The following is a 144179-nucleotide window of genomic DNA, read 5'->3' on the forward strand; positions in this document are numbered from 1 at the left end:
CAAGTTAATTAAAAGGGCAAGTTCAGTTATAGGATGCACTGCGGATGCCCTGGAGGTAGCAGTGTAGGCGAGAGTTTAAAACTAGAATTACCAAAGTTTACAAAAAACTCATAATCCTGGCCCACCTTAAATTCCTTCACACCTCTCCATCAGCGTCTTTTGTTTTGTAAATATGTCGATCAGCACAAGCAGCCTGCTCTCCCATCCCCTGCCTTGATGGAGCTCAACTCTCAAACGTTGTCAAGCAAATCTGTCATTTTCCACATGTTCTGCATGGGTGTCTTTCTTGTCAAAACACAAATGCTGTATGGTGGTCTGATAGTGGTCATGGACATTGCATCTTTGATTGCTGGCACAAAGAATAATTCTGAGCAGGCATCAGCCACAGCACCAACTGCGGTCATCTCTGCTCTTGTGAAAAGAATGGAGATAAACGGCATCAACTCAGAGAGGAAGGGGCAAGTTTGTTGTACTACATGAACATCAAATGGATGTTTTTATTATATTATAGTACTAATAATAGCAGCAGCTTGATACTCAGAGTATTCAAACTCAAGCTCCTCATTAACATCTGGCCAGTACAAACAAGATTTGATGCGCTATAGGGTCTTCTCCAAGCCAAGGTGTGCCCCTAGTAGTTGGACATGGGCCATTTCACATACTTTATGTCTGCTGGTAAGGCTAAGGAATGAGAAGCTAACACAGATCCTTACCTTGTTGCTCCACCATTCAGTATAACAGGTCTTGTACAATCTCAAAATGACCTCCCATAGGCGCAGGCTGTGTGGTTGGCAAACCCTTAACTGAGGATACGGCATTTCTTCTGAACTTCAACAAACTGTTGTTCCATTGCTCCTATCTAATGGAAGTGGGGAGAGGGTGAAACTAAAGCCACAACAGCAAGAGTGAGTTTGGTATAGCCTCTGGCTGTGTTGGTTGGGGATTGGGCATAGACGATTTGTTAGGGTCAGGGCTAGGTCTCCTCTCCTGGGGTCTGCTTGGTGCTGCAGAAAAAATAGAATATATTCTTAGTGACAGCGCCCTCTCCTTCCTTGGAGTGGTATTAACAGGATTACTGGAGTCCCCAGGGTAATAACTTTTCTCACATGCATTACCCTATTTTTGTTTTTTTTTTCTACAGCACTTCAAAGATGTTACAGCTTCATTCAACAATGTTGCAATCATAAAAAACAAGCTATCATAGCAGTGTTTCTTTCCGGTTGCATCTTATCAGCCTACAGGGTATTAGAATATAGAATAATAATATGTAAGTATATATTTTGATTTTTGCCTCTTCTTTGTTAACTTTTTTATTAAAAAATCTATTTGGTCCTAACTTAATATGTATTTGCTTTACAAATATGTCATCAGAATTATGAAAGTTTCATAGATAAACACAAATATCATAACCAGGACTTTATATTCATATTGTAAGAAAGGCAATATATTGCGCCCGACCCGGCACAAACTTGACACGGGAGGCACTTATAAAATAAAAAGACTTTTATTTTTCTTTAGCTGGGGGTCATGTCTTCCCCGTGAACCCCCCAGCCACAACACAGTCCCAAGCACTAAACACTAAAGTCAAAACACTCCTCTCTCTTTCACCACTTCTCCTCCACGAGGGGGCGAGGTATGTGTGGCAAGAGCGGTTCCTGGGTGATGCGTGATGCGGACGGCCCTCACTAAAGTGCATAGGTGAGGAGTCCTGTGCATCCGTAATTGGTGCTGGGAGCTGCTATTTGTCACATCTGATCCACGTCCCTGTAATAAATAGAAGAGCAAGGCGGCTAGCAGGGGGGGAAAAGGAAGAAAGAGAGAAGACAAGAGAAACGGAGGTTGCAGGAGAAGAAGGCAGGAAGCAGGGAGAGGATAGCTGGTGCGAGAGAGCGAGCAAGTGAGCGAGCACAGGCTCACAGGCAACTGGACAGTGAGCCCTAGCAGGGTGATTGGCAGACACCTAGGGCAGTCGATTGTGGTCACTCCCGCTGAGCATTTTGTGAGGAGCGGGAGTGACTGGAAGAAGGATGGCTCGTTGCAGAAGACAGCGGGAGTCTGGAGGCTTGGGAGGTGGATTCCCCAGCGTGAGCGTCCTGGTCACTGGGGAATCCAAGTCTCGGTCTGGAGAGAGCTGAACCGAAGTCAGGGATCAGGAAACCTCCAGATCAGAAGGTAGAGTGAAGGTCAGCTGCAGGTAGGGTGGCTCCCCTGGTGCATAGCCTGGATGGGAGAAGCAGGGGAGTCACCAGTAGAAAGGCACTGGGCTGATTTTAAAAGGACAGCTTCCAGCCATTGTTTTAACCTTGTTGTTATTTTTAAAAGATTTTTGTCTATTGGATTTTAACCTCCATGGATTCACCTCTTTTTTGATGGATTATTTATTTAAAGATTTGTGAAGCACTGCACTATTTATTTGGACACTGGTTTGTTTGTTGATTTTTAAATAAAAGCCCTTTGCACTTTTTGCACCATCCCCTTGCTCCATTTGTTGTGCCTCACTGCCTAGCTCATCTATGACATTACCGACGGTGTCGGGTTCACAACTCCCAGAAGGAAGATGGGAGCATGGATTGGAGCCCGTATCATCACAGGCTCACACTGCGTTCTGTCAGGAGTCCTCGTCTTATTTTCCCGGGTGCTTCTCCTGCTCTGGGGTGCACTGACGGTCTGGGTCCCCTTATGGGAAGAAGGGAGACCCCTTAATGTCTGCACCCCTTTGGACGCCCGCGAGACTGACTCCAGCAGTTGCAGCAAGACTGATTGGCAGCCGATGTCTATCAGCTGCCTCCCTGTCAAGCTCTTCTGTCGTGCTGTCACTCATCGCGGCTGCGTCTCTTGTAGGAGACGGGGCTGCCTGGCAAGCAGAACTGATCTCTGCCGCCACTGCGCTCCACCCTCCCCTTTCATATACGGCACAGGCTTCACTTATCTGTACCGCCCCATTCTGCAGGCTGGAGGAACTCGCACAGCGTCGTTTCAGCCTCCAATGGTACACCAAGCTTCTTCTCCAGTCCCTCCCGGGCTTCCTGCAGAGCCTGGAACACCTGCAAGAGGGACTGCAGGGATAGGAGACCACCCTCCACTTCCTGTGTAGCCCAAAGCAGGTTAGTTTCCTTGGATTCACCTCGTCCTCACTCGCCGACCATGGGCCATGAGGGCCCAGCACTTCAGTCACCGGCCCCCTCGGGTACTCACCAGGTATAGATTCGCCGTCTCCGTCTCTGTTCTTTTGTCGACGGGGTGCCAACACACATTCTCCACCCCCTTACCTGCATCTGGGAGATGGTGTCGCTCCTCCACCAACCCCTCCTCACCAGGGAAAGCCAGGGAGATTAGCCTGGCGCTCGTCCTCTGCTCGATGACCTGCAGAGAAAACAGGGACCGGACCTACCTCGCTCGCCCCACCGTCACGCTGTGAATTGGCGCCCCCAGGCCACCGACGCAGACCTGGGACACCAGCCCCTACGTGGATCTCGTCTTCCGGACAACCTCTTGTCTGTGTGGCCTCTCTTCGGGGCATACTGACCATGGCTTCTTTTCTGACAGTGGGCGGGCGGGTTAGGTGACATGTGTAAGTTACTTAACTTGGTTGTAGTTTTCATGTGGTGTTGGTGTATCGTCTGCCCTGTGTAGTAAAACACATTTTGAGGCAAGATTTTTCCTTTGGCATACTATGCAAACTATAAATCATTTTTTAGTTTCTGACATCAGTATCTGATTACTTACCAGTTAAGTATGTAGCGGGGCCACATAGTGTTTAAATGTCAGTTCTGAGTGCGTCTCGTTTCATTGTCCCGTTTACTGTTTATGTGCATCAGTTAATGCCGTCCCCGAAAAACGGGGACGGATGATGGAAGGAGACCACAACCGCCAACCTGGAAAACACCTGTTTACAATCATTCAATCACAGCCGTCACAGGACTATATAAGCCAGCAGGAGGAGAAGGAAGGGAGGGAGGAGAGAAGGAGATTTTGTTTCAACATTACGACCACGAGCAACCTGTACCTGTTTTCCATATTGCGCTTATCCATCCAGTTTGTTTTCCATCTGCCGGATTTATTTCAAGGACCTCACCACGAGATACCCCAGGGTAGGACTTAATCATCCACCACATACACGAGGATTCACGGTGAGGCTGTTCCATTTTTTTCCGGGGAGAATCAAACAACTCTATCACTAATTCAGTCATCCGCTTTCAGGACATTTTTCTTTTTTACCGGACTCACGTACTCATTCATTTTCAGTTTGTCTTTCATTGTCGTTATTCGTGTTGTGTGTTTATTTCTTACAGGGACAAGGGAGGGTTTTTGTTGTGTGTATATATATATATATTTGGTGGTGTCTTATTATTGCTGGGGTGGAGGGATATATTTATGTTTCTATTTTTCTATGTCATTTTACTTAATACATATAACCCGTTTTACTTCCCGTTTTTGTGTGCTTATATTTTTCACCGTCGATTGTGGGGAAAAGTTCAAATGGTAAGAAGTACGGCTTGATAGTAGATTATTTCTCAGTAAATTATCCAGGCCACTGGTCTTGGAGGTGTAGCTGCCGGCTGGGTAAAAGGGGTCGGCTGTTACAAGTATATCAAAGTCCTTAGAAACTCTGTTTTTCAACTTTTAATGCTTCAAAAATTTAAAAAAAAAATTCAACCCAGCCACAGGGGATGCACAAACCAGTGTGTTTCTTTGTGTCGTTCCCAAGCCCGGAAAAATGGGGAGGGTTACGTCAGGAAGGGCATCTGGTGTAAAATTTTGCCAACTCAATATGCTGACAACAATACAAATTTCCATACCGGATCGGTCAAGCCCCGGGTTAACAACGACCGCCACCAGTACTGTTAGCCAACAGGGTGCTAGTGGAAATTGGGCTTCTGTTGGCCGAGGAAGAAGAAGAAGGAGAGGAAGAGAGGGGAGACGTGTCCGGAGACAGGAGGAGAGTAGGAAAGTAAAGAGAGTGGAACTGAGGGTAGGAACTTTGAATGTTGGCAGTATAACTGGTAAGGGGAGAGAGTTAGCAGATATGATGGAGAGAAGGAAGGTTCATATATTGTGCTTGCAAGAGACTAAATGGAAGGGGAGTAAGGTCAGGTGGATTGGACGTGGATTCAAATTGTTCTATCATGATGTGGATGGGAGGAGAAATGGGGTAGGAGTTATTCTGAAGGAACAGTATGTCAAGAGTGTTTTGGAGGTGAAAAGAGTGTCAGGCAGAGTAATGATTATGAAGTTGGAAATTGGAGGTGTGATGATGAATGTTGTTAGTGCATATGCACCACAAGTTGGGTGTGCAATGGAGGAGAAAGAAGATTTTTGGAGTGAGTTGGATGAAATAATGAACAGTGTACCCAAGGGACAGAAACTGGTGATTGGAGGAAATTTCAATGGACTTGTTGGTGAAGGGAACAGAGGAGACGAGGAGGTGATGGGTAGGTATGGTGTCAAGGAGAGGAATGAAGAAGGTCAGATGATAGTGGATTTTGCCAAAAGGATGGACATGGCTGTGGTGAATACGTATTTTAAGAAGAGGGAGGAACATAGGGTTACATACAAGAGTGGAGGAAGATGCACACACATAGATTTCATCCTATTCAGAAGAGTCAAACTGAAGGAAATTGAAGACTGTAAAGTGGTGGCAGGGGAAAGTGTAGTTAAGCAGCATAGGATGGTGGTCTGTAGGGTGACGTTGGAGATCAAGAAGAGGAAGAGAGTGAGGGCAGAGCCAACGATCGAATGGTGGAAGTTGAAAAAATAAGACTGCAAGGTTGACTTTAGGGAGAAGGTGAGACAGGCACTGGGTGGTAGTGACGAGTTACCAGACAGTTGGGAAACTATAGCAGATGTGATAAGGGTGACAGCAAGAAGGGTGCTTGGCGTGACATCTGGACAGAGGAAGGAGGAAAAGAAAACCTGATGGTGGAATGAGGAAATACAGGAGAGTTTACAGAGGAAGAAGATGGCAAAGAAGAAGTGGGATAGTCAGAGAGTTGCAGAAAGTAGACAAGAGTACAAGGAGATAAGGCGCAAGATGAAGAGAGAGGTGGTGAAGGCTAAAGAAAAGGATTATGATGAGTTGTATGAGAGGTTGGATACAAAGGAAAGAGAAAAGGACCAGTACCGATTGGCTAGACAGAGGGACCGAGCAGGGAAAGATGTGCAGCAGGTTAGGGTGATAAAGGATAAAGACGGAAACGTACTCAGAAGCAAGGAGAGTGCGTTAAACAGATGGAAAGAGTACTTTGAGGGGCTGATGAATTAAGAGAATTAGAGAGAGAAGGAATTGGATGATGTGGAGATACTGAATCAGGAAGTGCAACAGATTAGCAAGCAGGAAGTAAGGACAGCTATGAAGAGGATGAAAAATGGAAAGGCCATTAGTCCAGATGACATACCTGTGGAAGCATGGAGGTGTTTAGGAGAGATGGCTGTGGGGTTTTTAACCGGATTGTTTAATGGAATCTTGGAAAGTGACAGGATGTCTGAGGAGTGGAGAAAGAGTGTACTGGTGCCGATATTTAAGAAAAAGGGGGATTTGCAGGACTGTAATAACTACAGGGGATAAAATTGATGAGCCACAGCATGAAGTTATGGGAAAAAGTAGTGGAAGCTAGGTTAAGAAATGAGGTGATGATTAGTGAGCAGCAGTATGGTTTCATGCCAAGAAAGAGCACCACAGATGTGATGTTTGCTCTGAGGGTGTTGATGGAGAAATATAGAGAAGGCCAGAAGGAGTTGCATTGTGTCTTTGTGGACCTGGAGAATGCATATGACAGGGTGCCTCGAGAAGAGCTGTGGTATTGCATGAAGAAGTCGGGAGTGGCAGAGAAGTACATAAGAGTTGTGGAGGATATGTACGAGGGAAGTGTGACAGTAGTGAGGTCTGCAGTAAGAGTGACAGATGCATTCAATGTGGAGGTGGGATTACATCAGGAATTGGCTCTGAGCCCTTTCTTATTTGCAATGGTGATGGACAGGTTGACAGATTAGACAGGAGTCCCCATGGACTATGATGTTTGCTGATGACATTGTGATCTGTAGCGATAGTAGGGAGCAGGTTGAGGAGACCCTGGAGAAGTGGAGATATGCTCTAGAGAGGAGAGGAAGGAAGGTTAGTAGGAACAAGACTGAATACCTGTGTGTAAATGAGAGGGAGGTCAGTGGAATGGTGAGGATGCAAGGAGTAGAACTGGCAAAGGTGGATGAGTTTAAATAGTTGGGATCAACAGTACAGAGTAATGGGGATTTTGGAAGAGAGAGTGAAAAAGAGAGGCAGGGTGCAGTGGTTGGAGAAGAGTGTCAGGAGTAATTTGTGACAGACGGGTATCAGCAAGAGTAAAGGGAAGGTCTACAGGGCAGTAGTGAGACCAGCTATGTTATATGGTTGGAGATAGTGGAAATGACCAGAAAGCAGGAAACAGAACTGGAGGTAGCAGATTTAAAGATGTTAAGATTTGCACTGGGTGTGACAAGGATGGATAGGATTAGAAATGAGTACATTAGAGGGTCGGCTCAGGTTGGATGGTTGGGACACAAAGTCAGAAAGGCAAGATTGCATTGGTTTGGACATGTGCAGAGGAGAGATGTTGGGTATATTGGGAGAAGGATGCTAGGGATAGAGCTGCCAGGGAAGAGGAAAAGAGGAAAGCCTAAGAGATGGTTTATGGATATGGTGAGAGAGGACATGCAGGTGATGGGTGTAACAGAACAAGATGCAGAGGACAGAAAGATATGGAAGAAGATGATCCACTGTGACAACCCCTAACGGGAGCAGCCGAGAGAAGAAAAAAAAATTAATATTTTGACACTATTTTTTAGAAAAAATACATATTGTGAACAGGGGGGCTGAACGCACCCCTAGAAGACTCGGACACTCCTCCAAAACCCCCTCTTAAACGCTGATACAATGGGAATAAATACTCTTTGCTCCCTTACTTGCTGGACTGGTGCTGCTACTCTGTTGTGTGATATGCATCTCACATACTTAAAAGCCTGAACAGCACCTGTCCTTCTGTCGGATTGCTTTGTCTTTCTCTCCTCCTCCAGATATCTTTTGCTCCTGTTGGGGGTCCCGCTCCTGACACGCAACCCTATGAAGATGTTTTTGCACTCTTTTAATTGAGAGACGGAATTCTCACCTTTGTCTTCACCAGGTGCTCATTTTGACTTTTGAAAGAATATGTTCGTTTGAAGTGTTTGAATAAAGTTCCTGTCTCTACAATCTCCTGCGTTTCTGTGCAAATTTGTGACTCAAACGTGACAATATACACACAAACACACATACTATACATAATTCAGAAGCAACAAATGAACAATATGTAACTATTTATGTATAATTATTTACTTATCCAAACCTTTACTTTCAAAATTATTTGTCATGCTGGTTCTTAAAACCATTTCTTTTGAAATATGCTAATGAAAAGAGTTCCAGGATAATGTAATACCACTTTTCAACACAGCTAAATTAATATTTTGGGATTATTTTTCTATTAGTGATTTACCAAATATTGCCTACACCTTTTGACAGTATTATTCAGTACCCGTATGCTGTGTTTCTAGAAGCATTTAAAGATATTCCACTCAAGTAAGTCTTTCTTAACAGATTTTTTGTGAGAAAATACATTTTACTTCTGGCCTTTGAAAACATGCATGGACATTTGCCCTTATGGAGCATTTATTGCTGCCTAATGTGCACGGAGTAACATAATAGCACTATGCTAGGGGAAACAAATGCTAAAAAATAGGCATGGAGTAGAGTGTACCTAACTATACGGGTCTGATCTGATACTATCTTATGAAATCTTTAAAACATGGATATGCAAATTTTCATCTGGGTGTGTAAAGGTGTATGATGTTAAGTCTGATGATGACAGGAGATAAACAGAGTAGAAAACTCACCAACAGATTATTAGTAACATGAGTTTAGAATGGAAAAGCAACATAATATGAAAAAAGGGATAAAGGTAGTGGACATTTTACGTTGTAAATAAAGAGGACATGAGAATAAGCTAATACGACTGGAGTGGATCTATCAAGCTGTTGTGTGTTTTAGTGGTTTAATCAACTGACTATCAACCACAAGGTTACCCATTCAAGCTTTGCTGCCAAATGCTGTACAAGTTAATAATCCTTCCTGAGCTCCATTTGTAAAAGACAAAAACAACGATATTGCATGCTAATCATTTAAGTTCCCTTAAACAAGAATTTCTGCTAAGTAAATAATAATACTTAATTTATATGTATGCCATTTCTGATTTACAGCAAATACGAATGAAGTACAATGGTTGAATAAAAATGGAAAATCATATTATATTGAAACAAACAAACAAACACACATGGGATTATGCTGATACTTTTTGCAAGAAACAAAGTTCAGACCTCACTGTGATTACAAAAACTGAGGAACTGGTAGGACTATTGTCTATTGCATTTTTAATAATGAAGATACTTTGTTCTGTACAACTGGTCATTGTGTACCATTAGTTGAATATATAAGCTATTTATCCTTTAATCGTATATTTTATTTTGCAACTATCCATGTCATTTACCAATGGCAAATGTTCACAAAGTGTTACAAGCCCATTTTTTGGTTAAGTGTTACATTAAAAAAGAAACAATGTGCAGCAATAAGTAGTCTTGATCAATTTGTAACAAACATGTCAGGACTCTGTAGATGCTCTGTATTTGAAAATGATGGGCCAAGGATTCTCCTGATTATTTTAAGAAAACAGCCCAATTTAAGTAAGTCCTATTTTGAATGTATTACAGTACATGTTTATTATTTGTTGCTTATGGACAAATCAACTTTGCTTTAACCCTGTATTTGCTGAGTTTCCTGTTACAGTCTACTTTTAGCATACTGCTGCAGTATCATTTAGAGGTCAGCAAACTACAGCCTATGGTCATTTCACAAATGCTTTTGCTAACTTGTTCTTGTAGATTACAATGCTGGTTAAAAGATGATCTGAGCAGGCAGAACACACAAGAAAGATAAATAGTATTTGTACCAATCATAATGTCATGCATATTATTTTCTAAAATCTCTTATGAAAATATCCACTTTCCTTTCTTGACTTCTATTTTACATGGCAAAGTGTTTGAAGTATCACAATTATGAAATGAAATTTCAGGATTCAATGATATTTTGCTTAAGAATGGTAAGCAACACATTTTATAAGTCATTTTAAAACAGCATTATGTTTTGCACCCTTGAGATGTAAAGCAATGTAATGCAGTTATATCAGTTTTGATTATCCACACAAATAGATTAGTCATCCATTTTTTTCAATTTTCTAAACCACTTATAGGAATCACAGTGACAGGAAGGCAGTGCCTATCCCAGCAGCTTTAGGTGTAATGTAGGAGTTAACTTTGGACAAGGTGCCATATTTAGAAAGTATGTATCAAGTTGTAATTCTAATTATTTTATCTTTAAAGAACTTCCTATTGAATAACAATGTGGGTTATACTTGGGTTGGACTGAATAAAGTGAATGAAAAATGGAATTGGATCGATTGGACAGCATTTCACAGCAACATGTAAGACATTCAGTTATTTTCCTTTTGATGTTACACACATATATGTAACTGTAGCTTTGAATATATATGGAAAATTTGATGCAGAGACAACCCATAGAGTTCAGTGTGGATGAAACAATTGGAAGAATGTATCAGGAGTATTGTGGGATTGAAGAATTAAGGCGAATGTTAAAGGTAAGATTTTTAAGACAGTGGTCAGACTAACAATGATGTATGAAGCTAAGACATGAGCAGTAAAGGAAGCACAGGAGAAGAAGCTAGATGTGGCAGAAATGAGAATGTTAAGATGGATGATTGAAGTTACAAAAAAGAACAGAATAAGAAAAGGGGCAATCAGAGGTACAACAAAAGTGTGACAGATATCTAACATAGTTCAGGAAAGTAGCTTGAAGTGGTATGGACATGTTATGAGGAGAGACAATGAATATGTCTGCAAAAGAGTGATGGGAATGGAAGTATAAGGGAAGAGAAAGTGATGGAGGCCAAAGGGGAGGTAGATGAATAAAGTAAAAAGATTTGGAGGAAATGGGCTTGACTGGCAAAAAGGTGTAGGACCAAGCTTAATGGAGAAGGTTGATCGACATAGAAGTAGGAAAAGATGAAAAGAAAGAAGAAGAAGAAAGATTTTAAAATAAGTAAATAGAATATAATATTTTTCTTAAAGAACTTAAATAAATAAAATAAGCATATGTTGTGATGGATGGCTGGAATTCTTACCCGACCAGGATGCCCTTGGGATGAAAGGACAAAGGGAGACAGCTTACACAAATAATTTGTCTCCCCCCAGGACGCTAGATGGCAGTGGTCCCAGGCTTGGATCCCAACATGGGTGCCCACAAGGCATGGGTACAGTAGTAAAGGGGGACATCCTTGTTGGGTCCCGTGAGGGCTGCCAGGGGGAGCTGTGGGAATTGGGTCCCAACTCCTTAAGGCTTCAACCTCACTTAGAAGTGTTTTGGCTCTGCAGCGACATATAACCGGAAGTAGTCCCAGGGATTAGATAAAAGGAGGTGCCTGCGTCACATCAATGAGCCAGAGTCAGGACGAAGGTGGACAGCACTTGTGAGGAGGAGTGGAGGAGGCAGTGAAAGAGAAAGATAAAGAGTTGCTGTATTGTGCTATGCTTGTTGCATATACAGTTAGGTCCATAAATATTTGGACAGACAACTTTTTTCTAATTTTGGTTCTGTACATTACCACAATGAATTTTAAATGAAACAACTCAGATGCAGTTGAAGTGCAGACTTTCAGCTTTAATTCAGTGGGGTGAACAAAACGATTGCATAAAAATGTGAGACAACTAAAGCATTTTTTTAACACAATCCCTACATTTCAGGGGCTGAAAAATAATTGGACAATTGACTCAAAGGCTATTTCATGGGCAGGTGTGGGCAAATCCATCGTTATGTCATTATCAATTAAGCAGATAAAAGGCCTGGAGTTGATCTGAGGTGTGGTGCTTGCATGTGTAAGATTTTGCTGTGAACAGACAACATGCTGTCAAAGGAGCTCTCCATGCAGGTGAAAGAAGCCATCCTTAAGTGGCGAAAACAGAAAAAACCCATCCGAGAAATTGCTACAATATTATGAGTGGCAAAATCTATAGTTTGGTACATCCTGAGAAAGAAAGCAAGCACTGGTGAACTCAGCAACGCAAAAAGACCTGGAAGTCCATGAAAGACAACAGTGGTGGATGATCGCAGAATCATTTCCATGGTGAAGAGAAACCCCTTCACAACGGCCAACCAAGTGAACAACACTCTCCAGGGGGTAGGCGTATCAATATCCAAGTCTACCATAAAGAGAAGACTGCATGAAAGTAAATACAGAGGGTGCACTGCAAGGTGCAAGCCACTCATAAGCCTCAAGAATAGAAAGGCTAGATTGGACTTTGCTAAAGAACATCTAAAAAAGCCAGCACAGTTCTGGAAAAGCATTCTTTGGACAGATGAAACCAAGATCAACCTCTACCAGAATGATGGCAAGAAAAAAGTATGGAGAAGGCGTGGAACAGCTCATTATCCAAAGCATACACATCATCTGTAAAACACGGTGGAGGCAGTGTGATGGCTTGGGCGTGCATGGCTGCCAGTGGCACTGGGACACTAGTGTTTATTGATGATGTGACACAGGACAGAAGCAGCTGAATGAATTCTGAGGTGTTCAGAGACATACTGTCTGCTCAAATCCAGCTCAATGCAGTGAAATTGATTGGGCGGCGTTTCATGATACAGATGGACAATGACCAAAAACATACAGCCAAAGCAACCCAGGAGTTTATTAAAGCAAAGACGTGGAAAATTCTTGAATGGCCAAGTCAGTCACCTGATCTTAACCCAATTGAGCATGCATTTCATTTGTTGAAGACTAAACTTCAGACAGAAAGGCCCACAAACAAACAGCAACTGAAAGCCTCTGCAGTAAAGGCCTGGCAGAGCATTAAAAAGGAGGAAACCCAGCATCTGGTGATGTCCATGAGTTCAATACTTCAGGCTGTCATTGCCAGCAAAGGGTTTTCAACCAAGTATTAGAAATGAACATTTTATTTCCAGTTATTTAATTTGTCCAATTACTTTTGAGTCCCTGAAATGAAGGGATTGTGTTAAAAAATGCTTTAGTTGCCTCACATTTTTATGCAATCGTTTTGTTCACCCCACTGAATTAAAGCTGAAAGTCTGCACTTCAACTGCATGTGAGTTGTTTCATTTAAAATTCATTGTGGTAATGTACAGAACCAAAATTAGAAAAAAGTTGTCTCTGTCCAAATATTTATGGACCTAACTGTACATGTGGGTGTAGCAAGAAATGCTTGTTGGAGAAGAGCTTCCCACAATTAAAACTCTTTGGGCTTTTATACTTGTGTCCGTGCCTGCTTATGTTGAGTGTTTGTGGAGCTGGACTGCTTCCTGATGTCCACAATGTAAATTATAGATAGCATGCAGAATTATATACAAATGTATTTGCAACTGTTATTATTTATACACTGTTATGTTACAGTATTTTTTCTTATGATTGAATGTTCAACAAACTGATGAGTAAAATACCGATGAGATCGCCAATGGTCCTGTACGTTTTTCAGAAGGGAGATATGAGAAAAGCAGTTGTGCTGGATGGCTGAGATTTTCAATTATACTGTTTGCCTTTCAAAGGTAGAAAGTGTTGAAAACAAGACAACTCAGTTCATTGGTGTTCATTGGTTCATTGGTATTGCAAACATATTAATAATATGCAAATAGGCAATAGTCTTTGCTTTTTCAAATATACAAGACTATGCTGTGATGAAAAATGCACTGTAATCAATTTATTTCAGATTTATTGTCACATGTATACCCCAATGAATTCAGCAACATGCACCACACCTCACTGACAGGCACCCTGAATCTCGGTCCATTGGTTATTTAAAATGTAAATTCACAAACTATAATAGGTAATGATAGGAAAACAGCTGTCCTAGACACTTTTTGACATTTTTGAGAAAAACAGACACTAAAATTTGCTGCATGTGAGATTTTGTGCAATTATAAAACTCACTAAAAATAGTTTTTTGGGCAAGTTTTAAGTTTTCTGGGGGTAAATAAACAAGGAAAATTGCTCCTTAAGGGTTTAGCAACATTGACTTCCCTCTTTGGTTCCATTAGCTAGTATCCGGTGTATTTTGAACTGCAACACAGCTAAACACAAAACATGATGAGACAAAAACACATACTGTTGGGTGTAATTCAGCAAGTCAATAAATCCAATCTCCAAAGTGATTGAGATGAAGTGCTGCTATTACTGTAGTTCTTATTTAAATTTTTTTTGCTCTATGATAAAGACAGTTTCCTATCAGCCCCTGCACAGTTGTTCTGCCTCATGGGAACAGCAGTCCTTACAAAGAAAGCACACTTTCAGATAGATACCGGTTTATCTGGGTGCAGTATCTCCTGCAGTTTTGCACAAGAGTTATATCACACCTGCAATTGCTGAGCGCTTTGACTAATGAGCAAAGCGCTACATAGATGCAAAGAATTATTATTATTATGGTATCAAAAACTCTTATGCCAAAACAGTTTACTTCTCAGCTGTGTTTTCTCTGTAACAGAGGGCCTACGGTGCTTGGTTGAGTGGCTGCCTCTTAGAGGCCTAGCCCATATGCAACTTAATAACACTCATGGAGACAACTTTGTATTCTTTTAATTTCCAGGCACTCAAGAATGGACGAAAAAGTTTATCATGTTTGCTACATGTTTTTAAATTACTCCAACAATTGTTCTTTTAAGTTCAAGAAGAAAGTGTGTTTAAAAGAATTTGGTAACATTTTAGCTTAGGTATTGCAAAAATGCATTTATTACTATTTTGCTCTTATGTAATAAGACCTTTACAAAGGGTTCTTTTGGTTTTAATAGCACTTACAAAGCATCAACAAAAAGTGATTAGTCATCTGTGCAATGTGGCCTACTAAATTAACTTCACTTTAGAACAGTCTTAAGTGAGACTTATTTCTCTTGATATTGTATAGTTGAATATATGGCCTGTGAGTCCTTCATATTCATAAATACTCTTACCACCACATCAAATACCACATTTACAAAGTGTTACCGAGGAGTGCAAATGCATACTGCTTATACATGTGTGTTACATATATTACATGTATACTTTTTATTACTTATTTATTTATATATTTACATATTTTTGAATTGCACTTTTGGTAAGAATTTCATTGGACTACAGTTTATCCATTCATCCATTATCCAACCTACAATATCCTAACGACAGGGTCACAGGGGTCTGATGGAGCCAATCCCAGCCAACACAGGACGAAAGGCAGGAAACAAACCCCGGGCAGGGCGCCAGCCCACCACAGAGTGCATACACACACATACACACACCCACCCACACACCAAGCACACACTAGGGACAATTTAGAATCGCCAATGCACCTAACCTGCATGTCTTTGGACTGTGGGAGGAAACCGGAGTACCCGGAGAAAACCCACACAGACACGGGGAGAACATGCAAACTCACTACAGTTTATACTCAAAACAATAAACTTGGCATAACATGAAGTTGTATTCTAATAATTAATGTGCTAAGTTGCATTGTCCAAATATTGTACAATATTTTTGAACACCAATCTTTTTCAATTTGTGTAAATTCTTTTTTTCACTTTTACTTACAGATTTAAAGAAGGCATTCAGAAAATGGAGTCTGGGTTTAACTGTGCTAGTCTAATGAAAGGTGGTTTGTTGTTTGCAGCACCTTTCAAAACTCATAATCACTGGGTATGTGAAAAGATAACAATGAAGAAGTGACATATTATCTGGATGTGTTAGAAATGTATACTTTTTCTCTCTCATTTTTAATTAATACCATTTCTTTACTTTATTTTAAATATTTTGGCTATAAGAGATGTTAAACAAAACATTGCTGTCATATGAATAAATATTAAAAAATTGAAACAAACATCCATCCATCCCGCTATATCCTAAATACAGGGTTATGGGGGTGTGCTGGAGCCAATCCCAGGGCGCAAGGCAGGAAACAAACTCTGGGCAGGGCGCCAGCCCACACACACCAAGCACAATTTAAAATCGCCAATGCACCTAACCTGCATGTCTTTGGACTGTGGGAGGAAACCGGAGCACCCAGAGGAAACCCACGCAGACACAGGGAGAACATGCAAGCTCCATGCAGGGAGGACCCGGGAATCGAACCCGGGTCTCCTAACTGTGAGGCAGCAGCACTACCCACTGCTACCGTTGAAATGGCCACCACCAGTCCATTGGAAATACAAGTCTTTTGGTCATCTTTTTGCCTGGGCAGGATTATTAAGAAAAAAGAGGCATACTACTGATACCATGGGGCATGGTCAGATGGTCTGTATATGCTGTCATGAGGGCCATCTGGTCTCAGCAGTTATTTATTCCCTTTATAAATGCAGCAATAGAATAATGGGCAGATTGCCGACACCTCTGATCCTTTTGTATTTATCTGACTTTACGGGTTATATCTTAACTTTTAAGACAATTCTTTAACCAAAGTCTCAAGTCTTTCAGAGCACATATTGTTACTTTGTCATTCTGTTCATCTGTTTTAGGCAGTTTTTTTTTTCTATTTTTTTCAGTATTGTTTTTTTTTTTACTTTATCATTATGCTGGTACTTACAGCTTCATGGATGTGTCTCCTGTTCCTGAGATTGCTGCTGACTATGTGGAGTTTGCGCATTATAATTTGTAAGTGAGCATGCAATGTAAGGGACTGGAACCACATGATGGACTTTTTTCTGCCTTATGTGTGCTGGTACTGGGATAAGCTTCATCTCCATGGATAATTAAATGAATGGACAATGGAAAATCAAATGCTATATACAGTACTTTATAGTGAAATAAAGGGGATTCTAGAAAAACTACTTCACTGTCTAGTCCACTTTTAAAACCTCTTGTTTCATGGCAGTATAACTTTTTCCTTAGGTTGGAGCCAGTTAGTGAACTACATTACCAAGAATTCCACATCATTGGCAATTTGGGAAAGCACTGCTACCTGTCCTGGGTCAAAAGTGTCAGTCTAGACTGCAGGGGTGTCGAACTCCGGGCCTGGAGGGCCGCAGTGGCTGCAGGTTTTCATTCTAACCCTTTTCCTAATCAGTGAGCAATTTTCACTGCTAATTAACTTCTTTTCCCTTCATTTCAATAGCCCTGTTTTTAAGGATTCAGTCCTCTGAATTGATTTGTTTCTTCATTAAATGGCAGCCAAACAGAAATGAGACGTGAAACGAGCCAACAGATGACCAGCTAAACTGGGATTTCAAACTCCAACCAATTTCACTCCAACCAGTCTCTTAATGAGAAGCTGATTCTTGCTGTTAATTAGGCCCGTTATTTAATTCAATGGCTTGTTGCTGCTCTCATTCTGCCACAGCAGACATTTCCAAATCTGTTGGTTTTTCTGTTTTTTCTGTCAAATGGTGGCTTGTTTGATGTCTCATTATTGTTTGGCTACTAATTAAGGAAAAAGAAACAATTAAGGGGCCTGAGTCAAGTTAATTAAAACTGAAGCAAAAGAAGTTAATTAGCAGTAAAAATGGCTCACTAATGAAGAAGATGGTTAGAATGAAAACCTGCAGCCACTGCGGCCCTCGAGGACCGGAGTTCGACCCTGTGGTCTAGAGGGTTGTCCAAATGCAGACCCTGAAAATACAGCAAAATGTTTTGTTTGTTTTTTTGTTCATAAAATGCATACTACAGAAAAGAACTACCTTCTGTGTTCAGCCAGTCCACAAGTCCTGTGCTTGCTCCATAGCTGACAACTACAACAGGGCTTCTGTTTTGTTTTTTGTGTTTTTTTTTTATTTGGTCTTATGTACCCAGGCACCAAAGTTTATTCATTGTGCAATGATATCAGCTGCACCTGTGTATTCAAAAAGTCCTCCAGGTTGATATATACAGTATCTGATCCATATTAATAATATTAATTACTACTGTAATTAATTATTTAAACATTCACAAGCTGAAACAAATCAGAACTGTCACTTTTACTTTTGGGATCTCTGTATTTCAATATGCTCTGTCCCTAACACAATTATTTTTTACATTCACCCAATATTGTATGTCTTATGGGGTTGTAGTCACTCAAATCTCAAAGGGCTCTTTTCCATGTGTGTCTTCAGTTCTTGTCTTTTTCACTTTACTCTGTTCTCTAGACAAATTTATAAAAAAGGAAAATGACAAAGCAGTTTCTTGGTTGTCGGTCTGGCCCCAACACCCAAAATTTCCTTCCAGTCACTAATTGGAAAGGCTTGGCTTGCCACAATGTTAAAGTAACTACCTGATTTCTCACATGCATTTTCAATTTCAATTTTTCTCTATTATCCTCTCTTATTTATTTTCACTTCTTTCCCCTGTTTGTAACAGTTCTGTACAAGGCAAAACAGGGATGAAACATATGGTTACCACTACTGCATTGGGAAGTTCTCCCTTCAGTTCCAGGTCCAGTAGTTTACTTTACCTGTACTTACATCTATTGTCCAGTCTAGAACAAAGGTCCAGGAGTCAGTCAGGTCTCTGGATATCAGATCATTACAAAAAGTGAAACTGTGTGTGCTGTCTGGAGCTACATGACAGTGTTCACAGTTGAGATAAGTGTCCTGGATAGATTTGATATAGCTTTACATAAAATATGTGTGCCCAATGTACAATTAGGTGGATTATTGTATGCTTTGTTGTGATTAGGATTAACTAGAGTACATAGAGTACACATCTAATTTCCATGGCTAGTGAGGGTTTACTTACTTCTGCCCAATGTCTAGGTTGATGGCTGGTCATTTTAAATTCCAAATAAATAAGTAAATTGAAATTCCAAATAATTCTAAATAAATAAACCTAAAACTGAGTCTAGCTAAGTACTTTAGCTCCTAGCAGATACGGTATAAACAGCAGTATAAATTTATCTTTGCAAACCCTCTGATACCTTGTATAGTGTTTTTAGTAGAATGTTATTTTTTCTAGCTTCCACAAATATTAGCACTAACAGTGTTAATTTAGTGGAAAATTATTTATGGAATTCCATTAGATATCTGGCTAGGCTTACGACTTTCCCACTCTGCTGTGAGTTTATAGCATCTTGAAGTTCAGAGACTGTGAGGGTTTTTCTAACCCCTTTGTGCAGATTGTGTTTACATGTATCATTTTAATTTTATCAAAAAATCATTGAATTTCATCTTATTTACACTGTGATATATGTAGAAACTCACAGAATACCTTAAAGATAGTAGTCATTAGAATATGCATCCTAATGGCCGTACCGTACTACGAAAGCTCTGAACCGCACAGTGAAAAAAAATTCTGGGATAACTCTTATCTCGTACGTACGAGATAGGCTACATTCCCGTACGCACGAGATGTTTTCGCGTACGTACGGGATACTTTCACGTACGTACGAGAAGTTTTCGCGTACGTACGAGATGTTTTCACGTACGTACGAGATGTTTTCACGTACGTACGAGATAATGTTAGATAAAAATATTACAAAAGTGTGCTTCGGGGCTACCTAATTACGCCTTTATCAAGGCTTTGGCGCTTCAGTTTGACGTCACTTCCAGCTCTTGTAGCGCGGTGATATAAAAAAACAGACGGCTGGGCTTTTATTTATTAAAGGAGTGTGGGATGGTAGGAGATGGGTCAGGTACTTCCCAGAACGTCAGTGCTCCGTACGAGTGAGCAGACAAATATCTGTAAACAAAGCACGTACCCAAATCCTAACCCCACCCCCAAGCCTAATCTTAACCATAGAGTAACGGGGTATGCGATGGACATTTCGTGACTGACATTCTGGGCAGTACCTGACATATGTCACAGGTATTGCAAGCTGCAGTTAAACCCATCTCCTACCATCCCACACTCCTTTAAGAAATAAAAGCCAAGCCGTCTGCTTTTTTATATCACCGCGCTACAAGAGCTGGAAGTTACGTCAAACTGAAGTGCCAAAGCCTTGGTAAAGGCGTAATTAGGTAGCCCCGAAGCACACTTAATGTAATATTTTAATGTAACTTTATCTCGTACGTACGTGAAAACATGTCGTACGTATGTGAAAGTATTTCGTACGTACGTGAAAACATGTCGTATGTACGTGAAAACATCTCGTACGTACATGAAAGTATCTTGTACGAAAGTGAAAGTATCTAGTACGTACAAGATATTTTCACGTACGTACGAGATAAGGGTTGTCCCAAATTTTTTTTTACTGTGCGGTTCAGAGCTTCCGTACTCTTCAGTTTTTCCCTAAATATTTATTAAACAACAACAGAATACATCTCACTTTCTTATAAAGTCTGTGAGAGAAAGACTCATGATAATATTTAAGGCCATATGTTGCATTTTTCAAGCATCCTGCAACAATATTTCAAAGACGATCATGTTTGCAGTCACCCTGTATGTTTACTGGCATCAAAGGACTTCATCATTTATTCTGATGAGAGCTGAATTATGTTACCTCAAGTTTAACTGTCCAGACATTTAGCCATTAACATAATATGGGTCTTATCACGTCAGGTTACTCTAAGATGTTTAATAGCTAAAGATCTATAGATGGTATTAGCATAAAACCTAAGATTGCAACATTGTAGTGCTTTGTTAATCTTCATCAAAAATACACTCATCGCACCAAAGCCAAAAGCTAATCCATAAATGGATGAAATGTAATCTAATTAGCAATAGAATGATCAAATTCATATCTTCCAGAACATATATATCAATCTTTCCAGTGAGTCATATGCAGTGACATGTGGTGAGGTTCATGGCTGGTGAGGCACTGACTCCTTCAGAGTCAGATTTGCAAATATATGAACCCAAAAGAGTAGTTTATTCACTATTCAATTGGCAGATTTTACATTAACTATTGGTTATTTTTCATATCTCATCAGCATTCTTTACACACACACATAGGTAAGGTAGCATATTTGGATAAGAAAGAACGTTACATTTATAGCGGCGAGAGAGAGTGCATTCACTCTGAACCCTCCATGCATATTAAATTTGCTGTTGCAATTCCACAATTCATACTCATTCAATATAAATGAAAGTACAGAGTGGTGTACAAAAACAATCAGATTTCAATTTTGACCTTGATTGAAATATTTAGTTGTTTTTAAGATCTTTTTTATTTTAATTCTGATGCATTAATCAGTTTTAATACAGAATATTAGAAGTAACATAATACAGTACATTCCCTTAAAATGAATCCTTTTGAAACCAAGCATGTTGCTATTAGAAGATTGAATGCATTCACTGAAATAGGTTTGCCTGAACTCCATAAAATAAAATCTCAAGTTAAACCATCCACTTGTGTCATTGACCCAGTCCCAACAGGATTTTATAAAAAGTTTCAGATGTGATTATTGATGGCGTACTTGACATAGTTAACTTGTCATTAAATATGTAGGTCTTCCCAGGCAGTCTAAAGACTGCAGTAGTTAAACCTTTGCTCAGGAACAATAATCTTGACTCCTCTGTACTTGACAAATTTAAACCTATTTCTAACCTGGCTTTTTAAGTAAAATTCTAGAAAAATAGTTTTTAAAGCAATTAAATGACTATTTAAGTAAACATTCTGTTCTTGATAAGCTTCAAACAAGTTTTAGAACAGATTATAGTGCATAAACTGCACTAGTTAAAGTAGTAAATCATTTGCTGGTTAGTGCTGACAGAGTCCACATATCTGTTCTTCTTCTACTAGTCCTAAATGCCACATTTGACACAATAGACCACAGTATTCGTATAAATCATCTTAGCCAATGTGTAGGCCTTTCTGGTATTGTCTGAAATTGTTTTCAGTCTAATTTAACAGGTAGAAAATTCTTTGTTAGTTTTGGTGATTGTATTTCAGGGACTCGTGACCCTGTGTTCGGATTCAGCGGGTTGGACAATGGATGGATGGATATTTCAGGGATCCATGATATTGTATATGGTGTACCACAAGGATCTAGTCTGGGCCCACTGTTATTTTTAATCTACACGCTCCTATTAAACCAGATTATCTCATAACACAAGGTGAACTACAACAGCTATATAGATGACAAGCAGCTTTATCTATAGCACCTGATGACCCTGATGCTCTGGACTCTCTGATCTGATGTCTCCCTTGTATTTATGTGAATTTCCCCTTGGGACTAATAAAGTATCTATCTATCTATCTATCTATCTATCTATCTATCTATCTATCTATCTATCTATCTATCTATCTATCTATCTATCTATCTATCTATCTATCTATCTATCTATCTATCTATCTATTTTGGAATTGATGAGTAGTCATTTTCTTAAGCTAAATAAGAAAAAAAAACTGAAATCTTAGTCATTAATAAAAATGGAAATAGTGAGGATATTAGAAATAAACTTGACCCCTTAGCATTAAAAGTCAAGGTGGAAGTTAAGAATTTAGGTATAATCTTGGACTCTGACCTAAACTTTAAATCACACATTAACCATATTATTAGGACTACAACGAAAAAACTTGTAAATCCGACCCACCTTAAATCCCTTCTCACCTGTCTGCCAGCGTCTTTTGTCTTCTAAATGTGTCGATAAGCCCAAGCAGCAAGCAGCCTGCTATACCATCCCCCCACAGCCTCAGAACAGGCAAGAAGTTCTCCCAGTTCCTGCTTTGACGGATTATCTGGGAGTGAGCTACCCAGAATTGTAAGGGGAAATAATTTGATGTGTGTTTTGTGTCTACAACAATCTATGTAAACACATTGTTAAAACAGAAATGTTTTTCATGTTTTTGTAATAAATGACAAAATGTAGACATGAACTGTACAATGTGTGAAGGCTGATGGCAAAATATCAAATAAACACTTTCACAAAAGGTACAAGTACAATATGACAGCTTCAGTGGTGCAGCGGTAAGATCCACTGCCTTGTAATCTGGAGGTCTTGAGTTCAAAACCAGCTCCCCTCCAAATTTACTGTTTTGTGTAGTGAGCTGCCCTTATTGTTAATATTACACAATAAAAACATATATTTGTCTGTAACAGCCGGTGTAAATTTATAGTGTTTGTAAAAGTTAGCATTTTTTTTTCACTTTTATTCTCTCAGTCACAATCACGATACAGCAACCGCCCCAGATCTGACTCGGTTAATTTTATCTGAAACTCGGAATAACTAGATGTGAGTGGTGTTTTGAGACAATGGAACTGGAAATTCTCTGATCTGGAGGGATAAAAGCTGAGACACAAACGCTAGTGAATCTGCCTTCTTCGTATCTCACTGTCACTTGAATTTTTTTATTCAGCTGAGTGTTCCTGCTCACGCTGAATTAGTATGCACCTTATGGTCTATGATGTCAAAGCTGCACTGACAAAAAAACAAAGACAGTTCCCACACACCCAAGGACTGTCCTTTCTACGTTTACAACATGTGTTATCTGTTGCAATGTACACACTTCTCTCTGTGCTGTGTTACTATTACACTGAAGGGGCTGGGGAAGCGGCGGTCTTGGAAGAGAAGCTTGTTGATGTTGCATCCTCTTTTGCTTTATCCATTACCTTATCTAGTAAGAAGCGACGACGAAGCTCCTCTGCAAGGTGAGCCATGAACACTCCTCTTTTCTCAGTGGCCCCTGTGCATGCCTTGTACAGTACATGTGCATTGATCGCTGCCAGGTCAAGCTTGTTATAGCACAAGCAACTGGCCACCTGCATGATTCTGCTTGCACTGAATAAGCTCATGCCTTCTGGTACATGATGTCAAGGCAGCACCGGGTAAAAAAGAAAGACAAATACAGGTATATGTGACATTTTGAAAATATCTTTGTATGACCTGAATAGTACCAATCAGAAAACATCATTGCACTGTTAAGCAGCAAAGGTGGCTTTTAATGGCAGGTTTCAGAAGAACTTGCTGATTAAAAGGTGCTGGGAAGACACACTTTTGTATAATATTTCGCCTTTCCTAAGTATTATTTTAGTGCTATTGGGTAATGATAATGCTGATGTATATATTTTGAATTTGTACTGTCTGTTTTGATTGATGCTTTTTGGTACAGAGAGTAAGGTGTGATTTAGAATTCCAAGCTACTTGTAATTGATACATACAGTTTGGAAAATACTTAACTACTGATGAATCATTGTGTCCTTGAAAAAAAAAACAAATACATCAAATTACCTTGCTTTCAATTTTAAAATAGTTTCTGGGCTTTTAGTAGTTTGGCATATAATCAGTCTGATTATAATTTTGTGATTCGACAAGTATCCAGATCATGGGTATTATCACTTAAGAGGTTTTATTTTCTCACCACTATTCTAAACTTAATTCCCTTTTATTTCCATTATATCCCTTGCATGGCAGTAAAGAACCAATGTGGCGGGAGGCCGGGTCCAATGCCTGGCCGAGACACCCCTTCTATATATGTTCTGGGGGAGCAACCTTGGGCTTCTCAGTACCTCCCCCAGGACGCTTTGTGGCAGCCTTCCTGGCTGATGATGGTGCCTCAGTTTCCCGCAGGGCTCCATGGGAGATAGAGTTCTCCACAGCCCGGTTGGGATCTGGGGTGGCTGCCAGGGGGTGCTGCCTGGGTCCCTGAGCCGGCGTGGACGACTCTGTTGCCCCGCCCAGAAGTGCAATCAGAAACAGGTGATCAAGCACCTGGAGCACTTTCGGGTGGGCTATAAAAGGGGCTAGCATCCACCACTCAGGAGCCAGAGTCGGGAGGTGGAGGACAAAGATAGACGGGAGGAGTGGTGGTTCCAGAAGGAAGTGTTTTGTGTGCTTATTTGGACTGTGTTGTACCTGTGGGGTTCACGGGGAAGACGGGCCCCACAGGTGAAGAAAAATAAAGTCTTTGTGTGTTTTTACACGTGACTCAGTGTGAGTCTGTGCCGGGTCGGGCGCAATATAGCACCTTATATCACACTGGCATAGTTGACAGCATTCCGGTCCGTCTTTTTGGGCCGGGGCCTGCAAATTTTTGTGTGGTGACCCAGCACAGCAGCGCGTAGTAGCGCGAGGCACGTGCCCAACACAACAGCGCAGAGAGCACACACCCGACACAGCCATGGGTGAGCATGCGCAGCCCTTCGCGGAGAGCTTGCACCTGGCAGGAGGACCACCAAGAGACTCCGAAGGACACTGAGTTGATGGGGAAGAGACGGTCCAGGTGGACTCAGAGGCCAGCCGCTAGATGCCGCCACACTGGCCAACACCACGGGATGCAACGGGAGGTAGGTGACGGGCCCAGGGAATGTTATTCTGTTGTCTCGTCTACCTGCCACATAGACACCGAGGGGCGGGATACCAGTTGGTGGCTGGACGAAGTGTGTCCATGGTGTGACGGGGGAAGTAAGCTCCGGAGAGAGCGGTAGCAGGTAAGGGGGTGGAGGGTGTGTGTCAATTCCCTGCCCATAAAAGAGCACAGGTGGGGATGACAAACCTTCACCCCAAGCTCTATGAATACCCAAAGGGGCCTGCAGGGAACCCACAGGGCCTCAATGGCTCTCGGTTCGTGGGAGAGGATGTGGTGAGTCCCAGTCCGCCGCCAGCCGAAAACTCAAACTTTTCTTGGCCTGCACGGGAGGTGGAGGCCGTCCTCCTACCCTTGCAGTCCCTGGCTAAGGTTTTTCATGTCCTGCAGGAGATGAAGGAGGGACTGGAAAAGAAGCTCGGCACACCGTTAGGAGCCGTCACAGATTGGCTAAAGCGACGTGGCGCGAGTTCCTCTAGCCTGCAGAACGCAGTGGTACAGGTGAGTGAGGCCTGTGCCGTAGATGAAAGGGGAGGGCGGAGCGCAGCGGCAGCGGTCATGATCAGTACTGTTTGCCAGGCCACCCCGCCTCCTACACGAGATGCTGCCAAGATGACTGACATCGTGGCAGGGGAGCGGGAAAGGAGGCAGCTGGTGGATGTCGGCTGCCGAACAACCTTGCCCTGATTGCCGGCACCGGTCTTGCAGCCGTCTAAAGGGGTGCAGACGGCGAGGGGTCCCTCTTTTTCCCATAAGAGGACCCAAACCATCAGTGCACCCCAGAGAAAGAGGAGGACCCGGAAGAAGAAAAAGGGGGAACTCCTGACTAAGCGGAGCGTAAGCCCGTCTGCTTGAGGGCGCTGGAGGGTGCCATGAGCCCTCAGCTCAGCAGGCAAAGGGGCAGGGGTTTCCTGCTTGCTTCTGCTCCAACAAGGGTCGAGCTGGAGGGGGTCGGCCTTGCTACAACTGCAGCCGCTGTGGCTACGTCTGGAAGTGTTGTCCAGAGAGGACGTCCGAGTGGCAGGGACGTCGGGGCAGCACCCCCAGACCCTTTGCTTATATTTCCACAGGGCGGAGCCATGGATCCAAAGACATCAACTCCCTATCCTGGAGAGGACAGGCCCTTGTGGGACATGCTGCTGAGCCCCACGGGGCTCATCTGAGAGAGTGGCAATGTGGCAGGCAGCCAGGTCCCATGCCCTGCAGGAATGCCCCTTCTACATATATTCCAGGGGAGCAACCATGGGCTTCTCAGTACCTCCCCCGGGATGCTTGGTGGCAGCCTTCCTGGCTGATGATGGTGCCTCAGTTTCCTGCAGGGCTCCATGGGAGATGGAGTTCTCCACAGCCCTGTTGGGATCTGGGGTGGCTGCCAGAGGGTGCTGCATGGGTCCCTGAGCCGGCATGGACGACTCTGCAGCCCCACGTGGAAGTGCAATCAGAAAAAGGTGATCAAGCACCTGGAGCACTTCCGCGTGGGCTATAAAAGGGGCCAGCAACCACCACTCAGGAGCCAGAGTCGGGAGGTGGAGGATGAAGCTAGACAGGAGGAGTGGTGGTTCCAGAAGGAAGTGTTTTGTGTGCTTATTTGGACTGTGTTGTACCTGTGGGGTTCACAGGGAAGACGTGCCCCACAGGTGAAGAAAAATAAAGTCTTTGTGTGTTTTTACACGTGCCTCAATGTGAGTATCTGCCTGGTCGGGTGCAATATAGCACCTTATATCACACCAGGTAACATGACACAGCTCCTTGTCTGACAGCCAAGTGCTTCTGCTAACACAATTTCAGCTGCAGCTTCTGCCATTGTATTACATGTGTAACAAAAGCCACCAAAATTGTTAACTCTGTTAAATTATAGCATTAGAAACAAAGTGTCAGTCCACCAGAAATTTTTGAAAATCAAGCCTCTCACAAAGAAATGATATCTTGAGGAGGTGCTCATTCGAATTTCTGATGGCCCCTTTTTGTTGCATTCACAAAGATGTCTCATCTTGCCAGGCTTTTTGTTTCAGAATGCAGCAGATCCTGCGGTAAATAATTTTGAGAATGACACCATTGAATACTGCTGTCCTTGGCTGCTTGAAGGAGCAACTTACTGCTATGAAGTGCTGCACCCATTTTCTAAAAACTTCAGAAGTTTTCCCAGTTTTGTCCATCTCTCTTTCCCATCCTTGTCAAAACCCATATTAGTGATTGGTGTGTAAATATATATTTGGTTTGTTAACCAAAATATCTGCCTTTCCAAATTTGAATGTAATAAAAGTGCTATAACTTTAAAGAGTTAACCTATTAAAAACATGTTAAATACAGAACAGCTAATTTTCAAGTAATATATGCTGTCATATAATTTTCATATGTTGGAGACACTGCAGTATTTAAAACATCCTGTATTACATGACCTAAATGGTATGTTCTTTAGCTACTTCACATGGTAGATGATATGTGTGAAAACAATACCAAAAATAAGTATACTGAGATATTTTCTTTCTCAACAGAAATGGCTACCTCAGTTACGGTGCTATTTAAAGTTGACAGATATTTGTAAAAGAGTAACAGCAGAATAGTCTGTTTTGGCTTGTAAATGTGTTACCACAACTGAGCTTATGGTTTGCTGTCTTCAGGCTTATTTTAAGGCTGAAGGGACTTAAATTACCTAAGTATAATACTGTAAGTGTAATGTTTACAAAATATTTAATTAGCTTTTTAATGAAGGCCCAAGAATTGATTACCGATGACTGACTGTCCTTACATTTACCATGGTATATTATACTGTTCTTATTTGATCATATACAATATCATTAATATGACAGGTGATATACTAAGTCTTCAATATATAAGATATGTATTAAGACTAGGGTAATCTAAATGTTAGAATCAAGATGAAAATAAAAACTTGTAGTCACTTAGACAATTATTACTATTGATTTATTACTATTGCATATTTTACAAAGAGCATTACTTTGGATGACTTATAATATCTAAAAAACAATGTTTACATTGTAACTGCATGAAAAAACTTAAAAGTTCCACAAAGCCCAGTACAAATAGGAATCTAAGCTAATTTGAGCAGGCCTAACCAGTACTGAACTGTATCCACACCGCGATCCCCCCAACTAGAATGACAGGTAGTAATGGAATAAAAATAAAAATGCAGAATCTATTAAATTAAATAAAGGTTACAAAACCATGTATACATACAGTAAATATATGCATATTAGGGCTGTTAAACAGTAAAATATTTCATTGTGATTAATTGCAACATTTCCCTCAATTAATCATATGTTTAACCAATGTGGTTCAGCATTGTCCAATCCTGTGAATGCCACTGTACAACTTTGCTGCTCAAACTGTGAAGGATTGTGTCTTTCATATAAACCCTTGAAAAGTGACACAATTTTGCCATGTGAAGGTAATGTGTTAGAATTCACTGAATGATGTCTTTCAGTCCTGTATCTTCAACTAAACTATGAGTATAAAGATCTGCAGTCTGTTGCAATCCATTTTGCAATTAATCGCGGTCGTTGATATATGTTTTTATTTTTTCTTTCTTTTTTTTTTATTTATCGTGCATGGACAGGACACAACACAGAAAGTGCATAATGTGGAGTATTGATTGGCTGTCTGAATTAAGTATTGGTGTGCAGGTTGTCTTGACTCTGAGAAAGAATATTTAGAATTAAGGTGCTTCAGCCTTTCCAAATAATAAAAGTATGGTGCTAATAGAACTATAAGAAGCGTGACACTTATGCATTAAATAAGGATGTGTTAAGTTAACCGAACAAATGTAATCTAATATAGATATTAAGCTATAAGAATGTATTTCTTGTGCTATTAATGTAATGTACTGAACTAACTTTTATGTAAGTTATGATATTATATAAGCTATTGTAGCAGTAGGGGGCGCTAGAGCTCCCTTGAACCCTCAGATACCACTCCAAACACCAGGTAAAACTCCAATTATTATTTATTTTATAATAATAATGTGCACAAAGCACCCTCCACTCCACACTACACATACAATGCTCAATAATCAATCAATTCACCAATCCTCCTCTCCCAGACGCGTTGCCACCCTTCCACCCAGCTCAGCTCATCTGTCTGGGATTTCCCACAGTCCTTTATAGTCCTCGACCTGGAAGTGCTTCTGAGCCCTCAGTCCATATGATTATCCAGCACTTCCGGGTCAGGTAAAAACTTCTCTTTTTCTTCAGCCCGGAAGTATATCATTTCTTCTGTTCCCGTGAGTTGGGTTGTGAGTTGGGCTATACGGAAAATATAAATCCCTGGGCTGCCCTGCAGCGACTCCTGGCGGCCCTGACGTTATCCAGCAGGGCTGTGTATTAAAACTCCATAGTCCATGATGCCCTGCTGGAATTCGGGGCATCTCCACGTTGCAAGGAAGGCTCCATCTAGCGGCCTGGGGGTATTAGCCGGGATGAATGGCCGGCCATATCCCACACTATGTGCATACAAAAAGAATAAGGAAGTGAGTATTGTCTAAATCTGTTGTAGTTGCACACACTCTGTGACAGTTAGGATTGCTGCAACTGGTCTTGTGTATGTGCGGTGCTGATAAGGGTGTATTGCTTAAGATTGTGAGTGTGCTGACAATTTTTTTTCTCTGTAAGAAACACTGTGCGCTACTGCATGTTCCAATCCAGGATGTGACCACAAGCTATAGCAATCTATGTATGACCTCAAAATGAACTGCCATATTTCCTCTTTTTGTTTAATAAGCAAGCTGGTTATAAAAAGAGAGAAACTCCCTGCTGACAAGAGGCTGGCTGTCTGTAGCAAACTGAGCTGACAGGTGCTGCAGCCTTTCTGCTCACAAAGAATAAAGAAATTGCTTTTTACTTACATTGGTGTCCATCTCTTGTTGTTCCTGACTTTCAGTGACCACAACTCTATCAAAAACATATTTTATAAAAATAAACAATGCAGTGTGATCAGTGTAGATCATGTTTATTACATTGAGTACACAATACAGTTAAACTCATATACATGCTTCACCAACACACACCACACATGGCATGAATCTTGCTCCATAGTGTTTTTAAAATAATGTAGAATGTAAAAGGTGAAAAGTAAGCAATGTTTAGGAAAATACTCATGATATCATATCTATTGTGAAACCTCTCTCTGTATGTGTTTCAGTATGTCTGTCAGCACTGTCTATTAAAAATATGGCATAAGAAAATATGTTTGAGTATACATGTTTTGCCGACACTAGCGCATGATTTGAATCATGTCAGTTGCATACTAAAATCAGATGATTTCTGGGTTTATTGAGAGCTCTGCTTATATATCGGACACTTATCAAACTTTTGTGCAGAGCATGATTTGTTATAAGCCACTGTAGAATATAACTATTAAGGAAACAAAACAGCAGGGATGAAAGTAGGATATTATGCATCTGGAAATGTGAATTAGGGGTGCATTTGTGGAAAATGTTAAAACTCCACCAACAATAGAGTTAAGCAAATGGGAAACATATCCTTACCTGAAGAAAATAGTGCCAAGAAACTGTGTTAAAATATAATACATCCAGTTAACTTTTGTTGTCACGTCATGCTTCAGGAACTGGGAAGGGAAGTTTTCTTAAATCAAAATATTTGCTACTTTACAGTGGATACATATAGTAGGTTTTAAGGCTTTTGTTTTTATGGCTGGACCCAGGTCCCTTCAACTTCATTTTAAAATGCAAAACAGTTTTATTCATGTATATAAAAGCTTAACTTTAGAACACAGTTTTATGTGGCAAATAATATACACCATGATTGTGAAGAAATAACATCCAGTTCAAAAATACCAAACTTATCCTTAAACGTAAATGGAACCTAACAATTGTTCATTCCCACATGCCAGGAATAATTGACGGGGCAGATATTAACTCTTCAGCTGGCCAGATGACCTTATTCCACAACCTTTGCCTTGTCAAGGTGAAGTGGCTTCTTGTATCCTCTACAGAATCTGCTTACCAACTCTTCACCTGTACTGGAACAAAAAGAAAGGCTTGAACAATATTGGACATTAAGGTCAGCATCCGTCCATGTAGTTTTGTAGACAAGTACCCCTTTTACTAGCATGCATCTTGCTCTAATACCCTTGCCAAGTCTCACCCCACTAATGACCACATCGTTAGTAGACTTTCAAATGACCTCAGTACACCCTCAAGGCAATCAGTCAGATGAAGACTGCAAGCCCTTTAAATTCAATGGATGATCTCTTCCTTCAACATGTCTGGCTGTCATTTTAAACATCAGTGCAATCATATGCAAAATCCCTTCTGAACTGATTAATTTTTTGCACCATGAAATGGAATATTTCTTCTAATTCTGCATCATAACTTTCAGGAAGAAAAGCCTCAAGTAGTACTTTCCTAAAAAAGCTTCAGGCTGTAATACTTCACTTGCAGGCTTCCCACCAGCTCTTCATAGACTTCTCCAGGGAGATGTCAGTCATAACCAGGGAGTTCTTCATTGCCTAATGGAGTGACAGCTGTAAATGCTTCCCATTTATGCACATAGTTGAGAATATCTTCATTGGTTTAATTTGCCTCCATCAAAAAGATTGATGTAAGCTCCCCAAACCCCTCCAGAGGGTTGGAATGCTCTGTTGACAGCATCATACTCTGGAAACTCCTCCTTATTTTCTTCCAGAGCTCTTCTTGCCAACGACAGTACCATGATTTGGAAACACTGCACTATCTCACATCCAAGGTGAACCAACTGAGCATCCACATATGCCTTAACTTCATCTTTATTAGTTAAAATGGATGCTCCTCTTCCTATGAGAAATTGCTCTCCATCAGCATTGTAACTTGTTTTCCTAAAGCTTCAAACTTTTCAGTAAGCTTGTGGCAATCCTGTTTTTGCCTATGAGGCTCTTTAGGGTACGGTGACTGCAAAAAGGTCACATGGTGGTTCACTCAGACTGAAACCACCTTGCTGTGACTGTACCAAAACATTATTGAATATGGTCAGGTAAAAATGGAAAAAGCAATGTGGAATACTGTATTATTTATAGCTTGAAATATACCTAAGGCCTCAGATAGGACACCACTATGTAAAAACTCACTCAAAAAACTAGAAAGAGATGTCACAATGTGCAGTCCCAATAAGAATCTGACCTAATATGTTCATATTTAGCTAATACCAAACTGTAAACCCTGAGGTTGTGGGTTCAAATCATGCTACTGACACCTTGTGACCTTGAGCAAGTCACTTGACCTGCCTGTGCTCCAATTGGAAAACCAAAAGAAATGTAAGAAATTGAATCATAAATGTTGTAAGTCACCTTGGATAAAGGCGTCAGCCAAATAAGTAAATGTAAATTTATCTACCCCACCAATACTCTCAACAAGAAAGACAACTAATAAAAGAATTAAAGTAAAAATAGTGAACATAAAACAAGATTACTAAACAACTAAAAGTACAGCTTAAAAAAAAACCCACTTGTTTCGTTTTCACTTTGTTCCCTCATTTACCATGATGGTCATTATATTCTCTAATTTTAAGTCTGATGTTGTTTTATTACTCTCTCTTCTCTTTCAGATTTTATTTTTGTCAACTGTATCACGTACAGAAACTAACAAGTTACTGACCTCCTCAGAGGTGTGAGAGTCAGACACTTCAAAGTGCAGCTCTGCTCTCATTCTGTCATTTTCTTCTCCCAAACTCCTCCCTTAGTTGAAACAAAATATTTTATAGCAGGAAGTCACCTCATTACAGCTTTCCAGATTCTTTTCAGAACTTTGGTAAGTATACATTTGTCATGTTAGTGAAAAAGTAATTTTCTAATTTTACATCTATTTTATTTAATTAAAATACAGAAAGCTGGAAGAGGATTTTTAATCCATTTTATTTATCTTGCTATCCTGGCAGGTCACGAAACATACAATAAACATACATTTTTCGTTCAGGCATGCCAGCTATATCTTTTCAGGAACAAAAAAAATGAAGATTTGTCTCCTTGAGATGTTCATATTCACTGCAAACTAGTCATTTCATATATACAGTATAAAACATTTTACTTTTTTTATTTTACTTTTCTTACCAGTTCTTTCTTTCAAGATTGTATACAGATTATTAATACAACTCACTTACCATGGAAATTATTATACATAATAAATAAGGTTACTTCTGCTACCCTATAGTTCCAGTTTTATTTGTGGCCAGTTAATTACCTGTGAAGAGTTTGCAAAACATTCTCTTTGCCATTTTTAGGTTTTCTTTGGGTACTTTGCACAACTGATCATGCTAAAGCGGTACTTGTTTAGTTTATTGATTTCATAGGAATTACTTATAAACGCATTAAAGACATTTCAAGTTTTTCTCTCTGGTGCCTCTTGACTCAGCGATACAAGAAAATCCCACATATGATATTTGAATTATCCTGATGTCTAGTTTTGCAAGATGTTGAGTTTTCTGGGGTTCTCCCACATTTTTTGCCCTCTAGATTGAAACCATTTTTAGGCCATTTTTGTATGATATTTTCTCCAGTAAATTACGACCTAATGATAAAATGTAAACCAATAGGTGTTTTCAGCAAAAATCATCTGAAAGATGTGCATGTCACATCAACTAATCCAAGGGATTCACCCTCCAATGGAGTACAAGGAGTCATAGTTAGTCCTTTACACAAAAGTTTTTTAAAAATTGAGTTTGGTAATATGAGGCATGAATATAATATTTTTTATATTTGATTCTTTACTGGCTATCCTAGCCATCTAAGAGCCACCTAGAAGGTTAAAAAATGACAAATTTTACAGTTAATCATGTGGGATATCATTTGACTATTTCAAGGACACTGATTGTGAATATGTTATTTTTAACTATTGATCCTTTGCTATGGACCTAGCCCTGTATGGACCTCTATTGGAGAGTGTAAAATGACTAATTTCTATTACAATTATGAAAATTTAGACTTTAACACTTGTATTGATGCACACATTTTAATATTTCAAAATGTGACACAACTATTCTTGTTTATTATGTACTTCCACCTCGTGAAGTAAATCAATAAATTTCTTATGAACAACCCAAATTAGGGTGGCTTATGTGACTTCAAGAAAAGTTGCCAACTTGAAATTGACTGTGTGAGTGGCCAGTGATAGACTGGCACCATGTTTATGATTGGATTCCTGCCACCCTGTAACTGTAGATTTAGATGCACCATGAGTAAGCAAAAATGCAGTATGTTTATTTTTATATAGTTTTTATTAGAGATGGCACTGATATTTATAGACTTGATCAGTTTTTCTTCTTCTTAAACAAATTGCAATACTGATTTTATTCTTCTACTTTTTTGTTGAGACGAAGAGGATGGGTTATTTTAAATAATCCTGAAACTATTCAAAAAAAGCAAAACTTTCAAGTTTAACTAGTCATATTGTAATTTCATTTCTGCATTTTTAAGAAACGGTATTTCTTCTGCAGTTGACACTTGTTGGGTTACTTTTCTGGTTACCTTTTTTTAAGATCTTCTTCGTTGAACATGACCTCTGAGAATATTTACTGGGACATACAGCAAGGCCATAATATAAAAGGACAAGATGCAGGTATTGGTATTTGGCTTATTATACACTTTTCAAAATAGTCTTAACCTTATATTTTGCTTTCGCTGTGCAAATTAGGTTAACAGCCATAAACCCACATAATACAGTATCCTAAAATTTGAAAATCATCCTGTAGTTGCACTGTGTATAAAACCAAATCCATGCCAGTATAACCCTCATTTACTGAAGAGATTATCCTATTTTTAACATTCAAAATAATTTTGACAGACATTACATACACTTTATTATAGCAGAATTATGCACTTCAATTTAACTAAACTAAAGCTCAAGCAGGTAACCTAAACTAGCTAAAAAAATCTGAAAATGACAAGGGCGATCAAATTACTTTTTTCAATAATACAAATATTAACCTTTTCTATAGAATGAGTGCACCTGAAAACATATACATCCATATTATGGAGGGGTTGGTGAGATTATAACAAGTTGCAAAAACTACTAATAGCGAACATAAAGGTGTGTTTTAGGACTTTGCAGGCACTGTGGCCTTCCATGGACTGGGGTCAGTGGGTAGGTTCTAAAATCTTCTCAGCCCATTTCCAGATTGTGGGGTCCAAAAGCTCTCTTACTAGAATTGGGCAAAAGGATGAAAACAGGCCGGGATAGGATCGCAATCCATAACAGGGACCATTAAGTTGGATTTGCAAAGCTATTTAGTTATGACAAATGTTAGGAAATAACAGAAATGAAAAGCAAACTTTATTACAGCAACTCACAATTATGGATATCAGGTGAATGTGGCACTCAGATTGTAAATTACATTATCAGTAAATAGTGAATCATTTTAACCTGCACATAATATGTCAGTGAGGTTGGTTTAGCGTAAGGTTGTAAACAACTATTATGGTTACATCTTGCCTAAAGAAGAGGCCTGAGTTGCCTTCAAAGCTTGCATATTGTAATCTTTTTAGTTACGCAATATAAGGTGTCATTTTGCTTGACTTCTCATTACATACATAATGGCTAACGCTGTGCAATACCCTAGTACTACATTCGTTTACTCTAGATAACCTTTCATTTTTGTTAATTGCTTCCATTTTTTACTTTTACTGTAAGGAAGATAATTTCTTAGAAGCTGATGCATTGGTCCTTTTTCATTTACGCTGAAGCAGCTGGGAAGACTTCATAAAGCAGAAACTATCTGCTGATACAGAGGTCTTGGTGTGTGTGCAGCTCAACTTGGAAATGCAAAATTGCCCAGCCATATCCCCAAATAGCTCAAAAACTTACTACCCACCTGCTGGGGATCCATTAATTTATACCGAGGATGTTTGAGTCATCAGTAGCAGCAAAAGGATGTGAAAAAGAGGGAAAAAATACATCAATTTGGGGTAACCACTATCAAAGTAAAAATAAACAGTAAACTAATTTGTGCTTGAAGATACACATAAAGTTTTAAGATAAATAAGTTTGCCAATGCTTTTCATTGAGAGATTTAGAAAGTTGAAAACTTTGTACAGCGTGATCTGTTTAAGATATTTCAAGGCGAACTGAAGTGTCATGACAAGTTTCTTTTAAGATTAAGTGTGCTTTGAATAAAATAAGTCCACAGGGAGCCAAGTTGTTTCATGCTGGCAAGCCGACAGGCATGGCTATTACAGTACGTACTCCTCACATTCTATAGAAACACAAGGCAGACTCTCACAATATGCCAATTAATAGAACATAATTAATTTGATAGTCACATTTTTGAGACATTGGAGCAAACTGAGGCATTTGGAAAAACAACACACTTTGAGAATATATTAATTCAAGGCAACACCAATGATAACAAAAGACAAAAATAAAGTCATCTAAAATGGTTAAATCCACAGACACAAATGGTTCCAATAATAATAATAAACAGGAAATAAATAATGAATGACAATCATTAGCAGTACTTAATCTAGACATAAATGTCATTGTTACTATAAGAAAACTGATTGAATTAAACTCAAGTTATAAACCTTAAGTGACACGCATTATTAGTAGCATAATACCTGACTCTGAAAGTAACTGACAAGTCAGATGTTTTTTTAGTCATTCTGGTGTTTATTTATTTATTGGACTTTTGTAAAAAGTGAAATTTTCCTAGGGGGACAAGAAAAAATTCTTCCTAATCTAATCTAATCTAGCCAGTCTTTTCTGGGTTGAAAGCTATTTTTTTATTCTGATAAAGAATAACAAGCACATTAACAGCTACCTAAAATGCAAGATGAGGTTTTTGATAGTTTCAAAGGCTATTTATTTATTTATTTTGTTTGTTTATTTTTGTACTTTCCTTGTGGTTACTTTTTCTGGTGCAATCAGCAGATATTCCACAAATAAATGGTGCTTATGAAATCGAGACTTAGATGAATAAGTCTCGCTTGAATAAGCCTCATTTTCCAGTTGAGGAAAAAACATTTTAACCAGTGCAAAATGTTCCTTGTTAACTAAAAACAGGTTTAGACAAACCATGGTTATGGGCGCACTGGTGATATTTAAGCAACCTGAGAAAGGATCACAGAGAACATCTATAATGGTTTAAAAACCAAGGAAAAGAGCGTAATGAAAGCAGACTGAGTACCCATGACTCTTATTTATTTGTTATACAATACCATAGACGGTGGCGCTCTTTCTGCAGATGAATAAAATACTGTAATACATGATCTACAATAACACAAAAAGGAAATATTAAGAAAGAGACTGAGCAGAGTGAGAATCTACAGCAGAACGATTTCATTCTTAAATTCATTGCGGTTGCATATTTGTGCGATGTATAATTAAACGCTGATTGTTTTATTCAAAATTTTAAAAAGGTTTCCTTTGAATTGCCCAGATTTATTGTAAACATTCTTGTTTTTGAGAACCAGGTGCCACTGCTAACAATTATGTATTCATTAGCCATATGAGTGCTGTCAAATGTACTTGGCAACAAATAAAAATTATACAGAAGAGCATATTTATGAATTACAAAATATACATTTACTGCATATGCAAACATATATCGTGCATCTAGCAACCAAAAAGAAAACTAGCTTCTGTCACTAGTGGGCTGTGGTGCATAATAAAGACGCTCCTTCTAATGAGTTTACTTAGTAGAACTGGTCATACACTTCATAAAGGACTTAACTGTGTATTACTATTGTGGAATTTTTGTATTTTGCATAGGTCATTTCTAAAGAGTTTTAGAAGAAGAGCTTTAGACCTTTATTCACATGGATGTCATGCACCTGTTAGGTTTGGGAAACCTAATGAACATTATGTAGTGTCACTGTTACAACTCTTCAATTATTTGTCAAACTGGTGCCTTATCAAGATTCTCTGTACCATTATACAGAAACGTGCCATATGCTTACCAGAGAAACATATGCAAATCATCTGCGCAATGGTCAGGCATTTGACAATGCAAACAGACTTGACAATGACTTCAAATTAATTGCATTTAATTTATTTTCTTTTTGCAGATCTATAGGAAAATGTCAAGGGGTCTGTGCTGTCCTTTAAGTTTTTTTTACTGGTGATGTACAACCTCAACAAACAACCCAAAACATATTGTGCTTATGTATCACCAGTGAAACGAGAACAATAAACCATTATAAGAATAATAGAGATCAAATGTAAATAATTACTGAGGTATGCGATTGAGTCTGACCGATACAGGTTACTCTTTATTATTTGACAATATACATACAAATATTACTATGACATACAGTATATAAAAAATGATAAAGAAATTTTCTTCCAAATTATCATTTGCGCTTATGTTTTAAAAGCACTGTGTACTAAACGAGAGCCCACTTTAATAAGACTTTCAAGGTACACCTTAGTTGATCCTAAAATATTTTGAAGTGCAACTTAATAAAATGAGCTTGATCATGTCATTTTTGATTCCTCCCTTTCTTATTCTGCCCACATAAACCACATTAAGAAACTTTCTTACTTTAACCTTCATAACATATCTTGTGTTTGCTCCTTCCTCTTCTTTTCTAATGCTGAGAAACTTGTCCATGCTTTTATCACATCCCGCATCGATTATTGTAACTTGCTGCTGGCAGGTGCTCCTTCTAATCTTATATCTCAGCTCCAGCTTATTCAAAACTCAGCTGCAAGAGTCCTTACACGGACCAGCAGCAGCGAGCACATCACACCCATCCTGCTCCGCCTTCACTGGCTCCCTGTGTCTTACAGAATCGAATATAAAATCCTACTGATAACCTACAAAGCCTTAAACGACCTTGCGCCAAACTACATCAGTGATCTTCTCCATCACTATGTGCATGTCTGCCTACTAAGGTCCTCTGATTCTGGCAATCTTGTTGTGCCCCACAATAATCTACACTCCATGGGTGACAGGGCCTTCAGTTGTATAGCGCCCAGACTCTGGAATGACCTACCGAAATTAATCAGGTCAGCTGACTCCATGAATTCTTTTAAAAAACAACTCAAAACTCATCTTAACCTATGCTTGTGTGTTAGACCATCAATTATGTTGTCTGTTAGACTTTTTTCTCTGAATTTACTGTCTTAATCTTCTTAATTTATTTATCTGGTTAGTACAATGCTATATACTGTATACCCTGCCGTTCTATCTTAAACTCTGTGAAGTGCCTTGAACATGGGAAAGGCGCTATATAAATTAAATGTGTTATTATTATTATTTTTATTATTATTATTAAGAGCAACTTTTTTCAATAATTATCAATTTCAATATCATGAAACACACCTTCATAGAATGGTTTTTATTACTATATACCATGCCATAGCTGACAAAAATAAGCAATTGGACAAATGGTATAATTGAATATGTGAAATATTATCTGTTCTTGATGTTTTCAATTGACAGTATAACTTATTTTTTAACCATTTAATAATGTGAACATATCAGATTATTTTCATCTACAGTTTAGCTAAGATGGCAGGAACATTAAACAAAGGTAATCGTTCAGCTAAAAACAACAAAAAAATGCAATTGAAATGCAATTGTAAAGAATGGTGTAGTTTAAATGTAAGAAATGATGAATTCTTGGCATTTTAATATATTGGTTCATTTATAGTTTATGATGCTTCACAATTTTGTAATGAACATACCAGATTTCTATAATCTAGTGTCCCTCAACTTTCATTCCTCCAAGGTCCCCCCCAAGAACCACAACTTTATGTGAGGGATCCCCTAAACAGACCATGATATTTGCCTTTGTGTACATTTGATGCAATCTTGTTTGTGCTTGTTTTTGAACTACATTTATTACAAAAAACATATTTGCGCTAGTGTTATTGCACTACCTTGATTTCTTAAAGTATAATACAAAAAAAGTTATTTTTAATAGTTCCAGAATCTCTTAATCACAACAAAACATAAGTTGACATATTAGGCATAAGTAATAACGAGTAATTACCAAAATGCAGAATATCTCACTGTAGATGTTTTTGACAATAACAAAAGCTGCTTACTACTCACTTGGCTAAACTTTTATTTGTCAAATCATGTATAAAATGATAATGCATTTCTGGAAATGAAGAAATAAAAAGTAACAAAAAAAAGAAAAAAGTAAAGAAATAAAAGTAAAGTGTAGAATTGGTAGCAATAGGTTTTTTTATTCATAACTTAGTTATATAAGCTACTTCATCATCCTGTGAAGTCAGCACTGGAGTCAGCTTCCATCAGCGATAGCCACATTTAGCACAATTGGGAATGTAAATGTGTGTTCTCTCAACATACAACAATCCGGTCAGCAGAAAAGACAAAATCATTGTGTTGTGCGGTGTCAACACTCAGGTAAGCAATGGAAGAACGGCCAGTGAGCCTTGACACCTGTAGTTTTTAAAAGTGACTAGAGTAGAATCAGCATGTGTTCAGCTGAGTCTACGTAATGATTATGGCAAGTCTTTGGCATCATTCTAAAATACAAAATTTATTTCTCACAGAGTGGCATATCATCTACTTTTCACTTTTTCTTGTTTGGTCCCATTTCATTTTAACTATAAATTAGAAGCTGTGATATGCTGTGCAGTGCAGATAAACGTGAATGGATGCTGGAGATGCTTTTTTATGCTAGGTGTAAATGTGGCCCACCTAAATTATATACGGATACAATCTGTGAAACGAACATTAAAGGTTGTGTTTGAAAAACACTGGCAGTCATTGCACAATTAATATAACATATATTAGATATTTATGAAGCAATCTGATTTAAATAGATAAATTTGACCCTCCTGTTGTAGCTTCATTTGTAGTAATTTATCATTATTTTCAGTAATCTTGCAATCCCCTGGTAGTTTACTGAGGCCCCATAATGGGCTGCATTCCACTCTCTGAGTTAAGAACCGTTGCTGTAATTTAAGTGAAAGTCAAACTCTTTAATGCATCAACATTAGATATACTAAAAAACTCCTCTGATCCTCTACTCCAAATTTAGTTTCTCATTGAAGGGGAATTTTATGGACTTGCAATCCATAACATTGCCCTAAATGTCCTCTTCACCCAGTACAGAGCAGGATAAGAGGTGACACTTGTTTGCCTCAGTTGCCAAGTGTGTCTTGCACTAATCCTCTTTGGTGGAGTCAAAACTAGATGAAATAAACAAGGCATCTTGATAAAAGAGAGATTTACTCACTAAGCATGATTTGTGTAATAACCCCCCTGGGTATTCAACTATTTAATATGAAATATATTCAACATTAACAAAGTCTGAATGTAACTTTCCAGGAACACATTTCATTCACTACCATCAAATTAGAAACTTTGTTAAACAAAACCTGCCCAATTGTCCTCACTTCCCACCTTCCTCTATGCCAGAAAAAATATTGATCAGTCTCGAGGACTCAGACAGCATTTCTGTAATATATAAAACTATTTTACAGTCCCTCCCTTTCAAAGATCCAAGAGTACAGTAGGAAAAGGATCTCTCACTCAATATCTCAGAAAAGGAGTGGAGGATAGCAATGCACAGAATTCACTCGAGCTCGAGATGAGCAAAGCATACAATTATTCAACTTAAAATTATATATCGAGCCCATCTGTCTCATTTAAAATTGTCCAAAATGTTTCCAGGGAGAAATCCAACCTACGAACATTGCAATCAAGTTCCAGCCTTACTGGGTCACATGTTTTGGGCCTACACCAAATTAACATCAATCTGGACCAAAATCTTGAAATGCTTTTCAGACAGCCTTGGTGTCACAGACACTCCTAATCCACTAACAGCTGTGTTTGGTGTACTCCCAGATGGGCTTAAAAGGACAAACAAACTGTGATTGCCTTTGCTACACTATTTTACTAGACTATTATCTTGCTCAACTGGAAGAATCCTAACTTTTATATTTTAAGTCAGTGGGTAACTGATGTTATATACTATTTGAAACTGGAAAAAATCAAATTCTCACTTACAGGATCTGTACAAAACTTTTTCAAAACCAGGCAGGATTTAATCGATAACATTTTAGAATAAGTCTTTTAATTGAGGAAGCAGATTCTCTCCCCTCTTTTTTTCTCTATTTATTTTTATTCATTTATTAATTTACTTATTTTTACTAGTTTAATTTTTTACTCTGCTGGCCTAGCTCCCTTTCTCATGGATGGGGGTTGTTTTGTTTTTCAAACTTGACTTATTTGTATAATAATTTGACTTGACTAATTTGTATAATATTTGACTTATATGGAATGTTATTTGATTTTAATAAAATCCAAAAACAAAAAACAAAACAGTTTGAACCTGATATAATCTCTTCATGTTTTGTAAATGAAGCCTATTAAAAAGGCAACTGCAGTTGCATAACTGAGAAGTAACAAAAACATTTCATAATACTTCAGAATTAAACCTAGTGAAGAAGGTTCAGACTCTTCTGTAGATGATTCAATGAAGTTTTGACAGCATTGCAGGTTATGGATTCAGAGCTTGATCACCTGTTTAGCATAACTTCAGACCTGCTCACCAAGGAACTGTCATAGTTAACTGCTTACAAAAAAAAGAATAATAATGAGAAATCAAGTAGCCAGGTGACGGCATCTAGATATTTAAAAAGGATTAGGTAAAGAATTTACAGACAATTGCAGCAAGGTAAGGCTTTCATCATTCAAAGACAACAACCTAAATTAGGGTGGACAAGTAAGATGACAAATTGCTAATTTAACTAAATCTTTTCTGTGCAAGTCAAAAACCCTGTCAACTTAAATGGCAGATCTGAATTACACCAGAGTGTATGGCATAGATTATAATTATCTGAGTTACAAATATATGTCATATATAATATATAGTATACATACTGTATATGTTGTATTCTATGTACCTTTTGTGTGAGTTTGTCTCCCATTGGTATTGTTTCATTATCTTAATTTTGAGGACACAAGCAAATAAGAAGTTCATTATGCTATGTGCACATAACAATAAACATGAACTTGAATAAATGACAGCAAGATTGGTCTCTCTAATCTTAAAATTAATTAATTAAATTAAATTAATTTAATTAATTAATTAATTTAATTAATTTCAACACTGTTTTATTGTTCAAGAGGTTGCAAAACCAGTTGTTAGACACAATGTTATCAACAAGCTTTGCCTGAAATTATTTTACATACTGCATTTTTTTGTTTACCCTTACAAAATGCTGCTGGTCTAATGTGTAAGATGCATTTCTCTAGCATATTTGGTACAAACATATGTAATTTTATCAAAGTACCAAATCTCCAAGAATCATAATGTGAATCTAAACATATCATCCATTGTATTGGTGGAAATACATTTAAAGGCAGTTTTTTTGTTAAAATGAAATAGCTGTTGTTGTAACCATATTTTGTTAAAATTAATAATAACTACATTTTTTACAGGCAGAAAATAATTCTTTCTAATAATAATTTAAAATTGCTAATGTGTTTTGCTTTTGTGCTAATAGGATTGCAACTTTATTAACATTGTAGATGATGTATAATTAATTTATGCTATTATTTGAAATTAGGATACAGTTTGCCTCATTTTCTCTATCTTTAAAATTGCATTGTGTTTTGCATGTGTCATACAATTAATGTCAAAGGAGAGCTATAGCCTTTTTACACTGTTACACATGTTGTGTGTCCACAAAGGTTCAATTTTAATTTACAACATTAAAACAAAAAATAAACATATACCAATATCAAAGTCAGGTTAATGCTGTACAGTTCTGAATAATGGCAAATGGTGAATGGTCCAACCTGAAATCAGTGCCGGCTACCCCTATGGGTAGAGTACAGAATCATGACCTTTGCCGTATTCTTACTTTCTTCTCATTGATTTGTGTTTTAGGATTTGTTTGTCTTTGGATTGCCTTTTAGGCAAATCATTTTTTGCCCTTTTGTGCCTTTTGTCTTATTTTTCTAATTTCTAAATATTCTTCTTTGGATTGTCTCTACAAGCTAGAGTTTTAAGGTTTTCTCTTGCTTGTTACACATTTTTGGATTTTCATTGCATTTTGAAATTTAAAAGCAAGTTGCCCAGGCAGTAGTTTGAGGCTGACTGCCCTGGGAAGGTTATATCCAGGCAGGCTGAGTAAGATCATCACCTGCTTTTTTGGGACTAGGAAGACCTCATACCACTTGCATCATATCTGTGTGCTCTACTCACAACAAAGCAAACACAAATTAAGGTCTGGGACAAGGACTGTGTTGAGTGCTTGCGTGGCCATTTTGAGTGCACTGACTTGTCAGTGTTTGAAAAATCCTCTGCTGACATTAATGAACTGACAGACACTGTAAGCTGTTACATACAATTCTGCAAGAACACCAGAATACCCAAAAAATCAGCCAAAATATACCCTAACAACAAGTCATGGATTACCAGAGGTCTAAAACAATTGATAACCCGAAAAATAGGGCATTTCAACATGGAACATTAGCAGAACAGAAGACATTACATAAGGAGGTGAAACATGAAATAAAGCAGGCAACAATGAAGTATCAGGACAGGACAGAGAATGAATTGCAAACTGATAGCCTGGGCTCATTATGGAATGGCATGAAGATGACATTTTTTTGTAAGTCCTTTATTGAATCCATTGTTACACTTGCTTTTATCTGTTGGTTTGGCACCTCAGCAATAAGAATATAAATCATCTTAACAATATTATAAAAATCTGCAGTAAAATAATTGGTTCACAGCAGACCTCTATCACTGAAATGTATTGTAAACAGGTTAAAAAGAAAGCCAACTCACTTCTGTCAGACAGTAACCATCGTCTTTGATCTAAATTCCAGCTGTTGCCATCAGGCTGTAGATTTAGGTTTCCAGAGGTAAAGAGCAACAGATTTAACTCTTTTATTCCTAGAGCTATAAGCATTTTAAATTATGTTACTTGTAGGGATGATGATAAATGTTAAATTCTGCATTATTGTTTTGTGTACTGTTGAAAGTAATTATTCTTCTTTGTATTGATCTTGAGTGTTTGTTTATGAAATAACATTGGTTGTCAAATGTTTTCTTTGTTGTATCTATTGGATCTCTGTAACAATGTCTTCTGTTTTTGTTCTTTGCTGCTGTAAACAAATTTCCCTCAGAGATAATAAAGTCTACCTAACCTACCTACCTACCTACCATTCTCCAAATTCACATTGAATTATTTAACCAAGTTGATCAAGTAAATGATTCAATTAACAAATAATTTTAACATGGAATAGTGTAAATGAAATGGTGCTTTAAATGGGACGTTGCAAATTAAATACAATAGGTAATAAGTTATGAGAAAGGATGTTATTTATGAATCAAATGGAATTAGGAGAAAATCTAAATCTCCAGTATTATTGAGTAATAAAATTAACGTTTAGTTTAAAATATTAAAAATCACTGCATATTTTCAAAATTCCATTCCTAAATTAAGGGTCTTTAATTTAAGATATTACTATCACAAACATATTCAATACATGAATACACAATACACATTTTTGTGACCCATTATAATAGGTGAAAATTTTTGTGCACATTTCATTTCTCGTGTTAACGTGCAATTTTGTTTTACCAAGTTTTCTCTTTTTGAAGGTAGTAATCAAATCCCCTGGTTCTGTATGTTTATTGAGAACACAAATGTAATAAAATACTAAAAATCTACACACACGGAGAGGTTTACTTGTTTGTAAGGTAACTTCCCTGAAAATATACAAAGGTAGCAATTTTTAAGCAAGGGTTCATAGATAGATAGATAGATAGATAGATAGATAGATAGATAGATAGATAGATAGATAGATAGATAGATAGATAGATAGATAGATAGATAGATAGATAGATAGATCCAGTAGCTGGATCTCTAATTCATGTTTCCAGATAAAGGCAGATAGAGGACGCCTCCTGGGACTCTGCCCACAAACTGCATGAAACAGAATCACAATTAAGGATAAAGTGCATAAATATGAACATAACAGAAAACAGATACAGATATGAAAAACAATAGCTAAAAGAAACTATAAAATAAAATACACAAAAATATAGATCCATATATAATTATGTGGTGATGGTGCTCCAAGAAGGTGGGGGCTAAATTAGGGAGAGAGAAAGAGAGGGGAGAGAGAGAGAGAGAGCTCTACTGATGTCACCTGGAAGCTCTCTACTTGAAGTGCTCAGAGGCAGTCTGTGCATGCAAAGGCACAGGAGTTCTCTTATTACCTTGCAACATAAAAGGGGCTGCTTCTGAAGGCCTCTGAAATCTAGACATCATGGGCTTGTACCTGGTCAGCAATAGTTACCACAGTACAAACCTATAGACTGGGATGGATCATGGTCTGATTCCACATAAAAAAAAAAACTTGACACAGTCATCACTGTGAACGGATGGATTGTAGCATAAGTGCTGTGCAAAACTTGGGGGTTGAATGAGAGAGGGCTCAGCTGACATCACAGAGAAGTGCTCTCCTTTCAGTGTGTATAGGCATTCCCTTCATGCACAAGCATAGGAGATCTTCTATTAGCTTAAGGTGAAAAAGGAGCTGCTTGTGAGGGCCATTGTAATCCAGTTGTTGTGGGTTTGTGACTAGCTGCTGGCAGTTATCACAGTGGAAATGTCCAGACTGGGATGAATCATGGTGTGATTCCATGACAAAACAAATAATGTCTGATAGGTACAATAGGCTAAGATTTTGTTAAGGTGGTTTGAGTGTAGGAAAATCCCAAAAGATAGGACTAGGCGATCTTGGTGTTTAATTGCTCACAATCAGAACCTTTGCTGGGCACATTTTAGGTACAGTAACTTGACTTTAGATATCTTTTAACCTCTTGCTACTTTTGTCTGTTCATTTAGCACAACGAACTACAGAGCAAAATTTAAGGTTTGTCTGTACACCATGGAAAGCCAAATCAATATTTTAGAAAATGCACTTCACATTTTGAAATTCTTTAAATAAGTCACATTGTAATACATCTAGAAGGCATTCTGAGATATTTTAAATATGTTTCAAAATATTTTAAATACATTTTCAGGTATCTCAAAATAACTTCTCATTCAAAATAGCTCAAAAAGATGTTGAAATATAGAGGTCAAATGTTATTGTTAATTTTCCATTGACTTTAATGTATCAATATTCTTTCTTTCTTTCTTTCTTTCTTTCTTTCTTTCTTTCTTTCTTTCTTTCTTTCTTTCTTTCTTTCTTTCTTTCTTTCTATTATATAAATGCAAAGAATTATTATAATTATTACTACAATTTACTAATTACTACAATTAATCTACCCCATTATTTATTTTCTACAGAAGTTCAAAAATGTTGCAACCATAAAAAATCTATCATTATGGCAGTGTTTCTTTCTGGATGCATCTTATTAACCTACAGAGTAATTGAATATGCAATAATAATATGTAAGTATACATTTTGATTTTTATCCCTAATGCAATTCATGGTGGAAAGTTCAGATACATTTTCATCCAAAGTCTGAGGTAGTTGGGCACAGGCAATTTTCGTTGTTTCAATGAGACAAGCCGTTAAGACTACAGGCCTAAAATTATTAGGCTTGTAGTCTGATTTTATCTTTATTTTGCTCTGGAATCAGTTATGATGTTTTCCATATCAACAAGACCATTTTCAGCCTGAGATTTAATTTGAATATATGCTGTGAAAGTTCATATTACTGCCTGGCACACAACATGAGCAATTTAAAACTGATCCCGCATGTGGCTTAGGCAGTATAGTTTACCCATGTCTTTTTTGGCCTGGTAAGCAGACATGGACAGTCTACAACAAGGGAAATGGGGGTGTTGGGTTGCAGGTCATTCTTGTGTTTGATAATGTGTAGAAAGGGTTATGAGGAAAAAGAGTTGAATGCATGCATCACCATGACTGGTTTGGTTAGGTGAGAGGGACAGAGATGTTGACTAGATAGATGTGTGTTTTGAGCAGCTACTACAGAGTTGTAAAAATGATGTTATATCAAACCTTTTGAAATATATACTCACCTCATTAGCCTTCTTTAGATTCCCTTGGCCTGGTTATCCACCTGCAGTTTACAGAAAGTAATCCTACTCTTAAAGTTCCGCAAATCCCTCACATTAGACTTTGCATCTAAACCTCGGTCTTCTTCATGTAAGATCTTCTCCTTCATCTCTGGATATAGTTTAAATTATCCTCATTTACTATTGTTATAAAAAGAGATTCAACAAGTAGCATTTAAATTATTAGTGATTCAAGTTTATTATCATAAAAGCAAAACATAATTTCATGCAGCATGTTTAACAGTAAACAAAAGATTATCAGTGCCCTCACCATTCACAGAGCATTTCCCAGTCAAAAAATCGTCTTAATAGAACTTAATTTCTGTAAAGGGTCCATCTCTCCACTGTTCTTTTATTCACTATTCTTTATCCGTTTACAAGTAGGCATTGAATGTTTTTGTTTGTGCTCATTAACATGAGTATACAGTAGATATAAAGTATCACTTCCACTAGTTGAAATCTTAACACAATGTGTCAATTGAGAGATTAAATGCACCAGATTTCGCAATAAACACAGTTGGAGGCTATGAGTTTTTGCTTTAACTGACTGCAGCATGGTGGCAAATAATACCATTATATCAGAATGAGGATGAAGTACATCATTCTGAACTCCTCAATAACAAGAGGTCTTGATAATGCTAATATGACTGTAATTAAAAATATCGCTCTCATACAGACTTATTCTTTAACAGCAAAATTGACTAAATTACATCATAAGTTGTTCCTAAATAAAGCAAGTCCTCTTCCATTATTCTTTTTTTTCATCCCATCATTTATTTTCATAGGCCTTAATCTTTGAGGATCAGCTCCATACAGACACTATTATCTATCTCTCTAAGTGAGAAGTCGATTTTTTTCCAATTTCAAATTGTATATAACATCAGTTATCCACTGACTTAAAAGAGGTGTGTTAGGATTCTTCCAGTTGAGCAAGAGTCTACGTGTCAATAGTGAAGTAAAGGCAATTACAGTTTGTTTGTCCTTCTCCACTTTAAGCCCATCTGGGAGTATTCCAAACACAGCTGTTAATGGGTTAGGGGTGATTGTGACACCAAGGCTGTCTGAGAGGCATTTAAAAATTTTGTCCAAAAAGACAAGTTAATTTAATTGTTAATTTGGAACCCGCCCAAAACACGTGGCCTATTGAAGCTGGAGCTTGATTGCAATGTTTGTAGGTTGGGTCTTGTCCTGGAAACATTTTGGACAATTTTAAGCAAGATAAATGTGCTTGATAAAAGATTTTGAGTTGAATAATTGAATGCTTTGCACATATAGTATGGAGCTCGAGTGAAGTCTGTGTGTGGCTGCCTTCCACTCACTTTCTGAAATGTTGATTAAGAGATTCTTTTCCCACATTATTCTTATCTCACTTCTCTACTCACATAAACTAGAAGCCTTTGACTGTAGTGATCAAATTGGGAATATGATCCTGCAATCACTTTTCCTGTGAATCAGAGATGACCACAGTCATAATACAACCTCTGATCCCTCAACAGTGCTCCAAGGCCCAGCATTTAATAATAATAATAATAATAATAATACATTTTATTTATATTGCACTTTATATTTTAGCAATCCCAAAGTGCTACAGAGTAAAAATAAAATAATAAATAAAAAAAAAACAGAAGAATCTATAAAATACTTTAACAAAATGACTTTCTAAAAAGATGAGTTTTTAGGTTTCGCTTAAAGGCCTCAGTCGACTGTGGGGCTCTCAGGTAATCAGGGAGGGCATTCCACAGCCTCGGCGCCACAGATGAAAACGCCCTGTCACCCATGCTGCTGAGCTTAGTTCTGGGGACTTGAAGAGTGTTAGTGTGTACAGAGCGGAGGGAGCGTAAGGAGTTATGAGGGGTAAGGAGTTCCTGTAGATAAAGAGGGGCATGTCCATAAATGCACTGATGGGTAAGAAGGGAGACCTTGTACTCTATTCTGAATGAAACAGGGAGCCAGTGAAGGGTTTTCAGGATTGGGGTGATGTGATCATGCTTTCGCACCCTCATCAGGATCCTGGCAGCGCTGTTCTGAATATACTGGAGTCTCTGGATACTCTTGCCAGGAATCCCAATGAGGAGCGCATTACAGTAATCCAGCCTGGAAGAGACAAAGGCATGGACAAGCTTCTCTGCATCTGCCAGGGTGAGTAATGGGCGGAGTTTAGCGATGTTCTTGAGATGGAAAAAAGATGACTTACAGAGATATTTGATGTGGGTGTCAAAAGTAAGTTGGGAGTCCATTCTAACACCCAAATTAGTAACAGATGTGGAAAGAGGAATATTTTGGCCAGAGAAAGTAATACTGGTGATGGTAGAAGAGCGAAGATGATGTGATGTACCAACTAAGATGGCTTCTGTTTTGGATCTGTTCAACTGAAGAAAATTGAGCCTCATCGATGCCTCTATCTCCTCCAGGCAGGTAGACAATGTAGATGTTGGCAGAGGAGCAGTAGAGGAGGTGGGAGTAGTCCTGAGGTAAAGCTGAGTGTCATCGGCATAGCAATGGAACGATAAACCATGTCTGCCAATGACAGTTCCAAGGGGGAGCATGTAGATAGTAAAAAGGATAGGGCCCAGCACAGAGCCCTGTGGAACACCACAGGTGACGTTGTGGGTGTGGGACTTTGCGCTGCCAAGGGCGACATGCTCAGTTCTGCCAGTCAGGTATGATGTAAACCAATTTAGAACATTTCCTGAGAGTCCAATAGTGTATTGCAGGCGGTGAAGAAGGATGTTATGGTCTATTGTGTAAAAAGCAGCTGTCAGGTCAAGGAGGATAAGTAGTGAAGGTGAACCAGTATCTGCTGTCATCAGAAGATCATTGGTGACTCTGACCAGGGCTGTTTCGGTGCTATGGCCAGGGCGAAAACCAGACTGAAACTTTTCAAACAGATTGTTCAGTTTGAAATGATCATGAAGTTGTGCTGCAACTATTTTTTCCAGAACTTTGGAGAGAAATGGAAGATTGGAGATGGGCCTATAATTGGAGAGAACTTCAGGATCCAAGGTGGATTTTTTCAGTAGAGGTCTGATGACAGCAGTTTTTAGTGCAGAAGGAATATGGCCAGCCAGGAGGGACTGATTTATTATCCTGGTGATAAGTGGAGAGATGGCAGAAATGTTGGCCCTCAGCAAGGGTGAGGGGAAAGGGTGCCAGGGAACTAGTAGACGGTTTCATTTTCCTTGATGACATCCTTCACCTCTTCCTGTGTGGCAACAGAGAAAGAGCAAAGAGGATGGACGGTCTCAGACAATGAGTCAACAGTTGGGAAGGGCAAGATATCCTTGGTAGAGAGGTGTAAACGGATATTATCAACTTTTTGTTTAAAAAAGTTGATATACATGTTGCACCTCTCATCAGTGGTCTCAGAATGGGCAGGTAAAGGAGGTTTGAGAAGATGATTTATGGTTGAAAAAAGTTTTTTAGGGTTCCTGGAGCCATTTCTGATGATGGTGGAATAAAACTTGGACCGTGCAACCTTCAGAGCTTCTGCATACGCTCTCATGTGTTCTCTGTAAGCCTGTTTATGGACAGTCAGCCCAGAGGCCTTGAGCCGCCGCTCAAGGACACGCCCAGCCGCCTTCATTTTTCGCAGCTCGCAGGTATACCAAGGTGCTGAGCACGTGAATGAGACGGACCTAGATGTTAAGGGGGCGTGGAAGTCCAGGAGACTGCTCAGGGACTGGTTGTAAAAATCCACGAGGTCAGCAACAGAGAGGAAGCTGATAAAGTCAGAGGAGAGAAATGTAAGGTCCAAGGCCAAGGCATCCACATTGATATTCTTCAGATTTCTGAAATAGATCTGTCGTTTTGGTTTGATACGGTAGGAGAAAAAGGGCAGCTCCAATGACACAATTTTGTGGTCTGAAATACCAAGATCAAATACCTGTAGATTCCTGATTGGGGCACAGTTTGAAATGACCAAGTCAAGAGTGTGACCCCTAGAATGTGTGGGAACATCAACATGTTGTTGTAGGTTGAGAGAATCTAGCAGCTCAAGGAAGTCAGCAGTGAGATAACTTGTGGGATTGTCAACATGAATATTTATATCTCCTAAGATTATGATGTTGGCAGAAGTAGCACAGAGTGTTGTGAGAAGATCAGTAATTTCCGGAATAAAGGCAGAGTTGGGTTTTGGAGGTCGATAGATAAGGAGAACAGTCATGGGAAACGGGGGCTTACATTTAAATGCAAGGCACTCACAGGAAGATATTGCAGGTATCGAGATAGGGGACAACCCCAGGTCCTGACGGTGGATAACAGCTAGTCCACCACCACGCCCAGTGCTGCGAGCTGCCTCCAAGTAACTGTAGCCAAGTGGACAGGCTTCATTTAAGGCAGAGTAAACCTCTGACTGGTGCCAAGTTTCTGTCAGACACATGAAGTCAAGTCCTTTTTCCCTGATGTGTTCTTCAATCAGTATGGATTTATTGCTGATAGATTGAGAATTAAATAGTTCAAATTTAACCAATGACTGTGAAGTAAATCTCTGTACAGGACGCAGAACATTAAAATCCACTCCACGCAGCTTAGAATCCATTCCACAAAATAAATCCAGCCGGGGATGTGAAGACCTCGCGATATTTCTGTCAGTGGCTCGGGTGTATCCCATGCTAGAGTCCAGAGATCTCACAATACTTCCAGTGTTGATAGTAATTGGAGCGACTGTGCTCTGATGATGCGTCAAACGTGCGACAGATGACCAGAAAGAAGGAATGTTGGTAGCAGAACACTTTGGGTGGTTATGGAAGACGAACTTTCGGCTGGAGCCTCTGTGAATGTAACGAGGACGGCGAAGAAGTCTCAGTTCTTTGATGATGGAGATGTTCATTTCAGGAGTGGTTGCAGGATTAAGTCGGCGGAGTTGTGAGTTAGAATAACTGAACGCCATTCAGACTGAAGAGGTAGGGAGGAATGCTGTCCAGACAGCGCCGAAAATCTAAAGCAGTATATCCGGGCAACAGGTGAGTAGACAACAAAAAGCTTAACTTAACAAAACTTAATAAAATCCATAAAGTCCACAGCAAACGGTATAACAGTATATCCAGGCAGCAAGTGAGTAGGCAACAAAACCTTGATAAAATCCGTAAAATCCACGGCAGACGATTAAAACAGTACAAGAAAGCTTTCAGAAAAAATACGAAACTTTCTAATGAACACTAAAAGAAAAATAGTAAATTAATAATGTTAGTAAAATATAAATAATAGTAAAAACATTAAACTAAGAGTCAGAGGGAGAAGCAGCGAACAATCAACGCCAGCGTCCTCTCACCTCCGCAGCTTCTCTTTAATCTACCAGTGATCTCATATTCCCCATGACAACTGACAGATATTAAGGTTTATACTCTCTCTCCTTACACTTTCTGTGATTCACTCCTGTTTGTTTTACTGGTGTCTGGGAAAACTTCTTATAGCTCTTTTGAGGTTCTAGAAACACATCATTATTTTACCAAATGAAAATGTTGGAATCTAGGCATCCACTATTTGAAAATTTACTATCAGAAATGCGGGAGATGACAGATTAAATGAGTAGCTTTCAGTACAGTTTCAAATGGACCTTTATGATAATGGAGTCGACAGCCAGAAGCAGTGTGTCACAATATCATGTCTTTGACAGCAGCTATAGCTTCACACTGCCGTGGTGTATATCATGGAGTTCTCTACATCCCATAAATAAACCAAGCTAATGTGGTCAAAGTACTGTAGAAACATTCTAAATTAAAGGGTGTGGAATATTTGGACCCGGACACAAACAGGCAGACACAGAATGTCCCAAAAACACACAAGATTATTCTTCCTGCACCTATTCACAGAGTATGCAGTGTACCAATCACCAAATAATTCAGTCTCTTTGAACTTCCTTCTGCCGCCTCTACCCCTCCCGTTGCAAGCTCCGTCCTCTGCCTCCAGACTCTGGCTCCCTGAGTGGATTGAGGTGGCTTCTTTTGTACAGCACCCGGAAGTGTTCCAGGTGCTCCCCAATTAACATCAGTCAGCGCTTCCAGGTGTGGTGGAAATGCTGCAAGCAAGTTCAGCTCCTATTCTGGCAGTACTTCCGGGTATGGCGGAAGAGCTGCATGCCCCAGTTCCAGAGCAGCCCAGGCATCCCCTGGCAGTGGCCACATCGCTCCACAGGGTTGGGCTCCCCAGGTCTGTAGCCCCCATACAATCCAGGGTGGCTGCCCACTTATGTTCCAGGGAAGATACTGCCCTTCTCCAGGTCCTTCCCTTCTTGTGGCGTCCCGGTGGGGCAAGGTCCCTGGATGTCTGTCACAAGGGCAACTGAGTTTTTATTGAAACAAATTATTTTAACCATAGTGGCAAGATAAACAGAAATGTTACTTTGCAGAAACAGTGTTTAATTTATCTCATACAACCAACATGCACAAATGCAGCTTTTGCAAGTGTTAACTGTTAAGTGCTGTAACAGTGATAAATTTGTGAGGAGGTTAACATTGCTATCTGCCAAACCCCATTCACGCATGAATCTTTATTCACAGATAGTTTAAAAGGAAGAGCTATAAATAAATGAGTGTTGCAATTTTGGGAAAGTGAATCCGATGATGCAGTGAGCTACATGTGTGAAAGGTGGAATCTGCGCTTCCATTGTTTTGGCCATAGGAAATGCCTTGAGCAGGGATAAACCAAGGCTCCTGACTCATTAACCCCTTGTTTTTAAAGGAATAAGGGATGCTGTTTTTCTGATCACCTCCCAAATGGACTGACTCACCAACTATAGGCACTGTATACTCACACCTGTTTTCTGGCCTTTATGATTGCCGCCATGCTTGGATGTCATAATGATGCATTTGATTTAATCCAACCTCATGAAGTCTCTCCAAAGCAAAAGCATGGGTTACATTGACTTGATTCTGTAGAGTGTGGGTGTATTCAGGCCCCAACAGAAACTCATCTTTTTCTGGAGACAGTCAAAATTACAGAGAACCAGGAGTTATCAGTTCTTATCCTCACATTAGTAGTGCTAGTGTTCCTTGTGTGGATCATGTGTGGCCATTTGACATGTCAGGAGGATCGGAGTAACTGCTGGTCCTAATTGCATTGGCTTTTGTTCACCCCCCTATAGCCAGTTATGTGGTCAATTTTATTATAAACCTTTTGGCTAACCCACCACTTTGAGGATGTAGTGGGGTAGTGTGAGTCTTCCATTTATGCAGCTGGTGACACACTTGTTGGAAGACTCTGCTCTCAAAGTTCAGTCATTGATCTGAATGGAGCTCTGTTGGCATGCCAGACCTACTGCACATATCCTCATGTGTTGGACCACGTGTTGGTTAGTTGTCCTCTGTCACTAAAGTTTACTTGTTACCCTGGTTAGAAAAGGGGAATTGGACCAAGATATTGATACCAACTCACTCGATTGGTGTGCCAGTATGGTGTCTCCATCGGAAAAAATCCTTAACAGGTTTGTCTGAGGGCCTTACTAACCTTGAAATTTCTAGGCCCCATTCCCCAATTCATTGTTCTGAGGACTTTCTCCTGCACACTTTAGGTACCACCATCTTCCATACTGCTTCACTAGCGGCAGAGCCTCACCATCATCTCATAAGTAGTCCATTTCAGACAGTTAATATGTCCAACTGAGCCCAATAGCCCTAAACAAACAAGTCATTGGGCACCACGTCTTAGCAATGGGATATACTGTATTCCCAGACACCACCTAGGCCCTAATCTTCCTCCCACAGGTTGCAGTCCTGCCACAACTCCTAATCAGTTCAGCCATTAGGTATCAGTAGTGCTGGAGAACTGTGTTTGGCCTCTCTGGCTATCTCTCACTCCTTTTGCCACCAACAATCTCGGTAGTCCACGACAGCCCATCTGCATTATGGTGTTGCCATCCTTCAATGTTATACTTTGAAAAGGAAGGACAGCAGTCGCTCCAGCTAGCCACATATCAATTTATCCCTCTGGCTCCCAGAATGACATGAGCTTCTGCAGAATGTGTAGCCACTGTAAAGCGTAAAATCTGTCCCATTCAAGTAATTTCTGAAATGTTGCATAGATTCTATGTCTACTTAGACAAGATTTCCTAAACTTTTTTAAGCCAAGGTCCCTAAAATGTTTTACTATCTGGTCATGGCCCCACACTAAAATAAACACAGTGCTGCAAAGCTGGACATGATCTTGGATCTTGGTTTCTGCTAACAGCAGTCAGAGAGCATGCTTTTGGACAATAGCAGACTTATTACTCAAAGCAAATTCTTAAATAGACTATTAACAAATATGTAATCAAACATTATTTGACAGGTTTGAACTCAAACTTTTTTGATGTACCATCCCCAGGAACTGAAATGTGTGCTGTGACAATGGACCCCATAAGCACGATTTGACACAGGTGGAAGACACTGTACATAGCAACAAAGTCATGTGAGTGGGACAGGAGTGAAGTCCTACTGCATGAGCACTGTGAGACACTATCTAACGAATCATCCATTTAATAGCCCAGTAATCCACCCAGTTCTTTTTCGTCCCTCTCATACCAACTGAGATGTATGCGTACTACTCAAATTGAGAACTGCCACATTAGTCTATAACTACACTGATACAGAACTACTTTCATGCAACAACTTCAAAAATGTTCAGTTTTTTTAAAAGTTTATTTAAAAACTACATTAGGTAATTTAAAGACTATCTTCAAAGTTGGAATTTTTTTTTAAGAATATCAGCTTCATCAGGACTGTCATGGTACCCCAAAAAACAGCATGTCAGACTCGCAGCTTGAAAACTAGTGCACTAGAAGCTCCTGAGAAGTGACTGAGTAATTGGGCTCTTCATTGCATAAGGTATAGCTGAAGTACTCAACAACCGCACTGGCAGCTGAAACAGAATGACTCCCAATCCTACCTTTCTGGTATTCATGTCAAAAATAAAGTGCAGGGTGTTATCTGCACAGCGAAAATGGGAATTCCCTTTAAAGTCTAGAATATTGAGCTTGTACCCTTAATTGTACCCTTGCTGTATGTAAGGGAGCAGCCATTTTGGCAAATCTAGGCCTCAGTAGGTAACCTCCCAGCTCTTCTGTTATTAGGAAAAAATGAGTAGACAAGTTAAAGGGCTAACTGGGAAGAGAAGTCAAAAGGCAGGCAAGAATCAAAAACTGGAAAACAAAAGATCTACCAACTAAACTGAAGGTTAAGGCAAAACTAAAAAATAAACACAATAGATTTTTCCTCAAAGGTTTTTTAATGTACAGTACAGTAATCCCTTGCTACTTCGCGGTTCACTTTTCGCGGATTCACGACTTCGCGGATTTTATATGTAAGCATATCTAAATTCATAACGCAGATTTTTCGCTGCTTCGCGGGTTTCTGCGGACAATGGGTCTTTTTACTTGCTTCCTCAGTTGGTTTGCCCAGTTGATTTCATACAAGAGATGCTATTGGCTGATGGCTCAGAAGCTACCCAATCAGAGCATGCAGTTAAGTTCCTGTGTGCTGCTGATTGGCTCAGCGACGGAGTGTTGCATTAACCAGGAAGCCTCATCTCACTCATTCATCATTAACGTGCTAATGCTTCAGGGGCCGTGTCCAAGCACCAACAGAAGATGCAAATGATTGCAGAAAAGGTAAAAGTTTTGGATATGTTGAAGGAAGGGAACAGCTACACCGCTGCAGGACATTGATTCTTTTTATTTAAAAAGGAGGAAAAGCATATAAGATCTACGGCCGCAGTGTCCTTTAACCAGGGTGCAAAATGAGTTGCAAGTGGACGTGATAAGGCAGTAGTCTGGATGGAATCTGCTTTAGGAATCTTTGCAACAAGGTCGACAACGTCATGACCGCCTACAAGCTGCTACGTGTACTTCGCTATACAGTAAGTGTAAACTTATCTACCGATTTCATATTGCTTAGCAGTTGTCCCTGTTTTTAATAGAGTAAATGGTGGGTTGTAAACAATACAGGGAGGGTTTAAAAACGTCCAAATACACGTTAAATAATTAAATAAATATAGTGTCCCTACTTCGCGGAAATTCAGTTATCTCCCGCGATAAGTGAGGGATTACCGTATACACAAAGTTGGACAGTAAAACTTCACCTGAATGCTATTTATACCACTGTGGAACTGATGCAGGGGCATGACCTCCACAGGGACATTACCGTAGCAACCAGGAATGAAAATGACGATATTCAAATAGAAACAAAATGGTTTCTTTAAATACCAACACAAAAATTATTAATTACTTATACAAGGCATCACATACAATTGAAATACTTAACCAAAAAGCTTTCTGACCATAAATAACATTATTACAAGGTAAATCCTATTTAAGGAAATATTGTCAAAGAGAATAAGAAATGAAAAATAAACGTGGTTCATGACACCACCCTAACAGTTAACATTTCCCAGGCTGCAATGTGAATCTGGTCTCCCATAACCTGGCAACACAGTGCAGTATTAGTGCAAAAACAGCGTCATAGATGAACTAGCACATTGTGCAAATACGCGAGACAGTCCTGCCAGGACCTGGTCTGTCAGCTGCTTGAAATTGTTAAGTGCATTGCACAGGTCAAAAGGGAGCACCTGAAATTACCAAAATCCACTTAGATTGAGACTGGTGTCTTCTTTTTGGCCCTTGATGACAAATCCTCCTGCCAATACCCACTTCAGAAATCTACCATTGAGGACCAGCTTGACCCCTCTGCCAGATTAAGGCCTTGTCCATTGAGGGAATTAGTTTGGAATTCTTCCAGGTAATGGCATTTAGTAGGTGATAACCAATGCAGACCCTTCACTCTCCATTCTTCTTTCCAGACTAATACCATGGGGAAACACCAGGGAGAGTCAGACAGTTCTATAAATCTGGCAGCCTAGCGACCCAATGAAATTTGACTCAGGTTCTATTTGCTTTGGGTGGGTCTCCCCAGTGTCTATAGTATGACAGTCCAGGTGGATGTGAAATAGTGACAGATAAGGTAATAGACAGGATCTGTAACAAATTGTGTACATTAATACAGATCTGAACACTTCCCTAGTGCATCACTCAGGGTGGAAGTGGTGATGAAGTGAAGCATCCTAACCCTAGCATGACATTATTAATGGTTTCCGTACTTCACTTTTATTCTTAGCGTTTAGATTAATTACATGTCTTTATTACAGATCTTAGATATATGCATGCTCACTCCTAAGAAAGTGTGTTTATTGCTGGTGCAAAAGATTCAGGTTTGAACTGGCTCTTTCAAAAATCAATAGTTTGATATGGAAAATGTAATACAGTGTATTTACTTCATATCACACAAAATATGCAATACATAATGCAGAATACAACTTGTAAATTCAACGACCAATAAGTAGCCCAAGCACAAATAGTCAATGTAACATTGCTTGACTGTGAAAAATGAATTCTTCCTTTTTCATTATAATCCTACTCATGAACAGGTTGAGAAAGCAAGCATTTTCCAATTAAGCAAAAAACAATGAGTGTCCCTTTCTAAACTATGTGGTACCCAGCACAGTTACCCACCATGTGCTCATTTACTATGAAGCTTCACCTCTGTTTCTGGTGGGAGCGGCTTTTTAAAGACCAGCTCGTAATTACTTCCAGAGTTGGCTTTGGTCTAATTGCAGTTACCTTAACTCAGGATAAGTTTACTCTTCAATCAAGTACACCAGTTTAAAGCTACCACAAGCAGCACCTGCTGTCCCTTTAGTCCTAAAGGAGCCTGTTCATAATTTGTACACAAACAGTGACATATCCATCTATAACTGGCCTGAACATACACAAACACACACACACACACACACTACTTTCAATGGATGTGGAAGCAAGATATTACGTCTATTTTTCAACGTGCTTGCTGTTCTAAAGAGGACATGAGAATGGAAATATGTGAGTGTGCATGTGCAGAAAGTAGAAAACTGGCTGATCGAAACTGGAATGCTTTGAGCAATAAAATGTGCATGGTTTTAAGAGCTTTAAAAGGCAAGCAAAATGAAACACATCTGAACATCAGAGTTGGATTACAATACTTTGTGAAAGACAGCCGGCAGCTCAACCCTGAACTGGAAGAATGGAGAAAGGCAGCTTTTCCAGGACATCCTGGGACATGGAGTCTACTCTCTCAACCCTGTTGGGTGCCCTGGGTGCTGCTAGGGGGAGCTCATAAAGGACCTGGGGACTCGTACTTCCCCTACAACCCAGAAGTGCTTCGGAGTCAGTAAGGCCACAGTTCTTCTGGGCTACTTAAGGACTGATGATTCGCCATTTGAACCGGAAGAAGAGCAGGAGCACTTCCGGGTCAAGGAATATATAAAGGACTGGTGAAGACCCAGCAAGAGAGTTGGAAGGGGGGTAACAGAGCATGCTGGGAGTTGTAGTGAAGAGAAGAGATTTATTACTGTCTGTTGTATTGCCTGTTTGTTGTGGCTGTGGTGCTTTAAAAGGCACACTAAAGAGGATTGAAGAAATTAAAATACCTTTGGTGATTTTACCCTGTGTCCGGCGTACTGTCTGTTGGGGAAACAGAGAATGTTAGTGCCACCTACTGTCCACCTTTTTACACTGGCGTAGTCGGCAGGATTTTTCTGGCCATCTGTTTGGCAGAAACCTGCACTTTATAGTGGACACAACCCACAGACATCGTTGCGATACACGGGAACCACCAAACCCATTCGCCGGTCCGTCATGGGACTCAATGTCCCCTGCGTCCAGGACAAGCAATGGAGTGACAGCGTCTTGCGGGAGAAAAACTTTCCGGGTGATGGTGATTTCCAGGACGAGGTATGTGCTGGGGAAGGGATTGAGAATTGTTCCCAAATAATATACTTTGTCCTGTGTTCATACCTCATAGAAGGAGGTCATCTGGAGTTTGTGGAAGAAGCAGGAAATCATCCCGAAGATGGTTGTGCACTCTCTGAGGGGCGTCTGAGCACTGAAGACTTCCGCATGTGGTCTGCCAGTAACAAACACGTGACCTGGCCCGAGGTATCCTGGGATAGAGGAGATCAACAGCGGCCTGTATGAAGGATTAAGGACATCCTGACGGATGCGGATTTCCTGAAAGGGAAGGGGGAGGCGAACAAAGCATATTAGAAAGTAAAGAGGTTCGGGGAATGACTGATCGATCCGCTGATAAAATGAGTCAGGCGGATCGCAGTCGGAATGAAGCCAATTTCCGAAACTCCAACTCCCATGATGCAGTGTGAATCCCACTGTGTTCCAGCGCAGGAAACACTTGCCGGCTCAGGGCTGGACGATGTGGCTTATAAAAGTCCGAGCTTGTCCCCAGCTGATCAGGTAAATGTTAATGTGCGTGTGCTGGAAAGGGTAATCCAGCCTGTAAGAAGCCTTTTTCAGGTTATCACCTCGATGAAGAAGATCATCGAGGAATTGGGAGTGACGGCCGAGGCACCCTTATGTTGGGTAGAGGAATATTTACGCCGCTTTGGACGGGAGCTTCCTCATATGACAGATTTTGCGGTAGAGGTGGGTTCTCCCGGTACCATACATGAAGTTGGGACGCAGAGTAAAGGGGCAGCAAAATTTGCTAGTATCAGCTGTCTAGTACCCTCATGTCCCACAAGTGATAGTGAAAGGAACATGGTCGTCGGAACAGTGGGGTAGTGCTGACTTCCGGGTTTTCCCAAATCTTAAGACATCGACACCGGTCTCGCCCAAATCCAAAGGGGTGCAGACAGTAAAGGGTCTCTCTCTTACTCATAGACCCAAACTGTGAGCAAGCCCCAGAGAGAAAAGAAGAACCCGAGGGAAAAACAAGGAACTTCTAACAAGGCAGAGCATAGAACCATGAGGGGACACTCTCCACGTGGGCAGAGAGATAGTCTGCCCTCAGCTGGACAAGGGGCAACGCGGGTGTTACCAGCCTGCTTCCAGTCCCACAGGACATTACCATTAGGGTGGCGACTGTGTTATGAATGCCCTTGGCCGGGCCACTTATGGAGAGAATGTCCAGGGAGACCCAGAAAGGTCGTTAAAATGTCTCCCCGTTGTTCTCCTGGGGCCTCATGTATAACGCCGTGGGTAGAACTCACACTATAACATGGCGTAAGCACAAAAGCGGGAATGTGCGTGCGCACAGAAAAATCCAGATACAGGAATCTGTACGTACGCATATTTCCACGCTCTTCGGCTACATAAATCCCGATCAGCGTGAAAAGTAACACACGTGCACGCGCCTTCTGTCCCGCCCCAACTCCTCCCAGAAGTACGCCTCTTTGAATATGCAAATCGATATAAATAGCCTTCTGTGAAAAGACAATGGGAAAAGCACGGGGGAAAATATAAGAATTTCAGCGAATACCAAGTGGAGGCAAAGGAAAAACTTACTATTTGTTGGTTTAAACAGTGGTATAATCAACAAAAGGAAGTTGATCGAGTGACATAGTGTCGGAGAAACTTGAAAGCTCAAGTTCACAAAGTCACACAGTGCCCGAAATAAAAAAGAAGTCACATATCAAAGTCGGCGTGAAAAGGCGACTCGTAGCCCACCGTCTGAGTGTCATATGAAAGCTTATTAGGATACAGAGAAAAAAAAATAACCACACAGTGGGAAAAAAGCACGAAATGTCAACTTTAATCTCGAAATTTCCACTTTAATCACGTAGTTTATTTTGTCATTAAAGTAGAACATCATAAACTTCAGTCTTAAAATCGTTTATTTTACTAGTTTCTAAAGTAGCACGTTAAATGCTTTGTTCTGTGTTTGATCTTCTATGTGCTCTATGTGTGTGAATCACTACGTGCTTCCGTTCTTTCTCTTTCTCCGACAGGACACAGAATCCATTACATTCGTGATATTACAGCTCTCTGAATAATTAAAATGCTGAGATGTATACGTGATATCTTTTTCATGATGATAGGAATGAAAGCATGTTATTAAACATGGGAACACAGTGGCGCAGTGATTGTTCATATCTCACGCAAGAGGCTTGCTGCGCTATGTGCGACCTTCAATGAAATAATTTATTACAGAAGTATTGTCTCTTTTAAACGTACTAACCTCCAATTCCTGTCCTTACTTTTCTTTCTCCAAATACCCAATCGCCACACAATCAGCTCTGTAATAAGCGTTAAGTCATCTGTAAGCTTAGAACGCCGATTCTTCAAAACTTTTAAGGAACATTGAAATATCTTCGCAGTACATGTTTGTTCTATCCATCTATCCTTCCAGTGTTGCGTCAGCACCAGCAATAATACAGCGCAAGGCAGGAGCTATCCGTGAACTAGCTAGCGCTGCGGCACCGTGTCCTCACATGTTTAATTATTAACAATACAGATTATCTAAATGAAGTTAAAGTTTTATCTGTATACTATAAGCAACATATTTTGCTGCATTTCATCTTAAAAATGTAATCGTCATCATACGCGCTTTACAAAGTGGCGCAGGTTGTGCAATATTATAACTGTAGTGCAAGTTTACAGTGATGTGATTGTACTTATAAGTACAAACAGTTCTACAAGGAGCACTTGATTGAGTGTGTTTATAGTTCTTGGGATTTAACTGTTTCTGAAACGCGAGGTCCGTACAGGAAAAGCTTTGACTCGTTTTGCCGTGGCTGAGGTAGTGTGTGCTTGAAACTGTATACCGATAATTCTCTTTCCGATCAGCTGCTGCTGTGATTCCCCACTCAGATAGAGTGATATAAATGCTCCGAGTGGTGCAGTGAGAGTAATATGGAAAAAGATGATCCGCTGTGGCAACCCTTAACGGGAGCAGCTGAAAGAAGATGCAGTGAGCGTATCAACGGTAAAGCAGTTATGGTATTTGGAATACTATGGCTATTCCCTGGACCATTATATTGCTACAGGTTAATTACAATCAGATGCATTACACTAATAAACAATATGCAGTTAATTTCAGTGTATTTATAAAGCCGCGTCAGGAATGTGGGTCTAAGAAAGAAGGGGTAACCACACAGGAACAGTAGCACTGCTTAGACGCTGGGTGCCGCCAGTCTGCAAAACCGAGCGGAGAAATTGCGTATGCCAAGGTATGAGGTACCGTGGAAATGTGCGTGGCTTTACGCCAAGTTTAGGTTTTATACATTGCGATTTGAGCGTGGAAACGTTCGTATTTATACATGAGGCCCCTGGTCTTGTTTTTTAGGACGAAGCTATGGTCCGGCCAGTGCAGACAGTCCCTCCCGGGAAAGGACTACCCTCACGGGGCAGGCCGCTTTTCCCTATGACGCTCAGCTGGGGGAGGGGCAACGTGAAAGACGGCCAGCAGCTCAATCTGGCCGGGTCGTCCCGGAACTGGAAGAATGGAGGAAGGCAGCTTTTCCTGGACACTGACTCCCCCAGAATGTTAGATGGCAGCTCCCCTGGACGGTAGCTGTGCCCCAGATTCCCTCAGGGCATCCTGGGACATGGAGTCCGCTTTCTTAGCCCTTTTAGGTGCCGCCATGGGGAGCTCATGAAGGACCTGGGGACTCGTACTTCTCCTACAACCTGGAAGTGTTTCGGAGTCAGGAGGATGGAAACCCACAGTACTTTCGGGCTACTTAAGGACTGATGATTTGCCGTTTGACCCAGAAGAAAAGCAGGAGCACTTCCGGGTCAAGGAATATATAAAGGACCGGGGAAGACCCAGAAAGAGAGCCGTAATTAGGAGGAAGGTAACGGAGCTTGCTGGGAGTTGTAGTAAAGAGAAGAGGTTTATTACTGGATGTTGTATTGCCTGTTTGTTGTGGCTGTGGTGCTTTAAAAGACACTAAAGAGGACTGAAGGAATTAAGATACCTTTGGTGATTTTACCCTGTGTCTGGCATACTGTCTGTTGTTTTTACAACTTATGAAACATATCTGAGAAGTAAGATACCATATTTTACTCTGACCCAAAAGTATTGTCCAGAACTTTTTATTTTGGTTTCTGTCATCCCTACAAATGTAAATTAGCTTTCCAGATTTGTCTTTCTTTAACTTTTAATGAAGTGATGAGTAATATTTATCTTGAGAGAAATCTTAGATGAAGGTGCAACAATTTGGAAAGTTATTCTTGTTAGAAAGTGTTCAGTTTTTGTGTTTTTCTCATGTCTGTATGAATGTATCATAAACGGTATGGTACTCTGATGGTATACAGTAGTCAGTTGTTGACATTGTAAATGTGTCTTTCTCTTTTTACCATTGGCCAAGGAGGATTCACAATAATATTTTCTTTCATAGCTATTGCAATTATTTCAAATAATGCATTAATTCATATCATGTCATTGAGGCAGAATAGTAGATATCATCTTTCCTATAAGTTAGTATGAATAGTTATGTCTATGACAGAGTCAAAGAGACACACTAGGGGCATGAGCCTCTAATACTTTAAGATATATATATATATTGTCACACTCGTGCACATGGAAGGCAGCTAAAGGGCTTGAGTAAGGGCAATTCTGAATCTGACCAGGATGTGGCAGAGTGCACTGATTCTTTTTCTCGCTTTCCTGCAAACCATTCACAGGAAGTTCCACCTGGCCCTGTTGACGTTACTTCCGGGTCCGGACCTATAGAGGAAGGCCTTGCCGGCCCCGGCCCCCTTGATGTCACTTCCGGGCTCGAACCTATGGCTCAAGACCTTTCTGATCCAGGCCCCTTTGATGTCACTTCCTGCCCTGACCATTAAAAGCGTCCACCTTTTCCCTATTTCCTCAGTTCTGTTTTGGACTCCAGTTTGTGCACAACAGTGCTATCATTTACTTGCAAATCTACAGATGGCTGCCCCAAACCTTGTTATGGCTCTTTGTGGAGTTTGTGACAATATATATATATCCATCCATCCATTTTCCAACCCGCTGAATCAGAACACAGAGTCACGGGGGTCCGCTGGAGCCAATCCCAGCCAACACAGGACACAAGGCAGGAACCAATCCTGGGCAGGGTGCCAACCCACCGCAGAACACACACACACACCAAGCACACACTAGGGCCAATTTAGAATCGCCAATCCACCTAACCTGCATGTCTTTGGACTGTGGGAGGAAACCGGAGTGCCCGGAGAAAACCCACGCAGACACGGGGAGAACATGCAAACTCCACGCAGGGAGGACCCGGGAAGCGAACCCAGGTCCCCAGATCTCCCAACTGCGAGGCAGCAGCGCTACCCACTGCGTCACCGTGCCGCCATATATATATATATATATATGTGTGTGCATGTGTGTGTGTGTGTGCGTATATCTAACAGTGGATGTATAGTTGCAGGGAATTCTTTCTTAATATAACTATTGCTGAAGTTGAAGTCTTTCAGACAACCCTCAGAGCAATGAAAATTGTTAAGCACTACTTTAAAAATAGCTTTTTAGCTGGTTACTTTATTTGTGGTTTACATTTCTAAATACATATAGTGGATTACCTGTGCTCTTAGCTTGGTTGACCTATGGAGGAGGAGCTAATTATGATCATATGTATATAAAGAATGTGGAGAATGACAGGGTTATTTCTGTCATATGTGCAGAAATTCTTAGTTTCACATGGTACTCGACATGCAACATGTCATCATTCTCTGGCTATATAAGTATATAGCAACTTTTAAAGGCACTCACTTGGTACCAGAGGGAAAGCCCCAACATATGAGTGTCCCAGGTATGCTGACTATATTTTTCCAGGCAAAATCAGAGATATTGAGTGTTATAAATCATTTTGCTTATCAGCCTCCCTTTAATACTCCTTGCTGAGTGGTTTTTGGGATTTTGTTATCTGTAAGTGCATACTCTGTAGCCCCTAAGCCCTAAGGCCCTTTAATAATACCCATAAGGCAGAACCCTTCCTATTCCCCCAAAAACACTAGAGAAAAATAATGGTGATAACATACAGTATGTCCAAAAACTTTCACTTTAAATGTTTTTACTCTTAAAATGTCTGGACTGTCTCTGAGTACTCAGCTGTAAATAATAAAGTCAAATGCAGTTGTAAACGATTCATGTTCTTTGCTTCATCTTGCATCTATAGTCATTCTGTTCCTCAAATAACCTTAATATGCAAACAAATAAAGTTTTCAATTAATTACATTTTGTAAATATAAACTTTTGACTTTTTTTAATTATGTCTAGTGAATGGATGGATGGATGGATGGATGGATGGATGGATGGATGGATATCTTTATTTATCTATTAATTTTTATTATACCATCTTGCTTTTGATATTATATTAATAATATTTTGTTTATTTTTTATTATAAAGCTCCCAAAGGCCAAGTACAAGCTACACAAAACTGTGAGTATTTTCTAACCCTGATTCAGTTATCTTGTGCAGAGGTTTTTAAAAATGTATGGGTCTCAAGCTATATGACTGTTTTTACCATATTATTCACATGTCATTGAAAAACCTCTGCTTCCATTCAGTACTGGAATGCCAAGAAAAATAAAAACTAAAAATATTTCAGTGGGCATAAATTCTGCCTCGTTGTCACTTGCAGTTTACCTGAATGACAGAAATTCCTTATGATGGTAACATGCCTAATAGACCTAGCATTTTGCTGGCTATTTAGATGACTGCATGGGCATGTGCTGGCCAGTTTCCCAATTAAAGAAAATGCTGGGACATAGTAAGATCATAACGTCTTTGGACTATATTAAGACAGTAGGAGTCCTTTATTTCAACATGTTTTCCATTAATACTAATTTAGAGCTCATAGAGTCTTCCTTTGGCAAAATGCTCCAATGTCATAAAAATGTGCTTAGAAAAAGATTAAACATCATTAATGGTGTGTCTGACTCAGAGAAAACTCGCATGGCCACTTGTGAGGCCTGCGGGCACACACCCAGGCAGATGGACTATAGCAGCCAAGAGACACATCCAAAGTGCTTTGACATAGCAATCACGGAGCTGCTTTTATTCCAGCTTCTCTAGGTAGTCCTTTCCTCCTCAGACAGGTCTCAAGCTTGTCCTCCTCAGGTTCAGATTTACACTATTATTTCCATGGTACACCTGGGTAACTCTCACGGCACACAACACTGCATTAGATCATTGATCATTAGCGCATATTATATTTGCTTAATCAAGCACTGGGCTATATGCCTATAAAGATTTCATATTTTATAACTGGAAAGTGGTCTATTACTATGTTCATTGTTTTCTTTTAGGACATTCAACTACCTTATTGCTTCACTATCTGCAAAAGGATTTTTTGATATTGTAAAACACACTCTGAAAAAATTATTAGTTTATGTTGTTACAACATTCTCATTTTCCAGACTGGGGTACTGATCTCTGGTCCTCTAACCCTCTGCAGGATTTTGGTTTAACTATTTTTTTTTAATCAGAACCCATTTTTGTACTTCTAAAGCAATGTGATTTTTTGGGGGTAGTTTTAGTTAACTCAATTGTTAAGATTCAGGACCCTTAAATGCCTATTTTAGTTTTAAACAGCTGAACTAAGGTTTTAATTATTGCCCATTTTCTTAAGAAACCATTATCTCCCCAGCTAACATGCTTCCATTTACACCTGTTCAACAGCATTGTGAAGCATCTGTGTTAATATAGCTCTGGAAGGGAGTATCATCAGGTAGAGCTAGTTTATCAAACGTTTAAACATGAGGAGTGGAGGAAAACGAAACAATGGTCCTTTGATTTTGGGAAGAAGTATTTGATTTTTGGAGATTCTAATTTGGGGAGAATTACAAATTTCAGGCAGAGTGAGACAGAAATACAAAGTTTTCCAAATGCTACAGTGAGAGATTTAGTAGGTATTTTGGGAAAGATTAAAACTGTGAAAGACACACTATTAAAAGTGGTCTTTTGCATTATCTCTAAATGATTGTATTAAAGGTTATTCATTGTGAGATGATGTTAAAAATAAATTCCTTGCCTTAATTAAAACAACTAAAATTAAATTTCTGAGGGCAGAGATTTATTTTTGGAAAATACCTTTTGCTGTAGAAGTACAATCTGATGAAGTGGTAGTGAATATAACACAAGCGAATCTAATGTTGCAGAATCTTACGGGTATTAAGGTTTTTGAGAGTCCAAGTTAGGGTGATTCGGAATTGGAGGAGGATAACATACAGTGTATCCGGAAAGTATTCACAGCGCATCAGTTTTTCCACATTTTGTTATGTTACAGCCTTATTCCAAAATTGATTAAATTCATTTTTTTCCTCAGAATTCTACACACAACACCCCATAATGACAACGTGAAAAATGTTTACTTGAGATGTTTGCAAATTTATTAAAAATAAAAAAATTGAGAAAGCACAAGTATTCACAGCCTTTGCCGTGAAGCTCGAAATTGAGCTCAGGTGCATCCTGTTTCCCCTGATCATCCTTGAGATGTTTCTGCAGCTTAATTGGAGTCCACCTGTGGTAAATTCAGTTGATTGGACATGATTTGGAAAGGCACACACCTGTCTATATAAGGTCCCACAGTTGACAGTTCATGTCAGAGCACAAACCAAGCATGAAATCAAAGGAATTGTCTGTAGACCTCAGAGACAGGATTGTCTCGAGGCACAAATCTGGGGAAGGTTACAGAAAAATTTCTGCTGCTTTGGAGGTCCCAATGAGCACAGTGGCCTCCATCATCCATAACTGGAAGAAGTTCGAAACCACCAGGACTCTTCCTAGAGCTGGCCGGCCATCTAAACTGAGTGATCTGGGAAGAAGGGCCTTAGTCAGGGAGGTGACCAAGAACCCGATGGTCACTCTGTCAGAGCTCCAGAGGTCCTCTGTGGAGAGAGGAGAACCTTCCAGAAGGACAACTATCTCTGCAGCACTCCACCAATCATGCCTGTATGGTAGAGTGGCCAGACGGAAGCCACTCCTTAGTAAAAGGCACATGGCAGCCCGCCTGGAGTTTGCCAAAAGGCACCTGAAGGACTCTCAGACCATGAGAAAGAAAATTCTCTGGTCTGATGAGACAAAGATTGAACTCTTTGGTGTGAATGCCAGGCGTCACGTTTGGAGGAAACCAGGCACCACTCATCACCAGGCCAATACCATACCTTCTGTGAAGCGTGGTGATGGCAGCATCATGCTGTGGGGATGTTTTTCAGCGGCAGGGACTGGGAGACTAGTCAGGATAAAGGGAAAGATGACTGCAGCAATGTACAGAGACATCCTGGATGAAAACCTGCTTCAGAGCGCTCTTGACCTCAGACTGGGGCGACGGTTCATCTTTCAGCAGGACAGCGACCCTAAGCACACAGCCAAGATATCAAAGGAGTGGCTTCAGGACAACTCTGTGAATGTCCTTGAGTGGCCCAGCCAGAGCCCAGACTTGAATCTGATTGAACATCTCTGGACAGATCTTAAAATGGCTGTGCACCGACGCTTCCCATCCAACCTGATGGAGCTTGAGAGGTGCTGCAAAGAGGAATGGGCGAAAATGGCCTAGGATAGGTGTGCCAAGCTTGTGGCATCATATTCAAAAAGACTCAAGGCTGTAATTACTGCCAAAGGTGCATCGACAAAGTATTGAGCAAAGGCTGTGAATACTTATGTACATGTGATTTCTCAGTTTTTTTATTTTTAATAAATTTGCAAAAACCTCAAGTAAAGTTTTTTCACATTGTCATTGTGGGGTGTTGTGTGTAGAATTCTGAGGAAAAAAATGAATTTAATCCATTTTGGAATAAGGCTGTAACATAACAAAATGTGGAAAAAGTGATGTGCTGTGAATACTTTCCGGATGCACTGTACATTGGACTGCTAGTCAGGCTTATGAAGTAATTGATGATTGACTGGAGGCTTTAGATCTTTTGGAGAAATCAACCAGGTTTGTGTCTTCTAAAGAAATTAATATTCTTAACCTGAGTAACAACTTTAGACTAACAGAGTCAGATATCAGTTTACTGAAAAAAGGTCTGATGTTTATTCCTACCCCCTTGGATAGTGATATGGAGGAGATAATAAGAGATGTTTGTTGGTATCACAGGAGGCTGAAATTGCTTAATTTTTTTGAGTATGAGACAGATGATAATCCAAGAATTTTTGTTGAGCCTTCCCATTGGGTGCCTAAAGGTGACGATGCTGAACAAAGGAATATTAGACATGATTGAGAAAGATCGGAGGAGTCTGAACTTAATCAATAGAGGCGGGTCACCATTGGATAATCTTACGGAAGCAGAGAGGTATTCTTTACAATTCCTTTAAAAAATAGAAGTATAATTATTAAACCGGCAGACAAGGGCTCTATGACGGTTATCCTAGATAGGGCGCAATATATACTGTACAAGAAGCCCAGCAACAATTAGACAATAGGCTCCATTATCGTCCATTAAAAAAGTCCATACAGAAAAAAACTAAATAGAAAATTAATAAAATATTGAGCAGTTTGCAGGAGGAAGGTTTTATCTCCTCCCAAAAGTGCATAAAGCACCCGAAAAATGGACGGTTCCATTTAAAATTTCCCCAGGTAGGCCCATTGTATCTGACTGTTCTTCGGAATCATACCGGCTTGCGGAGTATTTTGACCATCATCTAAATCCTTTATCACAGCGACACAATAGTTTTATTAGAGATACTTATTATTTTTTGCATCTAATCCTTGATCGAATGTTGTACGAATGGTTCATTTATGTTACGATAGATGTTGAATCACTCTATACAAATATAGATACAGAACTGGGGTTGGAGGCTGTAAAAAGTGTCTTTAGGAATAGATCTGATGGTCATTTGCTAAGTTTGTTGGAACTGAGTCTAAGAAATAATGATTGCTTTGAAACCTAATGGTGGGAATAATAGGTTACTTGGGATGTTCGGGCCTTTGTTTTGGGAGTGGAGTCCGATATTAGGGAGAGCCTTTTGTTGTGAATTGGATTCCCCTAGGGAATATTGGCTTCTGGCCGAACAGAGGGATCAGGTAGGGCATATAGATAAGAACCTTGATGATACCTTTGTAGGTATTGCTATTATTTATCCTGAGGTTGAGAGATCTTGTTTGATTCCTAAGGTTAGTTATTCGAATATAGGCCCTAAAGCTAAGATCCTCCCAAAAGTACCTGATGTTAGGATCCCCCCACAAGGCCCTGAGGTTAATGTCCCCCCACAGGTCCCTGAAACTAATATCTTTGTATAGGCCCCTGAGGTTAAGATACCCTTTTGACTCCCTTAAGAAGGTTAGGATGCCCATACTGGACCCTGATGTTAAGTGTCCCTCTTTAAGGCCAGCATGGAATCTTCTTGGTTTGGATTTAGGAGTGTACTTCCCCATTTCAAATCCTAACCTTAACATCCATGGGGTAAAGCTTGGATTAAGATCTTTATGTTTTGGTCCCGAACCTACTCCCCCTTCTTTACAGTTCCACAAATTTAAGAATATTTGGTTTTCGATCTCAGAGTTGGGGAAAGTGAAGAAAATGGAGTGGGAGGTGTGTTTAGTGTTTAAGGAAATGGATGTGAGCCTGGTGAGGGAAGAATTCAAATGGAAGTTTTGGGAAAGGATAGTGGAGGAGGGCGAATGTTTGGAATGGGGGGATTTGGCTACATATTTGGATTATTTAGAGGTGGCACAAGAATTAATCAAGAATGTAATACAGTAATCCCTCCTCGATCGCAGGGGTTGCATTCCAGAACCCCCTGCGAAAGGTGAAAATCCGCGAAGTACAAACCATATGCTCATATGGTTATTTTTATATATTTTAAACCCTTATAAACTCACCCACACTCTTATAAACATTTCCCGGACAATTATACAGCATAAACCCTTTGTATTCTCTTAGATATTAGGTAAGATTCATTGAAATTATGTATGTAAACACACTGTTTATATACAGTAAAACCTAAATATTATTTTAAAGATATCGAGCGTCTCCGATATCACATATGTTACAGCCATTACGACAGGCAGGCCACCAGCAATACAGTGATACTAAACTATGTACATGTAATAAGTACTGTATGTAGATAATTAATTATGTTACTCACCAACAATGACACGGCGACTTGTCCGATAATGATGAGTTTAATTTTATTGCACAACAAAGGAGAGCGTTACAGCTCTTCTAAAGGAGCCTCTTCAGGCGACTGTGTAGCACCGCAGTTGTTCTTCTACTGGCAGTCTTCAATCCAAATTACATCCACTTACAACTTGTTTTGCGCCCTGGTTAAAGGACACTGCGGCCATAGATCTTATATTCTTTTCCTCCTTTTTAAATAAAAAAGAATCGTGGACTCATTGATTCCGTAATGGCATCCTGCAGCGGTGTAGCTGTTCCCTTCCTTCAACATATCCAAAACTTTTACCTTTTCGGAAATCGTTAGCATCTTACGTTGGCGCTTGGGCACGGCCCCGAAGCAGTAGCAGGAGCACGTTGATGCTGAATGAGTGAGACGAGACTTCCTGGTTAACGCAGCGGAATTGAATTCTGTGCTCCGTCGCTGAGCCAATCAGCCCACAGGAACTTAACTGCATGCTCTGATTGGGTAGCTTCTCAGCCATCCGCCAATAACGTCCCTTGTATGAAATCAACTGGGCAAACCAACTGAGGAAGCATGTATCAGAAGTAAAAAGACCCATTGTCTGCAGAATCCCGCGAAGCAGCGAAAAATCCGCGTTATATATTTAGATATGCTTACATATAAAATCCGCGATAGAGTGAAGCCGCGAAAGTCGAAACGCGATATAGCGAGGGATTACTGTAAATAAGGAAGTGGAGGGATGGATTAAACAATGGTGGTGGAGATTGGAGGTACAGGAAGAGGCAACACAAGTGATGGATATTGAACAGTGTGCAGGGCAAAATAATAACAATATACTCCCCTTGGTATTTACATTTTCATCGGAGGCACAGGGACTAGTAAAAGTATTGAGGGATAATTTTCTGGAGTTACAACAATCAGATGAGGATCTGAAGAAATTTAAAATTATGGCAGCCTATCGCAGAAATAAAAATCTGAAAGACTTATTGGTTAGGGCATCGTGTACCATTAGAAAGAGAAACAAATGTGCGTGGTAGATACCCTACAAAAATAAAATAAAATAATTATAAATCCGCTTTCAGATGTAGAGCGGCCTATTTTTCAGATGATATACCTCACTACGAGGAACTGTATTTATGCCTTGCAGTGTCAGAAATGTGGCCTTACCTACTGTATATATGGGGAACAAAGAACAGTATTAGAGTCAGGGTTGTCCAACATCTTCGTTTAATAGAAAATCAAGAAAGACAAACCAGACTTTATGTACATTTTGCTCAACCCAATCACACACTCCAGATGTTTCCAATAGAACATGAGTCGTATTGGAACAAAACTTGGCACCTACAAAAGGAGGCAGAATGGATAGAGACACTTAAAACCATATTTCCCAACGGTCTAAATGAGAAATAATAGGACCAAAAAAAAAACAAAAGGTGCAAATCTGTCTGAGACCACAAAACACATGGACAATGTTCTCTGAAAGTGAAAAATCTACTAAAGGATGTGATGAAAGCAATAACAAGACAAATGATTTCATTTTTCCGTGATCCCTGGCTTCTAATTATGAAACTGCTTAGAATGAAAACCTGTATCCACTGTGGACTTTTAGGGCCAAAGTTAGATTACCCCTGGTATAAACGATGTATCAAAGCAATTAAAAGGGTAGATAAAACGTGATACTTAAAAAAATGACAATTAATTCATCATTGTTATTCTCAAATACAAACTTTATTTACTGACAGAAAATCTGGAATATCAGCACAATACAAAAATGATGTTGCAGTAGCTATACAGAGGAGAGCAACCAAATGGAACCCAGGACTGAAGCGCATGTCCTATTCTGACAGGTTTAGGGACATAAATGTCTGTACTTTAGCAGAAAGGGTACATGAAACTTAAACACAGTCTTCAAAATTCCAAATAACCTTAAAGCTGATATAATAAAAAATGTAATTTTAAATAGACACAATAAACAATTTAAATAGTGTGATATTATAACAAATATTGTCTTATAATAACCTCTCCTGAACTTGGTGGCACCCAAACAAAAGGTCACTGTCTTTCTCTGATTGAGAACTTTCTACAGAGTATCAAAAAATATTTCTTAGAAAAAGTTCCAAAACAGTCCTTTACATTTAGTGAAGAAGAAGATGAACAGGTAGTAAAGCATAAAATATTTAAATAATTTATATTGCCATTTTATTTTATTCTATTAAATTACATTAGCCTTTAACAATTACAATTGGAAGAACATAAATAAATATTTTTCATTTCATTATATCATGAAGTTTTTTGGCCGTCATGTATCTATTAGATGAAATGTATGTATATTCTACTTGGAAGAGAAAACTTTGCTATTCTGGAAATGTGGAATGTATGAAATGTATGCGCATATGCAACCTGGCAGCATTACATCCTCTAAAATGACCTTCAATATAGCCACTCCAGAGGCTGGTGTGCTGAGCCCTCTTCTGTATTCCTTGTTTACCTTTCATTGTGTGGCGAAAGTCATCCCAAAGCCATTATTAAATGTACTGATGATACCACCACCATAAGCCTTATTACTAACAATGATGAGGCAACTTATGGAAAAGAGGTTTATCTGCTGACTCACAGTTGTAAATTTTTTGCAGAAGCCATGATTGCTTAACTAAAGGGGGCACAACATATTTGCACTCTTATCAAGAAGGCTCACTAACACCTATACTTCCTCAGATGTCTCTGGAAAACTTGGGATTATCCGTTCATCTTTTCTCATTAAATCTACCGGTGCATAGTAGAGTCTATCCTCACTGGCTGCCTAACATCTTGGTACAGCACTTGTTTGGCCCAAGATCATAAAGCATTGCAGTGTGTGGGGATGGTGGTACGGAATATTACCAGCACGTCTGACATTGTGGTCAGCAACACAGGAGCGCCACAGGGGACTGTACTTTCTCCGGTCCTGTTCAGCCTATATACATCGGACTTCCAATACAACTCGGAGTCCTGCCATGTGCAAAAGTTCGCTGATGACACTGCTATCGTGGGCTGCATCAGGAATGGGCTGGAAGAGGAGTATAGGGACCTAATCAATGACTTTGTTAAATGCGACTCAAACCACCTACACCTGAACACCAGCAAAACCAAAGAGCTGGTGGTGGATTTTAGGAGGCCCAGACCCCTCATAGACCCAGTGATCATCAAAGGTGACTGTGTGCAGATGGTGCAGACCTATAAATATCTGGGAGTGCAGCTGGATGATAAATTAGACTGGACTGCCAATACTGATGCGCTGTGCAAGAAAGGACAGAGCCGGTTATACTACCTTAGAAGGCTGGCGTCCTTCAACATCTGCAATAAGATGCTGCAGATGTTCTATCAGACAGTTGTGGCGAGCGCCCTCTTCTACGCAGTGGTGTGCTGGGGAGGCAGCATTAAGAGGAAAGACGCCTCACGTCTGGACAAACTGGTGAGGAAGGCAAGCTCTATTGTTGGCATGGAGCTGGACAGTTTAACATCTGTGGCAGAGCGAAGGGCGCTCAGCAGGCTCCTATCAATTATGGAGAATCCACTGCATCCACTTAATAGTATCATCTCCAGACAGAAGAGCAGCTTCAGCGACAGACTGCTGTCACTGTCCTGCTCCACTGACAGATTGAGGAGATCGTTTCTCCCCCAAACTATGCGACTCTTTAATTCCACCCGGGGGGGGTAAACGTTAACATTCAACATTATACATAGTTATTGTCTGTTTTTCACCTGCATTATTATCATTCTTTAATTTAATATTATTTATTGTATCAGTATGCTGCTGCTGAAGAATGTGAATTTCCCATTGGGATTAATAAAGTATCTATCTATCTATCTATCTATCTATCTATCTATCTATCTATCTATCTATCTATCTATCTATCTATCTATCTATCTATCTATCTATCTATCTATCTATCTATCTATCTATCTATCTATCTATCTATCTATCTATCTATCAGTTTAAAGAAGGCAATGCCTTGTGAGCAGCCTTCACAAATACACACTGCTGTGGCAGGGAAGCTTGAATGTATTGCAGATATCCAGTCAGAAATGAGGCGACATAAGAAATCTTTTGGATTAACTTCTTATTTCTTTTTAACTACTCTTTAACCCTTGCTGCTAGTGACAAGTACAGAGTCATTTTCTTTTTATATGCATGTAAAAGTATAACAGGTGTGGTTTTCTGAAAGAGAATGAAATAAACTTTCATAAATCATCAAACATATCTGATGAAATGAAACTAAATTAATAGCATTGTATATGTAGTAGATGGCAGCAGTTGATTAATAGTGTGCCTAACTGAATTTACCCAAAACTAATTGCACTTTTTCTATTTATTAAATAAATGCATGGATTTGAAACATGACAATTGGATTTCAACATTAACACAGCTAAATACAACAAAAACACTGAGCTCATATGAAGCGATAACATTAGAAAAGCTCTTAAATATAAACAGTAGCCAGTGTGCCATCCACACAAACAGGCTCTCAAATGAAACACATTTTCACTACAAAAAAAAATTCCTGAATGAGCATCCAAAATGAAATCTTCACTTGTAGATGATTTTCCAAACAATGGAATGGTTGATTTCCAATTGTTTGGAGATTGCTTTTAAGCCCTTCCCAGACTCATAGGCATCTGTAACCTTCTTTCTGAATGCCGCAGAAAGCTCTTGCAATCTAGTCATGGTGATAACACATACATCAACAATGTGTAAACCAAACTAAATGTATGAGGTTTGAAAAAGGCAGGTTACTCTAAGATCTTCTCTAATGATTTCCTAATCACTTGCATATGATCTAGTGCACCTAGTTCTAATTTTAGATATCTGAGGTAGTGATAAATGTAGAGGAGTACTTTTTCCACATGCAAAATTTGAATTTATGCTTATTTAAATTATACAATGGACAACAAAATGTCACTATGGCATGATATTTGTTATTTTATATTACTAGAAACATTTTAAATGAACATCAAATTTTTTATCTCTATGTATGTTTAAAAAGAAAAAACATAAACTGACTTGTCACGTTTAAGAGTTATCTCCATTCAACTCTATTAAAAACATGAGCTTAAATATCCATCCATCCATCCATTTTCCAACCTGCTGAATCCGAACACAGGGTCACGGGGGTCTGCTGGAGCCAATCCCAGCCAACACAGGGCACAAGGCAGGAAACAATCCTGAGCAGGGTTCCAACCCACTGCAGAGCTTAAATATGCAAACAAATAAAAGTTTTCAATTAATTAAATTTTGTTACTATACCTTTTGACTCTTTATTCATTAAGTCTATTGATATCTTTATTTGTCTATTAATTTTTATTATAACATCTTGCTTTTGACAATATATTAATAACATTTTGTTTATTTTTTTATTATTAAGTTCCCAATGGCCAAGTACAAACTACACGAAACTGTGAGTATTTTCAAACCTTGATTCAGGTACCTTGTGCTGAGGTTTTTAAAAATATATGGGTCTCAAGCTATATGAGTGTTTTTACCATGTTATTCACATGTCGTTGAAAAACCTCTGCTTCCATTCAGTACTGTAAAGCCAAGAAAAATAAAAACTAAAAATATTTCAGAAGGCATAAATTCTGCCTCTTTGTCACCTGCAGTTTACCTGAATGACAGACATTCCTTGTGATGGTAACATGCCTAATAGACCTGGCATATTGTTGGCTATTTAGATGAGCATGACTGCATGAGCATGTGGTGGCCAATTACCCAACTAAAGAAGATGCTGGGACAAAGTAAGATCATCAGGGGTCTCATGTGTAAATGATGTGTACGCAGAAAAATGTTGTGTACTCCCGTTTCCACGCTCACATTGCGATGTATAAAAACTAAACCTAGCGTAAAGCCACGCACATTTTCCTGCCAATTCAATCCCTGGCGTATGCAAGTTCTCCACTCTGTTTTGCAAACTGGCGGCACCCAGCATCAAAGAAGTGCTTTTGTTCCAATAGGGTTTCCCTTTATTTTTTTGATGCACATTCCTGACGGCTTTATCAAATACACTGAAATTAACCGCATATTATTTATTAGTTTAAGGCATCTGATTGTAATTAACCCGTAACAATATAATTGTCCATGGAATGGCTAAACTATTCCAAATACCATAGCTACTTTAGCGTTGTTACTCTCAATGCACCACTCAGAGTATTTATCCCACTGTATCTGAGTGTGGAATCACAGCTCTACAGCAGCTGATCGGAAAGAAAATTATCGGGATACAGCATCAACCACATGCTGCCTCATCCATGCGCTATTTGAACTGCTCCCAAACGGCAAATGCTTCAAAGCCTTTCCTGTACAGATCTTGCGGTTTAGAAACAGTTTCATCCCGAGAACTCTAAACGCACTCAATGAGTCCATCAAGTGCTCCTTATAGAACTGTTTGTACCTATAAGTACAATTACCTCATTGTAAACTTGCGATACAGTTACAATATTGCACAACCTGAGCCACTTTATAAAGCACTTATTTACATATGATGACAATATCATTTTTAAGATTAAATGCAGCAAAATATGCTTTTTTACATTATACAGATAAAATTTGAACATCATTTAAATAATCTACATTGTTAATAATTAAACATGTGACGACACAGTGTTGCAGCGCTAGTGACAATCTGGCACTTCGTTCAGGGATTGTTCTTGCCCTGCGCTGTATGCTTGCTGGGACTGGCGTGACACTGGATGGATAGATTAATAGAATAATTAAACATGTACTACAAAGATATTTTAATGTTCCTTAAAAGTTTTGAAGAATCTGCATTCTAAGCTTACTGTTGGCTTGACATCTATTACAGAGCTGATTGTGTGGTGATTGGGTACTTGGAGAAAGAAAAGGAAGGATAGGAATTGGGGGTTAGTACGTTTGAAAGAGACAGTACTGCTGCAATACATTATTATCATCGAAGGTCGCACACGGTGCAGCAAGCATCCTGCGGGAGGCTGGAACAGTCTCTGGACGGGGCACCAGCTCGTCACTATCACTGCCCCACCATGTTCTCATGTTTAATAACATGCTTCAATTCTTATCATCATGAAAATGATATCAAGTATACATCTCAGTATTTAAATTGTTCAGTGAGCTGTAATATCATGTATGTAATGGACTCTGTGTCCTGTTGGAGGAAGGGAAAGCTAATTTAAGAAGCACGTATTGATTCACACACATAGAGCACATAGAAGAACACATACAAAACAAAGCATTTAACGTGCTACTTTAGTTATGATGGTATTTGAGAAACTAGTAAATGAAACGATTTTAAGATGAACTTTATTATTTTCTACTTTAATGACAAAATCAACTATGTGATTAAAGTGGAAATTTCAAGATTAAAGTTGACATTTCAAGCTTCTTCTTCCACTATATGCATATTTTTTGTCTTTTCTCTGTACCCTAATAAACTTCCATATGACTCTCGGATGGTGGGCTACAACTTGCCTTTTCACGGTGACTTTGATATCTGACAACTTCTTTTTTATTTCGGGCACTATGCAACCATGTGAACTTGAACTTTCGAGTTTCTCTGACACTCTATGTCACTCGATCAACTTCCTTTTCTTGTTTATACCACTGTTTAAACCAACAAATAGAATGTTTTTCTTTGCCTCCACTTGCTATTTGCTGAAATTTTTCTATTTTCCCACGTGCTTTTGCCATTGTCTTTTCACAGAACGCCAAGCTTAATGGCTATTTATATTGATTTGCATATTCAAAGAGGCATAATTCTGGGAGGAGTTGGGGAGTGGCAGCAGGCATGTGCATTACTTTTCACGTTGACCGGGATTTATGAAGCTGAAGAACGTGGAAGTTGGCGTACGCATAGATTCATGCATCTGGATTTTTTGTACGTACACACATTTCCGCTTTTGTCTGTATGCCATGTTTTAGTGTGAATTCTACGCACAGCGTTATGCATGAGGTCCCAGGTCTTTGGACTATTTTAAGACAGTGGGAGTCCTTTATTTTACATGTTTTCCATTAATACTAATTTAGAGCTCATAGAGTCCGGAGATGCAAATCTGTCTGAGACCACAAAACACATGGACAACATTCTCTGAAAGTGAAAAATCAACTAAAGGATGTGATAAAGGTTTGTCTTGGAAGAATGAAAGCAATAAAAAGCCAAATGATTTCATTATCTGCTATCCTTGGCTTCTATTTACAAAACTGGTTAGAATGAAAACCTGTAGCCACTGTGGACTTTTAGGGCCAAAGTTAGTTTACCCCTGGTCTAAACGATGTATCAAAGAAATTAAAAGGGAATATAAAACATAATAATTTTAAAAAATGACAATTAATTCATCATTGTTATTCTCAAATATAAACTTTATTTACTGAGAGAAAATCTGGAATATCAGCACAATGCAAAAATGATGTTGCAGTAGCTATACAGAGGAGAGCAACCAAATGGAACCCAGGGCTAAAGCGCATGTCCTATTCTGACAGGTTTAGGGAAATAAATGTCTGTACTTTAGGACAGTGGTCCCCAACCTTTTTGACAGCAAGCACCCATTTATTAGATGCAAATTTTTCCACGGACCGGTCGTTTGGGCAGTCTTATACACAATTTACATAACATTTCCATTATTATTAAAGTTATTAAGCAGTTCGCATACGTTTGCAATCTGAGATTTTTCTTCTTTTTTTGCATATAACAAAGACATATGCTTTACATTTGCCAATACAACAGATTGCACATCACAAACATTAACACTGCAATCTTTTTTTCGTGTCTGCCGTTTCTATAGGAGGGTGACAATGAGTTAAATTCCAATGGATGTTTTTCAAATGTTGACAAGCAATAAGCAAAAGGAATCAATGAAAACTACAAACAACAAAAACAGAAAAAAAAAAAAACAGAACGAGGAAAGTTCGAAGAAAGACATTTTTTTACAATGTTTCTGTTTGGGGATCGTTGTGCAAACGTGCACAACTGAGCTGCGACCACAGATCTAACTGCTCTGTGGATGATTCGTTCAAGCATTTCAAGGTCACTTCGTTGTAATGAAAGCATCTGTTGAATGTACTTCGTAGTAACGTGATTTCTATAGACTCGTGTCATATGGGGAAACTGTCGGGACCATAAAAATACTTTGTTGTAATAGTCTCTCACCTCGGTCTCTCTCCTCTCTCTGCACCACTGCAAAGCCCTGCCCGCCAAGCGTTCTGAAAAGTCTGAGTGAGTCGCCGTTGCCGGCAGTTCTCTCGCGGCCCGGCTGTCAGACGGCTGCGGACCGGTAGTGGGCCGCGGACCGGGGGTTGGGGACCCCTGCTTTAGGAGACAGGGTACATACAATACAATACAATACAGTTTATTTTTGTATAGCCCAAAATCACACAGGAAGTGCCGCAATGGGCTTTAACAGGCCCTGCCTCTTGACAGCCCCCCAGCCTTGACTCTCTAAGAAGACAAGGAAAAACTCCCAAAAAAACATAATATTCATCAAGTTATATGTAAAATGTCACATCACAACACCTGTTATTTATTTTTAACCACTCTTTAACACTTGCTGCTAGTGGCAAATAAAGAGTCATTTTCTTTTTATATGAATGTAAAAGTGTAATAGATGTGTAGTTTTCTGAAAGACAATGAAATAAATTTTCATAAATCATTAAACAATTCTGATGAAATAAAACTAAATTAATAACATTGTATATGTAGTAAATGGCAGCAGTTGATTAATAATGTACCTAACTGAATTTGCCCAAAAGGAATTGCACTTTATTTATTAAATTAATACATAGATTTGAAATGTAACAATTGGATTTCCACATTAACACAGCTAAATACAACAAAAACACTGAACTCATATGAAGTGATAACATTAGCAAAGCTCTTAAACATAAACAGTAGCCAGTGTGCCTTCCTCAAATCATCAACACACAAACAGGCTCTCAAAACACATAACACATTTTCACTACAAAAAAATTTCCTGAATGAACATCCAAAATGAAATCTTCACTTGTAGATGATTTTCCAGACAATGGAATGGTTGATTTTAAATTGTTTGGAGATTGCTTTAAAGCCCTTCCCAGACTCATAGGCATCTTTAACTTTCTTTCTGAATGCCTCAGAAAGCTCTTGCGATCTAGTCATGGTGATAAGACACACATCAACAATGTGTAAACCAAACTAAATGTATGAGGTTTGAAAAAGACAGGTTCCTCTAAGATCTTCTTTAATGATTTCCTAATCTCTTGCATCTGATCTAGTGCACCTAGTTCTAATTTTAGATATCTGAAATAGTGATAAATGTAGAGGAGTACTTTTATCAAATGCAAAGTTTTAATTTATGTTAATTGAAATGAGATACAGTGGACTACAAAATGTAACTGTAAATGTACAGTACAGTACTGTAAATGTACAAGATGTATAATGTAACTGTATATCATGTACTACACACCTTTTAAATGAACATTAAATTTTAATATCTCCTTGTATGTATAAAAATAAAAAAACATAAACTGACTTGTCACATTTAAGAGTTATCTACATTCATCTCTATTAAAAACATTTTCTTTGTCTAGTAATAGCCAGACTTTTGGAAACTGAAATACTGTAGTGGTATACACACTATATTGAACAATCTTGGAAGGTATGACAATGTCTTCTTTGAATAATTAAGTCTGACTCTGTGATATTATGAAAGGGAGTACTTTCTTGTTTTTTAACCAACATTTTCAACAAGATCTTAACAATGCAATTTATCAGTAAGACTGATAAGTAAAATGTACACTCAAAAAGTGCTTTTGTTATTCTTAGGAAAGATCATTCTCAACTGGCATAATGTCTTTATGTGCATCTAAGAGTCATTTCTAAGGCAATCTCCAGAACTACTTATCCATCCATCCATCCATCCATTATCCAACCTGCTATATCCTAACTACAGGGTCACAGGGGTCTGCTGGAGCCAATCCCAGCCAACACAGGGCGCAAGGCAGGAAACAAACCCTGGGCAGGGCGCCAGCCCACCGCAGAGAACTACTTATAAGGTCAGAAACACATTCTGAAAGTTCTGGGACCACCTTATCAGAGTTCCCAGTGATGGCCTCAGATACTCTATCTCTGCATCTCTGTCCTCCAGTTTCTAAATATAGTCGGCCCTCTGTCTCTGTGTGTTTCACAGCCACAGATTTAATTAACTGTGGATCAAAATAATTTAGAAAAAAAATACAAAAAGATCCAAACAGCAAAACTTGAATTTGGATTTCACAGAGCAGTACACTGAATCCACACAAAAGAAATTGTGTGTAGGCACACCCTACTGTAGCTTCCTGCCATTTAATAAATACTTAGTCTTTCCCCAGCACTCATTGTTTGAGCATTGTTTGCCTAGCATTTTGTTTGTTCACTACTTGTGTTGTGTGCACTCTGTTTCTGTGAAATTTTTTTTCTTAAAAACCAATTAAAGGAATACTCCACCCAAAAATTATATTTTTTACATGGCACTTACGTCATGTAGTTTGTAGAGGTGGCTGAGTAATTTTTTTTAATCTCATGATTTCATGGAGAAAGTCAGTAAGAGAGATTCTCATAAACACAATCAATAAGTAACCTCGTTAACGAGTCAAAGCAACCTCAAAGGTTAAGAGGGAGCTTAAATTGCTATCTCTCAATAAGGAAATAAAAATTTTAGATCTTTTGAAAAGTGGCCGAAGTGGGCCATAAGGTCAGTAAGAATTATAAAGTATTATAATAGAGGTGAGTTAAAGTATATAGGAGGATATGCATACATTATATGCAAATAATATACCATTTTATACATATAGAGGACTTAAGTATCCGTGGATTTTGGTATCCATAGGGGGTCTTTGAGGCAATTCTGTGTAGATACAGAGGGGTGATTGTAAAGGGAGACCTTTTGCTTAATAGTGCTTCACTAACCTTCTTTCCATCTGCTGTAAATATTCCTTCAATTTAATGTTCATGAAGTAATTAAAATAAGTGCACTCCTGGAGCTTATATGGCAAACACAACCTGTCTTGGAGTGGCTGTCTAGCTACACATGTGGCCACCACTTTTACTATATGGTTCCATTTTTTGTTGCATCACCAAACTATACTGTACGGAAGGCTAGGTGCCTGTTCATCTGAAAATATCTTTGGGTGAAGTATTTCTCTAAAATGTTTAAAGCAAAGTCAACTTAGTAATCATAATCAAATTTTACTATCTTTTCCATGATATGCTCAATGTAATTTCTTATCTAGAAAAATATTTCTTTTGGACTTTGTGAAATTTTATTTTTTCCTGTTGGCTCTAGCCTGTTTTCCATTTGCTTGGGTGGTCACTTTACACTGTAGTTTTCTGTGCATACCTTTGTGTGTGCATGTGCAGCATGAACATTTCTACTACAGCTTAAAGGCCCTTTTAATTGATGATTTTTTTGTAATACTATTTATATGGTGCATGAGCAAAATTTGCTGTTTTGGAATACTTGTCATCATTATTATGAATTATGTCGGCTACTTATGTACAGTAATATTTAGTACTTTTCCCAATGAACAACAATTAAGGGACAAATTGGAAAGAAAGGTAAATTTAAACAATATATATGGTTGATATGACAGACATAATAGGCATACTTACTACCTAATTTCTTGATTACAAAATAAACATGTTGTTTCCAGTAAGCATGAAAGTTATAGGAGAGATAAAGCATTTTGTCCAAACCTATTGTGATTAGTGGGGGGTACTCTCCACCTCTCATTTAAATTGATCCTCAGACACCACACAGTCTAGTCACGAGGGTGAATTTTTACTTATAAATATAAAAGTTCCAGGAAGTTACAGGTTATATAATGGCAGAATAACAACCAGTTACCAATTCAGAGCCTATCTCTACAATACACAATGTTCTGCCCCTGGCCTACCTTCTCCTTTTCTCTCATGCCTCCCCAAGGATACTGGCAGTGTTTTTATTCTCTTTGTCCCCTTCCTTGCTATGTGAGCTATTGCCTCCACTTCACTCAAAACTCCACTCAAGGACTTCTTTTAAAATGTAACCTTTGACTATTTCTAGAGTCACTGCCAATTGGCTGAGCAATGGTTCTTGGTAATATCTTTGTTTATTTAAAGCACCAGGTAGACCTAATTTTGGCTGAATCCTGGAATTAGCTTTCTGCTGCTACCTTATTGCCAGGATGACTGATATTTGGTCACTAGTCCTCCTTTGGCCACCACCACTACTCTATCTGGGATATAATTTCCAGTTCTGTGATTTATCCTTTGAATCCCGTTCCAGGCAGTGGTCCCAACTAGCTCTTAAACCTCACATGTGCCTCCCATCTGGGCAATTGTGTCAACCTGTTCACAAACAGCACAAAAAACTCTGTAGTGTATCTCTATGTCCTGCTGACATTCAAGCAGTTAATATGTCAATGAGTTGTTTCTAACACTGCAGAATCTTAGTTCAGTGAACGCTCATCATGCATAGTCCATGTTATCCATGTTATCACATGCACCTGACAAACCAGACCTCAGCCAAGTTTTCACATTTCTCATTATACTAAATGGGCTTTCTACTGTCCACATTGTTACAGACAATGTTAGTGCAATAAGAGGGGCTGGTTGATTAGCAGGAAAATATCAGTGAACAGTTTGATTGCTGTTTGCTGTATTTTTATTAACCATAAGTCAAGCCATGTGAGTGGCAATGTATTTATGTTATACATTTCATACACCTTACTGATTTGTGTATAAATCTGCACTGTACACAGTGAGAAAGGATGAAAAGTTTGTTTGGTTTCTTCACCTTTTCAGAAATGCAATGACTAAGACCAAGTTCGAGAAAAAAGATTGTTCAATGAAAATATTCCCCTACAGTGTAGCAGGAGCAAAACAACATTTTATCGAAATTACCAGTCACACTGTCTAGGAATGGACAGTTCAAAGCCCATTGGTTTAGACAATTCTCAAACTTTGAAAATATGACTCCGAAGTACTCATCTGCTTTTTCTTTGTGAACATGGAAAACAGCTAAATATTTTTATACATGGTCATACACTATGGAAATGCCATTGATAGTTTGGAGAACTTGAATCACAGGCTTAAGAATTGCAGAGTAGCTTGAAATTATCATAAGACAAACAAGAAGAAACTATTGTAGTTCAAGCATATTGCAAATGATATTCCTGCCATATTTTGCTACTGTTGTGGCTGCCAACTAATTTCTTTGTTCAAATATGGTGCTGAAGTTCACAAGCAAAAAAAAGACTTACTCTTTTGTAGTTTGCAGGCCAGTCTGTTTCACATAGCAGTGGTACTTTTGAAATAAGATTTCTCTTTTTGGATTGGCACAGAAAAAGTGTGTGATGGCTTTAACTGTACATTTCTTATATTAAGTACAACAATCAAATCATTTATAAAAAGGTCAAACTTAAGTGAAGCACAATGGACAGAAACAGATTTTTATTTTAGATTGTGAATTAGTATCTTTTCATGCCGTTGTTCAGCAGTCATCCTATATATGGCCATGTTACTGTTCCAGATTTAATCCAAATATTGTATAATGTTCACTTGTGTTTCCAGTAAATAGCAGTAGCATCTATTTCAGTTGCATATTGTAATCTTTCTAGTTAGCCAATAAAAGGTGTCATTTTGCTTGGCTTTTCTCTATAGTCTGATTTGAAAAATTCAAATATGTTTCATAAACCTTGTCTTCATTATTACTAATTCCTACTAAATATAATAATAATTATAATAATAATAAATTTGATCTATATCTATATACAGTAGCACCTTTTCCATGCTCAAGGCCCTTCACAGAAAAACATACACCAACTTTCATCAGCTGTGATGACAAATCTATTTCAAGTGTTCATCATCTAAACAATTAATCTCTTATAGTCTCTTAACACACTATCAGCTCATTTTGTTATTATTATTTTTTACCACGCTTATTTTAATTTCACCTGTTTGTTGTGTTGTTTTCATATGAAGAATAGTTAAAGATTTCACCAATAGATGGCGCTAGTAACGGATAGAAATATTAAAGGAAGTGTTAAAATATTGATTACAAAATTATACTAAAACAAACCCAAGACTAAAAAGTTGAAAATAATATAAGTATAAAAAATACTTTTTAAAAACCACGCTTATGTTAAGTTAAAAAGTGTACTAAAAAGTAAAAAATAAGTCTCTCATACATCACTCGTAAAATAAAAGTGTGGGTGCTTTTCATCAATCAACATTCAAAAAACACTTCTTAAAATCTTAGCAAAAGTGCCCACACTTTTATTTTACGAGTGATGTATTAGAGACATTATTTTTTACTTTATAGTACACTTCTTAACTTAATAAAAGAGTGGTTTTTAAAAAGTATTTTTATATATATCTATATATATAATTCACTAAGCCAGAAGACAAGTAGCCGACCATGGAAAGCACGCCGGAAGGGGCGTGGATTCACTAAACCACCGACAAGTAAGACGCCAATGGCGCACGCAGAAAGGAGCCACGCCCACCAACTCTTAGACCATTGGATACGACGAAAAAATCACAGTCACGCCCACCAACTCGGACGCGACGCCTCGAAAAATATGCCGTCATTTCTGTTTGTCTGTGCCACAGTCCACTTGCAGCTCTGAGCCACGTTGACTTTTCATTAGTCAACCTCAGTGGAATCTTGGTTCACACAGAGGCAGCGCCAGAGAGAGAGCCGCGCGCACACACAGGCAGCGACAGAGGCACACACAGAGGCAGCGCCAGAGAGACAGAGGCATACACAGGCAGCGCGAGAGAGAGAGACGCGCACACACACACAGAGGCAACGCCAGAGAGAGAGATAAGCGCACACACAGGCAGCGCGCGAGAGAGAGCCACGCACACACACAGAGGCAGCGCGAGAGAGAGCCGCACACACACACAGAGGCAGCGCCACAGAGAGACAGAGGCACACACAGGCAGCGCAAGAGAGAGCCGCGCAATCCTTTAAAACTGAAGTTAAAACACAATGAAGGAAGCAGTCTTTAAAAACCAATAAGCCCTGTGCCTCTTTTTCATTAGCGTCTCACCTGCTTCAGGCCCTGCAACAGTCGAGACGCTCTCTCTGCAGCTGACCTTCTCTGTGCCTGACTCCACTGCTGTCAGTCGCCTGATTAAAAATGGCCTTTTGAAGGTGAGCTATGGACCCGCTATACCACAGGAACACATTGTCTTCGAGCCTGCTCTCGCTCACTCTAACGTACTGGCTTTCTCTCTCTCTCCTCACTCGCTCGCTCACACACTGCACAGGGGAGAAATGCCCGAAGCACGAGTCTACCCTGAAACCGTTTCAGCCACACTTCCACGCCCCTTGCTACACTGTGAGTGCGATGATTATTTATTTAAAAATGGGCTTTTGAAGGGGAGCTGTGGACCCGCTATACCACACGATCACCTGTGACATTGCCTTCACATTGTTTTCCTTTTATTTATAATCCTGTTGAGCAGATCAGACACCCAGGCAAACAACACTGAATAATCAATAGCTGCAAATACTTTGCCCGCCCCCACTCATCACCTGAGTCGGTTTCGTCTGTGTTCAGCAGTGTTTGCCAAACTCAGTCCTGGTGAACCCCTGTGGCTGCAGGGTTTTGTTCCAACCAGATTCCTAATCATTAATGCCGGTGAAACTCATCCGGGATAAGTCGGTTTTTCAAACGCAGCCATGTAGCAGATTAGTCTAGCAGGATGTAATAATCCGAGATGAATGCGCGCCCTCGGGCTGAGTGAAAAGCCAATATATATTGAGTCTACAAAACATGATCAGCAAGTCTTTGATAGGCTGCAACAAAATGATGAAAGAACGGGCGCATTTTTTTCACACAAGCTGAGTGGGTGGGTGTTAGTTAGTTAATTAGCAACTCGAAGGATTTCAAGATATAATATACACAAGAGGTAACACTGCAAAAGCGGCCCAAACCACAAAAGACAGCTGGCAAAAAGTGGCTGACAAATTAAACGCGTGTGCATTGTACTTACTGAAAGCAGCGTTACGGATTTTGCAAATGTTCATTTTTTTCCCTCTGCTTAAAAAACATTGAAAAAGCGGCGCAGATTGGTTTGCAGCATGTAAAACAGTTTGTTTGTCGCGGATAATTTGCTATCCACACAGGGAGGAACCGGGAAGCGAACCCACAATCTTCCACTGTCTCCTTACTGCAAAGCAGCCGTACTACTACAGCGCCACAAGGCAGTTAAAGAATGCACTGGGCCACATGTTCATTTTTTCCCCTGTGCTTAAAAGACATTAAAAAACTGTTTCTCAACTGTGATCCCGGAACAACTCAGTCTGCGAAAAGCAGCCAGAATCGCAAACAACAATGAGAACTCTACGTGACTCACAGGTAGTGATGGGCCGCTCGATACTAAGGTTTCGACACTGTGTCCAGCTTTCGAAGCACTGCAGATTTTAATACTTGATCGAATAATGACATATGTGATTTAAGGATTTCACATTTTCTTTCTCAAATGTGCTTACCTATATCATGGCAAAGTACAGGGATAAACCTTTATTTTCTGTCTACTCCGTTTTAATTAAGACAGACCAAAGAAAACATTTAAGGCTATTAAATGTGATCTCAAGTAAAGATCAGGGTTAATTATAATACTAATAACAAGTGCGATTATAATGATACAATGCAAAAGTAAATACTAATTGAAAGAGCCGGGAATGCATGAGGTGAGGCGTCTTATTTTGTTTAACTCTTGCTATCGTATAGTGCATTCTGCCTGTCGGTGTTAGTTATATTTATATTTTTTAGACATCAGACACTAGAAGCTGCTGACGAACCCTTCTCTTCGTTGTCAGTCTCTAGCTACGAAAAAATAAAAGCAATACGACTTTTAACAGACGTCATTGAAGTGGATCATAAGTTTCTGTAACGTTAATGAAAATGGCCAGGAGGTGTCACGAGAGAGGTGAGTGTCAAATGCTTCGAAGCTTCGATACGATTTCCGACACAATTGCTTCAAATGTGTTGATGCTTCGCGACGCTTCACCCCGCCCATCACTACTCACAGGTTACTGAACGAGAAATCAGCAGACTAGCATGACGGATGGGGCGTAATGGGCGTCCTTCCCCTCTCCTCCGGATTTTTCAAATGTTAATTTTTTCCCTGTGCTTAAAAATCATTAAAAAAGCATCCTGATTATGGTATATGGTACGCTGCGGGTTGGCTAGTATATATTATTTTTCACATGTGCTGTTGCATAACAGCCATTAGCTACTGAAATTTCCAAGTGTTCCCCAAGTATTTCATTTCTGCTTTCAATATGGAATTGAACTGTCTTTTTCATGCATTATTATGTCATGCATTCTGCTAATAAAACTGAAGATACAATTGGAAATAACTTCTTCCTATTTTCTTCTATCTGACACTTGACTGCATTGTAATTGTGACATATAATGGTACTTCTTGGAGATTTTAAGTGCCAGCAGTTACTTGAATACACTGTTGCATTTTCTGCTATGTATTTGCCATATGGATTTGATTGCTTTCATGAAGCTTTCTGTATTTTTGAAAGGTGTTGCAATGAATGCTCCTTGCACTAGCAGTCAAGCAGACTGTGAAAAAAGTGTGCAGAACTTACAAGGTGCTCCTTTTAGTTGTGTTAAGTAACAAATTCATAGTGAATACTAACTTGGCCAAGAAAAACAAATACTGTATGGTGCTTTTGCATTGTAGGAGCCATTTGTTAGTTTGTAAGGTTATGTTAAATTGATAGAAGTATGTTCTTAGTTATGTTAAAATGTTTGCCTAAATATACAGTATTGGAGCATAGACAATGGGAGGTTTTATTATAACCCCTACAAGCTTAACTATAAATGGAATATTCTACTTAGTTCTTGTTCCTCTGACTACACATTAGTCTCAGCTTATGATCTGCCTTGCAGTTGGTAAGACATGGAGGTCAAACAGTTTTCAAACCATACTGTATGTACTTACAGAATGTACTCAATGTATTAAGTGAAGCCTAAGTAAATTTGCCATAGAGAAGTATCATAGCTTCTAAGTATTGAATGCAACTGAAGTTTAACAAGAAAAAGCTAAGATTGTACAAAAAAACCTTTTTTTCTTTTTGCCTTTTATTCTGTATGTGTAATAATTTTTTAAAGAATTTTCATGACTTGATCCTTTTAACATTTTCACTAAACTTTTAAAATGAACTTCATCCAACTGAGAAATTTCTTTTATTACACGTTTGACTCATGCTGAATCCTACCTTTCCATCTCAGTAGCTGCTCGATTTTGGGAACCTGAAAAAGACCCAGCTTCATGCATCATTCACAAAATTGTATGCTTATAGAAGAATGTGTGGTTTTATGGGTAATTTCATTAATGACTAATTCACCAAAGCTTTTTTCACAGCAAACATGTTTTTTGTTTCCTGTGACCTTGTACTGTTCACTGAATATTTTCCTGAAAATTCACCACTTAGCCAGTTTAGATGACCATTTTTTCCTAGTGCCCCATAATGATTTGCAAGGACAATGTAACATCTAAATGTAGTATATTCAACTATATATAGTTTAATAGTGACCACAGGAGATATTTTATAATTATTTATTGTTATTTTGGAATATTTTTAAAAGCAAGATTTTTTTGTGAGAAAATAGATTTTACTTTTGGACTTTGAAAATATGCATAGAGATTCACAATCAGAAGACATTTGTACTTGCCTGATGTTCACAGAATAACATGTGCTATGCTAGAGGAATAACATGCTTAAACGCCCTGGAGTAGAGCATGACAATCCGAGTGCATCTTTGATATGCTTAATATATTTTCAGTATGCTTACCTGAATATAATGTATATATCTATTGTTTTCCTGGGTTCAAATTGCAATAAATGACAGCACTGATGTGCACAAACTAGTCCAAAACAGAACAGAATAAACAGGGAAAAGGTGGAGGCTTTTAAAGGTCAGGGTAGGAAGTGATGTCAAAGGGGCCAGGATCGGAAAAGTTTTCACCCATAGGCTTGAGCCCGGACGTGACATCAAGGGGGCCAGAGCCGGCCAGGCCTTCGTCTATAGGTCCGGACCCGGAAGTGACATCAACAGGGCCAGGTGGAACTTCACGTGAATGGTCTGCAGGAAAGCGAGAAAAAGAGTCAGTGCACTCTGCCATATCCTGGTTTGATTCAGAATTGCCCTTATTCAAGCCCTTTAGCTGCCTCCCATGCACATGTGTGTGACGTGTGACAATGCCCCCCCTCAGCCCAGACCCATTGGGTCAAGCAACCCGGACCAAGAGGTTGTGAACCCGAGAAAGAGCATCGGCGTTGGTGTAAAGAGAGCCCCGACGATGAGCGAGTGAAAACTTGTAAGGCTGTAGGTCAAGAAACCACCAGGTGACCCGTGGATTAGACTCTTTGTGCAGGGCCATCCACTGTAAAGGTCCATGGTCCGTGACAAGGGTGAATTCCTGGCCCAACAAGTAGTACCTCAGCTGGGTAATCACCCATTTGATTGCCAGAGCCTCCATTTCCACCACCACATACTTGGTCTCTTGTTCCAACAGTTTCTGGCTCGATAACATGATGGGGTGTTCCACTCCATTGATACTTTGACTGAGCACGGCCCCCAGGCCTGTGTCCGAAGCGTTCGTCTGGTGGATGAAAGGCATAGAAAAGTTAGGTGCTTTCAAAATTGGTGCAGACGTAAGGGCCTGCTTCAAGTCACTAAATGTGGCGCCTGCCTTATCAGTCCATACCACAATGTTTGAGGCCCTCTTCTTTGTCAAATCAGTCAAGGGCACTGCTCTCTCCGAGAATTGGGGCACAAACCAGTGGTAGTACCCCGCTAACCCAAGAAAGGCTTGGACCTGTCGCTTGGTTCATGGATGGGGCCATTTCAAAATGGCATCTACTTTGGAGCACTGTGGCCCACCAGGTAGCCCAAATATTTGGCTTTGTTTAATCCAAAGAAACATTTCTTGGGATTAATTCAAAGTCAGGCCTCACCAATTGTTCGCAATACTGCTCCTACCTGCTGTAAGTATTCCATCCATGTGCTGGAATAGATGACGACGTCATCTAGGTAGGCAGCACTATATGAGTTATGAGGCCTGAGCACTTTATCCACTACTAAACGCAGTCTTAACCTTTGCGGAGTCTGTTAAAGGAACCTGTCAGTACCCCTTTGTCATGTCCAGCGTGGTCAAATACTTAGCTTGTCCTAGCCTCTCGAGGAGGCCGTCCACTCGTGACATCAGATAAGCATCAAATTGGGAGAGTTGATTAAGTGGATGGAAGTCATTGCAAAACCTCCAACTCCCGTCAGGCTTACTGACCAAGACAATGGGACTGGACCAGGGGCTATGACTTTCCTCTATTACACCTAGTTCCAGCATGTGCTTGATCTCAAGTTCCAGTTCAGCTCTTTTTGCCTCGAGAAGCCAATACGGGTGTTCCCGGACTATAATTCCGGGCTCTGTCATAATGTCGTGCTCAATCAGAGAGGTCCTTCCTGGTTTTACACTCACTACCATTAGCTCCTGTCACTGTCTGGGACTTAAATTCGCACAGAAGTTAAGGCTACTCATATGAGCAAAGAGTGAAAGGGGCTAATTTGAGGAGGGATCGGGATCCCTGTCCTTCCACGGTTTCAGCAGGTTTACATGATACACCTGTTCCCTTAACCAACGATTGGGTTGTTTCACCATATAGTCGACGAGTCCTTTCCTCTCCTTAACCTCATATGGACCTTGCCAATGGGCTAGTAACTTGAAGTGGGAGGTAGGTACCAGAACCTTGACTCGATCTCCCGGGCGGAACACCCGGAGAGACATGCCTCAGTCGTAATATCGGACCTGTGCTGCTTGTGCTTCTTCCATGTGACTTTTAAGGAGGGGCCGAATCTTACCAAATCTATCGTGTAACTGCACCATATATTCCAATATGTTTGTAGAGGGAAGCGCCTCTTCTTCCCATCCTTCTTTCAATATATCTAATACGCCCTGGAGTTGACGTCCATATAATAATTCAAAAGGGGAGAACCCCGTGGAGGCTTGCAGGACTTCCCAATAGGCAAAAAGGATGAGGGGGAGGAGCTAAGCCCAATTCCTTCTATCCTCGTTGACCACCTTATGAAGCATTAGTTTGAGAATTTGATTGAATCTCTCCACCAGACCGTTGGTTTGAAGATGATACACCGCAGTCTTTAGATGCTTAATTTTAAGTAACTTGGCCATTTCCCTGAACGTCTCCAAGGTAAAAGGTGTCCCTTGGTCCGTCATGATTCCTTAGGGATGCTGACTCACGCAAAGACCCCAACCAATTCCCGTGCAATGGCTTTAGAAGTAGCTGAGCGCAATGGAGCAGCTTCAGGGTATTTGGTAACATAATCCACGAGGACTAAAATACACTTGTGTCCTCGGGCTGAGGGTTCTAGGGGTCCGACTAAATCAACCCCAATTTTGTGAAATGGGACATCAATCAAGGGGATGGGAATGAGAGGAGCACGGTCCTTCCTAGGAATTTGTCGCACTTGACACTCCAGACAGGAAGTGCAAAAGCAATGAACCTCTTTGTTGATTCCCGGCCAATAAAAGCAAAGCTTAATCCACTCCAGAGTTTTTTCGGTGCCCAAATGGCCATCTAGGAGGTGGGCGTGTGCTAACTCACAGACCTGCCGCCGGAAGGTCCACGGGATTAGCAGTACCTTTCGCTACTCCTCCTCATGCTCTTCTACACGATACAAAAAGTCATTCTCTAACACAAAGTGAGGACCCTGTGGACTGATAAGTGTGTTGGCCATTGACAAGAACAACCGCATTTTTGACAAACTTAAGGGAATCGTCATTCCACTGCTTCCTTCTAAATGAAGTGTCTCTCTGAACTGATACAGTAAAGCGGAGAGAGGGTCAGGGCTGACCTCAAGGGGTGTGGTTTCCTCCCATTCCGCCACAGCACTAGTTGATGACTTATTGGCACGCGACGGTCGAGGAGTCGCCACATCACTCATGGAGGCCGCTTCGTCTCTCTCAGCCAGCTGATTACACGGCGTGGAGGCAGCTGAAGACGGTTCCTCTCCATCTATGATTAGGCCCAGAGTCAACTCAGGGGTGGAATGTGACCAACCGCTCTTAATTTTAGACCAGTCCCACCCCATTATCACCGAAAATAGTGGGTTTGGAAGGACCGCTACAACTACTTGCTTCACCGATCCTTCCAAACTGATGACACAGGAGGTGAACCTGTACCAGCGGATTTCTCAGTGGATGCAGGTAAGTCTTGCACTTTAACCACTGTTGTGGTAGCACAAAGCGGTGGGCAACAATGGAGATGTTGCTGCCGGAATCAAACAAAGCCTCTGTTTTATAACTGTTCACCATGACTGCCCCTGTATGTGGGATGGTTAAAAGATTGACCAGAGCACACCAGCCCCTCCTCCCTCTCCACCTACATTCCTCCTCGTTCACAAGCGGTTTGCATGCCCGCAAATCCAGGAACGTTGGCAAAAGCTCCGGGTTGTAGGTGGGGGGCGGGGCTAGGTTTTGGGACGTACTCCGGCTGAGCTCGACTAAGGGACAGTTCTCCTCCCACAGGTTGCGAGGCCGTCCCCTGCGTCTCAAGAAGTTCAACAAGTTCTTTTATATTTTGAAAGTCTTTACCCCAGACTGGCTGGGTAAAGCCGCGGGGTAGAGCATCTAGGAGCAGGTAGCAGGCTACCTGCTCCACTATTTGATAGGGCTTGTTTTCACGTGGCCGTAGCCACTGCTCTACTGCAGCCCATAACGACCAGTCTTGCTTGTGGGTCGGCTGCTCTGGGTCGAACCTCCACTTTCTCAGTTTATTTATCTGCCAGTTTGGATACCGGGGCTCTGCCTTCACAGGGAGGCGGGCACTCTCCCCCAAGAGAGCGCAATAACTCCCCTTCGCCTTCCCCATCTGGAGCAGCCCAATTCTGTGAGCCCCTCACCCCCACACACTCTCTGCCCTGCTTAGTCTGCTTGGTCAAGTGTACTGGGAGCGAAGCCTGTAACGGGTCTCTCCGAATCACAGGACGCCCTCCCCGCCTGAAAACTTGGCCATGGTACGTTCTCACCTGGGTAAGTTGCAGGTCCTGTCCCCTTCTCTTCTGGGATCTATTCATCCTGCCGACTACGCCACTGTCACAAACTCCACAAAGAGCAATGGCAAGGTTTGGGGCAGCCACTCGTATATTGTTTTCCTGGCTGCAAATAGCAATAAATGACAGCACTAATGTGCACAAACTGAAGTCCAAAACAGAACTGAGGAAATGGGAAAAAGGTGGCGGGTAGGAAGTGACGTCAAAGGGGCCGGGATCGGAAAGGTCTTCAGCCATAGGCTCGAGCCCGGACGTGACATCAAGGGGGCCAGAGCCAGCAAGGCCTTCCTCTATAGGTCCAGACCCAGAAGTGACATCAACAGGGCCAGGTAGGACTTCCCGTTAATGGTCTACAGGAAAGCGAGGAAAAGAGTCAGTGCACTCTGCCACATCCCAGTCAGATTCGGAATTGCCCTCACCCAAGCCCTTTAGCTGACTCCCATGCGCACGTGTGTGACACTATATATTTGCAAACTGCTAAGTATGTAAGGAAATATTTTATAATTATGTGATATTATTATATGATATTTTAAACTGTGGAGAGGCAAATTTTCAGCTGGGTGTGAAAGGCTGTATAACATACAGTGCATCCGGAAAGTATCCACAGCGCATCAGTTTTTCCACATTTTGTTATGTTACAGCCTTATTCCAAAATGGATTAAATTCATTTTTTTTCCTCAGAATTCTACACACAACACCCCATAATGACAATGTGAAAAAAGTTTACTTGAGGTTTTTGCACATGTACATAAGCATTCACAGTCTTTGCCATGAAGCTCAAAATTGAGCTCAGGTGCATCCTGTTTCCCCTGATCATCCTTGAGATGTTTCTGCAGCTTAATTGGAGTCCACCTGTGGTAAATTCAGTTAATTGGACATGATTTGGAAAGGTACACACCTGTCTATATAAGGTCCCACAGTTGACAGTTCATGTCAGAGCACAAACCAACCATGAAGTCAAAGGAATTGTCTGTAGACCTCAGAGACAGGATTGTCTTGAGTCACAAATCTGGGGAAGGTTACAGAAAAAATTCTGCTACTTTGAAGGTCCCAATGAGCACAGTGGCTTCCATCATCCGTAAGTGGAAGAAGTTTGAAACCACCAGGACGTCTTCCTAGAGCTGGCCAGCCATCTAAACTGAGCGATCAGGGGGAGAAGGGTCTTAGTCAGGGAGGTGACCAATAACCTGATGGTCACTCTGTCAGTGCTCCAGAGGTCCTCTGTGGAGAGAGGTGAACCTTCCAGAAGGACAACCATCTCTGCAGCAATCCACCAATCAGGCCTGTATGGTAAAGTGGCCAGACGGAAACCACTCCTTAGTAAAAGGCACATGGCAGCCCGCCTAGAGTTTGCCAAAAGGCACCTGAAGGACTCTCAGACCATGAGAAAGAAAATTCTCTGGTCTGAGGAGACAAAGATTGAACTCTTTGGTGTGAATGCCAGGCATCACGTTTGGAGGAAACCAGGCACCGCTCATCATCAGGCCAATACCATCCCTACAGTGAAGCATGGTGGTGGCAGCATCATGCTGTGGGGATGTTTTTCAGCGGCAGGGACTGGGAGACTAATCAGGATAAAGGGAAAGATGACTGCAGCAATGTACAGAGACATCCTGGATGAAAACCTGCTCCAGAGTGCTCTTGACCTCAGACTGGGGCGACGGTTCATCTTTTTGCAGGACAACAACCCTAAGCACACAGCCAAGATATCAAAGGAGTGGCTTCAGGATAACTCTGTGAATGTCCTTGAGTGGCCCAGTCAGAGCCCAGACTTGAATCTGATTGAACATCTCTGGAGAGATCTTAAAATGGCTCTGCACCGACGCTTCCCATCCAACCTGATGGAGCTTGAGAGGTGCTGCAAAGAGGAATGGGCGAAACTGGCCAAGGATAGGTGTGCCAAGCTTGTGGCATCATATTCAAAAAGGCTTGAGGCTGTAATTGTTGCCAAAGGTGCATCGACAAAGTATTGAGCAAAGGCTGTGAATACTTATGTACATGTGATTTCTCAGTTTTTTTATTTTTTAATAAATTTGCAAAAATCTCAAGTAAACTTTTTTCACGTTGTCATTATGGGCTGTTGTGTGTAGAATTCTAAGGAAAAAAATTAATTTAATCCATTTTGGAATAAGGCTGTGAATACTTTCCGGATGCACTGTAAGTCTGATAACAGCAGGTACAGGATGAGAAAACTCACCAACAAATTATTAGCACCGTGTGTTTAGAGTAGAAAAGTACAATATTAAGATAAAAGAAATGGGGATAGTACTGGACATTTTACATAGAGAGAACGTGAGAGTAAGCTAATACAAGTGAAATAGATTTTTCACTGCAGGTTACTATACAAGCTGATATGAGGTTAAGTGGTTGGATCAACTGACTTTAAACCATAGAGTTACACAAAGAAGCCCTGCTGTCAAATGCTGTGCAAGTCATTAAACCTTAATGAGCTTCCATTTGTAAAAGACTTATGAAAGAAATTCCATTGTTTGTGGATCCTTTATGTTCCCCTGAACAAGATTTTCTGCTAGGTAAATGATAATTATTTTACTTACTTGCTATTTCTGATTTACAGTGAATACAAAAGACCAACAATGGATAAATTACAATGGAAAAACATATTATTTTTCAACCAACAAACAGACATGGGAGAAAGCAGATATTTTTTGCAAGAAGGAAAATTCAAACCTCACTGTGATTAAGAAAAATGAGGAGCTGGTAAGACTCTTCCCTATTGTATTTTTTATATTGAACATATTTTGTTTGCAAAATGTTCCAAACCAAAATGTAGGATAAATGTAACATTTAAAAAAAAAAAAAAGAAGTTCAATAGTAAAGTGTAGCTCAATTTGTAACAAACCGGTTAGGACTCTGTAAATGCTCTGTGCAGAGACAGAGACCAGAGATATTTAATGGAAAGTTATTTACAAAAAATGGCCCATGTCACGCATAAGCGTCAGAAGGTCACCTTCCGGGTTTCACCTGAAATAAGTCATACCACCCTGGGACGAGAGGGGGTGCTTCCGCTAACAGACTTGTCTCCTTCTTCCATCAAAGCCTTAAGAAACTGCCCTTTGAGGGCGACCTAGGTTAACTAAAGCCTGTTTTTTCTTGCTGACCACCCTAACAAGATGTCTATTAGTTCTTTAGAAACCCGCACAGTGAAGTGCCTAACTTTCTGTTATTTTCTGTTTTTGACTGAATTAAAATGGGTTTGTTGCCCAGTTGGCACCCCAAGAATCATTTTTTTGTCCTGCAATCATATTTTCACCCTGTTACACACAATTCAAATAAGCCCCATTTTGAACTTGGTACATTTTCATCATTTGTTGCTTATGGTGAATCAACTATTGCTTGCTTTAATCCTATGTTTGCTGAGTTTCCTGTTATACTCTGCTTTTGTAGCCTACTGCTGCAGTATAAATTAGAGGCAAGCAAACTACAGCCTATGGTCAATTCACAAATTCACTTCTTTAAGTTGTTCTTGTAGATTATAATGCTGGTTAAAAGATGTTCTCAGTAGACAGAACACATAGAATGGAAAATAGTATGTGTACCATTCATAATATCAGAAATGTTGTTATCTAAAATCTCTTAAGAAAATATTCACTCTCCTTCCTTGACTCTACTACGTGGCAGAGTGTTAGAAGCATCATATTTGTAAAATGAAATTTCACAATTCAAAGACATTTTGGTTTGAGATTGGCAAACAACAAATTTTATAAGTCAATCTTAAACAATATTATGTTTTTCAGAAAGAGTGAAAGTTCTGTATGTAATGTAGCTGCATCAGCTTTGATTCTCCAGACAATACATCCATTTATCCGACCTTCAAATTTCTAAACTGCCTATCCAGTTCTCAGTCACAGGGAGGCAGTGCCTATCAAGGCATTGTGTGCAATGTGGGAGCTAACTTTGGACAAAGTGCCATATTTAAAAAGTATGTATTAATTCGTAATTCTCATTATTTTATCCTTAAAGAATTTCATGTTGGATCACACTGTTGGTCATACTTGGGTTGGATTGAAAAGAATGAATGATAAATGGAACTGGATCGATGGAACGGCTTTCCATAACAAAATGTAAGACATTCAGTTAATTTCCATCTTGATGTTAAAGCGATAATGTTCATGCATATGAGTAGCTTTGAAAAGCTTGGTTTTTTAAATTAATGTAACATATAGAACATCATAAAACTAAAACATAAAATTGGGAATTAGTAACATTGGAAATTTACTATAAACATGACTGATTGTGTAAAATTTGAAGATGTAGAATGAATTATCTTTCTTTATATTTAACTTTGTGAACCTTGATTGTGACTTAATCTTAGCTTGGCATAGTCATGTCCTTCTAAGGATAGGAAGCTCCTTAAAAGGACAAATAAAAATGAGCAGACGTCCATTGGGTCAGCACTGGTCATCACCACACAACAGTACTATAGGCAGTACTTTGAAAAAGTCTGAGGCACTTTACAGTAGATAGTTCACAAAAGAGTTGTCTTAGATGGTTATTTTGTGTCTTTTAAAGTAGTGAACAACTTTCCAGTTAAACAAAAATGTAAGATGTTTGTAGGCATATAGCCCTGTGTTTGTTTAAGAAAAATAACAAACAGTTGCTAATGATCAATGAAATAATGTGTAACTGAAACTGAAGGAGCTGTATAGAGAAAATAAAACTGGACAAGGGACAGCCACACTGAAAAATTGAGGTTGGGGCAGATGTGGCAGTTTAACCTGCAAATCTTACATCATGGCAAAAGTGAGCAACAAGACACAAGATGGTCACCTTGCATTACCAAGATCTTTCCCAAGCATTTATTTCCAGATGTGCTGTCCAATCTTTTATTCTGAAGCACAGACAAATAACCAGACTGGGACTGGAAACACAGAGTCCCAAAAAAGAAAATTTTATTTTTCTAAATGAAACAAAACTTACATTAATATGGAAAATAATGTTTATTTGTGTGTACTTTCACAGGACAGCCAACAAGTTCAACATAAGAATGATCACATAAACCTCGGTGTACCGTGTAGCAGTTACCAGATTCTAATTTTGTTGTATCATTAAGATTAATATATATCATTAACCTCTATTATTACTATTTTATTATTATTTTTATTATTGTATATATATATATATATATATATATATATATATATATATATATATATATATATATATATATATATATATATATATATATATATATATATATATATATATATATATATCAATGCAACTTTTTTCATTTAATTTGGAAGCCCCTTTTATGGAACCTGGTTTAGCTGCTCCATTTGCAGTTTTGCACCGTATGGTCCATGGAAAATCTGCCATGGAAAATTTCTGTGATGCCCCTTGCCTTAATGCCCTAAGCACATGCTTATTTTGCTTAATGGTTAAATAAATATACCACAGTGTTGCTGCTGCTTTAAAAAACAAAGGGGAATCCTCAAATTACTAACACAAGGGGAACTTACTTATTTGGACATGAAGTTCTTGGAGAGATTAGAAACGATTCATATTAACTACTCTGTTATAGCCCTTAGGGCCACTAGTAGAAGATGTAGTCAGTCTGCTCTTCAACCAGACCCATAAATACCTTCACATGCATGGCATTCTATTATTATTATAAATCTAGATTCAGTATAATTTTTTCTGTTAAATTGTCTTGTAATCCAGGAAAGTCTGTGTGATTTGTGCAACCAATTCTGGAACAGCCATTCCTAATAGACACATGTGTTTTGAAACAATGGCTGGTAAAGATAGGCACGTCTAATCTGTATAGTTAGTAAATATACTGTAGTAACAATCACATCATGCAAATACCTTAACTGATCAACAACAGCAATGAGACATGTAGGAAAGAGGAAACAGATCTAAAAATGTGCCGTTGTAACTATAACCTGGCTAGGAGTATTACCAAATAAAAAACAACAGATTGTGAACTAGATACATTTACAACCGCATTCCAGTCAGAACTAATGGAAGAAGAGAAACTCACAGCTGCTTCAGTTTCTTTGGCTTATAGATAATGTGTGAAATGAACATGACACAGATGACTGAGGGTTCTTCCACTTTCTGAAGCTGCCAAGCAAATGTGGGATGACTATGAGGATGCTCCCTGAAGGTTTATTGCGGCACCATTGAATGTATCCAAACTGGGGACATCACTGTGCAGGAATCCCACTAGACTATATATGACAAATTGTGATTTATAAAAGCTGTTAGTATGGAAGGTAAAAAAATTTATACATTAAGCATAAATAGCATATTAGCATAAATAGCCATTAAAGTAATTAATAGCTTCTGAAGCATTAGATTTAACATAAATTACAATGTCAAGTAAATAAGATATGTCAAGCAAATAGTTAAATAAAAAATATTAGCCATATTGCATTATTTTTAAGCTTGGAGCAGAATTACCAATTTGGGAAAGGAAGGACAGAATAGAAAGAATATGACGCACAGAAACTATCGAGAACAGAAGGGGAAAAACATGGACACCTGTGTTCAAGGTTAGGAAGCAAGGAACATAACAAGAAAGAAAAAAATGGTTCTGGTAGGCACATAAGAAGCCAGCTGGAACAGTGAGTCAGCAGAAAAAGGAAGATGATGTAATGTATGGAAAGTAAAATTAGTGTATTCATGTATTAGCATAAATAAATATAGACAAATATATAAGCATTAACCTTAGTGTAGATACTAATGCAAGTCATGATTGCCAAGTAAATAATTAAATAAAAGCACATGCCATATTTATTTTTAATTAAAGCTTAGCTTTAAGCCACCATTATAAAATAGTTTGAAAGGCTTAGAAAAGGAAATGACACAAGAAAGCCCAAAGAAGGAAAAAGGAAAACATCTGCCCAGCCTTAGACCAATCAAAAATAAGCAAAACAGAAACTAGAGATGAACAATGGACAGTAAAAACAGGTGCAGAATGAGCTAATTGAACGAGGTCAGAGTGATAAGAAATTTGGCCGTATTGCATTGAGTCCATGTTATTATTATTGTTACTTTATTGCAATAAAACTATACACTCTGTTTGCCTATCCCAAGACTCCTTCATTTCACGTGAAAAGCCTTCTGGTGATAATTTTTTGCCACAATATTAGAAGTTGTGTTGTAGGTTTAATTTTAAATGTATAAAGCTGTCATTTTTGTTCTTCAGTCCACAGTCAGTAACCCATTATGATAAACATGTGAAAACATGTTTTCTTACAGGTTTGCAAAGGTCTGAAAGGGAGACTTTGGTATTGGATTTTTAAACATGTTTTTCAGTTAGTCGTTTTAGGCTATTGAGTGTAGATTGATGGGCAAAAATGGCAACTGTATCTATTCAGAACTGAAATTTGCCATTGTGTGTTTTTCCATGACCATGGTCATACTGTTTATGGTCGCTGTACCTGGTCATGTAATACAGGGGTCAAAAATTGTGTTATGTCATTGCTCCCCAAATATATGAGATGGCAATGTGCTAATGTCAGTGTTAAAAGTTTTGGGTATTCTGTAAAGACCTTAAAGAACTGCATATACTCTACCAGGATCAATTCTTAGGGGATCTAAATATATGTAAGGGTTTTAAAATCAATGCAGACTTGTTTTGATTAGTAGCCTCATACTTGTGCCACTGACTGATCTAAAATAGTCTTTATACTTTCTTTTGTTGTGGCACAGAGTTTGGAGTGGGTCTTTAAGATGCTATCACCACTACACTCTTAATAAAGTCCATTTTATTTTGGAGTTTAAGTCTATGTTTGACATTTCAGAACCGGAAAGAGTGGGTATACGTTGTTAAATTTCAAGTAAAGGAATGGAATGATTGGAGAATATTAGGTGATTTTTTAAAGACTCTGATTATTAACCTTGGTTAAATTAAATCTGAATTAGTTTCTCTCTTTCACAATGGCTTATCTGGAGAGCTTTAAAATGGGATGGCTAGTCATGATAGATATGAAACTCTGGAGTCATGATTTTTATTCCTAAAGCTGGGATCCTGTTTTTGCGAAAGTAAAATAAAAGTAAAGATTAAAATAGAAGCTGCCAAATCTGTAATTGTACAATTATTTTGAGAAGTGTAATACCCGTGGAAATTGTGAAAACTAATTACAGGATAAAAGAGAGAAAACACAAATAATTGAAGTGACATGTTTTAAATGTGAAGTTTTTAAACATTTGGCACCTTCTTACCCAAGCCATTTCACTCACCTTATCTTAGGGCTGTTAGAGTTGGTGGTTATTATTAATCCATCTATCCATACATTCATGCATTAATTTACTTAACCCGTTTATCCAGAGCGGGGGCATGGGGCAAGTGGAGCCTATCCTAGCAATCCCCAATTTGGAAACAATGGTATTATTTTACTAGTTTGACTTGCTTATACTAATTTGGCTTGCTTTGTGTGAACTTGGTGAATTTTGTTAGTTGTGGATTAGTCGATCTATATTGACTTCAAAACACAATTTCAGTTTGATTGTTTGTTCTTTATCTGCAGTCTGGTTTTTGTCATATAATTTTGACTTAGGGGTTTATTGCCTCAAGTAGGGTCATATTGTCTCCAGAGTTACATATTGATATTTGAATTCAGAAATGTAACCTTTCATTATGAAAACATCGTATTTAATACAGCTATATTTATATGAATAATTCTGACTTGGCAACTGCATGTACGTATGTATTGTAACACTGGGGGTCTGAACCTCCCATGGTGCACAATGATGCTGCACACCATGCCATTCTCTTCTGTATTCATGTTTTTGATTATGTTACATGTTGATGAAGTAGATGATTAGTTGTTGTTATGGCATTACCATTTTCCTTCTCTTGTGATCCTAAATAAAGGTTGGGATACCCACTGCCACTGCTGCATCCCTCAGGTGACAAGGACCACAGAAAGTGTTATTGTGAATGCTGCCAAGGCTAGCATATTCTTTAGGGTAACTGACATTTTAGGTGTTTATACAGAAACTCATAAATATTTTCATTAAAATAACACGATAACTCAGTAATACTCCATCTTAGTTTACATTTTATATGGTTTCTTGATTCAGTGGCAGAGAGGACTCAGTGATTCTGACACCATAAGATTCATGCAAAATTGCTGTGGTTTCCTTTGACTTTATGACATACAGCCATAGATGTTCACTTAAACTGCTTCTTTCAAGAGCTACTGTATCTCACTTGCTCAGATTAGTGTAAAATTTCTGCAGCGTTTTGAAGAGTTTAAATGCCATAAACAATCAATGGTCTCTCATCGTTCAGCTGCTTCAATGTCATAACTTTGAAATAGAGTGGAATTGAAAAATTTAGAAGCCTGATACTTTATTCTTGTATTTCAGGGATGTAAAAATTTCATCTTTGATTCAGATTTGATCCTTTTTGCTGAAAAATGTATGAAGCTTTGGAAATTCAAGAACCAGATGATTTATTATACTCTATTAAAATTAATTACACAGCTTGACTAATAAAAACAAATAAACAATGTGTAAAGTCATATAAAGCCTGTAAATTAGTTAAAAATACTTCTGGTTATTTGTTTGAATTATTGTAGTCTTACAAGTCTGTTTCTACAAGTGTATCTGTGTATTTTCCAATTAAAATTATAACAGTGATTGGTCTCTCCCCCTGATTTAGTTGCTATTTCTAATTTTTAATGACTTTTACCTTTTTTGACTACAGTAGTCTTTGGAATCTCACCTCTAAATATGTTAAACACATCATGCCCTTTTATAAATGTATTATTTATTTCCCTGCTTTCTGTATTTATACTTAGGGAACACATACAAAACAGGTTACAATCTACTGGCTGCTTTTGGCAAGTAATACTTAATGTTGAACTGTATAAGAAGTCGACAGATAGATGAATGACTTACATGAAAGAAAATTTAAAAACAAAGAAAACTTCTGACTTGGCTGTAACAGTCACTGTGAGGCATTATGCAGGCATATTGCTGCTGGTATAACGGAGCCCAAGTAGCGTTTCTCCACACACTTCTAATGAATGGTTCTTTGACTGAAAGTACTCAGAGTTTTAATGTGTCAGAAAGTGCATGTGCAGAGTTGTTCTTGATGGCACTCACTCACAGTCCTGTTTCACTACTATGTGGGTGGAGCTGTGGGGGATGATTAGTATAGTATATAATTGAGAAATTTTTACTATTTAATTTTGTGTTTGTTTTTGTTGCTTTTTTTGTCAACTGTTCTGAGAAGATATAGCAGTTGCTAAGAATTTCATTATACTTTGTACACAAGATGATAAACTCAACTTAACATAAGAAAGTTTGTTACATTTCTTTAAAAATGGAAACACTGAGTGCCACCGTGTCTGTAGGAGTTCACTAAAATACAGTATATTATAGAATTCTGATAAAATATAGCAAAAGAAGTAAATACTGTTGATTTAAATATGTGTACTGTAATATCCCTAACTACTACCTGTCATCTCTATGCCAGATTCTCATGTCTTATCTCCTGTTTTCATTTATTTAACCTCATCTCCTTCCTGTGGTGTAGCAGGTCCACAGCTCACGTCAAAAAGGCCACTTTTAAAATAAATAATCACTGCACTCGCGGTTTAGCGAGGGGGCTATGGTGTGTGTGTGGCCGAGCAGTTCCCAAGAAGTTCGTGACGCGGGCGGTTCTCACACAGGTGAGGAGTTGTCCGCATCCGTAATTGTTCCCGGGAGCTGCTGATTACCACAGCTGATCCACGTCCCCGTGATATATAGAAGCACGAGGCGGTTAGTAGGGAGAAAAAAAGAGGAAAGAAAAGAAAGAGACGGAGGTTGCAGGGAAGAAGGTGGCAGGAAGCAGGGAGAGGATAGCCAGTGCAAGAGAGAGAGAGAGAGCGAGCGAGCAAGCGAGCAAGAGCAGGCTCGATGGAGCAGAGGCAGCTGGAAGGAGAGTTCCAAGAAAGAGTGTTGACACTCGGTGGGGCTGAAGGAAGCGGTCGCTCCAGCTGAGCGATCAAGGAGCTGGAGTGACCAGTGATGAAGACGACTGGCCGTCGAATGGCAGTGGCAATCATGGAGGCTTTGGGCTGGTTTAGCCCCAGCGTGAGCGCCCCGGCCACTGGGGAAAGAACCCAAGTCTTGGTCCGGATGGAGCCCAACGTAGCCAGGGATCGGAGGGCTACCGGACCAGTGTGGAAGGCAGCTGCATCTGCAGGTAGGGCGACTCCCCTGTTGCGAAACCCGATGCGAGAAGCAGGGGAGCCGCCAGGTAGAAAGAAGGCACAGTGCTTTGGATTTTTTAAAGAGACTGTCTTCATGCCATTGTTTTAAACTCGTTGTTTTAAAGGATTGTTTTTTTTTCTATTGTGTTTTTTAACCTCCACTCATCATTCGTTTTTATGGATTATTTATTTATTGAAGATCTTTTGAGAGACACTGCACTATTTATTTGGACACAACTGCTTGTTTTTAATAAAAGCACTTTGGCACTTTTTGCACAATTCCCCTTGTTTCATTTGTTGTGCCTCACTGCCTAGCTCATCGGTGACATTACCTACGGTGTCTGGTTCAAGGGCTCCCAGAAGCTCTATGGGAGCATGGAGTAGAACCTGCATCGTCACACTTCCTCTCCTGAAGTCAGAAGTTTACAGGCACTTAGGGTGAATTTTTTAAAATTCACTTTATATCCCCTCCATAGATTTTATACTAATAAACTATTAATTTGGCATATAGTTTAAGATGTGTACTTTGTGCAGGGTAAAAGTATTTTTTTCCAACGAAATTCACAGACAGAGTATTTTTTATTGACTATATCACAATTCCAGAAGGTAACAAGTTTACATACACTTTATTAACTGTGTCTTTGAACAGCTTGTAGGAAAATAGACAATTAGCCTAGTTGGTTTGAAAATGTAGATGAATGTTATGCCCTACCGTCAGACTCACTGCCTCTTTGCTTGACATATTGGGAAAATCAAAATAAATCAACCAACACCTTTGAAAAACAATTGTGGAGGCTCCACAAATCTGTTTCATCCTAGGGAACAATTTCCAAATGCCTGAAGGTTCACATTCATCTGTACAAACAGTAATACGCACGTATCAACACCATGGGACCACACAGCCATTATACCACTCAGGAAGGAGGCTCATTCTGTCTCCTAGAGAAGAATGTACCTTGGTACGAAGAGTGCAAATCAATCCCAGAACAACAGTAAAGGCCCTTGTGAAGATGCTTAAGGAAACAGATAGACAAATATCTATATCCACAGTAAAACAAGTCCTTTATCGACATAACCTGAAAGCCTGCTCAACAAGGAAGAAGTCACTGCTCCAAAGCCACCATTAAAAAGCCAGACTGCAGTTTGCAATGGCACATGGGGACAAAGATTTTACCTTCTGGAAAAATGTGTTTTAGTCCAGTGAATCCAAAATTGAATTGTATAGCCATAATGACCATTGCTATATTTTGAGGAAAAAAGGTTGGGCTTACAAGGCAAAGAACACCATCCCAACTGTCAAGCATGGGGGTGGGAGTATCATGTTGTAGTGTTATTTGCTGCATGATGAACTGGTGCACTTCACAAAACCAGATGGCATCATAAGGAAGAAAAATTATGTAGATATACTGAAGCAACATTTCAAGAGCTCAGCACAGAAGTTGGTCAGTCTCAAATGGGTCTTCTAAATGGACCATGACCCCAAACATACCTCCAAAGTTGTGGCAAAATGGCTTAAGGGCAACAAGGTCATGATATTGGAGTGGTCATCACAGAGCTCTTACCTCAATTCGATTGAAAATTTGTGTGCAGAACTGAAAAAGCATTCACAGGGAAGGAGTCCTATGAACCTGTCCCAGTTATACCAATTCTGTCTGCAGAATTCCAGCAATTTATAGTAAGAAGCTTGAGGAAGGTGAACCAAAAGATTTCGCTCAAGATAAACAATTTAAATGCAATGAATCCAAGCCAATCAATCACTTATAAAGGTTTTGATTAAAATGCAATATGCAAAACTGCAGAGGATCCTGCATTTGTGTGTTTTCCTTTAAGTATATACTGTATATAATGCTAAATGTAAATATTTGTGATGTGATACATATTATGCCACAGCTTTAAACATCAGTCTTTTTCCATTTGCATAATTTTATTTTTCTTTTTACTTTCATTTTCAGATTTAGAGATGGTATTCAACAGATGAAGCCTGGGCTTGATTGTGTTAGTATGCTGAAAGGTGGTATGTTATTTGCAGCACCTTGCAAAACCCCTAATCTCTGGACATGTGAAAAGAAAAGTGCAGATGTGATATATTCTCGAGATGTATGAAAAAAAATATTTTTTCCTCTTTTATTTTTATTTAATTAATACAATCTCTGCAATTTGTTTCAAATATTTTGGCTCCAATACATGTTAAACAAACCATTAATGTCATGTGTAAAATGTAATAACTCTTTAAATTCACTCAAAAAATAAAGATAGAACACAAACGAATGCTAAAAAGTATATTTAAAAAATGATTTTACAAAATGTATGTTGTATTCCAACTATATGACTTTCTATACTTAATCATCTCTTAGTCTGGTCAGTATTATTAAAAATCAAGCATAATTTTGACATCATTGGGAACTATCTTAAGGGTCATCTGGTCTTACCAGCTATTTACCCCCACTATAGCAGCAGCCAAGAAATACCGGACAGATTATCAACACTTCCAAGCATTTTAAATTTACCATACTTTATTTACTACATCTTTACTTCTGAGGCACTTTTTCCATTAAACGTTCAAGTCCTATAGTGCATATATTGTTGTTTTGCAATCCTGTTTGTCTGTTTTAGGCAGTTGACGTTTTTCTTATTTTTGCATTGTGTTGTTTGTTTTTGTGTTTTTGTTACTTTAGCGTTAGATTGGTGCACACAGCTTAAGAGACATGTCCCTGTTCCTGGCTGTCTGTGTGGTGTTTGCACATTACTGATTTATTTGTGCTGGTTTTTTTTTGCAGTTCTCCAGTCTTATTCAACATTCCACAAACATGAGTATTAGAAAAACTGTTGACTTTAAATTGTGTCTGCATAAGAGAGTGTGAGTGTGTGTGAGCAGACACTATAAGGGACTCACATCCCACGATCGACTGGTTCCTACGTTATGTGTGATGATTTTAGGATAAGCTTCACCTTTATGGATAAATCAGATAATATAAGATACTCTACTTTTATTGTCATTGTAATGCCTACGATTAAAACTTGTGTGGCAACAGACTTCTTACAGAATAAAAAAATGCACCATACAAAATGTAAAAAATACACAAAACACTGTATCAGATTATAAAGGGTTATAATATACTAAATACAAAATACAATTTATAACCTATAGTTACATACTTATATCTTATAGTTAAATAAATAAATAAACAAATAATAAAACCCTATAGTCTTATTCCACTATTATTACTTTAAAATGTTCTTCAACAGCTTTGGGAACCAGGATGATGATGTACCATACAGTATAAGGCAGTTTCAGAGCTTTTAACTGTTTTGAGAGAGTAAACTGGAAGTGAGAGTGGCTACAGTTTTTGGAAAGAAGTTGCTCTGCAATCTATTTATGCAAGCACAAATTGCCCAGTGCCATTTGCCAGATGATAAAAGCCAAACATACAGTGTCCAGGGCATGTTGGGTCCCCACTGATGTTACTATCCTTCTTCTGTTAGCAGCAAGCATAGACATCATCCACGCTGCAAAGAGCATTTTGGCTATCACACTGTTGCACAACAACAAAATATACTTTCCCTAGCACTATGGTAAAAATGTATTAACTGCTGCAGTGGTAAATGTGCTTTTTTAAGCTTTCTCCGAAAATATAGCTTTTGTTTGGCTTATGTCACGATGTGGCAAATATTCAAGGACCATGTCAGATCTTCCGTAATGTAGTCCCTGGGGAATCTAAAACCAAGTTGCTCCACTCATCCAAGTTTTAAGCCTTCTCCCAATATGTTTTTTTACTATTGTCCAATATCAGAACTTAATCATAGTGTTGAAGGAATGAATTAAAAGACAGTCTCATGTAAAAAGGGTGAATAGAAGAAGACTGAGAATGCAGTCCTGTGACACTCCTGTATTTAGAATTAGGTTTGAGGAATTGTAACTTCCAACTTTGTTAAAATGTCCATAATCCAAGTACACAGCAAAGTTCTAAGGCCAAATTATTAAGTTATTATTCATTTTATGGGAATCATGGTATTAAAAGCAGAGCTGAAATCAAAAACAGCACCCTCACATACATATTCTAAACTTCTAAATGTGTCAGTACTTTATGAAATGCAATTGAAACTACATTAACTGTGGATCTGTTTGTCTGTTGTACTAGCTGGCATTGATCAAGACTAGAGGGGGATGATGGCTTTATTGTGTGACAATATTAATTTCTCAAAGCTCTTCATGCCACAGAACGATAATCATTCAGGCATTTAATTGGTAATGTTTTAGACACATTCGATGGTAGTAGGCGTAAGACAAGTGGGAAGAACCACTTTCTGTAATTAGAGATCAAATATTCCAGTAAACACTCCTGCTAACTGATCTGCACACAATTTCAGTGCATATCCTGAAACCACATCTTGAATATGGTTATCCAGATTTAGAAAATGAATGGACAATGGATAAATTAATGCTATATACAGTACAGCACTTTATAGCAAAATGGAGAGGAGGTTTCGAAAAACTATTTCACTGCCTATTTAACTTCTTAAGCCTCCTATTTAATGGCACTATAATCATATCTATGATCCAATGTTTGCTAGTGAGGCCATCTGGGACAACATTGCTATTTGTCATATCTGAAAAGTGCCAGTCTAGAGGACAAGGGTTCCCGTAAATCCCCAACACTGTAAACACAGACCCTGAAAATACTCTAAATTCAAAAACACACACAACAATCTTTTGTCCCTAGGTCCCTTTTAAGTCTGAAAGCGGTTCAATACACTCAGTCAGTCAGTCATTATCCAACCCGCTATATCCTAACACAGGGTCAAGGGGGTCTGCTGCAGCCAATCCCAGCCAACACAGGGCACAAGGCAGGAACAAATCCCGGGCAGGGTGCCAGCCCACTGCAGTCAATACACTCAAGAAAATTAAATATAATACCTTAGTAATACCCTACTAAGATTAGTTTGCATTTTTCTTTTGCTTTTGGGCTGAGATGATAACCACAGTGTTTCCATCCATCCATCCATTTTCCAACCCGCTGAATCCGAACACAGGGTCACGGGGGTCTGCTGGAGCCAATCCCAGCCAACACAGGGCACAAGGCAGGAACAAATCCCGGGCAGGGTGCCAGCCCACTGCAGTCAATACACTCAAGAAAATTAAATATAATACCTTAGTAATACCCTACTAAGATTAGTTTGCATTTTTCTTTTGCTTTTGGGCTGAGATGATAACCACAGTGTTTCCACTTTTGAAATTCAAGGTTTGATTCTCTGACCACCTATACTAGATAACTTTATTGTCTCACTCTGAATTTTCATGTTGTTGTGGTAATGTGTAAATCAATCTGTTGAAGGAATGCTGGAATAGGGCACAAACTTAAAGATGTCATTTGGATATGTCACTTTATATTTGATATGGGGCTTTAACAGTCTCTACACCAGATATTAAAGAGTCATTGGTGCTTTACAAGAGACCAAAGAAGGTTTATGGTATTGTTAATGCCCACTAGCAGCCCTTAAAGTAGTTTACCCCTTGGTGTGACATGTAGGGTGATCTTGTTTGAACTGTGCAGCCACTACATTTTCGATTATGAGAGGAAAAATTCTATTTTAGAAATTGGTCTCTTTGTTGGTGCATAAGGTTTACCCTGCTATGAGATTCATTCTCCTCTTTCTTTGTTTCAGGAAGTAACCTATGGTAATGTCTGGTTTCTTATTGAGCTAACTTTCCCAAATCTCTCTCACAATCACAATCTCCTTGGTTGACGTCTATAAAATGACTGAAAGAGAGAATGCACAGGTCATATCTGCACTGTTAAGATGTGGAGTCTTCCACAAAAGCAAAATAATTGGAGACCTGCAAAAGCTGATGCCCAAGTAGGCCAGGATCTTCACTGATTTGTTGAATAGAGTCTCATCTTAATTCAGCAGGCACACAAATGGGGAGCTGAAAAAACAATAATACATATCACAAAAATATAACAAAAGAGGAGGGATGAACTTAAACCCTCAGCTTGAATTAAAAGAGCAAGCAAAAAATTTTTTATAAACTGAGGATTATTTCTCATAAAACTAATACTATAAATAAAAAGCTCAAAAGAGGAAAAAGAGGCACAAAAAAGGCAAATGAGTCCCAAAACATAATTCAGAAACGAAAATCCATAAAACAGAGCACAATAAACAAGAAATCCAGAAAATCTAACACAGCAAACACAATACTATTTTTAACTCCACCATAAACAAATGATCTCCTGCTCCTGAGTCATCTGAGCTAGCATATATAGCTAGAGTGAGGTCTCAGGAACAGTAATGCCAGGGTGGCCCCATCTCCTGGGCACCACAACTGCATTTACATTCAGCATTTTAAAAACACTTCTAATTGAAATTATCACAAGCATTCATTAGCCCTAGAATACTATTCATGAGGGATAAGCATTGCCTGCCAGAATCATCAAGGAGACTGAAGCACGTGTATCCATGCAGGATTTCTGACCATATCTTTAAACTATGTCCACATTTTGGGACTTACATTAAAACTTGTGTTAAAACTCCAGAAATATTGTGTTGAGAAAGTATTCATTCCTCTCGGTGTTTGAAGCCTTGTGGTGGAGGCATCATTCTGTGGACATGTTTTTCATCAGCAATGACAGGAAAATTGGTCAGGAATGAAGGAAAGATGGATGGCACTAAATACAGGATAATTCTTAAAGAAAAATGGATTCAGTCTGCCAGAGATTGTAGACTGGAACAATGGTTCACCTTCCAGGAAGACAATGACCCTAAACATACTGCTAAATCTACACTGGAGTGGTTTAAAGGGAAACATTTAAATGTCTTGGAATGACCTCAACTCAATTTAGAATTTGTGGTATTACTTCAAGATTGCTGTACACCAATGCAACCCATCTAACCTGAAGGAGTTGGAGCAGATTAGCACTTGCCTTGGGGAATGGGCAAAAATCCCAGTGGCTCGATATGTTAAACTAACAGAGTAATTCCCCTTGAGACTGACTGCTGGAATTTCAACAAAAGATGGCTCTACAAAGTATTGACTTTAGGGGGTGAATACATAGGCACACTCATGATTTCTGTTTTTTGTCTTAATTATCGTTTCTGTCAAAATAAAAAAATATTTGCACCTTCAAATGGGTAGGCAGGTTGTGTAAATCAAATGGTACTAACTCCCCTAAAATCCATTTTAATTCCAGATTGTAAAGTGCTAAAACAGGAGAGACACTGAGGGGAATGAACACTTTTGAACTTGCACTCACGGAGTCCCAATCTTGGAGCACACATTGGCTGTGCTGTGAAGTGGTGATGTAGGTCTAGTTGCTCCATTGTTTGAAGTCAGGGCTCTAGGTGCACCTATAACATATTTTTTGTTTCCAATCTATTTGTGCAGCTACTTTGCACTTTTTTCTATCAAGAAGTTTCTTTCATTGTTATTATTGTTTCACAAAGTCTCTTGTGTTTTCTTTCTTAAGGAGGTTGAGGGCTCCGTTAAGGCTTGTTTCCAAAGGTAAGGGAAGCACATAGCTAATTATGAATGAAAATTAACCATGTGGTGATCAATGTTTTATATTCAGTGGCAGTACTCATAATATTATAATTCTCTTCAACTAATGTACCCTACAAATGAAAATTCTGCAAGTTATTATTTTTTTAACACTAGAATTACCAGAACCTACGAAAAAACTTGTAGATCCGTCCCACCTTAAATCGCTTCGCACCTCTCCATCAGCGTCTTTTGTCCTGTAAATGTGTCGATAAGCAGCAAACAACAAGCAGTCTGCTATCACATCCCCCCACCCCGCATAGTTTTCTCAGCTCAAGTCTGTTTACCTGCGTGTCAGTTGCTTAGAGTTGTATAGAGTGAGAAGTCAAGCAAAATGACACATTTTAAAAATACTATATCGCTATTTGGAACACTTGCATTTCATGTGTGTTTTTGGACTTGGATACTTTGGATTGCTCTATTAGTAATTCCCTTTTACTCTTAAACATTTTTGCTGTTTCCCTTGTGAAGAGAGAGAGCATAAGAGACACACATAAAGGTTTGGGACCTGGTCCCGTATACTGTAGGTCTTGTGGAGAAAAGTCTTTTGACAATGTTACAAACACACAAGAGACTTCCATCAGACATTGCTGAGTAGTACAGGGGGATTTTTATATGAGATGGACTGGAGATGACATGGACAATTGACAATGACATTGAAATATAATAATAAGACAGATAATAAGACAGAAGGAAGGCAGAAGTGAGGTCATCAGGAGTAAACCGGAAGTGAAGTCATCAAGTGGAGTCGGATCTTCAGCACCTGGAGGAGGACTGTTTCTTAAAGTGGTTGTTGAATGGATTTTGTACGGAGTTTCGGAAGGTAAGTCTTCTAATCTTCTGTTTTCCTGGAGGGTAAGAGAGAGAGGCATTCAGCGCATTAGCTGAACGTCAAATTCGCCCAACTGTTGTATTCACGCTGCATTGGGCCAGTTGGCTGCCCCCTATTCGCGCGTGTGTGACACGACCCCTCCCCCTCAGCCCAGACCCATCAGGTCGGGCGACCCAAACCTAGAGGTCGAAAACATGAGAAAGGGCAAAAGCGTTAGCCTGGAGAAAACCACGGCGATAAACGACATTGAACCTGTAAGGTTGCAAGTCCAAAAACCATCTGGTAACTCCTATTTGCGTGTGTGTGACACCCTTTTTTAATAAATATTTCATTTATAAATATTCAATGATCTGATTCCTAATACTAGGCAAAGTTTTTTCAGTTCTCCTTCTTATGTGGCATTTTGGAAATTTTGAGGCATTTAGGGGCATTTTTGAACTTGGAAACCAGTTTCCCCATTCTGCAATTCATAGTTGGGAACTAGATGGATTAAGGTGAGTTGTTCCGTATAAGCCAATGGAGATTCTGGTCTATTTAGATGGCTCATTTGAAAGCCTCAAATCATTTTGTAGCCAATTTGCTACTCCAAATTCAACACTTAGATTTCAAATACCGGGTGCCAAAGTTTATTTCTTTGTGCATTGGAAATGTTACAGAGCAGAAGATTGCTCCCTGGTACCAGTCACTGATATTCACACTCCTAGTCTTTTGAAACAATTTCAGTGATCACATCCTGATTTGCCAGATGGGTGTGGTTGAAGCCTGTTCTTTGAAGGGGGAGCTCTGATCTGAATATTAGGTTTTGTTTCTTGGAAATTAATTTTACTGATTTCGGTAGCATGTATTTTTATTGTTATTTAATGAAAAAGTAATGGTCATGACATTATCATGTTGGCATTTTGTGACTCTATTTTTTTTTTTTTATGTATTGATTTTAATTAGAAGCAAATAACATTCCATACAATCAAGTCAAACGTAACAAACTAAAATTCAACACCCACCCAAGAGAAAGAGAGGCCAACAATCACAGATTTGCTGCAATTTCGGATATCTGAAAATGTTTTGTTGAGAGCTGCGTTTTGAGTTACAACCCAGGGCAAAGACTTTCCGAGTCTGTGGCACTGCCAGATCTAAACACTATCATGGCTAATTGCTTGCATACTAAAGTGACTTTAGCTGTAGGTGGAAGTTCCATTTTAGTTATGGTGCCAAGCAGAGTTGTGTTGCGGTGCAGCAGTCTATTAGCCAGCAAAATCGCTGTGAAGAAGCTGTCTGTTGTTAAGGTTCTGCCTTTGTCCAGAAACAGCACCATAAGCTTTATGACCACAGACTCGGAAAGTCTTTGCCCTGGGTTGTAACTCAAAGCACAACTCTCAACAAAACTTTGGCAGATGTCTAAAATCGTAGCAAACCTGCCATTTTTCAGACATTCTTCATGGGTGTCTTTATTGTGAAAGTGCAAATGCTTCATGATTGTTTGATCGTGGTCATGGGACATTGTATCTTTGATTGCCAGTACAAATAATTCTGAGAAGACATCAGCCACAGCACCAACTGTGATCATTGCTGCTCTTGTGATTAGAATGGAGATAAACGTCATCAACTTAGAGAGGAAGAGGCAAGTTTGTTTTACCACGTGAACATCACTGACAGAATAAAACTGAATAATAAAAAAAAAGCACTAACTTTTACAAGTAGCCAAAATTTACACCAGGTGTTACAGACTCAAATCAAATGCATGTTTTTATTATATTCATAATAATAGCAACTTACTACTCAAAACGCAGAGCGCCCAGACTTGAACCTGGAACCTTTTGGTTATAAGACAGTAGTTCTTACCTCTGCATCATCCAAGAATACATGTCAACTTTCCGTCTATTGACATTTGAGCTTGGGTTTTTAACTCATTAACAGCCACATGTAAATCAAATGTTTTTTTTCCTTTGGTTATGTTCTTATATAAAAGTGCACATGTTTATTTGATATTTGGACTAAAGGTTTCACACATTATACACTTCCTGTCATTATTAGTATAACATAGAAAAAGTTTCTGCTTTAGGTATGTGTTCATACACATTCCTCCCATCCTCGCTGACCACCTTGCAAGTTAGACCTCTTATATCATTGAAAGATGCTGAGAAATTAGTTCACGCATTTGTTTTCAGTCGACTAGATTACTGTAACGCACTCCTCTCAGGACTACCCAAAAAAGACATAAATCGTTTGCAACTAGTGCAGAATGCAGCTGCTAGAATCCTAACCAGGAAAAGAAAATCCGAGCACATCCCTCCAGTTTTGATGTCACTACACTGGTTACCTGTGTCATTAAGGATTGACTTTAAAATTCTGCTTATGGTTTATAAAGCCTTAAATAATCTTCCCCATCTTATATATCGGAATGTCTGACGTCTTATATTCCAAATCGTAACCTCAGATCCTCAACTGAGTGTCTCCTTAGAATTCCTAAAGCAAAACTTAAAAGGAGTGGTGAGACGGCCTTCTGCTGTTATGCGCCTAAAATCTGGAATAGCCTGCCAATACGAATTCTCCAGGCTAATACAGTGGAGCACTTTAAAAAACTGCTGAAAACACATTATTTCAACATGGCCTTCTCATAACTTCACTGTAATTTAAATCCTGATACTCTGTATATCCAATTCATTATAATAACTATTCATGGTGGCTCTAAAATCTGTACTAACCCCTACTCTCTCTTCTGTTTCCTTTTCCGGTGTCCTTTTGGTGGTGGCACACCATCTACTCAAAGCACCATGATGTTCCAACAATGATGGATGGATTAACACTAGAATTACCAGAGCCTACGAAAAAACTTGTAGATCCAGCCCACCTTAAATCACTTTTTAAAACCATTCTCACCTTTCCGCCAGCGTCTTTTGTTATCTAAATGTACTGATAAAGACATGCTGCAAGCAGCCGGCTATTCCATCCCCCCACCGACTTATAACGTGCACGAACTTCTCTCAGCTCATGCCTTGATTGATTATCTGGGAGTGAAGTGGGGTTTTAGAGTGGAAATAATAAATCATTATTTGGAACACACGCATTTCATGTGTGTTGCATTTCTACAGTAATCGGTGTAAACACATTTTTAAAACAGAAACGTTTATTGTATTCTAGTAGCAAATGACAAAATGTTACCATAAACTATATAATGTATGAAGCCTGAAGTCCAAATATCAAAGAAACACTTTCACAAAAGGTACAAAAAAAAAGCCGCCAAAAAAAGCCGCCTTAGTGTGCGACATTGACACTCATTTGCTATGGCTGCCGCCGTGGCGCAATAGTATCAGTTGTTGACTAGAAATCAGAAGGTCACCAGTTCGATCCTGCAAGATTTCATTTTGAGAAGTGTTCTTATTTTTTACTATTTTAGAATAAAAAGATACATTTGATTTCAGTCTGTAACAGCCAGTGTAATTTATGATATTTGTAAAGGTTAGCTTTGTTTATTTTTTTTTAATTCACCTTTCATTGTCTCAATCGCGTTCAGGATCCTTCCCCCCCACCATCTGACACTGCTGTTTTCACATAAAGACACGCTATAGCTCTGCAGTGTATCACAATACATACGACCACGTGTTTTTTTTTCCCACAATCTTGCCAGTCTCCACATGTTGCTGTATGCTGTTTCTTTTGTACTCCAGGACATGCAGAGGAAAGCATAGTAAAGAGCAGTAACTTCAGCGCTATATGCAATCATCAGACACTCCCCATCTGACACTGCTGTTTTCACATAAAGACGTGCTAAAGCTCTGCAGTGTACTTGTGACTGCATTGTCGTACCAATGCTTGCAAACTGAAGTGTCTGCATGCACTTTCCGTGGCATTACACGCGTATTTTTTGGGCATGCCCATGTCGCTCAAACACAGGAATATGTTGATGTAAAAGTATAACAAAACAAGTGCACTTTTATTCAAGACTATAACCGAAGAAAAAAGAAAGCAAGTTACAGTAGGTGGTTGATATGACAGCTTGCGTGGTGCAATGCTAAGAACTGCTGATTTCCATTCCGTGCTATATAACTGTTAACATTTGAATCTGATGATTGCATATAGCGTTGTCTTATTCAGTGTGCGCAAGAACATGCAGGTGGCCAGTTGCTGCGTGCTACAACACACATTTTAAAAAAAGAAAGAGACAAATATATGTGACGTTTTGAAGAAATCATTTTATGACGCGAATAGTACCAATCAGAAAACATCGTCGAAGTAATGCAATATTATTTGAAAACGAACAGCGTCAGATCGGGTGTGAAGTTATACTTGCGCTGCTTGAGTCAGATCAGAAGCTGAATAAGCTGAACAAGCTCCTGTTTTAACTCTAAGTAAAAAGCATGAATTAATCAACAGAAATAACCGCGATCGACATTTTAAACGTAATGATTTACAGTGCATACCAATTTATAAATTTTATGTCCGTTTGAGGAAAAAAAAAATCACTTTCTCCAAAGCTGGGAATTAAACTCGGGTCTCTGTAGCACGGCAGGGCTGCTGTGCTCCAAGACAGCAAACCTTAGCGTTAAGCCATGGAAGGTGTCATATCATCCTTGAACCTTTTGTGAAAGTGTTTATTTGATGTTTGGACTTCAGGCTTCACACATTCTATAGTTTATGCCTACATTTTGTAACATTTATTACTAAAATAGGAAAAAGTTTCTGTTTTAGCAATGTGTTTAAACAGATTACTGTAGAAAGGGAACACGCATGAAATGCGTGTGTTCCAAATAACGATCTATTGTTTCCATTCTAAAACTCCAGCAGTTCAGTCACTCCCAGATAACCAAACAAGGCATGAGCTGCGAAAACTTAGTGAACGTTCTGCGACGGTGGGGGATGGAATAGCCGGCTACTTGCTTCTCGTCTTAATCGGCACATTTAGAAGACAAAAGAGAGGTGAGAACGGTTTTAAGGTGGGCCGGATCTACGAGTTTTTTCGTAGACTCTGGTAATTCTAGTGTTAAAAGCCAGAAGTCTGTATGACCATCAGCATCAAGTGACTCCATGAGAACCCTAACTACAAAGAGGACTTTATGTTAGGTAGAATGCCCAGAGGGAACTGGGCGGTCTCATGGCCTGGAACCCCTGCAGATTTTATTTTTTTCTCCAGCCTTCTGGAGTTTTTTTTTTGTTTTTTCTGTCCACCCTGGCCATCGGACCTTACTCCTTTTCTATGTTAACTAATGTTGTCTTATTTTAATTTTTTATTTTGTCTTTTATTTTTCTTTTCTTCATTATGTAAAGCACTTTGAACTACTTTTTGTATGAAAATGTGCTATATAAAAAAATGTTGTTGTTGTTGTTCAGCATTTCTTACCTCACATTTCCTATACAACATTTACTTTACCCTATACAATTTCAGGCACCTCACAAGCAGATAAAGAGCCTTGAGCTGGGAGAACTGTTTGCCTGAGTTGCGCTGCAGCAGTGGGGGAATGGGATAGCAGGCTGCTTGCTGCTTGTGCTGATTGCCACGTTTGCAAAACAAAAGATGCTGATGGAGAGGTGCAAAGGAATTTAAAGTGGCTCAGAATTATGAGTTATTTCGTAGGCTTCAGGGATTCTAGTGTTAATATGCCCCAGGGTTGTTATCCGTATAACAATTCAAAGGGTGAGAAACCCGCACAGGCTTGTGGGACTTCCCGATAGGCAAAAATAATGAGGGGAAGGAGCTGAACCCCGTTCCTCCCATCCTCGCTGACCACCTTGCAAAGCCATTGCTTAAGAGTTTAATTAAACCTTTCCACTGGATTATCGGTTTAAGGATGATATACTGCGGTCTTTAAATGTTTTATCCTAAGTAACTTATCCATTTCCTTGAACGTTTCTGAGGTAAAAGGTGTCCCTTGGTCCGTCAGGACTTCTTTTGGGATGCCACCTCGTGCAAAAATCCCTATAAATTCCCGAGTGATGGCTTTAGAAGTGGCTGTGATCAAAGGAAGAATTTTGGGATATTGGGTAGCATAATCAACTAGGTCTAAGATATACTGTATTTGCATATTAGCTGAGGGTTCCAGGGGTCCTACTAAGTCGACCCCAATTCTTGCAAATGGGACATCAATAAGGGGTATGAGAACTAGAGAAGCTCGGTCCCTCCTAGGAATTTGATGCAGTTGATACTCTGGTCAGGACATGCAAAAGTGACAAACCTACTCATTAATTCTCGGCCAATAAAATCAGGATTTAATCTGCTCCAGAGTTTTTAAGGTGCCCAAATGGCCTGCTAGGAGCTTGTCATGTGCTAATTCGCAGGCCTGTCATCGGAATGTCAGTGGGAATAACAGCAACTTCTGTACCGCCCCCTTATGCTCCCCTCTCGATACAAAAAATCCATCCATCCATTTTCCAACCCGCTGAATCCGAACACAGGGTCACGGGGGTCTGCTGGAGCCAATCCCAGCCAACACAGGGCATAAGGCAGGAACCAATCCCGGGCAGGGTGCCAACCCACCGCAGGATACAAAAAATTATTTTCTAAAACAAAGTGAGGGCCCTGAGGCATGAGATGATGCGTGTGTTGACCATTGACAAGAAATATTGGATTTTCTGCAAATTTAAGGGAATCGTCATTCCATTGTTCCCTTTTAAAAGAAGCTGGGGTTTCTCAGAACTGAAAATGTAACTGGGAGAGAAAATCAAGGTCGACCTCAATGGGAGCGGTTTCATCCTGCATTGCCACTGTGACTGGTGATGACGTTTCATTGCGCAATGGCACGGGGTTCTCCACGTCATATTGAGTGGCCGCATCCTCTCTCCCCATCAGCTGTTTACATGGCTTGGATGTAGCTGGGGAGGTATTTTCTCCGTCCATATGTAGGCCTAAAATAGGTTTAGAAGTGGAAAGTGTTGAACTGATTTTACTTTTAGATCAGTCCCACCCAAAGATCACCAGGTATGGAGGATTTGGGACGACTGCCACCAGCGGGTTTCTCCGTGAATACAGGTCAGACTGGTCATGCCTTTGATCTGTTGTTACGGCAACATGAATCGGCGGGCAACAATGGAAATGTTGCTGCCGGAATCAAACAAGGCAGTGGTTTTGTGGATATTGGTAATTACCACTCCTTCATACAGAGAGGCCAAAGGATTCGTAAGTGCACACCACCCTTCCTCCCCTTTGTTTCCAAACAGTGAACACAGCCACAATTCCGGGGACTTAGGTGCTTACTCCGGCTGGTGGCAGTCAGGCCAATAAGTTAAGATATGTTCCGTCCAGGTTGGACTAAGGGACTGTTCTCTCCTCTCAGATTGTTAAGCTGTCCTGGGTTTTTCGACGAGCTCCATTAGCTTGATCATATTTGTATATTGTTGTCCCCAGACCAGCGGGGCAATATGCTCGGGAAGGCCATTCAGGAACAAATAGCAGGAAACCTGCTCAGCTATTTGGCAAACATTGTTTTCTTATGGCCTTAGCCAATGTCCAGCCTTGGCCCATAAAGAAAATGCTTGTGAGTGGGATGGCCGCTCTGGGTCAAATCTCCACCATTTTATTATTCTCACCTGTTGGTCTGGGGTAACCCCACATTTACCCAAGGTCTCTGCCTTGGTGGGGTGGGCAGCACTCTCCTCCAAGAGGCCATAATGAGCTCCCTAGGTATTCCTTGTCTGGACCAGCCCAATTCTGTGGGCCTTTTCCACACCGTCCCCTTGGGATCTACTTTGTAAATTTATAACCCTTGGGAACAGGGCTTGCACCCAGTCTTTCCAAACCATGGCACACACCTACCCTTAGCAACTCAGGTACGGTACTCTCCCACCTGATTGTTTACTGGATGTTGGTCCTTCCTGGTAGATTTCTAGGTCCTGCTTCTAGAACTTCTGGGAGCTAACCATCTTGCTGATGACACCAATGTCACACCAAGGAGTCAAAAAAATGTTTGGGGTAGCTACCCCGTATATTGCAGGTTGCTGTTTAGACAAAGAAATGAGTCTTTTAGAGATCAAAATGGAATTGATTTACAGGAGGCAAAAATAACGGTTTTATGCTCAGGCAGATGAAATGAGGTCATCAGGCCCAGAACTGGAAGTGAAGCCTGGTCTGGCGTGGAATTACCATCTTTTCTGCCCTTTAGCTGCCTCCCTTGCGCACGTGTGTGATAGGGTCTTCAAAGACCTCAAAGATCTCTAATGACAGCAGTAGTTAAACCCCTGCTCACGAAAAATAACCTTGATGCCTCTGTCTTTAACAACATTTGACCTATTTCTTTTTTAAGTAAAATACTAGAAAAAAATGTTTTTAATTAGTTAAATAATTACTTGAATAAACACACCATCCTTGATAAGTTTCATGCAGGTTTTAGACCAAATCACAGTACAGAAACTGCATTGATTAAAGTAGTTGATGATCTGTGGAATAATGCTGACGCAGGCAATATATCTGTTCTCATTCCATTAGACTTGAGATAGGAATTCAATGCCACAGACTACAACATTCCTGTTAATCATCTTAACCAATGGATTAGTATCTCTGGTAATGTCCTAAATTGGTTTCAGCCTTATTTAAAACACAGGAAATTTTTTGTTAGTTATGGTGATTTTAGTTCAAGGATCCATGATATTTGATATGGTATACCTCAAGGATCTATTCTGGGCCTACTATTTTCTTAAATTTACATGCTCCCATTAGGCCAGATTATCTCAAAACACAAGCTTAGCTACCACAGTTATGCAGACGACAAAGATTTACTAATTTGCCCTTTGATCCAATGTCTGTCTTGCATTATTCAATGGATAAATAGCAATCTTATCATGCTAAATAAGCAAAAACAGAAATTTTAGTTGTTGGAAAACATGGAAATAGTGAGGATCTTAGAAATCAATTTGAATTCTTGGCACTAAAAGTCAAAGTGGAAGTTAAGAAATAAGGTATAGTCATGGACTCTGATCTAAGCTTTAAATTACACATTACTATATTACTAGGACTGCATTGTTTCACTCAAGTAACACTGCAAAAGTTACACCTAATATTGCATTTTTAGTTAACTTTATTACTGTAATGCTCTACTAACAGGACTACCTAATGTTTTGTCTTGGTAGATTTCTATATTACTCTACTTTCCCCTTTTCTACTCTTTTATTGTGTAACCTTTATCACAATGCCTCAAATCTATAGACTTACCACTGTTTATAAGATATTATACTTTATAACTTTTCCCCACCTTTCCTTCTACATCTATTACTTCAGGCAATTACATAGAGTGAAAGGGCAAGCAGGAGTTAAGTTAAAACTTTAAATAATGTATTTTTGATAATATTCATAAAATAATAGCAATAAGCAAACCAGATGTGATTATTGGCAACCATACACACAGGTGTGTAGTTTCAGGAGGCACACAGACAAGTAGTTACTTAAATGTCTATAGTTAAGTCATCATTTCTAGTTAGCTTTCTTCAAGAAAGGCTGCATGCCTGTCTCCATATGGCTGCTGAGCTGTGCTCCTCTTTACGTCATGGTGTGAGAGAGAGAGTGGGAGGGGTAAAGCAACCAAATTTATAGATTTGTTGTCCAAATCCTTTTACTAACGCGGGGTCGTGGTACAGAATGACCTCTGATTCAAAACCAATCCCAAACAGCCAAATTTAAACCAATAGAATTCTGGTATAACTCATCCCCTAGTTGCTTTGTTCATGGCCTTGTGGATGGCTTCTAGGCACTCAGTCCAAACACAGTCACTCTTATCTAGCTGGTCTGATGCTGCATCCCCCACACTGCCTTTTCATACCTCTACACAAGACCATTTGTTGAGCTGAAGCTTATCAGCAACTATAAGTTTATGGCTTTCCTGTGGGGGATGCCAAACCAGTTGATGTACTCCCCCCCACTAACCCTGCAATAAAATTCACATCCTGAGTTACTCCTATACACTGGGGGTGTGTGTTTTGGGGCGGGTTGTTTAGTTAGACATGAAAGCACTGCTGTTCTCATTAATGAAATTCTAAAACACTAATATTACATTTGCTTTGTCTGACTTACAAATAAATACATGCAAAATATTTATCAATTTATATACAACATTTCATGCCACAACACCTAAGAAAAACATCAACCAGTTGCAGTTAGTTCAAAATGCAGCAGGAAGAATCTTAAACAACAAAAGAAAATCTGTGCACATATCACCTGTTTTAGCATTGTTACACTGGGTGTCTGTGTCCTTTAGAGTAGATTTTAAAATATTGCTAATTGTAATTAAAACTCTGAATAATCTTGCTCCCTCATAAATTTTGGAGTGCCTCTCCCCTTTCATTCTCAGTCGTGACCTCAAATCATCTAACACTGGTTTGCTTATTATACCGAGAGCCTAGCATAAAAGAAGTGATGAGGCGGCCTTTTGCTTTTATGCACCAAAAATTTGGAATTCTTTCACGACAGAGATACACCCGGTTAATACCATTGATCAGTTTAAAAAAAAAATCTCCTTTTCCAATTTGGCCTTTTCTTAATTGCATTTCTGTTCTACTTCTAATAGATTATACTGTATATGCATTGCAATATCATATAGTACTTAATAATAATAATAATAATACATTTTATTTATATAGCGCCTTTCCCATGCTCAAGGCACTTACAGAATATAATAAAGAACGGCAGAATATACAGTATATAGCATTGTACAAACCAGATAAATAAATAAAGAAGATCAAGACAGTGAATCACGGTGGCGCAGTGGTAGCGCTGCTGCCTCGCAGTTAGGAGACCCGGGTTCGCTTCCCGGGTCCACCCTGCGTGGAGTTTGCATGTTCTCCCCGTGTCTGCGTGGGTTTCCTCCGGGCGCTCCGGTTTCCTCCCACAGTCCAAAGACATGCAGGTTAGGTGGATTGGCGATTCTACATTGGCCCTAGTGTGTGCTTGGTGTGTGGGTGTGTTTGTGTGTGTCCTGCGGTGGGTTGGCACCCTGCCCAGGATCGGTTCCCTGCCTTGTGCCCTGTGTTGGCTGGGATTGGCTCCAGCAGACCCCCATGACCCTGTGTTCGGATTCAGCGGGTTGGAAAATGGATGGATGGAAGACAGTGAATTCTGAAAAAAAAACAAAAAAAACAGACAACATAATTGATGGTCTAGCACACACATACAGGTTACAGGTACTTCATTGATGTGCTCTCTGTGATGGCATCTTATGCCACCACCACCTTATCAAAGTACTGTGTAGCCTGTAATAATGGAATGAAAATGGATACTGTAACTGTAAAGACTCACTGCATCAAATCATTTTAAAATGAAGACTAAAAATAGTAAGACCGACTTTAGCACCATTATGCTATGTAGAATGCTCAGTAGGGGCTGAGCAATCTTTTGGCCTGAACCCCTGCAAATTTCTTTTTCTCCAGCATCTGGCCCCTGGAATTTTTTTGTTTTTGTTTTTTTTCTGTCCTTCCTGGCCATCTGACCATAGGATCAGACTTATCTTATTGGACCTAAAAATGTATCTTCAAGTTAGGATTCTACTACTTGTATATCTTCCATCCCGCTGAATCCGAACACAGGGTCATGGGGGTCTGCTGGAGCCAATCCCAGCCAACACAGGGCAGGGTGCCAACCCACCGCAGGACATACACAAACACACCCCCACACCAAGCACACACTAGGGCCAATTTAGAATCGCCAATCCACCTAACCTGCATGTCTTTGAACTGTGGGAGGAAACCGGAGTGCCTGGAGGAAACCCACGCAGACACGGGGAGAACATGCAAACTCCACGCAGGGAGGACCCGGGAAGCGAACCCAGGTCCCCCAACTGCGAGGCAGCAGCGCTACCCACTGCGCCAACGTGCCGCCCTATATATAACTATCTATTTCTAAATTATTGTTTTGTTTTTCTCTCGTAACTATTCTTTTATTATTGTCTAAAGCACTTTGAGCTACATTCCTTGTATGAAAATGTGCTATAGAAACAAATGTTGCAAAAGTCAAATCAAGTCAAGTCAAGTTGGGGAGTATGCACTGGTACAGTGAGTTGCCGCACCCACTACACGACGAAACAACTCAGGATCCCGGTTGGCAACCCCCCAGGCAGACACACAGTCCAGTCCCACCCTCCGGAAATGACCCTCTATCTGCCGCAGCCAGGTGTTATGTGGGCAACCCCTTGGCCTGGTCCAGCCACTTGGGTCCCCAACAATGAGGATCTTACGAGCTGGATCACCCTCGGGGAAACGTGCCACATGGCCATAGTGCCGAAACTGATGCTCCCTCACAATGCAGGTAATGTGCCTCAATCGGGACTCCATGAGCAACCACTCATTCGACACAGAGTCAAACCAACAGTACCCAAGGATTATCCTGAGAGACACAGTACCAAAGGAGGCCAGCCTTCATCTCAGGTCACTGGATAGCGTCCATGTCTCGCAACCATATAGCAAGACAGGAAGCACCAGGACTCTAAAGATCTGGACCTTCGTCCTTTTGCATAGATATCGGGAGCACCACACACCCCTTTCCAGCGACCTCATGACCCTCCATGCCCTTCCAATCCGTCTGCTGACTTCATAGGAAGAGTCACCAGAGACATGAATGTCACTGCCGAGGTAAGTAAACCTCTCGACAAGGTCGACACTCTCTCCGCAAACAGACATACTGCTGATGGCTGTGCCCAAGAGGTCATAAAAGGCCTGAATCTTGGTTTTTATCCAGGACATTCACAAGCCCAGACACTCAGACTCCTCATTCAGTCTCTCAAACGCCCGATCAGAGCCTCCAGTGACTCTGCGAAGATCACAGCATCATCAGCAAAGTCAAGATCCGTGAATCTTTCTTCATCAACAGATGCCCCACAGCCGCTGGACCCCACGACCTTGCCCAACACCCAGTCTATACAAGCATTGAACAGAGTAGGAGCAAGAACACACCCCTGACGAACCCCAGAATCAACTGGGATAAACACAGAGGTTCTGCCTCCACTCTGCACAGCACTCACAGTACCACTGTACAGGCTGGCCATGATATCCAGCAACCTCGAGGGGATCCCACGAACCCTCAGGATGTCCCACAGGGCAGCTCGATCAACTGAGTCGAAAATCGACAAAGGCTGCAAAGAAACTCTGCCGATATTCGCGTTTGCACTCCATGAGAACCCTCAGTGACAGGATGTGGTCGATGGTAGACTTCTTAGGCATAAAACCAGACTCTTTCAGTCTTTCGGTCACCGCTGGTAGGTGAGCAAGTGATCACGGATCCTACTGAGGATGACCCTAGCAAGGACCTTACCCGGCACCGAGAGCAGTATTATCCCCCTGTAGTTGCTGCAATCCAGGCGATCACCCTTCCCTTTCCGGATAGGGACGACAAATCCCGTTTTCCAGTCAGTTGGGATGATGCCAGTCTCCCAAATTGAAGCAAAGATTGCTTGCAATTCCAGGAGGACAGCCTTACCACCAGCCTGGAGAAGTTCACCCCAGATACCATAGATCCCTGAAGCCTTTCCTTGTTGATTAAAAAGTACTGTTATAAAAATGAAGAAATGTACCTTCTCTTTCAAAATTTTTATGACTAACTGCTACCCATTTGAAGCTCATCAAGGCAAAATTAAAACTCACTGAGGTTAAATCCATAATACAGAGATGTGAAAAAGGCAATACATATGCAAGGGTTAAAGTGGAGATTGTGTGTCTCACAGTAAAGATGACACAATGGCTCTGGAGGAAATTCATATTAAACCTCTTCTGTGGTGTAAGATGCAACTTTTGCAACCACTAAAGTTGTGTATATTAAGAGTCAAGATTTCTTTCTAACTCTTTATTTAGTATTCCAACCCTAGGGTGATGAGTGCTTTCAACATTAAGATCATTGAACCAAATTTGGGGATGCTTAAGTAATTATGCCTGTTTTAACAAAAAAGTGACGCAAGGAAGGTTACGCTTAGATAAGAAAGTATGTATTTCATAAGGGAAAGCATTTACATCAGATGCAAACAGTTTACAATAGAAAAACATAAATTCTAAATTAATTACTTTTTGTGTGTTAGTTATAGTGCCACAGTGAGTCCTTTTTGTGTTCAGTTTTTTATTAGCAATAAACAACCAGAAGAAAATAAGAGTAAGAACAGGCAATCTGAAAAAGAGTTTCCTCCACAAATGCACTACCACCAACTAACCACCAAAAAAAACAACAAAAAAAGTTTGCTCTAGCCCTGTAAATACACATCAAGAAAAGGCACTAATACACAGTGCCAACCTCTAGTTCAGCTGGTAACTACCATCACCAGAGTCCCTTAGCTGTCTCCCAAGTGCATGCACATGACACTGGTTACTACTTCAAACACAGAGCCTGGTAGTCATAGACAAAATTTGTCCTTGGTGTCTATACTCAAGTTCCATCATATAATCTTCAGTCCAGAAAGCTTTCACAAAGTCTTGTTTGGAAGATCTTTAGTCTATTATCTTGATTTCATTACATGTAACCAGATCGATTCTAGACTATGCAGGAAATCATTACTCACGCTCATAAGCTCTTCATTATTAAATGGGAGATAATGGTAAAAATACCTAACCTTATTCTACAAAGTTTAAACTATCCTCCATAATGCAATTTTCTTTAAACTTTATGCATGTTCAAATAAAGAGGAAATGTTTGGCAGGTGCACAAGACTGGTAAATGCAAAATGTAAAACTACTGCACATTTTTTATCTCCTTACATACTGGATGGAAGAATTGATGTTCTTGTTTTTGCTAGCTCTGTATTATATCCTAGCCCAATGATACTAAATGGGTATGAAAGTAATCTTTGAGTGTTATAATATACTGTATGTTGAGCCCATCTTCAAAAGGATATAGTGCCTTCCAACTGCTGTTATGCATAGACAATATCAGTAGCATGGGAATGTAGCCAGCAGACTTAGGGTGTAGTCAATATTACAGTTCTTCAATATGCAGTGACTGCAGCAGCCTTTCAATTTCACCCAACTCTGAATGTGCACTGATGGCAACATAGTGTTTTTTAGATTTCCAAGTCATCACAGAATGACACATTTGCCTTTTTCTTTTGCAGTTATTACACCCCTGAAACTGTAGAGTTCCTCTTGGAGACTTATCCACTTTCTTCCTCTTGAAGACTTATCCATTTTCAGTGACTAAACTGGAGCACTATCAGGCAAGGAAAAACCTTTAGTCATACAGTTGCAATCATAGAGAATGTGAGCTATGGAAATTCTCAGATCTTGAACATTCACCGCTACAACAGCCAGGCTTATTCTATCATCAGCTTCAGTGAACAATGTTAAGTTATTTCATGCTTCGATGCTCTGTTAAATGGCAAGGTTGCTGGTGGCTTTGAATGGCAGGTTTCAAATGACTCTGCTACCTAACGTCTGACTTACATTTTATTATTATTGTAAAATATTGTACATTACGTTGTCTTTTATGTCCTGCTATTACATATATATATATGTGTGTATATATTTTGCATTTGTACTGCCTGGTAGGATTACTTGTAATAACTCCTACCTGTTTATTTAATGCAGAGAATTAGCTATTGTCCCAGATGGATGGAGACCCTACCCAGCCGGGACGCCTGGATGGTCCCCGTGCAATACCAGTAATCACCAACAAGAATGGAGAAGAAATCATCGACCATAATAAAATAATGCACACATTTAGAGATTACTATAAGTCTTTATATTCCACTGAGCCCAAAGAAGACAACACGCAATCTAATGCATTTCTGGATAATTCACAAATACCACAAATAGATGCTTTAAGTGCTGAGGAACTAGATAAACCTCTAACGCTAACAGAATTACTAGACGCTATAAAGTCACTACAAAGCGGGAAATCATCAGGCCCTGATGGTTACCCCGTAGAGTTTTATAAGAAATTCTCCACTCAGCTAGCTCCACTCTTATTGGTAACATTTACAGAAGCTAAAGACCACCAAATACTACCTCAAACATTTCGACAAGCATTAATCACCGTCTTTCCTAAACAAAATAAGGACTTGTTACAATGTGCATCATATAGACCAATTTCACTCCTGAATAATGATGTTAAGATACTCTCAAAAATCCTAGCTAGAAGGATGGAGAAAGTGCTGCCCTCGGTAATATCACAAGATCAAACTGGATTTATTAAAGGCCGACATCTATCTTCAAATCTCCGACGCTTGTTTAATGTTATATATTCACCAGCAAAATCAAACACCCCAGAGATATTACTATCATTAGACGCAGAAAAGGCATTTGACATGATCGAATGGAATTACCTTTTCACTGCATTGGAGAAATTTGGGTTTGGCCTGAATATTTGTGCTTGGATTAAACTACTGTATACTAGTCCAGAAGCTTCAGTTTGTATTAATAAAATTTGCTCAGACTACTTTAAACTAGAACGTGGTACCAGACAAGGATGTCCCTTGTCGCCACTGTTTGTTGCAATCGCTATTGAACCACTGGCGGTTCACTGCCGAAATTCTCATCAGATAAAGGGGATTGTCAGAGAAGGACTGGAACAGAAAATTTCTTTATATGCAGATGATATGGTCTTATATATATCGGACTCAGAAAACACTGTCCCTGCTGTTTTAACAGCACTAACAGAATTTCAAAAGATATCTGGTCTTAGAATTAATCTGAATAAAAGTATACTCTTTCCAGTGAACTCATAAGCATATAATAATAAATTAGACACCCTACCTTTTACCATAGCAGATCAGTTTAAATACCTAGGGGTAAATATCACAAGTAAACATAAAGCTCTTTATCAACAAAATTTTGGCGTCTGTATGGAAAAAATTAAGCAAGACTTGCATAGATGGTCAACCCTTCATCTCACTCTAGCCGGAAGAATTAACATCGTTAAGATGAATATCCTTCCTAAACTTCTCTTTTTATTTCAAAACATTTCAATATATATCAATAAATCGTTTTTTAAACAGTTAGATTCAATAATAACCTCATTCATTTGGAACTCAAAACACCCACGTATCCGAAGAGCGACCCTACAAAGACCTCAGGCAGAAGGTGGCATGGCTTTACCTAATTTTCAGTTTTATTACTGGGCAGCAAACATACAAGCCATAAAAACCTGGACACAAATAAATGCACATACACAGGCTTGGTCTGCAATAGAAGTAAAATCCTGTAGTACTTCTTTATATTCCCTGCTCTGCTCTCCAATAAATGAAAGTTATCGCAAATATACTAATAACCCAATTGTGCTTTACTCACTCAGAATATGGAACCAAATTAGGAAGCATTTTAAGATGGAAAATCTTTTATCAGTGGCACCTCTGCAAGGGAACCACCTCTTTCAACCTTCGCAAGTATATCCAGTTTTTAATACCTGGAAAAGTTTTGGGATTAAAATGCTCAGAGATCTTTATATAGACAACATATTTACATCTTTTGAACAATTACGTTCAAAATTTAACCTCCCAGCTACACATTTCTTTTACTATCTTCAAATTAGAAATTTTGTTAAACAGAAATTGCCCGATTTCCCCCACCTTGCACCCTCCACAATGCTGGAAAAAATACTGCTCAATTCCGAGGAAACAAACACTATTTCCGCAATATATAAAATCTTATTAGAGTCCCTACCTTTCAAAGATCCAAGAGGACATTGGGAAGAAGATCTCTTAATCAATATATCAGAAAAGGAGTGGAAGGTAGCAAAGCAGAGAATTCACTCGAGTTCTATATGCGCAAAGCATAGAATTATTCAACTAAAAATTATATATCGAGCTCATCTGTCTCACTTAAAACTGTCCAAAATGTTTCCAGGGCAGGATCCAACCTGCGAGCGCTGCAACCAAGCTCCTGCCTCACTGGGTCACATGTTCTGGGCCTGCACCAAACTAACATCATTTTGGACAAAAATTTTTAAGTGCCTCTCAGACAGCCTTAGTATCACAATCCCTCCTAACCCACTAACAGCTGTGTTTGGTGTCCTTCCAGATGGACTTGAATTGGAGAAGGACAAACAAACGGTGATTGCATTCACTACACTCTTGGCACGCAGACTTATTTTGTTAAATTGGAAGAATCCTAATTCTCCTCTTATAAGTCAGTGGGAAACTGATGTTTTATATTATTTGAAATTGGAAAAAATCAAATTTTCAGTTAGAGGATCTGTACAAAATTTTTTCAAAACTTGGCAGGATTTAATCAATATTATTTTAGAATAAGAGAATTAACTATTATTGCATTTAACTCCCTTCTCCATCTCTTATTTATATAGATATTTACTTCTCCCCTTCTTTTGTCTAATGTTGCCTTATTAAAAAGCTTAAAGCAATTTTCCTTTAGCTAAGCTCTCCTTCTCAGGGGTGGGGTTTGATTTGTCTTCAAATTTGTTGGGTTATAAATTGATCTGTTTGTATGGAATGATTACAATGAAAATTAATAAAATAAAAATATTAAAAAAAAAGAATTAGCTATTGTCCCAGATGGATGGAGACCCTACCCAGCCGGGACGCCTGGATGGTCCCCGTGATGGACAATACCTCCCCTGGGCCATGAGGGGGCAGCAACCCGGGTCTGCTTATTGGCTACTGGACCAGAGCTGGGACGCTTATCCCTACCGGAGGACATGGCCACCGCCAGGGGGCACCCAGACGGTTGTGAAGTCCTGGATGGCAGCACTTCTGCCACACCAGGAAGTGTTGCCGGAGGAATACCCAAGGGCACCCGGAGTGCTTCCAGGGGCTCTCTTGACACTTCCGCCACACCAGGAAGTGTCGTCAGGGGGAGCACCTGGAGCTCATCCGGGTCAGTATAAAAGGGACCACCTCCCTCCAGAAGCGGAGCCAGAGTTGGGAGGAAGGAGACGAAGCTTATGAGGAGGGGAGAGGAGGTCAAAAAGAGAAAGAGAAAGAGAAGAAGAAAGAGTGTTGGAGGAAGGCATTGTGGTGCTGTAAGAAAATAAAAGAAGTGTGTTTTGGACATTCTGGTGTCTGTCTATCTGTGTCCGGGGGTATGCTTTCCACAATATGGAAATTAATTCCATTGTACTTGTAATTGTTACACATGGAAATGCATTGATACACGTAAACTACTGATAAACCACTGTGTCCTTGTTGAAAAACATTAAATACATTTACCTTTGCTCAAACCTAAAATAATTTTTAGACTTTTTGTTTTTTTTATTTAATCAGAGTGTTTTTTATTCTTTTGTGATTCCAGCAAATATCCAGATCATGGCTATTTTCATGGAACAGGTTATGTATTCTCACCACTATATTTAACTTCACTCCCAACTAGTTTTTCCAAGCTACTGTCATGAATGGTTCATGACCACAGAGAACTATACAACATTACAGACAGTTTCTTCTGTGAAGACCAAGAGCTTCTACTAGCGCACTTTTTGTTAAAGAATTGCAGCCTCTGTCAACTTATCCCTGCACTCAGTAACTACATGAAGAATAAAAAGTACTAGAAACTTTAACTCTATTAAATGCCATGACATGCTTAGAAACAAAGTTGCAATCTACCAAAAATTGATGAAAATAGAAATTCTCACAATAAATAAAATCTTTAAAACACACTCTGTTGTATTTTGTTTCAGGATGCAGTAGGTTGTGCTGATAAATCCCTGACACTGTTTCAAGTATGATGAATGCTACTGTGATTGGCAGCTTAAAATAGGATCCTTCTGCTATGATGTGCCACTTCTAAGTTTTGCCTTATTCTTTTATTGTGTGAGGTGCTATAACCTTAGCCTACAACCATAAGATAGTTTTCAAGAAATATGATCTTCACATACAATTCTCACATCTTGGTGACGCTAAAGTATTTAAAATATCCTGAATAACAAGATGTAACAGTGTATTATTCAAATACTCCCCTTACTAGCATGAGATTCACGTGGAAGCTAACACTCTTTGAAGCGATACCAAAAATGGGCATATTAAGATACTGTCTCTCTAAGTAAAAAGCAGTGTGCGGCTTTTTGCAGCAAGCAGGTGTTTATAAAAGAGTAATGGCAAAATGCTTCTACTTTGGGTTGTACATTTGTTATCTCATCAGAGCTTGTGGTTTGTTGTCATCAGGCTTTAAGTTAACACACAAAGCTCAAGAAAGTGAAGTGACTACTCCTTAATGCTGACCCAAGAACTGATTAAAGATGACTGTCTGTCCTTACATTTAGGTTAGTATATTATACTGTTCTTATTCAATCATATGTATTATCATAATAATTTTGTATTGTAAACTATGTGGTATAGTGATGTATGAAATGTGTACTAAGACTAATTCTTAGAATCAAGGTGAAAATAAAAACATGCAGTCACACCGAGAATTATTATTATTATTATTATTATTATTATTATTATTATTATTATTATTATTATTATATATTTGGCAGATACCTTTACCCATGTAATGAAATCATTATTTACATTTCTTTGTCTTCATTTTTCGGCAGTATGAGTGACTTTCATGATCACACAGTTAAGTCAAAGGCAAGGGCTGAATCAGCAAGTCTTGTAGTTTCCTACTCCAGAAGTCAACTTATATCATACTTTGATAATGCTGAAACTGCTGTTTTCTGAAACAGGTGTCCTATGAATCTAGCTTGAAGACTTCAGTAAATATGCGAAGTAGCAGTCTGACTCTTAAAAAAGTCCGTAGGTGAACTGCAGATTAACTAGAAATCAACAAAACTATGAAAGAAAGAAGATTTAACTTTTACTACTTTAGCACTTAATTACTCAGAGTGTCTCCATGACAATATGATGGAAGGATATACTGTACATAAAGACGTAAGGTATTCACTCCTTTACCTACAAAATTATACAATACTTTACAGTAGTGGGATTACAGAGTTTCACATAAAATCCACTGACTTTCTAAAAGTAAAGAGATCTTTGGCTACACTAATGAAATTTAATGTGTGGCTTCCCTTTACCCAGAGTGGATAGTAGTTTTGCTGTACAGCGCCAGAGTCCTGTGTTCAAATCCCTTCGTATTTACTGTCCCAGATTGTATGCTTTCACTTTAATTCATTGGGTTTTCTCTTAGTATTTAATCTCCTTCCCAGTAGCATGTATGTTAGGTTAAAGAGAAACTTTAAATTAGTCCAAAGTTAAGCATGAGGTTGTGTGATTAAGTGTGACCTTTGACAGACTGACATTCTGTCTAATGCTGGTCACAATGACGCTGTTTTGCACTAATCAGATTCCAAAAATAAAATGCATCAATAATAATTTATTTTACAGAGAGAGAGATTGTGCATTTAGGGAAGCTAGAAATGTTATTTCACCCAGACCTTCTGTTAAGCAGTGAACAAATCATTTTAAAGAAAATCATGCATGTTTGGCAGGCTTATGTTTGTTCTTTGAACTTTTCAAACAACAGTTTTCAATTTCTTGAGATCAAAACAAAAATGATCATTTAAAAAATTTTTTTTACTACTTTTTTCCCTCATCTACCATCATGCTCATTCTCTCCTCTTCTAAAAATTTATGTTTATTATTATATTCCAACCATCCATCCATTTTCCAACCCGCTATATCCTAACTACGGGGTCACGGGGGTCTGCTGGAGCCAATCCCAGCCAACACAGGGCACAAGGCAGGAAACAATCCCCGGGCAGGGCGTAGGCCCACCGGAGGGCGCACACACACCAAGCACACACTAGGGACAATTTAGGATCGCCAATGCACCTAACCTGCATGTCTTTGGACTGTGGGAGGAAACCGGAGTGTCCGGAGAAAACCCACGCAAACACGGGGAGAACATGAAAACTCCACGCAGGGAGGACCCGGGAAGTGAACCCAGGTCTCCTAACTGCGAGGCAACAGCGCTACCCACTGTGCCACCGTGCCGCCCTATTATTATATTTATTACTGTATGTTTATTTTTCTATCATCTTTCAAATACTGTATGTCTGGATAGTGGGGTGTCAAATATTGTATATATAGTAACCAACAAATTACTGATCCTCTTCCAAGAGGCCGCTTAAAAGTGCATCTCTGCACTCATTTTCTTCTCCTGGGCTCCTCCCCATTTACTCAAAAACATCAAATAGCAGGAAGTCACCTCATTACTGGGGCTTCCCTGATTCTTTTCAGAACTTTGGTGAGTGTACAATTGTAATTTTATTCAAAAAGTATATTTCTAATTGTGTTTGCATTTTATTTAATTAAAATTAAATACATTGGTGGAGAAGAATTTTTTATTAGTTTATTTATCCTTCTCACCTGGCAGGTAGTTTAGCTTACATAATATATTTACTTATAGTATAATAATGCCAGCTATGTTTTTTCATGAACAATTAATGAATATTTGTCTCCTGAAGGTAATCCAGTGCAAACTAGTCATTTCATACATATAAAAAGATTTTTTACATTAGATCTTACTTTCGTTACCAGTTCTTTTTTTCAAGATTATGTATGGTTTATTCATGTAACTCACATGATAGAGCTGTGTGGAGATACATATTATTAGTTCACTGCTGCTGCCTTACAACTCCAGTCTGATTTATGTCCTGTTCACTTTCTCTTAATTTTGCATGACTTCTTTTCCATTTTTAGATTTTGTTTGGTCACTCTAATGCCATTCTTCATGCCAAAGATATGCCTGTTAAGTTTATTGTTGACTGTAAATTAATCTTGTATGACGGTCCTGTTATGGACTGGCTCTCTATACCTGATGGAATTTGTGCCACTGATTAACTAAAACTGCAAATTTAGATGTACAACAAGTAAATGCAAATACTGTGATATATTTATGATTTTTTATAATAGATGTCATTGATACTTTTGGAATATTATGTTTCTTTTTTTTAACCCATGAGGGTGTGTTACTTTTTAAAATGATGGAACTGTTTAAAAAGAAAAAGTAATTCATATTTAAGTGGTCATTTTGTAATTTAATTAAACAAATTATGTTTTTAAGCAGTGCGCTTCTTCTGCAAATGATACATGCTGGTTACTTTATTGGTTACTTTTCTTTAAGATCTTATGCTTTGAAAATGCACTTGGAGGATATTGACTGTGATATACAACAAGGTCATAATGCAAGAAGGCAGCAACAAGGTATGAATATTTGGCTTATAATACATAAGAAAAGTAATCTTATACTTATTTAGATTGCCTTCACTTCATGAAATGAGTTAACAGGCATAATGTCACATATTACAATATTTTAATACCTCTGCATTATACTATAACTTAATGTATAAATGCAAATCCGGGCCAATAGAAAATATTGGTTTATTTCAATTGCTTAAGAGATAACCAGTTTTGTTTTTTTTGTTTAGTTTTGTGTTTTAATAGTGATCTTCAACAATACATATCACTTTAAAGTGTGTTATCTCTATTAAACTAAAAAACAACTTTTAACTTAAATTTTGAGTAACTGAAGCTCAAGCAGGTTCCAAGGTACACGAACTGCTAAATCCTCTAATGATTAGTGAAATCATGTTACTTTTTTAACAATAAAACATAGCTAACTATCAGCCTTTTCTACACAACTAGTGCATCTAGAAACATGTTCATCCATCTCCCTTCCCAAGGATTCAACACAAATATAGTTACTAACAAGGGTAAAACGATTAAAATGAAAAATATATTGGATCTGGGATAGTTTAGCAGAATGTACAGATACAATTTCTTTGCTTTTTGTCACTGAAAACAGTGCATACAAACATAAAACTCATTAAATTAGCTTTATACATGTCATTTTAAGATGTTTATGCTTATTTTTATTAACACAAATAAACTGTATTCATTTAAAACTTAACTCAACTTGTCACACAGTTATAAGGAAGAAATAAAAATGTGTTGCAAATCAGGGTTTGCTCAAATCAGGTTTAAAATAGCAACAATATAATGTTCCATCCAATTTAGAATGTAGAGGCCCATCATGATCCCAGGAGCATCAGGTGCATGGCAGACAACAACTGTGGAGGTGGCACCAGTACACTGGGTGGCCACTGACACAGGCGCACACATACCCACAGTCATACAAGACCAATTTAAAATCGCCTTTCAGAACATTTTTGAAATGTGGGAGGAAAACATGCACATGTAGAATTTATCAAAAGAAAAACATGTACAAAAGGAGCACTTCAGCTTCTTATCATAGTATGGCACAAGAAATCACTCTATTATTAGTCAGTCCCAATGTATCATGCCATATTTACATGAAAAAACAAATCTAATATCTATTTTCAAGTTAATAATATAGCACTTTTCTCACTACTCAAAGCACTCTCCACAAAGGGAGGAATCAGGACATGAACCCATGATCTCCTTACTGCAAGGCAGCAGTGCTACCTCTGCACCACTTATATGGATAGTTCAGTTTGAACTTAATAGGGACATAATCAAAATATGTTTATGGTACATTGTTCAAACTCTGCAATTTAGATACAGCCCAGCTTCAAAATATCACAATCTCTGTTTATTAATTAGTGAATTAAAAAACAGTCAGTCTTTATTTTATGTATTATCATGAACAGCATGCACCATTACAGCCAATTTACAGTGCAAACAAAACAGCAACACACAAAATGAAAGGTTCAATAATAATGAAGCAAATACAAACATGTATCTTTGACAGTTATCAGGAAATTGTTTGAGTGTATACTTGAGAACAAACTGCAAATATCAAAAGGAAATATGAAAAAAATGCACAGCAACAGTATAAAGCTAAAAAGCAGGATGCACTGCAATGAAGAGAAACGTAGCAGCATTAAGTAATGGTAAAAGCTATATATACTGTAAATGAACACGATGAATCAACAGATTATAGGTTAAACTGTCAATATAGAGTGGTGTGAGAGTACAGTTTCGATTTGCAAATAAAGGGGCACTAGGAATAGCACTGATGTTGAACTCTTAGTAGGGCAGGAAAGGCTAGAGTCAGCGGAATATGCAGTTTTCACCTGAAAATCAGTAATTTAAGGGTAAACCCTGTTGGCACTCTCCAGGTGAGAATGGACACCTATATGACCAGAGTTCATATGAACAGTTGTTAAAGACTGTTTATTTTGGGGTTAAGAGGAGTTGTCTAGATCATTTTGACTTGGAGGAGCCTGTAAACCTCCTTTATTATCTCAAATTCAAAATTACAGCTTCTTTAAACATCTTCTTTATACAAGCCACTGGGTATAGACAGTTTGGGTACAAGGTATGCCTCAGGCCACAGAGACGTACAGTAGCTGTTCCCAGTTTCGGACCGAATAAATACCCCTAGAATGACCTTAGCCATTGGGGATCTCACCTGCATCTGTTGAAGAGAACTACATAGTTTGTAAGTGTGACCCTTGCAGACAGTGCATAGGTTGCAGCAGAGGACAAAGCTCAGCTACCAAAGGTCATTACTATGTCTTGTTGGCTTTGTTGTAGTACCGGTTGTCATTGGCAATGGTTTGGAATTGGACTCTCCCAGAGATGGCATAACAGTTGGCCATTTACCTCCAGTGAGTACTAACAGGAGAATGAGGACTTTGAGGTGAGGTCATGAAGTGTAGTTTTGGCCCACAAGGAATGCCGCCTAGCCTGCAACCAAATCTTGAGAATGTCTAGTTTACTTTAATGTCTTGTACCTTCTTGAACTTTGTGCATGCTGGAGTGGTGTTCAACTACAGATTTTAAGGTTGGCGTTATGACAACTTTAGATCATCTTTTGGCCACAAATTCTGGCAGGTGTCTCCACTAGTAATGACTTGAATAGAATCATTTCAAACTCCATGCTGCTGATCTTTCTTGATATGCATGAACTGCTGTTTTGGAGGAGTACTCACTGCAAACAGAGAAACACCTCACCAGTCTCTTTATCTGTAAAGCAGGTTATGTCTTTAATTTAAGTTGTAAACCATACATCATAAAATACATACCTGTACATTAATAAACTAACTGGCTTCACTGGAGTTATGAGTTTAAAAGCAGTAGAAGCACTGTAAAATATACATCACTAATAGTATATGAGTCACCTAACAATCAGGTATTCACCAGGGAATAACACGCAGAAATCAGTCCAATTTAAACAGATTATTTTTAGAATCATAAAGGAGGTCTTATTTTTGGATTTCTTTTTGTTTATCACCTCCCCTTAGACCAATTGTCATGTATAATTCAATCTGAAACACAATTCTCCAAGCAATATAACTCTGAGGAGTATAGGTTTGAGCCAGTCAATGAGAACTCCAAAAAACATTTTTAAATAAGTATAGTAAGTAAATGATTTGTGTAAGTAGTATAAGAACCAATGATAAAATTAATATTACTACCTGATAGAAAAAATATCTAAATAACAATTGAAAAGTTGAAAGTTGGTCTACAGTAATGAGCAGAATCCTTGCCAATCTGTGTAATCTTAGCCACCATTCACTTCTGCCTACACCTGTGCATTTTCTGATGTTTTGACTTTACAGCATTTTCTCTTTGCATGAAATTATAAAATTCTATAAAAGAAGTCTTGACACATTTTAAATAATAAGCTTATTATTTCCTTTATTTTCAGAACCTCGATGTTGCAGCCATAAAAAATTGACTTTCATGGCAGTGTTTCTTTCTGGATGCTTCTTATCAGTCTACAGAGTAATTGAATATAAGCTAATAATACGTAAGTATGCATTTTGATATTTGTCTCTTCATTATTAACTTTGTTTAAAATTATTTATTTAAAATTCAGTTTGTTCTTAATTTAATAGGTACAGTATTTCCTCTACATATGTCTTGAAAATTATGAAAATTTCTTAAATATACACAATATTAATATAATAAATATACACTAGAAATTTTCTCACTTTGACATGATAGAATGATAAAATTAAGAGCAACCTTCTGTAATAGTTTGTACAAATTACAATGCATTAAATATAATGAAAATCTACATAAAGTCAAATGTTGCTAGAACAACCCCTTTACATAACCCCTAAAGTACAGGGAATTTAGCTTTGTTTATATCAACTAATATGCACAGTACAATATTATAGTAAGCCAGGTGAGATGTACACATAATTAGGCACATTTTGGTGAGTATGTACAGTGCAATATCTTGTTAAACTGCTGGCAGTTTATTTTTGCTTCAGCTATTATTGTTTTGAGAGGAACTACTAGTTTTAAACCTTTTTACAGTGATGACTTGCAGTCAAAGGTAAGATCTGGGTTTCTGATAGCATCAATAATTTTTGATGTATTTTATTCTGCATGCTTTTCAGTTTTAACCTGTCATTTTTGCAAGAACAGGAGAAATTCAAATATAATTAAAATTATCTGAAACTGTTTTATTTAATTTTCAAAAGGCACTGCAGAAGCAAAAACTGACTAATGCAATTTTCGACCTATTTTATTTTTGTACAGAACATTTCAGTAATTGGACGTCACGGTGGCGCAGTGGGTAGCGCTGCTGCCTTGCAGTTAGGAGACCTGGGTTCGCTTCCCGGGTCCTCCCTGCATGGAGTTTGTATGTTCTTCCTGTGTCTGCATGGGTTTCCTCAGGGTGCTCCGGTTTCCTCCCACAGTCCAAAGACATGCAGGTTAGGTAGATAGATAGATACTTTATTAATCCCAGGGGGAAATTCACATACTCCAGCAGCAAAAAAT

At 39.2% G+C, this 144179-nt stretch overlaps 1 protein-coding gene across 1 annotated transcript; it reads left to right on the forward strand.

Moving 5' to 3' along the window:
* Nucleotides 1–32896: 32896 nt before the first annotated feature.
* LOC114657639 (asialoglycoprotein receptor 2-like) lies at nucleotides 32897–110656 on the forward strand. Its single transcript, XM_028809514.2, has 6 exons — nucleotides 32897–33010; nucleotides 34734–34813; nucleotides 47492–47596; nucleotides 99712–99854; nucleotides 101118–101218; nucleotides 110266–110656. The coding sequence occupies exons 2-6, from the start codon at nucleotides 34750–34752 to the stop codon at nucleotides 110414–110416; spliced, it is 564 nt and encodes a 187-aa protein (XP_028665347.2). The 5' UTR covers nucleotides 32897–33010; nucleotides 34734–34749; the 3' UTR covers nucleotides 110417–110656.
* Nucleotides 110657–144179: the final 33523 nt, after the last annotated feature.

This window comes from Erpetoichthys calabaricus, chromosome 9, assembly GCF_900747795.2.
Source record: "Erpetoichthys calabaricus chromosome 9, fErpCal1.3, whole genome shotgun sequence".
Taxonomy (NCBI): Eukaryota; Metazoa; Chordata; class Cladistia; order Polypteriformes; family Polypteridae; genus Erpetoichthys; species Erpetoichthys calabaricus.

Coding starts and splice junctions, on each gene's coding strand:
- LOC114657639 (XM_028809514.2), top strand. CDS start 34,750: ATGACCTCTGAGAATATTTACTGGGACATACAGCAAGGCCATAATATA. Junction 99,855..101,117: donor TTAAGAAAAATGAGGAGCTG/GTAAGACTCTTC, acceptor TTATCCTTAAAG/AATTTCATGTTGGATCACAC. Junction 101,219..110,265: donor ACGGCTTTCCATAACAAAAT/GTAAGACATTCA, acceptor TTTCATTTTCAG/ATTTAGAGATGGTATTCAAC.